We start from the raw sequence: 142,612 nt of genomic DNA on the forward strand, positions 1-142,612 counted from the left end.
CACTCATGGAGAACACAACTCACAATAAAAGAGGGAAGAAAAAGGATGCAGACAGGGCAATTGTATTGGTTCCTTTAGGCATACCAAAAAAATGCAAAAATCGGGAGGCGTTTTTCACCTTGTGCTGACGTTTTTTCCCCCGCTTCCCATTTTCCCAAAGCGCTCCATGAAATAGGACCGGGTTACTTACAGGACCACCTACTGCCACCAATAGCCTCCCATCGACCTGTGCGCTCCCATAGAGAGGGCCTCCTCAGGGTACCGTCAGTCAAGCAATGCCGACTGGCGAACCCCAGGGGGAGGGCCTTCTCTGTGGGGGCTCCTGTCCTTTGGAATGAGCTGCCTACGGGGTTACGCCAACTCCCCGACCTCCGGACCTTCAAACGCGAGCTTAAGACCTTTTTGTTCCACCATGCGGGGCTGGCCTAGTGAAATTTTTAATTGGGGGTTTTTATGAGGGTTTTTATGATAGTTTTAACTTATTATGGCCAATTTTAGAATCAGTTTTTTAAAATGTTTTAATTTTTGTTTATGCCTCTGTTGTTTTATTCTGGCTGTAAACCGCCCTGAGTCCTTCGGGAGAAGGGCGGTATAGAAATCAAATTAATAAATAAATAAAATAAAAAATAAAGATTTTGAGACTCTTTGCTCATTTATTTATTTATTTATTTGCTGGCAATTTGGGCAGTATCCTTCCTCTGCCACGCCCACCAAGCCACACCATGCCCACCAAGCCACGTCCACAGAACCGGTAGTAAAAAAAAAATTGGATTTCACCACTGTTTGGGACCGTAATATGTCAGAATCTATTTTTGATTTTAAAAAAAAAATCATTTCAGCTGCCAGATTTTTAAAGAATGGGTTGGATCACCTTGGAATGAAACGGCTGGCAAACGGTGGGCCAACCAAACCAACCAACTCTACCGGCTAAAATATGTAGTTAAAAAGCAGCACTTAGGATCGTGTTTATTTCCTAATGGTGAAGGTCAGTGAGACAAAAGGGAGACTTTGGGGGGGTTTTTTTGAAAAAGATTCTTAACTTGGCTGGTGTTTTGTTTTGGTTTTTTGAAAGTCCTCCGTTATTTCAATCAGAACATGGTCATTTGAATGCCAAGGTCTTGGCATGTGCTGCAAGCTCAAAGAGCATCTCTGAATTGCAGTGGGTGTTGTTGCTGGTTTAGAAACTGTGTGCTTATATGAATGGCTTGTCTTCATAGGTTGTGGTGGCTCCATCACTGGAGGCTTTAAAAAGATTGGACAGGCATTTGGGTCTCCCGTTTGTGCAGGGAATTGGAGCAGAAGACCTCCAAGGTCCCTTCCTACCACTGTATTGTATTTGTTGTGTTGTGTTGTGTTGTGCTGTTGTATTGTACCGCATCACATCCTGTCCTTTCTATTCAATTTCATTCTCTCTTCTCTTCTCTTCTCTTCTCTTCCATGTTCTATTTTGTTCTATATTTTATATTCTATTCTATTCTACATTTTATTCTATATTCTATACTTCTATTCTATTCTATTCCATTTATTCTATTCTATTCTATTCCATTCCATGTTTTCTATTCTATTCTATTCTATTCTATTCTATTCTATTCTATTCTATTCTATTCTATTCTAGTTTTCCTCTTCTCTTCTCTTCTCTTCTCTTCTCTTCTCTTCTCTTCTATTCCATGTTCTATTTTGTTCTATATTTTATATTCTATTCTATTCTACATTTTATTCTATATTCTATACTTCTATTCTATTCCATTTATTCTATTCTATTCTATTCTATTCTATTCCATTCCATTCCATTCCATGTTTTCTATTCTATTCTATTCTATTCTATTCTAGTTTTCCTCTTCTCTTCTCTTCTCTTCTCTTCTCTTCTCTTCTCTTCTCTTCTCTTCACAACATCTTTACCTTAGGAAGAACAAGCCTTAATGTGAGCCAAGCATCCAAATTTTGATGACATGGCCGTTTTTTCAGTGCTGTTGTAACTTCGAACAGCCACTAAATGAACGGTTGCAGGTCGAGGATTATTACAGTAGCTGTCATCCAAATAAACTGTTATCATTTTCAGGAGCCACATCTCGCTGGAGAACCATTTCCCACATTCCTTGGATTCCGTTTTTAGTTCTCTGCCTTGTTTTCTTCCTTTCTTTCTCCGCAAACATCCTGAGGATTGAGAGAAACCATCACACACAGACACACAGAGACACAGACACACACACACACATACAGTTCTCTAAGCAGTAGCAAGTTGCCAGTTGGCAATAAATATTTATGAGAATTGACATAATGAAACGAACTTATTATATACAAGCTCCCCAAGGGCTGGAGCATTTAAGCTTCATTCTCTCTCTCTTTTTACTAGACAGAATCGTCTCGATCTCTTTCAGTTCTGGAGCAAATTGCTTATTTTGTGGTCCACTTCCACGAGGGGCGGCTATTAATGCAGCCAGCTGCTCCTCCTTGGCAGGCCTTAGCCCAGACAGGGCAAAGCTTTATGTGTTTGCTGCTGGTTGTTTTTCTTACGGTCTGGCTGTTTTTAATCTTTCTTTTTTTCCCCCCTTGGATTGAACTGTAATCCGCAAGACGGCAAGCTTTCGGATTACACTGGCATCTTCTTCAGGTTCTGCCTTTGCAAGAAAGAGTGAGCCAAAGAACCCAGGGCCTTGTTGGGAGCAGTTCCAACACTTCTTGGTGCCTCTTGCAAAGAACTTGCACTCTCGCGTCTTGCCTGTCAACCAGGGGTGAAATGCTCCTGGTTCAGACCGGATCGGCGTCCACATGCTTGTTTTTTTGGCTGTTTTTGCGCATTGGAAACCAGAAGAGCAGCTGGCAACAGCGCATGTGCTGACAGAGAAAGCTCTGTGTGCCACCTCTGGCACAGGTGCTATAGGTTCACCGTCACGGCCCAGGAAAGTACAGGGACTATTTCCAGGGTTCTGCTAAATTCTGCTAAATTCTAGTTAAGTGCTGTCCCGGTGTCTGGAAGCCGTACGGGTCTGGATGGGGAGAAACAGACTCAAGCTCAATCCCTCCAAGACGGAGTGGCTGTGGATGCCGGCACCCCGGTTCAGTCAGCTGCAGCTGTTGCTGGCTGATTATTGGCCCCAACGGAGAGGGTGCAACTTGGGTGTCCTCTTGATGGGCGGCTGTCGCTTGACGATCATTTGGCGGCCGCCCAAGAGGGCCTTCCACCAGGTACGCTTGGTGCGCCAGTTGCGCCTTCCTTGACCGGGATGCCTTATGCACGGTCACCATGCCTCGCCACCTCCCGCTTGGATTATTGCAAAAGTTTCTACATGGGTTGCCTTGAAGTGCACCCTGAGGCTGCAGTTAGTCCAGAATGCAGCTCTGTAATAGTGGAGCAACTCAGTTGTTCCCATGTAACACCAATCAAGGGTTTGCACTGGCTTCCTGTGGTCTTCTGGGTGCGCTTTTAAGATTTTGGTTACCATCTTTAAAGCGCCCATGGCTTAGGACCCGGTACTTACGGGACCGCCTGCTGTTACCTTTGCCTCCCACCGACCTGTACGCTCACAGAGAGGGACTTCAGTGCCGTCCGCCAAACAATGTCGGCTGGCATCTTTGGGTAGGCCTTCTGTGGGAGCTCCCACGCCTGGAATGAGCTTCTGGTTTACGCTATGCCTGATCTTCGGACCTTTCACGTGAGCTGAAAACGCACCTATTTATTCAAGCACTGGCCTAAAATTTTATTGGGGTTATTTATATTTTAATATTTTAAATTGTTTTAAATTCGCCACCTTATAATATGTTTGTTTTAATTTCTTTTAATATTTATACTGTGATTTTATTATTGCACACACTCTGAGTCCTCTCGGGAGAATGTATAAAAATTGAATAAAATAAATAAATAAATAAATAGTTTCCAGAATTCCTAACCAGGATGGGGAGGGGCAGCATGTTGGAGAAGGGTGCGAGATGCTCAGGGATCTCAGGGGTTGCCACAAAGAAGAGGGAGTCGGCTGTTCTCCAAAGCACCTGAGGGTAGAACAAGAAGCAATGGGTGGAAACTGATCAAGGAAAGAAGCAACTTAGAACTAAGGAGAAATTTCCTGACAGTTAGAACAATTCATCAGTGGAACGACTTGCCTTCAGAAGTTGTGAATGCTCCAACACTGGAAATTTTTAAGAAAATGTTGGATAACCATCTGTCTGAGATGGTGTAGGGTTTCCTGCCTGGGCAGGGGGTTGGACTAGAAGGCCTCCAAGGTCCCTTCCAACTCTGTTGTTGTTGTTGTTGTTGTTATCTTCATTGGCACAATTTCCCAGAAGGAAAATGTACTGATCTAGATCAGGGGTCTCCAACCTTGCCAACTTTAAGACTTGTGGACTTCAACTTCCAGAATTCCTCAGCCAGCAACTCTGGGAGTTGATGGCCACAAGTCTTAAAGTTGCCAAGGTTGGAGACCCCTGATCTAGAATATTTTATCTTAGTAAGCACTGAGAGAAGAGGTTCTAGATCACACATCTTCCTTCTGGGAAATAGCTCGGGCTGCTTGGTGTCCTTTCTCTTATTCCTTTCTCTCTCTCTCACCATCCGCTCCAAGCAGTGGTGGGATTCAAATAATTTAACAACCGGTTCTCTGCCCTAATGATTTCTTCCAACAACCAGTTCACCAAACTGTTCAGAAAGTTAACAACCGGTTCTCCCGAAGTGGTGCGAACTGGCTGAATCCCATCCGTGGCTCCAAGTACTCAGAATATTCCTGCTGGGGAGTGGAGTTATGGTTTGACTTTGACAGCAATCGTGGGAAAACTCCAAAGTCTCCAAAACTTTGGTCTTCACGGGAGAAGCTCCTGTGCCAATGAAATCAGAATATTCACACAGACTTTTGACCCCCTCGGTAATTGAGTACACAGACTTCTTGGCTAATTTTTCCGAAATTCTTCTCTTGGATGAGATGTAAGGAAGGTCCGTGAATTCCCCCCCCTCCCCGATTTGCAGCCAGAAAACGCTCTTCCCCTCCCCATTACTGGGCTTGAACCCGCTAGGGATCTGGTCTGTCTTTCAGTGAGAGCTTCCCCTACCCACCCCTGTTATGTATTAACAGTTGTGCCTTTAAATATTTGAGCGGGAAATCAGCACGTTGCTGATTGGACGAAGCCTCCAGCAGAACTGTATAAAAGGAGAGGTTTTTCCCCAGCCTGTTGCTGGGTTCACCATATATTAAAGAGCTGTTGTCACTACCCTGGTCTCCAGCCTCGTTACTTCCCGAACTTAACATTGGCGACGAAGGTGGGATCTCGAGGCTAAGGAGAACCAGAACCGAGCTGAAGCACGCTAGTTCCGAACCCAGCAAACTCAGGGCAGAAACGCGGAAATGGCAAACACGCCACCCGCACCGTTAACCCGGCAAGGAGAAATGGGGAACATATATGACCCGCTTCGAAAGCTTTCTAGAAGCCAACGAACTACAGGATCCTGATAACCGCAAACGGGCTTACTTCTAAGCCATTGCGGGCCCGGAGGTAATCGAGATTGGAAGCCCTGGCAGAGCCAACGCCGATACAATCGGTATCGTGGCCGACTCTGCAGACTTTGCTGAAGAACCGCACCGCTGCGCGTCCAAATACGTGCAGCGGTTTGAATTGGAGAACGTAGACAGATGGAGGCGAGTCCATCGGTGACTACATGGCCGTTGAAAGCGTCCAAGGACTGCGGATACCGAGACTTAGCGAGGTGCTACTCGAGCAACTCATCCGAGGGGTCAAGGACATCCGCCTCGGCGACGACTGCTAGCCAGAGCAACCTGACACTAGCCACCGCTCTGGGCGAGGCCAGAGCACATGAAATGTCTACTAAAGCAGCAGAGACTCTGCAAAAGCCTCTTCAATCCAAGGCAAGCGAAGCCAACGCCAGTACACCAGGAGGAGATTCAGTCCGAATCCGAAGGTGAGGCGAGGATGAGGAAGGGTCTGCCGGACCGAGAAGCGCGACACTGAGGACCGTGGAGTGCGGAAGCTGCGGAGGGCAGCATCAGCGCCAACGCTGCAGGTTTAAAGAGCAGCGACATGCCGGTGTGGGAAGAAAGGACACTTAGCTCAGGTTTGCAGGCGGCCCAACCTTCCCCGAAAATTCGTCGGCCAATCAAAGCGGAACCGGAAAGGCGGCCCGATTGGTTCAAACAAGAAAGGCGCAGTCTAACCAACGACTGTCATTATAGGCGCGCCTCAACCAAAGTGGAAAAGAAGATTTTCACAAAGCCCAAGATCGGGAATGCGGTGCACTTGAAGTAGACACGGATCAGCGATCACCATCATGTCCTGGGACACCCTGGCGAAGTCGCTGCCGTCCGTCGCGCCATCTGCAAGCACAGCGGCTACGAGTGCCACGACTACCAGGGAATCGCATCCCTGTTCGAGGGACCACCTCCGTCCAGTCGTACGGCCCTCACAAAAGACCCTGCCCATCACGATCGCCGAAGGAACTCTGCCCAGTCTGTTGGGACTAGACTGGTTTCGTGCCCTGGGCATGGGAGTGACTGGCATCTACAGAAGTGACTGCAATTTGAAAGACATTCTCTTTAACGAGTTCAAGATGTCTTCAAGGACTGCCTGGGCAAGTACAAGGGGACCCCTATTTCCTTCAACTTAGACCCCAGGTAGCCCCCATTAGGCTTAAGGCGAGGAGAGTCCCTTTTGCCCTAAAACCAAAATTGATAAGGAGCTGGACAAGCTCATAAATCAGGGGTTTTGGTGCCAGTCGATCACGCAAAGTGGGAGACGCCAATCGTCACCCCATCAAATCGGACGGGTCAATTAGAATTTGCGCTGACTACAAGGCGACGCTTAACAAAGCCTTACAGAAAAGCGTGCACGGTTCCGTGGTGCAACATTTATTGCACTCTTGGGGCAAGGGCAAGTCTTTGCAAAGTTAGACTTGGCCCAAGCCTACCAACAACTGCCAGTAGACGCACAGCGAAGCCCAAACGATTGTGACGCATTGGGGCACTTCAAGTGCAATTTGGGGTTAGTGTGGCACCAGGGCTGTTCCAAAACCTGATGGAACGACTACTGCAAGGGCTCCCAGGGTAGTTCCTACTGATGATGTCCTAATTTCAGGGGAAAACATGGAGGAATTGGGGGAGCGGTTAAGAAAGGTCTTGAGCATTTTCCGGACAGCCGGATTAAAAGTCAAGACAAATAAATGTCAGATAGGGGTCGAATCGGTCGATTTCTTGGGCTACTGGATAGACAAGAAAGGAATTCACCCTACTGAGAGCAAGGTTAAGGCAATTAGGAAGGCTCCAGCGCCCAAAACAAAGCAGAGCTGCAGGCATTCCTGGATTGGTTAATTTTACGGTCTTTTAAAGAACAAAGCAACTGCTATGGAACCGCTGCATAGGCTCTTAGGAAAAATACTGTTTGGTCTTGGGGAAAGTCAGAAAATAGGGCTTTTGAAGCAGTAAAGAACCTGCTCTCAAGTGATAGCCTGCTCATCCAATATCACGACTCACTACCCCTAGTGCTGGTTTGCGATCGTCCCCTTATGGGGTGGGGCTGTACTCAGCCATAGACTTCCAAACGGCACAGAAGCCCCTATAGCGTTCTACTCTAGAACGATGTCCTCCCAGAGAGGAACTACAGCCAATTAGACAAAGAAGCATTAGCCATTGTATCAGGGGTCAAAAATTCCATGAGTATGTCTTTGGGCGGAATTTTGAAATCGTGACTGACCACAGACCGTTACTGGGATTAGGCGATGGCCAACGCCTGTGGCACTTTCGCCACGCTTGACTCGATGGACTATATTTTAGCCGCTTACTCATACAAGCTGCAGCATCGACCGGGAAAAGAAGTGGGCATGCACGCATTGAGCCGATGCCCACTGCCAGGCGACCAAGACCCCACTCCGGGGACACCCATCCTCCTTATTGACTCGTTGGACTCTGGCCCAGTCACATCAAAGGAAGTGGCTCGGCATCATACCGGGACATTGTGTTAAGGACTGTACTCGGTTGGGTACAGAGGGTGGCTGCGCGCGGTTCAAAGAATTTGTTAAAAACGTGATGAGCTCTCGGCTCAAGGGGTGCCTGTTATGGGGTGATCGTGTAATAATTCCTGTTAAGTTAAGGGCAAGGTATTGGACCTCCTCCACGAGGTCACCCAGGCATCGTAAGGATGAAGGGGTTAGCTAGAAGCTATGTATGGTGGCCACTCATGGACGAGAGATTGCTGAGAGGGTAGGGAAATGCCAAGCTTGCCAAGAGTCCAGACCGCTACCCCCAACAGCCCCAGTCAGAGAATGGGAAAAGCCCCAAGGGCCTTGGTCAAGAATCCACATTGACTTTGCTGGCCCCTTTCACGCCAAACATTCCTAGTGGTGGTGACGCATTTTCCAAATGGTTAGAGATCATACTTATGAAGTCCACCACAGCCGAAGCAGTAATCGCAACCCTCGCGCCTTCTGTGGGATTCCCACGCCTGGAATGAGCTTCCCTGGTTCTACGCCATGCCTGATCTTCGGACCTTTCAGCCAGTGGTGAAATGCACCTATTTATTCAAGCCGGACTGGCCTAAAATTTTATTTTATTTATATTTTAATATTTTAAATTGTTTTAAATTCCACCTTATAATATGTTTGTTTTAATTTCAATATTTATACTGTGATTTTACTGGCACAGGTGCTATAGGCCTGAGTCCTTCGGGAGAAGTACAGGTACTATTGAATTAAATAAATAAATAAATAGTTTCCAGAATTCCTAACCAGGATGGGGAGGGGCAGCATGTTGGAGAAGGGTGCGAGATGCTCAGGGATCTCAGGGGTTGCTACAAAGAAGAGGGAGTCGGGCTGTTCTCCAAAGCACCCGAGGGTAGAACAAGAAGCAATGGATGGAAACTGATCAAGGAGAGAAGCTACTTAGAACTAAGGAGAAATTTCCTGACAGTTAGAACAATTAATCAGTGGAACGACTTGCCTGCAGAAGTTGTGAATGCTCCAACACTGGAAATCTTTAAGAAAATGTTGGATAACCATCTGTCTGAGATGGTGTAGGGTTTCCTGCCTGGGCAGGGGGTTGGACTAGAAGGCCTCCAAGGTCCCTTCCAACTCTGTTGTTGTTGTTGTTGTTGTTATCTTCATTGGCACAATTTCCCAGAAGGAAAATGTACTGATCTAGATCAGGGGTCTCCAACCTTGCCAACTTTAAGACTTGTGGACTTTAACTTCCAGAATTCCTCAGCCAGCAACTCTGGGAGTTGATGGCCACAAGTCTTAAAGTTGCCAAGGTTGGGGACCCCTTGGCAACTTTAATATCTTATCTTAGTAAGCACTGAGAGAAGAGGTTCTAGATCACACATCTTCCTTCTGGGAAATAGCTCGGGCTGCTTGGTGTCCTTTCTCTTATTCCTTTCTCTCTCTCTCTCGCCATCCGCTCCAAGCAGTGGTGGGATTCAAATAATTTAACAACCGGTTCTCTGCCCTAATGATTTCTTCCAACAACCAGTTCACCAAACTGTTCAGAAAGTTAACAACCGGTTCTCCCGAAGTGGTGCGAACTGGCTGAATCCCATCCGTGGCTCCAAGTACTCAGAATATTCCTGCTGGGGAGTGGAGTTATGGTTTGACTTTGACAGCAATCCTGGGAAAACTCCAAAGTCTCCAAAACTTTGGTCTTCACGGGAGAAGCTCCTGTGCCAATGAAATCAGAATATTCACACAGACTTTTGACCCCCTCGGTAATTTAAGTACACAGACTTCTTGGCTAATTTTTCCGAAATTCTTCTCTTGGGGGGGGGGGCTGAGCAGTTGCAAGGAAGGTCCGTGAATTTCCCCCCCCTCCCCGATTTGCAGCCAGAAAACGCTCTTCCCCTCCCCATTACGGGGCTTGAACCCGCTAGGGATCTTGTCTGTCTTTCAGTGAGAGCTTCCCCTTCCCACCCGCAAAGCGGAATCCCTTAAACTTCCGCTTCTCGGGATCCACTCGGCAGGGATCCCTCTCGCCCTTCGCCCCAACCAGGGCTGGGTTTCGTCGCGACTCCGGAGCTTAGTTTGCGTCCACGGTCGAGTTTCAAGCCAGTCCAAAGATAGAAAGAGACGGCGGGGCGGCCCCAGAGGGCCAGGGGGAGCTTGGCAAGGGGCCAGTCTCAGCTTTGTGGCCAAGTCGGAACCCCCCCCAAATCCTTATTCTCCTCCTTCCATCATCCCTTGTGGCTCGGTTCCCCCCTTAGCTCTGGTACCCCATTCCGTCCTCTCCCCCTCCCCACCCCTTGTGGCTCAGTCCCACCCCACCCCGTCTTCTCTCCACTCTTTTCGGATTGGTTCCCCCTTGGCTCCCGGTACCCTCCATCTTCTCCTCTCCTCCCTTCTGTCTCGATTCCCTCTCCTCCTCCTCCCCACCCCTTGGCTTCGGTTCTCTTCCCCCATCTTCTCCTTCCCCTTGGTGTCCCCACCCCTATCTTCTCCTCTTCCTCACACCCTTGGCTCTGTTTCCCCTCCCCTCGTCGTCCCCTTCTCCCTCCTTGGTGTTCCCCGCCCCATCTTCTCCTCTTCCCCCCACCCCCCACTTGGCTCTGTCTCCCCCTCATCCTCGCCTTGCCTCTGGCCCACTTCCCTCCCCAGCCCGGAGGGGACCCATCTGTCCGTCTTCTCCGCGGCGAGAAAGGCGTGGGGAGTGTGTGTGGGGGGGGGGGTGTGGCTCTGCCGTGCGAGCGGAGCAGGAGGCGGCGCGGGCGTCTCCAGCGGACTCCCCAATCAGGACTTGGCGCGCGCCCGCGGGGCGGGTGTGCATGTGTCCGTGGGTGGGTGTGTAAAGCAAGGGAGCGTGCGTGCGTGCAAGAGGGAGGGAAGGCTGGGTCTGTGGGGGGGGAGTGTGTGCATGCAACTGGCGGACTCCCTCTCGCATTCGCACAAGATGGCGATGGAGGGGCGACCGACCCCGTCTCCGGCTTGCGCGTACCTCTAAAAAGGCAGACCCACCACAGCCGCCAAGCAGCCGAGCAGGGGCTCCGGACGGTCCCCCCTCGCTTTCTCCGCCGCAGGCTCCCATGGCGCTGCCGGGCTGGGCGCTGCTCCTCCTCCTGCTGCTGCTGACCTTGACCACGGTGGAAGGTAAGCCCCCAAGCCAGGAGGCTCCTCCGGCTTCTCTTGGCTCCCCCGAGATCGCTCCCTTCCCCGGGAAAGGCTCCCCTTGAAGAAGGAAAGCGGGCGCTTGGCCCGGCGCGCAAAGACTCCGACTTGGGGCGCAGAGGAGCCGGGGAAAGCGCACGGGGCGCCCGTAAAGGAAGCGGGTCCGGGAAGGAAATAGAAGAACCGATGGAGGAGGAAAGGGGTGGAAGGGAACCGGACCCCTGGCCGAGAAAAAGGGACCAACTGCCGCGGCCCCCGAAAGGAGGATGGCGCGCACGGCCCGGTGGCTGCAGCCACTAACCCTGGCGAGCCCCGCGGCTTTCCTCTCCCAGCGCGCTCCCTTTCGCGGTGATGGCTCCAAACAGGTGTATGCGGGGAGGGAGGCGGCGGCGGCGGCGGCGGCTACTAGCGAGGGCTGGACGCTGCCAGAGCAGCCGGGCGCGCGGAGCAGAAGTGGCCGGGACCGTCCAAGCGGCCAGCGGGTCCACTTTTGGGTTCCGGTCCGTGCGCCAAGCAGACGGGCCTCGTTTGAAGGCGTTGAGATTGAGAAGCGTCGTGCGGGGATTGGGGTGGGGGGGCTGGAGCGGCCCCTCGTAGTTTCCCGGGTCGCAAACCGCGCGAAAGCAGCGCCTAAAGTGCAGTTCGAAGTCGGTTCGTTTCTTTTGTCTGTGGAGATTCTCGGTCGTCCAGAATCTCCACTGGGTGCCAAAGTTCCTTTTTTTATTTCTTTCCAAGAGGCAACTGGACTTTGTTTGGTTTTTCTTTGGAAGACCTCTCTCTTCTCATCCAAGAAGCTTCTTCAGCTCCGACTGAAAATAGATATCTTTTAACAATAACAAAATTGGAAGGGGCCTTGGAGGTCATCTAGTCCTGCTCATGCAGGAGACCTATAATAGGGATTCGAACCTTTGAACTTTCTGATCGACAAGCTCTATCTATCTATCATCTATCTATATCTATCTGTCTGTCTGTCTATCTTATCTATCTAGTTATCTATCTATCTATATCATCTATCTATCTATCTATCTTCTATCATCTATATCTATCTATCTATATTATCTATCTATCTATCTATCTATCTATCTATCTATCTATCTATCTATCTATCTATATTATCTATCTATCTATCTATATTATCTATCTATCTATCTATCTATCTATCTATATTATCTATCTATCTATCTTCTATCATCTATATCTATCTATCTATCTATCTATCTATCTATCTATCTATCTATCTATCTATCTATCTATCTATCTTATCTGTCTATCTGTCATCTATATCTATCTATTTATCTATCTATCTATCTATCTATCTATCTATCTATCTATCTATCTATCTATCTATCTATCTATCTATCTATCTATCTATCTATCTATCCCCACCATCCAGTCAGAGCTGAAGAAGCTTCTTGGATGAAAAGCGAAAGGTCTTCAAAGAAAAAGAAAAGGAAAAACCAGAAACTCCAGTTGTCTCTTGAAAAAGCACCTTTGGGGTTAAGTTTCTTTGTGAGACCCAGAAAGGGGATCCAGAATTGATCCGGTAAGAGAGCAATCCCGAGCGAACAGCAAGGGCCCGATGCTGTATAAGAAAAAAAAGATTGTAATTAGAAAGTGGCTTTGGAAAGGGGGAAAAAAACCAACAACCCAAATGACAAATGACAAGACAACAAACAAAAAACACTCGCTTTGTTTACAAGATGGCAGGGGCTCCACCTCACCTTCCCTCTTCCTCAGATTAATTTCCTGGATCGGCTTCTCTTCTCTGGGTGAATGCAATCTGAACAGCTGCTTCCCAGCAGCCTTCAAATGTGCCTTCCAGATGTTGGGGCTTTGACTCGCATTATTCCTAGAAAGCAAAGATCACAGCGGCAGCCGCAGTGGCTAGATGGAAGAGCTTCCATGTGGAAAGGCAGTATACCTTTGGCTGTAAAAGGCTGAGCCCTGGAGAGAAGCCCAAAAGCCCCCCCCTGCCCCCCACAAAGCAAATTCAGTATCTCAATTGTCTTCCCAAATCTGTTGCCGTCTAGTTGCGTATGGACTAGTTGTGTGTGGACTACACTTCCCATCATCTACAGTTAACAGTAACAGAGTTGGAAGGTACCTTGGATGTCATCTAGTTCAACCCCCTGCTCGTGCAGGAGAGTTGTACTAGGGATTTGAACCGCTGGACCTTTCTGTTCAACAACCTCAGTGTCTTTAGCCACTGAGCCACCTAGTCAGGCTTGATCAGGCGTTCCACCTGCTGGGGGTGAAAGGAGTTTTCATCTAAGCGCATTTGGAAGACTCTGGGTTGGACAGAGTTAACTAACCCAGTAATGTTAGTTTGATGGGTATATGAAGCAAGCCAATAAGGTTCTTTTAAAGTTCTTTGTTACAATGTCATCTCTGCAGGTGATTGGATTTTTGTCAGTCTTGAAGGACAGAAAGGGTCGACCTTGTATCCACAAAACTTTTCTTGGTCATTCATAACTTTCAGGGCCCATACGGCACACTCGGAAAGTTGCGTTGACAGATGATCTTCAGAATTTCTTCTCTTTTTTTCTTCCAAATTCTTTTTGATTCAGACATCATCTTCCATTAAACGGTGTGTCGTCTGGGTACAAATATTTTGTACAAATATTTTATACAATAACAATTACAGTCATATTTATTATTTTATCTATTCTTAATAATAATAGTAATATATACCCCTACCCTAATACTGTAACTGTCCTCTTCTTAACTTCTTTAACTTTATTAAAATATTTTCTCTATTTCACTCCTCTGCTTTTTTCCACTTTTATTCTCTAACCATTGATAAAATATTTCCCATATGTTATAGTAATCAAATTGTTCCTTCTCTTTAATGTCAAGTGTTAACCTATTCATTTCTGCACATTCTAATATTTTCCTAATCACATTCTCATCCATAGGGATCTCTTCATTTTTCCAATTTTGTGCAAATACAATCCTAGCTGCAGTTATTATATAAATTATCAAATATACATTTTCTATACTATAAGTGATCCTCAGAACGTCTGAATGCGGCACTGCAGAGACTTGGTGATCAAACATAAAGCATCGGTTTTTGGCATGAGTTGGTGAAAGATACGTTGTCTTGAAGGATCTCCCTGCCTTGCAGTTGCCTTCGTATCTCACGTTTAGAGGGCAAAGCTGCTTCTAATGTGTAGATTCTGACACAAAGGAACTCATGAGAGAGTCTGAAGATGCACTGAATCACCCAGCCCAGGGGACACCAAAACTTGGCAACTTCAAGACTTTTGGACTTCGATTCCCTGTTCTCCAAGCTGGCTGGTGAACCTGGCTGGTGAATTCTGGAGCTGATGTCCACAAGTCTTATGGTTCCCAAGTTAGGAGACCCCCGACATAGCCTGTTGCTTAATATTTTTTATTTATTTATTTATTTTATTTTATTTATTTATTTTGTCAAGCATATATAAGATAACAGGTAAAAGTATAAACATAATTTGAATACATGAAAAAAGTAAGTAAAAAACAATATTAGGACAGGGACGGTAGGCATGCGGGTGCTCTTATGCACACCCGTTACAGACCTCTTAGGAATGGGGTGAGGTCAACAGTAGATGGTCTAAGGTTAAAGTTTTGGGGGTTTGGGGAAGAAACTACAGAGTCAGGTAGTGCATTCCAGGCATTGACCACGCTGTTGCTGAAGTTGTATTTTCTGCAATCAAGTTTGGAGCGGTTTACCATAAGTTTGTATTTATTATTTGCTTGTGTATTGTTGTGGTTGAAGCTGAAGTAGTCATTGACAGGTAGGATATTGAGGCAGATAATTTTATGCACTATGCTTAATAGTGCATAAAAGTAATAGCCTACTGGCAGTCACTGGTATGATGGCATCTGGACATGGAACCTCCAAGGTTGCTGGCCTTCTGGATCTTCAGTATTCATGTTGATGGACCATTTGGTCTGGCCTGGTTTGCATTTTCATGGATTTCTCTCAAAACTATGAAACCAACATGTATGGTTGGGTTTATTCTGGATATAGACCAGTGTTGAAATCAAAAAATTTTTACTACCGGTTCTATGGCGTGGCTTGGTGGACGTGGTGTGGCTTGGTGGGCGTGGCAGGGGAAGGATACTGCAAAATCCCCATTCCCTCCCCATTCTGGGGCCAGCCAGAGGTGGTATTTGCCAGTTCTCCAACCTACTCAAAATTTCCGCTACTGGTTCTCCAGAACCTGTCAGAACCTGCTGGATTTCACCCCTGATATAGATTCTATAATTAGATTTTTTTTAAAAAAAGTGATCTATGGATTTGGGGAAAGAGGAAAGAAGTGTGATGACTGTTGGCTTGGGTGGATCATTAGCTGCTCAAGGAAAAGTTTCCAGTGATCTGAATTCCTCCTAGGGCCGGGGATCTGAATTTGATGGCCACATTTGATGAAGAATGAGAGAAACAGAAAAAAAATCAGGTTCTTTTCAAGAGCTTCTCCACTGTGGTCCATACAGGAAAGGAAATGGAGAATTGCAGGCTTTCTCCAGGATCCTAAAATTGTAGGTTATTAATCTACCTGGTACAGGTAGTCCTCAATTTACGACCACAATTGAGCCCAGAATTTATCTTGCTAAATATAGAAATTTGTTAAGTTAAAATTTGCCCCATTTTAAGACTTTTCTCGCCACCTTTGTTAAGGGTATCACTGCAGTTGTTAAATTAGGAACACGGCTGTTAAGTGAATCTGGCTTGTCAGGAGGTCACAAAAGTGGATCACGTAACCCTGGCACACTGCAACCAACATAAATGTGAACCGGTTGTCAACCGTCTGAGTGTAAATCGCGTGACAATTGGGATGCCACAATGGTCTTAAGTGTGGGAAACGGTCACAAGTCACTTTTCTCAGTGCCGTTCTAACTTCAAACGGTCACTAAGCAAACAGTTGTAAGTCGAGGACTACCTGTATGAGCCAGCAGCCCAGAAAGCCAACACAGTCTTAGGCTGCATCAACAGAGGGATAGTATCAAGTTCATGTGATTTGTTAGTAACTTTGGTAAAAATAGATTTGTAATCCTGCATTCAATTTTTGTTTACCACGATACAAAAAAGATGTGGAGACTCTAGAAAGAGTGCAGAGAAGAGTAACAAAGATGATTAGAGCAGGGATCTCCAACCTTGGCACCTTTAAGACTTGTGGACTTTAATTCCCAGAATTCCTCAGCCAGCAAAGCTGGAGGTAAAGCATATGAAGAACGGTTGCAGGAACTGGGTATGTCTAGTTTGATGAAAAGAAGGACCAGGGGTGACATGATAGCAGTGTTCCAATATCTCAGGGGCTGCCACAAAGAAGAGGGAGTCAAGCTATTCTCCAAAGCACCTGAGGGCAGGATAAGAAGCAATGGGTGCAAACCAATCAAAGAGAGAAGCAACCTAGAACTAAGGAGAAATTTCCTGACAGTGAGAACAATTAATCAGTGGAACAACTTGCCTCCAGAAGTTGTGAATGCTCCAACACTGGAAGTTTTTAAGAAGAGATTGGATAACCATTTGTCTGAAGTGGCTATAGTATCACACCTAAGCAGGGTGTTGGACTAGAAGACCTCCAAGGTCCCTTCCAACTCTTGTTATTCTGACTTCAGATTACAGTGGCCACTCCATCTCCTTGCCTTGCTATTCTATTCTATTCTATTCTATTCTGTTCTGTTCTGTTCTGTTCTATCCTATCCTATCCTATCCTATCCTATCCTATTCTAAATGGACTGTAAAGATTGCCACGTATACTAAACTATATTGGAAACATGCTCCCCAAATAGGCCTACAAAGCTAAAAAAAACCAGATGAAATACCAAAGGCAATTTGTTGAAATGACATGAAGGTCCTTCAGTGATAGGGGTTTTACGATAAGGGCATTCCTCAAATTATGACTATTTATTCAGTGACCAAAAGTTCCAGTGGTGCTGATGGAGAGGACTTACCCCCTGCCCTTGAAGTTTGATAAGATTTTCTGAAAAGCAGGCTTGGGTAACTAAGGAAAACATTTGAGAAGCACAGATTGGAAGGCCATCGGATACCAGAGTGGAAGGTTTACATTTTAACAGAGTACAAATAATAAAGGACAGACAAGATCACATATGTCTAAGCAAAATATACTTTACGTATTTTGCAAAAACACACACCAAATTGGGCTTCTCTATTACCCTCCCCCAAGGCATGGACGAACAGCCAGGTTTTTTTTAAAAAAAAACAACTTCTGGAACATCATCAAGGGGAGAATCATATGGAAAAAGTTAATACATTTAACCTTATTAACTGTAAGGTAAAGGTAAAGGTACCCCTTGCACCTATGTGCTAGTCGTTCCCGGCTCTAGGTGGCGGTGCTCATCTCCGTTTCAAAGCCGAAGAGCCAGCGCTGTCCGAAGACGTCTCTGTGGTCATGTGACCAGCATGACTCAACACCAAAGGCGCACGGAACGCTGTTCCCTTCCCACCAAAGGTGGTCCCTATTTTTCTACTTGCATTTTTTACATGCTTTCGAACTGCTAGGTTGGCAGAAGCTGGGACAAGTAACGGGAGCTCACCCCGTTATGCGGCACAAGGGATTCGAACCGCTGAACTGCCGACCTTTCGATCGACAAGCTCAGCATCCTAGCCACTGAGCCACCGCATCTATTTTACAAATGAATGAATAAAGACGAGCCCAGCTGGCAGTCTTAAGGATAAGGGGGGGTGTCTTGCGGACCTCACAATCCCAACGTTATACAGTTAGTCCTTGACTTAAAACAGCTCATTTAGTGACCGTTCTAATTTACAACAGCACTGAAAATAGTCACTTAGGACCGTTATTCACAGTGACAACCATTTTTCACAGTGACGACCATTGCAGCATCCCTGACTCATATTTACGACGGTTGCCCACGTCCCTGGGATTGCCTGATCCCCTTTTGCGACCGTCTGATGAGCAAAGTCAAGGAAGGAGCCCGATCCACTTAACAACCGGGTTACCAACTTGTCAACTGCCAGTGATTCACAAGTGCAGTGAGGCAAGGAAGGGCGTAAAATGGAGCAAAACTGACGTAGCACCCGTCTCGCTTGGCAACATAAATGTTGGGCTCGATTGTGGTCGTAACTCGAGGACTCCCCGTAAGAGTGAGCAATGGGCCTCTTCAAGCATGCTATACTTGGCAATATCTCCATTTCAGCTGCCACTTAATAGCACCTACCTGAGCTTAGCTTAGCTTGTAAGTTAAGCAGAGTTGATCCTGCTTCGTTTTTTGGGGAGTGGGGGAACTACGAATGAATCCTAGGCCTGAAAGCTAAAAGTTGGGGAAATTTCGTGAAAGGAGACCCTGGCAAACCCCAACCCTCTCCTTGCTAAGAAAGTTGCATGGATGTGTCCATAAAAGTTGCGTGGATGTGTCCATAAAAGTCATGCTCTACTCCAGGGGTCTTCAACCTTGGCAACTTTAAGCTTGGTGGACATCAACTCCCAGAATCCCCCAGCCAGCAAAGCTGGCTGGGGAATTCTGGGAGTTGAAGTCCACCAGGCTTAAAGTTGCCAAGGTTGGAGACCCCTGCTCTACTCAAAGGCAATTTTAGTTCTCACTTTGCCTGGGGAAAAAAAAAACCTGTTTTACTGCCTTATTGCCGTGGCCTTGAGAATGGAGATTTCTCTTGGATTTTTCTCAAGGATCTTTGGCAAGGGTTTATTTATTTATTTTTAATTTGAAAGTTGCTGTGTTAGGATATTTTGTTGCAAAGAACGCAAGGTTTTGATTTTAGTACCTTCTGTAGATCTCTTGGGAGCGGGGAGGGGAAGACTGGAAAAAGCTTTAATATATTTCACACGGACCACTAGCAAAGAGCTGATTTACTGACAGTGAGAACAATTAATCAGCGGAACAACCTACCTCCAGAAGTTGTGGATGCTCCAACACTGAAAGTTTTTAAGAAAAGACTGGACAACCTTTTGTTTGATATGGTATAGGGTTTCTTGTAGGGTTGGACTAAGTTGCATTAACAGAGGAATACGATCAAGATCATGTGAAGTGCTATTACCACTTTATAAAGCCTTTGTAAGACCACGCCTAGAGTACTGCATCCAGTTTTGGTCACCACTACTATAAAGAAAGATGTTGAGACTCTAGAAAGAGTGCAGAGAAGAGCAACCAGGATGATTAGGAGACTGGAGGCTAAAACATACGATGAATGGTTGCAGGAACTGGGCATGGCTAGTCTAGTGAAGAGAAGGACCAGGGGAAACATGATAGCAGTCTTCCAATATTTGAGGGGCTGCCACAGAGAGGAGGGGTGGGGTCAAGCTATTTTCCAAAGAACCTGAAGGTCAGACAAGGAATAATGGATGGAAGCTGATGAAGGAGAGGCTTTGGTTAGTCCAGAATGCAGCTGCGCGGGTGATTGAGGGAGCCACACGTTGCTCCCGTGTAACACCGCTCCTGCGCAGGCTGCACTGGCTACCTGTGGTCTTTCGGGTGCGCTTCAAGGTGTTGGTTACCACCTTTAAAGCGCTCCATGGCTTAGGGCCCGGGTACTTACGGGACCGCCTGCTGTTACCCTATGCCTCCCACCGACCCGTACGCTCACACAGAGAGGGTCTTCTCAGGGTGCCTTCCGCCAAGCAATGTCGGCTGGCGGCCCCCAGGGGAAGGGCCTTCTCTGTTGGAGCACCTACCCTCTGGAACGAACTTCCCCCTGGTTTGCGTCAATTACCTGACCTTCGGACCTTTCGCCGTGAGTTGAAAACGCATTTGTTTATCCAAGCGGGACTGGCTTAATTTTTACATTTCTTGAATTTTAATAATTTTAATTGGGGTGTTTTAACCATGGGTCAAATTTAACGGTTTTAAATCTTTCGGCCACTAATATAATATGTTATTTTAATTGTTGTTTTAATCTGTATATTGTTTTTGTTTTAAATCTGGCTGTACACCGCCCTGAGTCCTTCGGGAGAAGGGCGGTATAAAAATTAAATAATAATAATAATAATAATAATAATAATAATAATAATAATAATAATAATAATAATAATAATAATAATAATAATTATTATTATTATTATTATTATTATTATTATTATTATTATTATTATTATTATTATTATTCAACCTGTAAATAAGGAGAAATTTTCTGACACTGAGAACCATCAACCCATGGAACAAAAGTTGCCTACAGAAGTTGTGGGAGCTTCATCCCTGGAGGCTTTTGGACTGTCATCTGTCAGAAATGGTGTGTAGGGTCTCCTGCTTGGGTGGGTAGTTGCACTAAATGACTTACAACAGTGATGGCGAACCTTTTCAGCACTGAGTGCCCAAACCTGATCGCGCATGCCGGAGCCCTGGGAACCTGAAGACCAGGTGGCCAGCGCACACATGTGCACCGGCCAGCTGGTCTTTAGGTTTCTGGTGCTCCGGCATGCGTGAAGATCAGCTGGCCAGTGCACATGCATGTACCAGAAACCACAAGACCAGCCGGCGACGGCGCGCATGCCCACAGAGAGGGCTCTGCATGACACTCATGCCATAGGTTTGCCACCATGGACCTACAAGATCTCTTCCAACTCTGTTAACAACAGTAGAGACCTTCAAATTTCTAGGTTCTACCATATCGCAAGATCTAAAACAGGCAGCTAAGATCAAAAACGTCATCAAAAAAGCACAACAAAGAATGTTCTTTCTGCGCCAGCTCAGGAAGCTCAAACTGCCCGAGGAGCTGCTGATTCAGTTGTACAGAGGATGTGGGGACTTCCAAGTCCCAGAATTCTCAGTAATGCCCATGCTGACCAGGGAATTCTGGGATGTGGGCAGCAAGCTTGGGAAAGATTGGTTGGGAAAATAGACTCTGTCAACCACTCTGGTAATATCTGGATGATATTACAACTGTACAGGGTTGTTTTTTTCTTCTGATCTTTATGTAAATCAGAGTGGATCACATAGAACAGCAGGTTTGCTGATCAAGTCAGCATCTGGCTGCCCCCCAATTGTTTTTCCTCCTGCTCTTTGGTTTGCGAGCTTTTTACAGTGGCCCACCTTAGCACAACTTTGTAAATTGTTAACTGCTTAGTACTTTGACCAACAAATGTCACCTTGGTTATAGTCCCTTTCTATTAAAAAACAAAACAAAAACCTCTTGTCACTTTTTCGGTTGCATAAAGGCAGAGCTTTAAACATTAGAATTCCATGATTTTTAAATTAGGTTAGCAGTAGATTTTCTATGAGACACTTAATACATTGTTGAGATCCAGCCACAACTCACGTTGCAGTTATATCTGTTATTTTCATTATGTTTTTGCATAGCTGGTTATGTATATTTGTGCTGGTGCAGAGAACTGTGATAAGAAGGGATACAGCTGTTAGGAGCAAAGTTAGTTATAAAAAAAATATTTAAACGCCTCATGGCTGTGGCAAAGCAATCTGTCGGCTCTGATCCTTATATATTTCTATCTGTAAGCACCTTTCATTTCCTAAGGACTTCACCGTCAAATAAAAATTCAGAAAATTGCAGCAAGTTCTTCTTTAAAAATATGTCCGGCTTTCCACAGCCCTATGATTTATGTTGGAATATTAATCCACAGGCGACTCAACAGCTGTTGCAAACAGAAATAGAAGTATATACAGTGGCATAGAACTATCGGATCAGAAGCGCAGAACTTCAGTTGGGCACCAGGGGGCCACAAATACAGAGGTTCTGTATCTCTTTGCTGCCATCTCCTGCTCACCCGATTGTTTGCAGCCCAGATTTGGTAGCTGTAGTAAACAGGGCTTGTGGGGGGTGGGGATGAATGTTTATCTTTAAATAAGTGAAAGAAACAGTTGATATTTCCTCCAAAGTGCTGTGCTTAGCAGCATGGGGGAAAAAATAATCTCTTTTTGGGGGAGACCAAGTTAGAGCAAAATCAACAAAGCCATATTTTTCTGCTTCACACTTGACTTTGGCTTTATTGAATTGTCTAAAACGTGGCTTGCAATCCATGACTGATGATTTGAGTGTCACGCAAAGGTAGGCGGTTATAATGGATTCAATCAAACTATGCTTAAGCCACCCGGTCAGTCGCGTGAAAAAATAAGATCAGTCCTTATACACTAAAGCTTTCAAGGGAAGGTGAAGAGGCAGTTGGGAGACGCCATGAAATGTATTTTTTTTAAAAGGTTAAGTGAAATGCTTTTTTTTTTAATTTGCATTTATATCCCGCCCTTCTCCGAAGACTCAGGGCGGCTTACACTATGTCAATAATCTACACAATAGTCTTCATCCATTTGTATATTATATACAAAGTCAACTTATTGCCCCCAACAATCTGGGTCCTCATTTTACCTACCTTATAAAGGACGGAAGGCTGAGTCAACCTTGGGCCTGGTGGGACTTGAACCTGCAGTAATTGCAAGCAGCTGCTGTTAATAACAGGCTGCATTAGTCTGTTGAGCCACCAGAGGCCCTTTGAAAAGGCCCCTTTTTGCCCCCCTCTACATTTTACCAGCTTTTTGCTGGTTCTGCTCTTGTGTCTTTTAGCACGTCTTGACTTGCAGAAATGAAGCTTTCCAAATCTCTTGCTTTACGCAGGTAGTCCTCGACTTACGACCACAATTGAGCCCAGCGTTGCTGTTGCTAAGCGAAAGATCTTGTTATGCAGATTTTGCCCCATTTTACGACCTTTCTTGGTGCAGTTGTTAAGTGAATTGCAGCGGTTAATAACACGGTTGTTAAGTGAATCTTGACTTCGCTCGTCAGGAGGTCACAAAAGAGGATCACGTGACCCCGGGACACTGCAACCGTCATAAATATGAGCCAGTTGCCAAGAGTCTGAATTTTGATCATGCGATTATGAGGATGTTAAAATGGTCGTAAGGGTGAAAAATGGTCATAAGTCTCTTTTTTCAGTGCCATTGTAACTCTGAACGGTCACTAAATGAACTGTAGTGAGTCGAGGAATACCTGTACCGTGGTAGCTTCAAACAATTGCTAAATGAATCACTGTCAAGAACTATCTATATGTTCTCCTATATATATAGGAAAAGATCTTCTTTCTTGCCAAGGTTCTCTTTGTCCTTCTCTCTCCCTCCCTCCCTCTCCCTCCCTCTCTCTCCCTCCCTCTCTCTCCCCCTCCCTCCCTCCTTCCCTCCCTCCTCTCTCTCCCACTCTCTCTCTCTCTCCATCTCTCTCTCTCTCTTCATCTCTCTCAACAGTCACTGAATGAACCATTGTAAGTTGAGGACTACCTGTACTGGCAGATGAAAAAAAAAATCAGGTTTCTTTTCCTCTGTTCACACGGTACTTTGAAGGACTGGATCTGCTCTTGCTAATCCCTGGTTTGTTTAGGCCTCTTTGCTGATTAAGCCACAGTTACCTGGGTTCGCACCTTCCCTTAAAGAAGAACAATGGTGAACAAGCCACAGTGGCTAGACTAACACCAATGCAGAAAAATATGAGCATACAAGTCACAGTGTTCGATATGTGACACATATATAATAATGGACTTGGGAGGGACCTCGGAGGTCTTCTAATCCAACTTCAGGGGAGGCTATTCCATTTCAGACAAACGGTTGTCCAGTCTCTTTTGGAAAGCCACCACTGACGGATCTTCTAAGTCTATAGTGGTTGTTTTCTCTAACTTGGCAATTTTAAGAGATGTGTTGAAGTCCACCCATCTGAAAGCTGCCAAGTTTGAAAAGCACTGCTTGCTCTAAAACAGGGATGGCTAACCTTTTCTGGACAGAGTGCCCAATGTGTGTGCTCCTGAACCCCCAAAATGCAATGCGCGCGTGCCCCCCTGTTCTGTCTCCTTCCCCACTTTGGAGCAACGAGCTGGCCTTCAGCCAGTGGATTCACGGCTCTTATCAGTCCTGGCAGAGAAATCGCAGCTGCTTGCCAAAGTTCAAACAAATGACTCGCAGAGTAAGACTTTCAGCTCTCTTTGAAACGGTTCAGCTAATTTTTGCTTCCGGTGAAATGAGAGCAGTCCCAAAGCTCCTTATATATCCTGTGGGGTGGGGCTCCTGCCCCACCCTTTCCTTTGATGACGCCGCCTCTCTAATCTGATGCGCGGGTTAATCCAGACTTGATTATTATTATCAGCTGGATCTGAAGAGAGGAATCAGGGGATGACGGCCTCATTACGTCCTCCGACTGGTCTGGTTCTGGCTCCTGGAGCCGGGCCAAAGGAATCGGTGCTCCCGAGGTAAGCCTTACTGGCCCTTCCCCCTCACTCTCGGAGTCACTTTCGGGCATGGGGCCAGGTTCGGGGGGAGCCACAACACCCCCCACATGTGCCCCTTGCATGCGCCCTCCCCCCGCGCATGCACGCATGCCCCTGTGTATGCCCCACCCCCTCGCATGCAAGGCAGAGATCTGATAACCAGCTGGCTGGTGGGAGGTGCGAGCATATACACCATCATGGCTCTAGAATCTTGGATTCTGAAGGAGCTGCACAAAGTTACCGACACTCATTCCGAGTCCACCTAAAGTTCATCTTTTTTGTTTGCTTAGTGCAAGTACTCCATCTAGCTCTGTGCCTCTTTAAAAGACAATGGCTATCAACCTGCCTTCCATTGAGGACTTGTATACTGCACAAGTCAAAAAGAGGGCTGTGAAAATATCTACAGACCCCTCACATCCTGGACATAAACTGTTTCAATTCCTACCCTCAAAACGATGCTACAGAGCACTGCACACCAGAACAACTAGACATAAGAACAGTTTTTTCCCAAATGCCATCACTCTGCTAAACAAATAATTCCCTCAACACTGTCAAACTATTTACTAAGTCTGCACTACTATTAATCTTCTCATCGTTCCCATCACCCATCTCCTTCCACTTATGACTGTATGACTGTAACCTTGTTGCTGGTATCCTTAAGATTTATATTGACTGTTTCCTAATATGATTTGAATGCTTATTTGTTCCCTATGACTATCATTAAGTGTTGTACCTTATGATTCTTGACGAATGTATCTTTTCTTTTATGTACACTGAGAGCATATGCACCACAGACAAATTCCTTGTGTGTCCAATCACACTTGGCCAATAAAAATTATGTTCTGTTCTGTTCTATTCTATTCTATTCTTTACAGTGAAGAAATAATTGCATAAATGCAAACGTAGGATTTTGCTAAAAGGTGTGTGCTCACACATGTGCTACTTGTACTGTAAGGGGGCTCTCTAAAGGAACAGATCTCCTGCCTTTAAAGCTTAATTATTCCAATTAAATCGTTTTCAGCTAATGCAATTTCTCTCGGTGGGTCTGCTTTTGTAGAATTCCTTTCTTGATTTTAGGGATGCTTTTTTTAGGTGGGAGTTTTGAGCATCTGTTTCTTTCTAATTCCACACACACACACACACACACACACACACACACACCAAAAAAAGAATGAAAAGTCAGCAGCAACTGTCTAGACCTCCTGCCTCTGCTGGAGAAGAGGATGCTATAATATTTCTCATTGTAGGGTCTTCATACAATATGCCTTTTGGGGAGTGGGGGAACCCACAGGAAATTCTATTCCAAACACTCTGGATTTAAGATATATTTTTAAAAAAAAAAGGTTTGGAGTGATGTGGGAAGAGAATGGTGGGAATCCATGTGGCTTGGAGCAGATGGTGAGTAAAAGGAGGAGGAGGAGGAGGAGGAGGAGGAGTTGTTGTTTTATTTGTATACTGACTCCCAAGAATGTTTTTAAAAATGCCCGCCAAGCAGGGGTGAAATCTAAAAATTTTCCCTACCGGTTCTGTGGATGTGGCTTAATTGGTGGGCATGGCTTGGTGGTCAGGTGACTGAATGGGCATGTCCAGTAATAATAAATAATAAAAATAATAAAGTATACAAAACTTGGGAGCGCACCAGTCTACCTTCTTTAAAAATAGAGGCACCAGTCTACCAATTGCCTTTTTTTGGGGAGGCACCAGTCTACCTTCTTTAAAAATAGAGGCACCGGTCTACCAATTGCCTTTTTTTGGGGAGGCACCAGTCTACCTTCTTTAAAAATAGAGGCACCGGTCTACTAGCCTCTACAGTGCTGATCAGCTGTAGTACAGTTCTTTGAAGAGCCACAGCAGTCATTTAAGGCCATTTGCAGCTATATCACCACTGAGAACAGGGACAGAGAAGAGGAACAGCGAGGCGTGGGCAGTTGGGGGGGGGCAGGGATTTTTGCTACCGGTTCTCGAAACTACCCGCCCCCATCGCTACTGGATCACGCGATCCGGTCCAAACTGGGAGCATTTCACCCCTGCCGCCAAGTTATAAAAATCCCAAAAGAGAAGATGGGGGGGGGGGGGGAGGAAGTGCTTCAAACAACTTACGTATAACTCATGGTTGGAATCTGCAGCCAAGCACCCAGAGATAACTTTGCTTTTGAAAAGGAAGACAAACATGACTCCAAATAACTTTCAATGTGACAGAAGGGACCGGTGATGCAGTGCTGGGAGAATAACCATATTAGCCATGTTAAACCAGATTAAAATGTAAATTCAATTCAAATTTAAGATGTTGACTGGTCCCACCTGCAGTTGGGAGAACGGAGCTCAGCTCGGTTCTCGGAGACCAGCTGTCCTTCTCAGCCTTCAAAAAGTTGTGCCCTTCTATTGTTTTTGAGAAATAAAAGCCATATTGCAGAACAAGAAATTACTTAGCTTCATGGGTTTAACTTAGAGCCTCGTGTGGCCAAGAGGTCTATATCTTAAAATAAGATACAGAACATTTGTCGAATGGAAATGGGCTTCAATGGTGTTGCTGCAAACACCCTTTGCTTATATAATTAACAGACGACCAAGGATCTAATTGCAGAGTAATTTGTTGTTGGCCTCCTTCCCAAAGTTTTCTAATTCTATTTACATCACAGAGGGAAAAGGAAACAATTTAACCAGATTATTGTTGTTTGGGCAGTAAGTTAATTTTGTGTGTCAGAATCATACATAGAAACTCTTCTGGGTTCTAGAATTAAATTCATGGAACCCTTGATTGTTAGCTTTGTGAGATTTGTTTTTCCTTCCTTCCTTCCTTCCTTCCCCCCCCCCCTCCCTCCCTCAGTGGTGCAGTAATTAGAACGCAATATTGCAGGCTAACTGTTCACTGCCAGCAGTTCGATCCTGACCGGCTCAAGGTTGACTCAGCCTTCCAAAGTCAGTAAAATGAGGACCCAGATTGTTGGGGGCAAGATGCTGACCCTGTAAACCGCTTAAAGAGGGCTGTAAAGCACCGTGAAGCAGTATATAAGTCTTAAGTGCTATGGCTATTTTCCTTCCTTCCTTCCTTCCTTCCTTCCTTCCTTCCTTCCTTCCTTCCTTCCTTCCTTCCTTCCTTCCTTCCTTCCTTCCTTCTTTCCTTCCTTCCTTGTGCAGTGGTTAGAATGCAGTATTGCAGGCTAACTCTGCTCACTGCCAGCAGTTCGATCCTGACCAGCTCAAAGTTGACTCAGCCTTCCGAGGTGGGTAAAATGAGGACCCAGATTGTTGGGGGGCAAGATGCTGACTCTGTAAACTGCTTAGAGAGGGGCTGTAAAGCACCTTGAAGAGGTATATAAGTGCTATTGCTATTTCTCCTTTCCTCTCCTCTGTTATTGAACTACTTGGGTTAAAAGCTGGAATGTCAAGGTGGATAGGCTAGTGAACCAATTCCATGATAAGGATCCTGATAAGCCAAAGGGTCCCCCTGGGGGACGGAGAAGTGGTTAGTGTGCTGAAATTAACCACTGTGTTACTCTCGTTGCAGGGCATGCTTTTCTGATGGGTGGGGGGCAGCCTGTCAGGCCTGGAAGCCATCTTTTTTGTTGGGCCTTCAGGCCTGCCACATTTACTACTGTGGGAAATTGGGAGGGGGGTTGTATGGAGCCCGGGTGATATATAGTCAAAATAACATTCCTTTCTCAGAGAATCAAGGACATCTTGTCCTGCACCTGGAAGGCTGCAACTGGGAGGCATCTCCAGTTGGGACGGTGCATTGATTGGGCCATGTGATGGACGGTGCTGGGCAGGGACTTGGACTTTCCTTTGGGTGGGGAAAACCTAGAAGCCTTCAGATTCAGGTTTCCCCAGATGTGCCAATATGACATCTCTAATAAAATGAAACTTTGAGGAGACTCAGGCCTTGTAGTTTTCTTCCATTGGGGGCGTTACTTGGAACCGTGCCAGCCGGGAGGAGTCCAGATCACCTTTCTGAATGTTCCAGGCAACAGCTGTGCATTTGAGAGTTCTGCAGATGTTTGTGTTTTTCCTCCTTTGCTGAGAGAGATCATATGAGAGATCATATATCATATGAGAGATCATATATCTGGTGGTGTTTTGTTTTTTTTCCCAGTAGGCAATCGATCAGTGCTCTTAACTGGTGTAACCAAAGACACCATTAGCTGGCTTAGTGGATTGTTTACTTGTATTTAGAGAGAGCTGTGCAATCTCTAGAGCGGGGGTCTCCAACCTTGGCAACTTTAAGCCTTGGCGGACTTCAACTTTGCTGGCTGGGGGAATTCTGGGAGCTGAAGTATAAGATGCACTTCCCCTTCCCTAAAAGTGGGTGAAAATTGTGGTGCGTCTTATACACCGAATGTTGCCGAAGACCGGCCCACCCACTAGCCCCCCCCCTTTTTTTGGCCTCTGCACATCACATTTTTGGCCTCCGCATGCCCCGATTTTGGCCTCCACGTGTCACTTTTTTGGCCTCCGCACATCACATTTTCGGCCGGTTCCAGGCAGTGGGAAGTGGCGGTGGCAAATGGGCAGTGGCGAACAGGCAGCAGCAAACAAGCAACGGCAAATGAGCCATGCCGAATGGGCCATGGTGGCAGCAAACAGGCAGTGGTAAATGGACCGTGGCGGTGGTGAACAGGCCACAGCAAATGGGTGGCAGCAGCACTGAACTGGCCACGGCAAACAGGCAGCATGAATACCAGATGTTCTGCCCCACCCCCAGAAGACACACGAGCCGACTGTATTTGCCAGCAATTTATTCTTGCTACAGATATCAGCTCTGGCAACGAACCTGCAATGGCCAGCCAAGTCCTCCTTATCTCTTCAATGCTACTGCAGTCTGTTGCTAGAGCAACCCAGAGCTCAGAAGTAAACAGAAGTCTGAAAAGCCAATTCCTGAATAAAGCAGCTGAAGTTTCCAAAAGTCAGTTTTTGTCCGTCACCGAGCCCAAAGGCAGCTCCACCCACTTTTATACCCTGTGGGGTGTGGCTCCGTGACTCAGCACTCCGTGGGCTGGCCCCTTTCTTTCTTTTCCTGTGCACGCTTCACTCGGCGTCACTGCCTTGCATCTAGCCACGATTGGTCCCCCTCAGCTGGCTCTTGGGGCGTTGCCAGGGGGAATGAGGGGGTCAGGGGAAATAGGCCGTGTCAGCTCCTCCTCCTCCACCTGGCCTGCTTCTAGAATCTGGAGTGGAGCCAGAGGGGAAGATTCTGCAGAGGGAAGCCCTGTCGGCTCTTCCCCGTCACTCTCCGAGTCACTCTCTGCCAGGAAGTCCGGCTCGGGCCTTGCAGACACAACACCAGATGGATGCTGGGAAGCAAAGGCAGATTTTTTTTCCTTGTTTTCCTCCCCCAAAAAAGTAGGTGCATCTTGTAGTCTTGAGCGTTTTATACTCTGAAAAATATGGTAATTCTGCAGCTGGTTGAAAGAGAAGGTTGTGCATGAAAGCCGACACATTGCGCATTGTTAACAGAATCTTAATTCTCTCCGCTGCTCGCTCTCTTTCTCTCAAAGGCTGAGTGACCCAAATGCTGGCAGGGGAATTCTGGGAGTTGAAGTCCACGCACGTTAAAGTAGCCAAGCTGGAGGAACACAGCTCCAAGACACCCGGCCAACAATAGATCTAAGAATTTTGACAAAAATGGATTGAAAAATTGCAATGAGAAACCAACGATACCTCAAGCAACTGGCAGTTCAGGAAATGTCATAGTGCTATCCTTTAAGGCGTGACCACGGTTGAACAAATAGGATATTTAGGAAGAACGGGTTTTTTGCTCGAAGACATTACGGAGAAAGCCGATGGGAGATTTGGATTATCAGAGCAAGGCTGGTAATTCCTAGCTTTGGAAAATGGGATTGATTATGGACCAGTGAGTAAGGCAGCTAATAAACTTAAGGTTGATTATCATAATCGCTTTGTACTGTGAAAGTCTAATGAATTCAGAGCACTGTCCAAATCTTGTCTGAGAGAGCAGTGACAAGCATTCCTGGCCTGAAAATTTGAATACGTCATGACATTTTTCATGTTTTGATAAGAGCCCAGGCTGATGGTGCTTCATACCTACTGAGCTAGATTAAAACCCTCCTTTTCCTGATTGGCTGAGCTGCTATGGTACCATAGAAGGTTATTTGGGAATTAGTTTTTCAGTCCCAGCTTCTAGGAGCTGCAAGGAGCTGTCCATTATCTTTTACAGATTAACAGAGTTGGAAGGGACCGTGTAGGTCATCTGCTCCAACCCCCCCCCCCCAGCCAAGCAAGAGACCCTACACACCCTTTCTGACAGATGGCAACTCAGTTTCTTCTTGAAAGCCTCCAGTGATGAAGCTCCCACAACTTCCAACCGGGAACTTCTGTTCCATTGGTTGATTGTTCTCACTGTCAGAAAATTCCTCCTTATTTCCAGGTTGAATCTCTCCTTGATCAGCTTCCATCCATTACTCCTTGTCTGGCCTCATGTGCCTTGGAAAATAGCTTGACACACACACCCCACCTCCTCTCTGTGGCAGCCCCTCAAATATTGGAAGACTGCTATCCATTCTCCCCTGGTCCTTTTCTTCACTAGACTAGCTATGCCTAGTTCCTGCAATGTTTTAGCCTCCAGTTCCCTAATCATCTTGGTTGCTCTTCTCTGCACTTTTTCCAGAGTCTCAACATCTTGTTTATAGTGTGGTGACCAAAACTGGATGCAGTACTCTAGGTGTGGTCTTACGAAGGCTTTATAGAGTGGTATTTCTCTTGGATTTGTATGTTTTTCTGGTAAGCAACTTACCAAACCCTGTGGTGGTGGGATTTCAGAATTCTTATACTATCTCTGCAGTCTGTGAGTAGTTGCAAAGGGAATGGCTCTGAAGGAAGAAGAGCTGCTATCAAGGCAAAGAAACAGGACTTGGGTCCAGACCAAGAAGGTAACTCAAGAAAGCGTCTTAGGTATCTCCCAACTTTGCATGGAACTAGAGAGAGGGAGGGGGAGGTATATTCAGATTTGCAAGATTTTTTTTTCCACTGTAGTTTTATCATGAAAGTAGTCGGGACTTCCATAGCATCGGCTTTGTAGTCTGATCTACCTTGTCTGGCTGGTACCCTCTGAGATCCCACAGAATTGTTGAAAAGATATAGGATATTTGGGCACTTGGGTGGCAGTAAAAAGGACTCAGGCTTGACTCCTTCAGCTTTCATGGATACTTCTAAATAGTTTATTTGGGAATAAACAGGGTTTCGTCCTAGAATTCTGGAATATTTCTTTTCAGTTTCCCAATCCAGCCTATATTTCAAGTTTGGTGGTCCCCAATTGTAATTCTACCATGAGTCAACCCTGTTTAACTTTTTGAGACTGGGTACTATGTATTTTCCTGGGGTCCAATATCACTGCAAATGAGGGCTACAGCCAAGAAATTAAAAGACACTTGGTCCTGGGGAAGAAAGCTATGGCAAAGTTAGACAGCATGCTAAAAAGCAGCAACATCACCCTGCCAACAAAAGTGCGTATAGTCAAGGCTATGGTTTTCCCAGTTGCACTGTACGGCTGTGAAAGTTGGACCATAATGAAGGCCAAGCGCCAAAGAATTGAAGCCTTTGAACTCTGAGCCTGGAGAAGACTCCTGCGAGTCCCTTGGACTGCAAGACGATCCAACCTGTCAGTCCTAGAGGAGATCAACCCTGACTGCTCTTTAGAAGGCCAGATACTGAAGATGGAACTCAAATACTTTGGCTACCTAATGAGAAGGAAGGACCCACTGGAGAAGAGCCTAATGCTGGGAAAGACTCAGGGCAAAAGAAGAAGGGGACGACAGAGAACAAGGTGGCTGGATGGAGTCACTGAAGCAGTAGGCATGAGCTTAAATGGACTCCAGAGGACAGGAAGGCCTGGAGGAACATTGTCCGTGGAGTCACGATAGGTCACACATGACTTTGCAACTAACAACAACAACACCATGTATTTGCTTTTTTTTTCCTGGGAGGAACCTAAAATATATATTAAATCAGATGGGCACCAAGAGCATCTTGGCGCATTTAAGTACCAAGTGGGTGGCCTGAGCTCCAGAGAAAATATAGGTTGCACCTTGGCTGAGTTTGCAAAACATATTTAACTTGATTAATGAGTCAACCCATTTTCCCGGTTTGTGAAATATTTATGAGGGTTAAGAAAAGCTCCCGTAATATATTGGTGCCTCCCTTATCTTATTTGGGACTGCAGACAAATATCTTCCAATCTCTCCTTGAAGCCAGAAACGTGCCGATTGCTCTATAGGTAGACAGAGACAATATTCCACCCATAAGGATGTACAGTATTTGGGATCATGAGGTGTGGCCTTGCTTACCAGCTCAGAGAGGAAGGAAAGGAAATAAAACTCGCTCTGTTTTGTAACAGAATAGAATAGAATAGAATAGAATAGAATAGAATAGAATAGAATAGAATAGAATAGAATAGAATTTTATTGGCCAAGTGTGATTGGACACACAAGGAATTTGTTTTGGTGCATATGCTCTCAGTGTACATAAAAGAAAAAGAAAAGAAAAAAAATACATCAAAGGTACAACATTTACAACACAAATGATGGTCATAGGTTGCAATTTAACCCTTAATGATAGCAACAAAAAGTTACAGTCATACAGTCATAAGTGGAAAGAGATTGGTGATGAAAACGATGAAAAGATTAATAGTAGTGTAGATTTAGTAAATAGTTTGATAGTGTTGAGGGAATTATTTGTTTAGCAGAGTAATGGCCTTCGGGAAAAAACTGTTCTTGTGTCTAGTTGTTCTGGTGTGCAATGCTCTGTAGCGTTGTTTTGAAGGTAGGAGTTGAAACATTTTATATCCAGGATGTGAGGGGTCTGTAAATATTTTCACGGCCCTCTTCTTGATTCGTGCAGTATACAGGTCCTCAATGGAAGGCAGGTTGGTAGCAATTATTTTTTCTGCAGTTCTAATTATCCTCTGAAGTCTGTGTTTTTCTTGTTGGGTTGCAGAACCAAACCAGACAGTTATAGAGGTGCAAATGACAGACTCAATAATTCCTCTGTAGAACTGGATCAGTAGCTCCTTGGGCAGTTTGAGCTTTTTGAGTTGGCGCAGAAAGAACATTCTTTGTTGTCCTTTTTTGATGATGTTTTTGATGTTAACTGTCCATTTTAGATCTTGCGGTTTTTTGTGTGAGCCAATGGATTATTTGTGTGAGCCAATGATTTATTTGTCCCAGCAGCTCAGCTGGTTTCTTTCTAAAATCATAGATTAACCAGGATTTGGCTCATTACTCTCCTGGCTCAGCGGGAAATAAGTGGTGACCTGGAATTACTGGACCTGCCAACGGGTCCTTTGCCCTTTCCAGGGAACAAATAGATGCGAATTCAGCGGGCTGTGTTTTCAATCATGTGTTTTCTGGTGTTTGTAGAGTCCTTGGTGCTCTCTGAGTTTGGTTGCTTGCTTGAAGATATGTCACTACCCAAATAGGTAACCTCGTCAGTGCTCCATCATCATCATCATAACCATCATAACCATCATCAGGACAATTTTGATTTTATAATGTGATAGGTCCATTAAAATGTTCTTCCACTTCTGGTTACTTTACAAAATGCTTTTCAAAAAGCTGATAGAAAGATAAGGAGGGAAGGAGAAACCCATGGCTTAGATGATGTGTTGCTAGATAACAGAATAACAGGCTTGGAAAGGACCTTGGAGGACTTCTAGTCCAACCACCAGCTCAAGCAGGAGATCCTATACCAGTGATGGCTAACCTTTTTGCCATTGTGTGCCAGGAGGGGGGGGCGCACATGCATGCCCACATCCATAATTCTATGTGCCCCACCCCTGCACATGCAACTACCACCACCACCCTGCTGCCCTGCTCCTGGCACACGATGGCCCAGTAGGCCTGTTTTTCTCTCTCACAAGGCTCCAGAGCCTTTCTAGGAGTCTGGGGACGGCCTTCCCCAACCCCCGGAGGCCCTTTGGAGACCAGAAACAGCCTGTTTGCCAACTTCCGGAGCTGAACTCGCATGCCCACCAATATGGCTATGCGTGCCACCTGTGCCATAGGTTCGCCATCATGGTCCTATACCATTCCAGACAAATGGCTGTCTAATCTCTTCTTACAAACGTCTACTGATGGAGCAATCACAACTTCTGGGACTAAACTGTTCCACTGATTATTCAGACTGTCAGGAAATTTCTCCTTAGTTCTAAGTTGCTTCTCTCCTTGATTAATTTCCATCCATTGCTTCTTGTCCTGCCCTCAGTTGCTTTGGAGAGTAGGTTGATTTTGATCCCCTGTTCTTGGGGCAGCCCTTAAGATATTGGAACACTACTCTCATGTCACTCCTAGTCTTTCTTTTCACTAGACTAGACCAGGGGTCTCGAACCTTGGCAACTTTAAGACTTGTGGACTTCAACTCCCAGAGTTCCTCAGCCAGCTAGTCTTAAAGTTGCCAAGGTTGGAGACCCCTGGACTAGACATACCCAATCTCTGCAACTGTTATTTCATATGTTTTAGCTTCCAGTCCCCTAATCATCTTTTGCTGTTCTTCTTCTCCATGCTATTTCTTAGAGTCTCAACATCCTTTTTGACATCACGGCGATCAAAATTGGGTGCAGTATTCCAAGAGGAGGTGAAGAAGGGAATCTTTAGACCGAAGTGGGGGGGGGGCGGGGAATGGAAAGTCTCAGTTTGGAAAAACAGGGATTGTTTTAAAGATGAACCAGGTTTGACAGCTGTGAGATGATCTTTTCTGACACTTCTACAGTGATCAAAAGTTTGGGGGCATTGCAGGGACACCCTAGCGTTTTAGAGGAGATGAAGTGGTACCGTATATACTCGAGTATAAGCCGAGTTTTTCAGCACGTTTTTTGTGCTGAAAAACGTCCCCTCGGCTTATACTCGGGTCTATACGGCTTATACTCGAGTTTTGTTTTTTTTTAAGCCCCTCGGCTTATACTCGAGTATATACGGCTTATACTCGAGTTTTTGTTTTTTTTTCTTTTTTTCACATTTTACCGGACGGCGCGGGGAAGCCCTGCCGGTGCAGTGAGAGGGCGGGGCGGGGGAGCCGCCAGCCTTCTCAGCTGAGGGAGGGAGGGTTTTCCCAACCGGTAGGTGCCTCATTTCCCACCCTCAGCTTATACTCGAGTCCCCAGTTTACCCCAGTTTTTGGGGTAAAATTGGGGACCTCGGCTTATACTCGGATCGGCTTATATTCGAGTATATACGGTATTTTTTTTTTTAATTAAAAAAGTTTTACAAAAATTTTTTACCACTTAATTCCCCCCTCCCCCCCACCCTCCTCCCTCTCCTTTCCCCTCCCCCACCCTTCCTCCACCCCACCCCCAGGACTTCCCAGAGCAGAATACAGGTTATTGCATCTATCAGTCATAAGCTAAATTACACCAATAAACCGTAATCCATAATCTCTCTTCTCCCTTTAAAAAACCTTAACTCCCCTTTCCCTTATAAACAAGTACATTAATATGATACAATTCTTACAATCACTCTTAAACTATTTAACACTTCAGTCTAAAATTTAGGAATAATAAGGACTAAATTGACTTTAAATCCAATATTGGTAGTTGGATGTTTGTTACTGATATATTGGAAGATGTAGCACTGCTTATATTTGAAGAATGGACTAATTTTAATGGACTTAATGGATTTGAGGATTGGATTTTAATGGACTTAAGAAAGAAAACAGAAACTGTAATGTACTCAAAGAATTTACAAGGAAGATATACAGTGGAATGAAAAATTGGATTGACTACATGAAGTGGTGTTTTTGACTTCTCTCTTTTGGGGAGGAAAGGTTTCCCCCCCCCCTTAAAACACCACAACACACAAGTAAAACAGCTACGTTAAGCTTGTTGGCCGATACAGAAACGATGCCAAACTGGCTTATGTGCAGCTCCAGTTTTTAGAACGAGCCCAGCATTTTAAGGCCAGATGGTCACTGCTGGTGCCAAGCGATGGGACATCGGCTGTGCCCTTTTTTTAAAAAAAAGAGTTTTTCAGCATCTGACTCCCTTCCTCTTGGCTCTAGACTCTGTTTTATTTTTTGTATTATTATTTTTTTTCCTCTCCTCTCCTGCTGTTCTGCCTTAGGACATTCATCGTGTTGGATTACAAACAGCTTTTGAAATTCCCCTCGCTTTCCAGAGATGTTTGTTGTCTGCCATGGTAGGCAGCTGTTCGGGAAACATAGAAACAGCTCCATGGCTCTTTGGATTAAAGGTCCAGATCTTTGTCTCATAAGGGACTGTGGGCTTAGACCAGTGGTGGGTTTCAAATTTTTTTTTACTACCGGTTCTGTGGGTGTGGCTTGGTGGGCATAGCGTGGCTTGGTGGGCGTGGCTTGGTGGGCGTGGCTTGGTGGGCGTGGCTTGAGGGGAATGATACTGTAAAATCTCCATTCCCACCCCACTCCAGGGGGAAGGTTACTGCAAAATCCCCACTTCCTCCCAATCAGCTGGGACTCGGGAGGCAGAGAATAGATGGGGGCGGGGCCAGTCAGAATTTTTACTACCGGTTCTCTAAACTACTCAAAATTTCTGCTGCCGGTTCTCCAGAACCGGTCAGAACCTGCTGAAACCCGCCTCTGGCTTAGATCTTCTAAAAGAACCCACAAGAACACTGGGTCCATGGATGCAAGTGACACTGACCACATGGTGCCAATTCCTCTATATAAACATTCGTTTACTCATTTAAGAAAAGCCATATGGCTGTCCCAACTCACTCTCAGTGACTTTGGATGGTTTACAAAGATAAAAACCTGATATAAATAGCAATAAAAAGCAATAATCCCCACCCCCGCCCACCGGCAACAACAATCAGTCAATCGATACTCCTAAATTAATGCTAAAATACTGCTAAAATATATGCTAAAACATGTGAAGAATGGTTGCTGGAATTGGGTGTGTCTAGTTTAAAGAAAAGAAGGACTAGGGGTGACATGGTAGCAGTGCTCTGATATCTAAGGGGCTGCCACAAAGAAGAGGGAGTCAAGCTATTCTCCAAAGCATCTGAAGGCAGGACAAGAAGCAATGGGTAGAAACTGATCAAGAAGAGAAGCAACTAAGGAGCAATTTCCTGACATTGAAAACAATCAATCAGTGGAACGACTTGCCTTCAGAAGTTATGAATGCTCCAACAGTGGAGGTTTTTAAGAAGAGATTGGACAACCATTTGTCTGAAGTGGTGTAGGGTTTCCTACCTGAGCAGGAGGTTGGACTAGAAGACCTCCAAGGTCCCTTCCAATTCTGTTATTCTGTAATAAGCCACTTGTTGGGCTCCATCCCACTCTGAGGTCTCCAGGTCCATTGTCAAAAACCAGGTCTTCAGGGCTTTGCAAAAGAATATCAAAGTGGAGGCCAATCTAATCTCCACAGGGATGATGTTCCATAGGGGTGGAGCCACCACCAATAAGGCCCTTCTTCTTGGTCCTGCTAGGTGAACTTCCTTAGGGAAGGGGGACCCGTAGAGCTCCCTGCCTCCCTGCTCTGATGGCTCAGGTAGATGACCCATCTTTGAAAGATGGTCTTTCAAATAACTTGGGCCCAAGCCAGGTTTAACCTAAATGGGTTGATGCTCTGCTGTACATGGTTTCCTTCAGGGGTGGGCTGCTGGGGGTTCTCAGGGGTTCGGGAGAACCTCTAGCTAAGATTCTGTGCAGTTCGGAGAACCCCCAAATACCACTCCTGGCTGACCCCGCCCACCCCACCCCTCCCAGTAGTCCCCACACGGCCCGTTTTGGATGCAGGTAAGTGCAGGGTGTGCACAGAGGCTCAGAGAGGGTGAAAAATGGGCCTAACGGAAGTTCGAGAAGGTGGGAAATAGGCCTGTTTCTGGTCTCCAGAGCCCGGGGCAGCCATTTTCGCCCTCCTGGGTGCTCAAGGAAAGCCTCCAGAACCCAGGGAGACCAAAAAGGCCACCCCACCCCTCCACCGCCATGGTGCAGGAGGCCAACTAGGCCACGCCCACCATGGCCACGCTCAACCAGCAACCAGGCAGAGAACCCCTTGCTAAAATTTTTGAAGCCCACCTCTGGTTTCCTTACTCTCTCTCCTTGCAGATGTTGAAGCAAGTCATAAGGGTGAACCTGGACCACCTGATCATGCACGGTGACCTAAAGCTTAATCTGACCCATCTGTACAATCAGGCTTCTTAAATTTTTAAAGCTCTGGATGCTGACAAATTCAAATGCATTTTTTTAAAAAATTTCTTTCACATTGTATATTGACAAAGAGTTATAGCTCATTTGCTTTATTTTTATAACCACCCTTCAGGGGAAAGAGCAAGTTTTAACATCTTGGCAAGCACGTTGCCTTTTGTAGGCTGTTAATGAAAAATATCCATTAAAGCCTTAAAGGTTTCGGGCACAGGTTCAAGCTGGATATTCTTGTACAGACTGTCAGACTGTCTTCTGTGGCAAAGTGGTTACCCCAACCAATGGTGCAAATGGATTAAGAGAAAGAACCCAGCTATCGTCTTGAAACCGGATAGGATAGGATAGGATGGGATGGGATGGGATGGGGTGGGGTGGGGTGGGGTGGGGTGGGGTGGGGGTGGGATGGGATGGGATGGACGGACGGACGGACGGACGGACGGACGGACGGGACAGGACAGGATAGGATAGGATAGGATAGGATAGGATAGGATAGGATAGGATAGAGGGGTAAAATGCTACTGGTTGGACAATTCGGGCGAACCGGTAGTAAAAAATGCTACCGGTTCAGGCGAACCGGCATTTCTGACGATCAGCTGAGTGATGATCAGCTGTGACATGTGATTTATATTAGCTAGAATCGTCGGATTTCCTGCTTTCTAGCTAATCTAAATCACGTGACAGAGCGGGGTCCTCCCCTCGCTGTTCTACTTACCTTTGCAGACTCAAAAGGCTTCAAAATGTTCCTTTTTTAACGCTGTGTGGGTGTGCCTCACGTACACATGCATGCAAAGTGCACGCTCGGTAGCAGACTCACAGAACCGGTAGCAGATTTCTGAGGATTTCACCATGGATAGGATAGGATAGGATAGGATAGGATAGGATAGGATAGGATAGGATAGGATAGGATAGGATAGGATAGAATAGAATAATGGAATGGAATGGAATGGAATGGAATGGAATGGAATGGAATGGAATGGAATGGAATAGAATAGAATAGAATAATGGAATGGAATGGAATGGAATGGAATAGAATAGAATAGAATAGAATAGAATAGAATAGAATAGAATAGAATAATGGAATGGAATAGAATAGAATAGAATAGAATAGAATAGAATAGAATAGAATAGAATAATGGAATGGAATGGAATGGAATGGAATGGAATGGAATAGAATTAAGAAATAGAATAGAGGAGAGGAGAGGAGAGGAGAGGAGAGGAGAGGAGAGGAGAGAATAGAATAGAATAGAATAGAATAGAATAGAATAGAATAGAATAGAATAGAATTAAGAAATAGAATAAAATAGAATAGAAGATAGGATAGAATAGAATAGAATTAAGAAGTAGAATAAAATAGAATAGAAGGTAGCATAGGATAGGATAGGATAGGATAGGATAGGATAGGATAGGATAGGATAGGATAGGATAGGATAGGATAGGATAGGATTAAGAAATAGAAGTTTTGAAGACATTGGCCAAGCCAGATAAGGTCTGTGTCTAAATTCTCCCTTGAAAGACTTTGGCTGGATGTGAATGAGAAGAATTCACAGTAGCTTAATAAAAAGTTTTTTTTTGTCGGGACAAGGAGTCTGCTTCATGCTCTTGGGAAGCCTAGGTCAGAACAACACGATTCTGAGACACGGCAACTGGCAGTCTCTGAATTTGAGATCTTTCCATGGAGAAGGGTCTCATGAACTATTCTGTACCTCTGGCTTTCATTCCCCTAATAACTTGAGCAAAAAATGCAAAACCGTTTGGGCAAAAGTTAAAGGAATCAGTTGGGTGTTTGTTGCAATTTATTCTTTTAGAGTTTTGGGACTTCTTGCATGTTAGCTCAGAAGATACAAATCTCTGGATGGGTTTTGTTGTGGCTTTTGCTCTGCAGTGGAGTTATCATTTGTTTGTCCGCTCTAGGCGCTGAAGACCAAAGTTTTATTTACTCTTATCAGCTGTCTCTTTGATAAGGCACCCTTTTAGGACAGCTGTATCTGTGTTCATAGAATAACAGAGTTGGAAGAGACCTTGGAGGTCTTCTTGTCCAATCCCCTGCTTAGGCAGGAAGCCCTATGCCATTTCAGACAAATGGTTATCCAATCTCTTCTTTAAAATTTCCAGTGTTGGAGCATTCACAACTTCTGGAGGCAAGTTGTTCTCACTGTCAGGAAATTCCTCCTTAGTTCTAAGTTGCTTCTCTCCTTGATTAGTTTCCACCCACTGCTTCTTGTCCGGCCCTCAGGTGCTTTGGAGAATAGCTTGACTCTCTCTTCTTTGTGGCAGCCCCTGAGATATCAGAGCACTGCTACCATATCACCCCTAGTCCTTCTTTTCATTAAACTAGACATTCATTCATTCATTCATTTATTCATTCATTTTTTCTTTCCCAAAAAGGATCGAGATCCACTGTCAATAGAAATAGGGCTGGAAGGGTCTTTGAAGGCCTTCTAGCTCAACCCCCTGCTCAAGCAGGAGACCTGATACCATTTCAGACAAATGGCTGTCTGGTCTCCAGCGATAAGAGCACCCACAATTTCTGAAAGCAAGCTGTTCCACCGGTTAATTGTCCTCACTGTTAGGAAGTTTCTTCTTAATTCCAGGTTGCTTCTCTCCTTAATTAGTTTCCATCCATTATTTCTTGTCTTCTGATGCTTTGGAATGTGTCTTCTTTTAATCCACGAAAGAGACCATTTTCCTGTCTACAAATATCAGAGTTTAGAGATGTCACTCCTGAAGCTTTTCATAAAATCTCAGCAAAAGCTGTGACTTTCTTATCCAAAGGCCATGTAGAGAAAATGGTATTGTCCCAGGTTCAAGTCCAGCTTCAACCATGGAAGGTCCCTGGGCTCTCTTTCTCATCCTAACCTTGCAAGGTTGTTGTTGTACAGATGAAGAGCTCCATATACAGTAGTGGCCAAAATTGTGGAAACCTTTTGGGAAAAGTGTATTTTTGAGGTTTGACGGCTAATAACACCACTTTTTTGGGGGGGAGTTTTAAGATAATCCTATTCCACTGCTGGAATGGCCTGGGAATAGCCCAGACCTTCACCCAATGGAAAATCTAGGGAGTCAACTAAAGAAACTTGTTAGTCAGAAGCGACCCAGCAATAAAACCCAGTTAATAGAAGCAATCATTCAATCTTGGTTTCACATAATAACAACTGCAGAATTAAAAGACTTGGTTCACTCCATGGGAAGACATTGTAAGGCCGTTATTCATGTTAAACGATACCCAGCTAAGTATTAACTGACATGCTGATAATTTTTGTATTTCTTGTTTTTTTCTATGGTGTTAATTTTTATATATCTCATTTTTTTCTCCGTGTTTCACTTTTCTTCTTTATACTGTAACTGCTATTCTAATAGCAAATCCTTCATAAAATTTACTTTATCACATTCATGATTAAATTATCTTTCCAGCGATATATAATTTTACGGTACTACTCCAAAAAAAGTGGTGTTATTAGCTAGTTTTAGAAAATACACTTTTTCCAAAAGGTTTCCACAATTTTGGCCACTATTGTAAGTGTCTTGAGTTTCTGGAGAACAAATAAATCTTGCAAAATAATGACAGTGTATTGAGACGAGGAGAAAAACTGGGCAGCAGTGGTTTAAAGGAATTAATTCTGCTAGTTTCTTTATACTCCATCAACAATCGGGAATTGTCATTTGGAGATTTTAATACCAAAGTGATGAAAGGCAAGTATATTAAATACACATATTTTACAGGTGAGGTGCCCTGAGGCTGAGTGAGAGATCAATGGATTGTAATTATTTTTTTCTCAGGAAAATCTTTCTAAAGGGTAAGACACAAATTGGACAATACAAAAATAAGCAATTAGGACATGACTAACAGCATGTTAACTAGAAATGTTGAAGAGCAGCTGAGTTGTGTCACTCCACATTTTAAAAATAAAGTCCCATTTTACAGCTCGGACTGATTGAGGCTCAGAGTTATTCAGCTTGCTACAAGTTGAACAAATACATGTGCATAAATTTGTAGCCTTCTAGATCAGGGGTCTCCAACCTTGGCAACTTTAAGACTTGTGGACTTCAACTCCCAGAGTTCCTCAGCCAGCTTTTCTTAAAGTTGCCAAGGTTGGAGACCCTTGTTCTAGATTGCTGTCGTTTCTGTTGAACCGGTTGCTGAATTTATGCAAATTAGGAACTGTAGATGCAGTTTATGGTTGATGTTTTCAGGAAAAATACTTGGATAGCATGTTCCCATGATGGTGAACCTATGGCACATGGGCCACAGCTGGGACGCAGAGCCCTCTCTGCGTGCATGCTAGCCATCGCCCAGCTCACGTCCACTGCACATGCATGTGTGCGCCTCCCGCCGGCCAGCTGATTTTCGGGAAGTGCAAGGGGCGGGGCGCATGCAGATGTGTGTGCATGCACAGGGGTTGCACATGCATGTTCAAGGGCAGGGCGAAGCATGGGGGGGTTGCGTGCACATTACGGAAATGCGGAAATGGGCCTGTTTCCAGCCTCCGGAGCCCAGGAGAGTTTTTGCCTTCCTAGAGGCTCGGGAAAAGCCTCCGGAGCCTGGGGAGGGCGAAAAACAGGCCTACCAGAAGTACCAGAAGTCCGAAAACGGCCCCATTTCAGGCCTCCGGAGGGCCTCCAGAGCCCAGAGGAGGCTGTTTTCGCCCTCCTGGAGGCTCAAGCCTCCAGAGCCTGAGGAGGGCGAAAACACACACACACACACACCGCCACCATGGTGCAGGTTGCTAAAATTTTTAAATCTCACCCCTCATGCGCATGGCGCAGGGAGGCAGAGATCACAGGGGAGTCATGTGTGCATGCATGGGGCGGCATGGGGGCAGTCATACGTGCATGCGTGGGGGATGCACATTGCATTATGAATGTTGGCACACGCGCACGCTTTTGGCACCGGAAGAGAAAATGGTTAGCCATCACTGGAATATTCCAAGTGACAAAGACCGGCTTAGATTTATTTAGAAGAAAGAAGGGAAGAGGGAAGAGAACTGTTTGAATAATATCTCTTTGAGCAAGGTCTCTGAGTAGTAACTGCACCTGGTAGATCTTTTATTAACCTCAGAAAGTTGGACAGGAGAGACCTTATTGTGGGGGGGAGGAAATCCCAGGGGAGACAGGATGAATGGGAATCCATCCCAAAAAAATATTCATGGAAAAAGACCAGTGACGGGGGGGGGGGGGGGAAAGCCTCTGGCTTGTTGCCAAGAAAACTTTCCTGGGTGTGTCCATTGATGTCATCAGAAGCCAAGCTTGAGTGAGTGAGAGATTTGACTTTATTAGACGGCTGGGGTGAGAACACCTGTCCAAAGTACAAGGGTTGTTCTGGAGTTGCATCAGCTAAAAGATTTCTTGGCAGTCAGGCCTGGGAAAGTTCTCTGCCCAGTTGGAGGAAAATATTTTTGGGGCTGGTTAGATGGTTACTTAACCTACCGGTTGCTTCTTGACAAAAACAAAAAAACAAAAAACACCTTTGGGATATTTCTAAAATCTGCTTAAATGGAATCAGCATATAAGGCAAAGAGCTAAGAGGCAGAGGCGCTCTGGGGAGAGTTATAAAAATAAAGCCAATAAATAACTCCAGCCTTGTGTTAAACAACTATGTGGGTCACCACAGGAGACCAGGAATTCTAGGAAGCCAAATGCATAGAATTCCTTGTGTTGGGTTGGTAGACTACAGAGAGGCCTCCTTCCTTTCTTCTTTCTTCTTCTCTTCCACGCACCTCATCAGCATGACAAAATAGCCATGTTGAGTTCTTGGAGAGAGAAAAAAATACAGAAATGTGTTGGGCCAGCTCCACCATAAAAGGGTGAATGCCTAGAACCGTCATGGCGAACCTAAGGCATGCGTGCTAGAGGTGGCACGCGGCACCCTCTCTGATGGCACACGAGCCGTCGCCGCAGTTCAGCTTCGCTGCACATGCGTGTGTGCCTCCCGTCGGCCAGCTGGTCTTTGGCCCTCTACTATGCATGAGCAGGGGGCAGGGCGTTTGTGCATGCATGTAGGTTTGGGCACGTGCACGCTTTGGGCACTTGGTCCAGAAAAGTTTAGCCATCACTGGCCTAGAATATAGAATAACATCCTATTATTTTCTTCCTATCACCCATCTCCTCCCACTTATGACTGTTTGACTGTAACTTGTTGCTGTATCCTTATGGTTTATATCGATCGTTTCCTAGTATGATTTGATTGCTTATTTGTACCCTATGACTATCATTAAGTGTTGTACTTTATGATTCTTGATGAACGTAACTTTTCTTTTATGTACACTTGAGAGCACACGCACCAAGACAAATTCCTTGTGTGTCCAATCACACTTGGCCAATAAAGAATTCTATTCTATTCTATTCTATTCTATTCTATTCTATTCTATTCTATTCTATTCTATTCTGTTCTATTCTATTCTATTCTAATAGAACAGAGACCCTATCACATTTCAGACAAATAATGGCTTTTTGAAAGCCTTCAGTGATGGAGCACCCACAACTTCTGAAGACAAGCCATTCCACTGGTTGATTGTTCTCACTTTCAGGAAATGTCTCCTTAGTTCTAGGTTGGATCTCTCCTTGATGAGTTTCCACCTATTGCTTCTTGTCCTGCCCTCAGGTGTTTTGGAGAATAGATTGATCCATTCTTCTTGTAGCAGCCCCTTAGATATTGGAACACAGCCATCATGTCACCCCTAGTCCTTCTTTTCATTAAACTAGACCTTCCCAATTCCCACAACTGTTCATTATTCCTGTCCCCACAACTTCTGAAGGCCAGTTTTTCCATAGGTTAATTGCTTCTCGCCATTAGGAAATTCCTCCTTAGTTCCAGGTTGCTTCTCTCCTTGGTTAGTTTCCATCCGTTGCTTCTTGTCATGCCTTCAAGTGCTTTGGAGAATAGGTTTGTTTCCAACCATTGTGTCTTGCCTTGCCTATTGATGCTTTGGAAAATAGTTTGAGCCCCTCATCTTTGTAGGAACCCTTCAAATATTGGAAGACTTCTAATATATCCCCCTTAGTCCTTCTTTTCTTTAGACTAGACCCGTGATGGTGAACCTATGGCATACGCGTAGCACAGGTGGCATGCAGAGCCATATAGGTGGGCACAAGAGCGTTACCCTAGGTTAGCTCTGATGAGCATGAGCGCACCGGCCACCTGATTTTCGGGCCTTCCAGAAGTCTGGAAACAGGCCATTTCTAGCCTCTGGAGGGCCTCCGGGTGGTTGAGATAGGCCATTTTTGCCCTCCCCAGGCTCCAAGAAAGCCTCTAGAGGCTGGGGAGAGCGAAAAATGGGCCTACCAGGCCCACCAGGCCATCGCATGCCAAAAGTGGGGGGAGCATGGGGGGAGTCACGTGCACAGCACGGTGGCGGGGCACATTGAATTATGGGGGTGGGTACACGAGTGCGCAACCCCCCCCCCCATGCTCCCCACGCTTTTGGCCCGCAACAGCAAAAGGTTAGCCATCACTGGACTAGACATACCCAATTCCTGGAACTGTTCTTCGTGGGTTTTAGCCTCCTAATCATTGAAGGAAGGAGAGGCCTTGAAGGAGAGGCCTTGAATTAAAGAGTTGGGGTAGCCCAGGTGAGAGGAAGCTGTTTGGTTAAACATCGGGCAATGCTTAGCTTTGAAATATTAGCCCTCGGATGGATTGTGCAGCCAAGACAGTCTACTTTAAATTAATGGAGCAGTTAAGCCTTTTATTTGCCAATAATGTGAAGGGGGGGCTTTGGTCCCCAGCTGCCTTTGCATTTCTTTGAAGCATTTCAACATCTCTTGTGTTCATTCTGGGCATTGGTGCAGTTAATTACAAGCTCATAAGTGTATTTGTTCCTAACTCCCTCTCTGCCTTCTCCCCTGCACACACATACACACACACATACACACACCTCAACACGGCCTGTTTATCAGCAATCGGTAGCAAAAGGTTTAACAGGCTGCTTGCTTGGATTCCTGTAAAATCCATTCAAGCATGGGCAGAGTGCCAGGCTGTTTCTCACCCAGGCTGATAAAAAAAAAACAAAGTGAGCCAGGAAAATTTATTCTGCTAATTGAGAAATGTGTTAAGTGAGTTTTGGCCCCGTTTTGTGACTTGTCGCATTTGTTAACTGAACCACTGCAGTTGTTAAATTAGTAACCCGGTTGTTAAGTGAATCTGGCTTCCTCCATTGATTTTGCTTGACAGAAGGTCGCAAAATAGGGGATTACATGACTCCAGGAGACTGCAACCGTCATAAATATGAACCAGTTGCAGTTGCAGAACCAGGCCCTGAATTTTGATCATCTGACTAGGGGGACCCTGCCGTAACTGTGAAAAAGGGTCGTAAGTCAGTTTTTCAGAGCCATTGTAACTCTGAATGAGCACTAAACGAACTGTTGTAAGTCAAGGACTACCTGTACTGTGGTGGCTTCAAAAAATGGCTAAATGAATCATTGTAAGTCAAGAACTACCTATATGTTGGACTTCCGGGTGGCTCCACCTCTTCGCTGAGCCCTAATTAAAGGGGCTCCGCAGTGAACATCGTAAAAGCCAGGAAAAGCCGGCTTTAATCTTTTTCCCTGGATGAAAGGGGCAAGATAAGAGCGCAGGAATGTTGGTAGACCTCCCCAGAGGCTTTGTTTTAATTAAGCAGAGCCTCGAAGGGTCGATGGGTCCCATAAATATTCCTGCCATCTCCGACTTCAGTGCGTGTCTGCAAAAGCAGGAAAAGAAGAAGGTGTCCATCTCTGCTAATTGTCTTATCTTAATGGATCTCTTTAAGCAGACGGAATGAGTGCAAGCGGACGATTATTGGATTGCAAGTATTTTTGATTTCCTGACTTCTACTTTCTAAAAAAGAGAATTTTTTTTTCTTTGTTCTAATTGACTCTTAAAGATGGCGCCTGAACGGGAGTGAAAATGACGAATGGAATTTTAAACAGTCTGTGCAACTAAGAAGATAAGAAATGTTATGTGTGGATTTTAATGAAGTGAACTGAGCTCTCCTATACTTAAAGGGGAAAAGAGAAGTTTCTAGACTTATATTTTGTGAATTTTAAAACTGAAATGGCTACTAAACCACCTAAGATTGGGGGCAGAAGGGGTTCTGAACCAGCTTTAGAAGATCTGATTAAAGAGCAAGGGAAAGTGTCTGAAGAAAGGTTTAAGGAGATTATGGATAATAATGAGAAAATAAGAGAAGAAATAAAGAGAATAATAAAAAATAAGAGAAGATATCTTAATGGCTTTTCAAGGTTTGGCAAAAAGACTGGAGGTGGTGGAGGAGGAGGTGCAAGAAATTGTTCAGTCAAATCAACAAATAGAAAATAGAATGGGGGGAATGCAAATCAAATTGGATAAAAATGAAGATCAAGTGGTGGTGATGCAGTATAGAATGATGGAAGGAGCTCTGAGAATTAGAGGTTTGAATGAGGACAAAGGGGAAGATAAGAGCGCAGGAATGTTGGTAGACCTCCCAGAGGCTTTGTTTTAATTAAGCAGAGCCTCAAGGGTCGATGGGTCCCATAAATATTCCTGCCATCTCCGACTTCAGTGCGTGTCTGCAAAAGCAGGAAAAGAAGAAAGTGCCCATCTCTGCTAATTGTCTTATCTTTATGGATCTCTTTAAGCAGACGGAATGAGTGCAAGCGGACGATTATTGGATTGCAAGTATTTTTGATTTCCTGACTTCTACTTTCTAAAAAAGAGAATTTTTTTTTTCTTTGTTCTAATTGACTCTTAAAGATGGCGCCTGAACGGGAGTGAAAATGACGAATGGAATTTTAAACAGTCTGTGCAACTAAGAAGATAAGAAATGTTATGTGTGGATTTTAATGAAGTGAACTGGGCTCTCCTATACTTAAAGGGAAAAGAAGTTTCTAGACTTATATTTTGTGAATTTTAAAACTGAAATGGCTACTAAACCACCTAAGATTGGGGGCAGAAGGGGTTCTGAACCAGCTTTAGAAGATCTGATTAAAGAGCAAGGGAAAGTGTCTGAAGAAAGGTTTAAGGAGATTATGGATAATAATGAGAAAATAAGAGAAGAAATAAAAGAGAATAATAAAAAATAAGAGAAGATATCTTAATGGCTTTTCAAGGTTTGGCAAAAAGACTGGAGGTGGTGGAGGAGGAGGTGCAAGAAATTGTTCAGTCAAATCAACAAATAGAAAATAGAATGGGGGGAATGCAAATCAAATTGGATAAAAATGAAGATCAAGTGGTGGTGATGCAGTATAGAATGATGGAAGGAGCTCTGAGAATTAGAGGTTTGAATGAGGACAAAGGGGAAGATTTAAAAAAAAATTTATCAGAAGCTCTGGCTGAATTTATTGAACTTGATCCACAAGAGGTTGCTTATCAAATTGACAAAATTTATAGAGTTAATTCTTGGATTGCTAGGCAAAAGAAACTTCCTAGAGACATCGTGGTTTATTTTTTGAAAAGAACAGTGAGGAATCAAATTTTGCAAGTTGCTTTTCAGAAAAACTTGAAAATAGGGGAACAGGAGTTGAAGGTTTTGAAAGAGATCCCTCCCAAGATGTTAAGGGATAGAAAAGACTTTACATTTTTACACAAGAACTTAAGAAATACCAGATTCAATTTAGATGGGAGGTTCCAGTTGGCTTGACAGTGTATTATCAGGGAAGAAGATATCGTATTGACACAGTGCTTAAGGCCAAAGATTTTCTTTCTACAGTGCTGAAATTTGAAATAGAAATAATAGAAAAAAGAATTCAAGAGACTCAAATGGGTGTGGAAGCTGAGGTGATTCCAGTGATGTTACCATCAGAGGAACAACCACAAGAACAAAGACTGACGAGGGGAGCCCTTAAGCGTAATTATGATTTGTTATATGGATGGCATGCATATTTAATTTATGACAAAAAAGTGGATAAGGCCTTTAAAAATCATGTGCTAAGAAATGCCCTTCTGCGTGTTTGGAAAAAATACTCTTATAAACTAAATTATAAGGTTCCTATATGGGCATGTCCTAGACATACAGTAGAAAATATAAACATAGAACAGAAGCAGGAAATGATTACATATAAAGATCTTTTGTATACTGAAAGAGGTAATTTGCAGTTAAAATCTCTGCAAGTATTAAGAGAGGAAGGGAAAAATTATACTTGGTTTCAATATGAGCAATTACATGCTAGATGGAAGGGAGATCAAAAAATTGGTATAGAGCAGAACGAGGGAAATTTGGTAAAGCAAATTAGAAATCAGTCTCAGGAGCATATAAAGAGATTGTATAATGTGTTACTTGAAATAGATTCTGAAAGGGACTTGGTAAAGGACTGTATGATAAAGTGGGCACAAAATTTTCAGGAGCCAATATTATTGGAAACGTGGGAAAGAATTTGGGTTAGAAATGTTAAATTCACGCAGGCACAGAATCTGAGGAAAATTTTATAAAATGTTTTATAGATGGCATCTAGATCCTAAAAAATTATCGTGTATGTATCCAGAAATGCAAGCAAAATGTTGGAGATGTAATTGTGATGACGCTACATATTTTCACATTTGGTGGACTTGTAAGGACATAAAGGCCTTTTGGATAAAAATTTGGTGGATTTTACAAAATGTTCTGAAAAGAAGATAAAGTTCCTGCCGCAATTTTTCTTGTTGGGAATTATTACGGATTGTACAGTAATTGAGACTAAATTGATTTTAAATCTAATAACTGCAGCAAGATTACTAATAGGACAATATTGGAAGAAAAAAGAAGTACCAACAATACAAGAATGGATATTGAAAGTTGCCAATTTGGCTGAGATGGCGAAGATATCAGCCTTTTTGAAAGACAATACGCAAGAAAGATACTTAAAGGAATGGTAAAAATGGATTGACTATATTCAACGTAGATATCAGACTAAGAGTTATCAGACTGTTTTTGAATGATTATGATGTATTATTTTTGATTGCTTTTGGGGGAAGTTAGGAATTGATGATTGTAGGGGTATAATTAAGTTGGGACGAAAACTTTTTAGCATATGTTTGTTTTACTTTTAACTATACCTTGTGCTCGTTCCGGGAAGTCGGGGAGGGGTTGCGAAGGGAGGGGAGGAGGGGGAAAGGGGGAAAAAAATTTTGTAAAACTTTTTGAATAAAAAAAAAAAAAAAGAACTACCTATATGTTTTCCTATATATGTATGAAGATATTTTCTTTCTTGTCAAGGTGTGCACTCTCTCTCTCTCCCTCTCTCCCTCCCTCCCTCCCCCCCTTCCCTCTCCGCATCTCTCTCTCTTTCTCCCTCATTCTCTTTCACTCTCCCCATCTCTCTCTTTTTTCTTTCTCTCTCTCTCCCCATCTCTCTCTCTCTTTCTTTCTCTCTCTCTCTCCCCATCACTCTCTCTTTCTTTCTCTCCTCCTCTCCTCATATCTCTCTCTCTCTCTTTCTCCCTCCCCCTCCCTCCCTCTCCCCATCTCTCCCTCCCCATCTCTCCCTCTCTTTCTCTCTCCCTCCCTCCCACTCCCTCCCTCTCCCCATCTCTTTCTCTCTTTCTGTCTCTCTCTCCCCATCTCTCTCTTACTCCCTCCCTTCCCATCTCTCTCTCTTTTTCTCTCCCCATCTCTCTCTCTTTCTCTCTCTCTCCAACAGCATGTCTCCTTTTTATTTACAAAGAAAACATTTGCCTACTTGTCAAGAAAACTCCATTTTTTCCTGATGAGCCCTTATAACAGAATAACAGAATTAAAAGGGACCTTGGAGGTCTTCTCCTCTAGCCTCCTGCTCAAGCAAATGATTGGACAACGTTTGTCTCTTCTTAAAAACCTTGATCTGTGCTTAACTCAGCACACTGAGCTGGAATGGGCTTGCTCCATTTTGATTTATGCACTCTGATAATGTGGCCAATTCTTCAGACCGATTCCGTAGACTGTAATTATATGAACCATGGGTTAACATGAGTTGGGGGGGTTATCTCATTTCTCTACAGGAGAACCCTCTCAAGTGCAGGCCTTGGAGTTGAGTTGTGGCTCTGGAACTGGACAAGTGACCCTCAACCCCAGTGAGATGTTGGAGCTGACTTGCAGTCTGTTTCCTGAGGTCAGCCCTTTGAGGTAGGTCCGGTTAAGAAAAAGACACTGTCGGGATTCCAGGAATCCTGCTTTATTGTTTTAGGGCAGTGTTTCTCAACCTTGGCGACCTTAAGACCTGTGGACTTCAACTCCCAGAATTCCCCATGCATGGCTGGGGAATTCTGGGAGTTGAAGTTCACAGGTCTTAAGGTCGCCAGCTGTTCTGACCTAGGCTCCCTTAACAAGCAGGAGGCAGGAATTACTGGCAAAACCGCTTTTATTTACACGACTGTGAATTACGTTCATTCACAGTCAGCAAGGTTTGTCCAAGCAGTTTTTCAAAGGAATATTTCTCAACACACCTTATCTTGTTTGGCAAGCTGCCACGTAACTTGTTTCCAACCAAAGTACAAGACAAAACTTGGAACAGAGTCTCTCAGAGTCACGGAATGGAGTAATTGTTTCCTGCAAAAGCCCAATTCCTGTTCATTCCTCTTTTATTTCCTGTGGGAGGGGCCAATCACCTCCAAGGTGTGGCTTTGCTCCCGAGTTGATCTGCTTTCTTAGTGGTTCTTGTCTTCTGGCAGCTCTGCGCATGTGCGCACTGGGAACAGGCTCCAGCTGTTCCTCTGCCTCGCTGCTGTCTACCTCCTTCTCTGCCTCTGACGCAGAGCCCTCGTCTGAGCTTTCCCCAGCCCTTAGGATTGGCCGAAGTTCCTCCCCAACCTCCTCACTGTCCGACTCTGCTGCCGGCTCCGCTGGCCACTGGTGGGCCACAACACCAATGTTGAGAAACATCAATGTAGGATAATAATAACAGAATCTTGAAAGCTTGCTAGAGTTGGTCTCTGCTCCACCTTATACCAAACAAAATCAAGGCAGGGTTGAACTGAGCTTCTTTCTTGCACATTCTTGGTTCTCAGCACTGAGTAATCTTTTCTCTTCGCTTGTCGCTTCCTTGCTCCCTTTCTTCTTCCTAAGGCTAGGTCTCCGTTCCTTTCCATCCGGTGAGCAGTTTTCCAATATTATGTGGAAGAAGAACGGGCATCCGCTGAGAGAAGAAGACAACCTCCGTGTCCTCCCCAACGGTTCTTTGTTGATCGCATCAACCGAGGCAGCTGTGAAACATGACAACCACTCAGGAGGCTCCAGCGTGGAAGGAAATTATTCTTGTACCACTCAGGGTCCATTTGGGTCCGTCACAGGCCAAACTCTGATGCTACGAGAATCTTGTGAGTATCTGTCCCCTGCAATTCATTGCAAGAGCCTTTCAAGCTTGGGTTTCTAGTCCTCACTGTGATATAATACAATATATATATGTGGATTGGGGCTGAAAGGCGAAAGGGAAGCAGTATGCTCCCTCCTATATTTGGGTAGACCAGGTTCCTTCGATAGGAAAAAACCCACTTAATGTCTCCCCTGCTGCAGCTGACAAAGCGAGGAGAACCTATGGCTTAGAGGTTAATACATCTGCCTAATATGCAAGCAAGCCCAGGTTCAAATCCCAGAAGGGTATGGTTAGCTGATGAGAGCTAAATAGCTGAAATAGATCTATACTAGTCTCCCTTTATTTCTTTGTCAGTAAATATAAATTTAACCCAAATAGTTTGTCGTGAAAGCGACTGCCTGTGAGGGCCCCTGGATTGGGGCTGAAAGGCGAAAGTGAAGCAGTATGCTCCCTCCCATATTTGGGTAGACCAGGTTGCTTTGATAGGAAAAAAACCCACATAATTCACTGGTGTTGTAGCCTGTTGGCCGCTGGTTCCTCCAGCAGCTGAATCAGATGAGGAGGAGGTGTGGGAGTCAGGGTCAGCATCAAGGCAACCTGAGAGCTCCAAGGAGAAAGAGGGAATGGAGCTGGCAGAGAGAGAGAGAGAGAGAGAGAGGCGGAGCCTGGGCCATCCTTCAACCCTCAGATGGAGAGTCAAAAGCCCTCCAGTTTGGAGGTGGCCGATGAGGAAAAGGAAGTATATCTGGGTCCAGTGTCTGATGCGCGGATGCACAGAAGGCAGAGGAGAGGAGAGCAGTGGAAATCTGTGGGCCAGTCCTTGGGATGGAAGAGCCACTGCTGCTAGCAAAGCCCCACCCTAGCTCTGGGGATAAAAGGCAGGGGGCGGAGATGAATAGATGTGGCAGACAACTATTCTTTTCCCTGACGGACAGACTTGTTAGCCTGTGATGAGAGAGAAACTTTTTGCTGGGGCTGCCGGCACTCCTAATAAAGGAATCTTTTGAGTTCACTTCAGAGGGTTTGTCGTGTTTGGGGAGCTTGGTCGGAACAACTGGATCTCTGTCTATTTAGTGATCAAAATGCGGGCGCTTGGCAACTGGTGTGTATTTATGACAGTTTGCAGTGTCCCAGTTGTCATGTGATCAACATTTGTGACCTTCCCAGCCGGCATCCGAAAAGCAAAGTCAAAGGGGAAAGCCCGATTTGATTAATGACTGCAGGATTCACTGAACGAAGGCGGTCATTCGCTTAACCACCGTAGCAAAAGTTCATAAAATGGGTGCACACTTCATTTAGCAATCGCCTCATCAAGCAACAGAGATTCTGGCCCAGTGGTGGGTTGCTACCGGTTCGGCCCGGATGTGCAGAAGTGTTGCGCACGGGAGCATGCGCGCCCCCATGAGCAAACCGGTAGTGACGTGTTTTGAAACCCGCCCCTGTTCTGGCCTCAATTGTGGTCATAAGTCAAGGACAACCTGTACAGGAAGTAACACAACAGTTTCCATAAATCCTGATCGCATTTCATTCTAATGGCCCATGCATCATTTATGTAAGCAACTTATTCATAAAGCCTATTTTATTAATCTGCGTCCGTTAGCAAACCTTGTTTGACAGGTTAAATAGCCAGGCAAGGAAGTGAAACCCATCTGAAATTCAATACTCCCTCTGCTAGTTTTAAAGTACAAAAATAGTTTCTTGTTGTCCAAGGAAATGTACACAGTCAAGCAAATCTCTTGATTTGAGTGAAATTTGTGTTTTATTTTTCATGGTCTTCATAAAAAAAACCTGTACCCAATTTACAGAGATTGTATCATTCAAGCAAGAACCTCATAAGGAATTCATTTTTTCTCCCTCTCCTTAAAGTATTATTGTGATTATGGATTGATCGATTAGTCAATAGACCTATCAGAATGTAAAATATAAGACAACGGGAAGACCATATGCAGCAAGAAGAGTAAAAGGCAGAACGAAAAAAACAACAGTTTCTTATCATTCCTATAATTTATCCCAAGCAGACCCAGTTCTCCATTATTCTGCCTTATTCAGAGAAAAGGCCATTTTATATGTAATGTTTGGGTTCTGACCACTCACAAAACAGGTTCTTTTAATAAGAATCCTGCTTCAGTTCGAAGTCATCCCCGAAATTAACCCTATTTTTAAAAAAGTACTTTTTAATATTAATATTTTGGTGCTTTGTATTGTCATTTTCCTTGAATAAACTAAATATTCTACCAAAAGAGCATCCCCAAAGCAATTATCAATAGTAGATCAACTCTGTCTAAAGGCAAATTGTTCATCTGCTTGTAACTCATGCCTCCCTTTTTACTTTCTTTCTTTCTTTCTTTCTTTCTTTCTTTCTTTCTTTCTTTCTTTTCTTTCTTTCTTTCCTCTTTCCTCTTTCTCTTTCTCCTGTCAACGGTTATCCCCCCCAACCTCCTACCACAGCCTTGCCTCCATTTTTCCAACATCCAGAACCCCAATCTGTGCCAGAAAATGGCATGGCTCGTTTTGAGTGTCGGATCAAAGGTTTGCCTGCTCCAGTCATCACTTGGCAGAAAGACAAGGAGGCTGTGCCTACAGAACCAAGGTAAATTATTGTTATGACTCCGGCCTTTGAGCTTCAGGACATAACAATTATGCAGGGCTCACCCCTTGCATCAAACGCAACAGAGTTAGTTAATTTGGAGCTGCTAAGCCTCGTTGGTTGTGGATTGCAAGCTGCAGTGTAGGCCTAAGCTTGATGCCCGAAGGTAGTTGTGTCCACTGACAGGTTTACCTCTGGATTGTCAGAATGGTCCAATGTATCTATCTATGACTAGCTCTAAGAGAGTCTTAGAGGGATGTAGAACACGACTCCTTGTTCTGAGTCTTGGGTGGCACAGTGGTTAGAATGCAGTACTGCAGGCTAACTCTGCCCACTGCCAGGAGTTCGATCCTGACCAGCTCAAGGTTCACTCAGCCTTCCATCCTTCCGAGGTTGATAAAATTAGGACCCAAATTGGGGGCAAAATGCTGACTCTGTAAACTGCTTAGAGAGGGCTGTAAAGCACTATGGGACAATATATAAGCCTAAGTACTATTCAGAGATGGTATTCAGCAGGTTCTGACCAGTTCTAGAGAACCAGTAGTGGAAATTTTGAATAGTTCGGAGAACCGATAAATAGCCCCTCTGACTGGCCACGCCCCCATGTATTCTCTGCCTCTCAAGTCCCAGCTGATTGGGAGGAAATGGGGAATTTGCAGTAACCTTCCCCAGGAATGGGAAGGGAATAGAGATTTTATAGTATCTTTCCCGTGCCACACCCACCAAGCCATGCCACTCCCACCAAGCCACGACTACAGAATCGGTAGTAAAAAAAAAATTGACTCCCACCACTAGTGCTATTGCTATTAACATAGAATCATAGGGCTGGAAGGCACCTCAGAGGTCTTCTAATCCAACCCCCTGCTCAAGGCAGGAGGCCTTCTACACATGGGGAATGGTGGGGGATGGAAGTTCTAATTTAGCCTATTGATTCTAATTTAGCCTCCAGATCCTTTGATCACCTTTGCTGCTCTTCTTTGCACGCTTGCTAGGGTGTTCTTGTGTTTTGATTTGATCCAGCGTCAGAATCGATCTTTCCTCTTCATCCTTGGGCTCATAGGTTCATCGTCCTTCCAAATGGTGTACTTCAAATCACAGATGTCCAGGAAGGAGATGCTGGGGCCTACCGTTGCATGGCAACCAATGCAGCAGGAATGCGCTACAGCCTGGATGCTCCCCTCACTCTCTTGAAAGGTACATTCTACAAATTTGGGCAATGGGAGGGGGATGACTTACAAGAGGCAATATCTAAAGTTTCTCTCTTCCATGCTCAGATGCTTCCCATCTGTTGCATGGATATAACGATCCGGGCAAAAAATTTTTGCAAAGGGTTTTTGAAATAACTGACTGGTCAGATATTCTAAAGCCAAAGCGAGTAGCTTATAAATGGCTGCAGTCTTCTCAATAAGGACAGGGGACCCAAAGGATAAAAAATATTGGATAAAAATATGAATTCGGCTAGGAGAAATGACAAAATAACAAACAGACTTAAAACCAGAATTCTTTGTTGGGTATCTTACCAGAAAAACACAATAAAGGAAATACATACTTGATTTTACATGTTTCAACAGCAGCAAGAATTGTATATGCACAAAGTTGAGAAAATGAAGATATCCCTACAGAGGAAAATATAATAAAGAAAATATTGGAATGTGCTGAGATGGATAGATTAAGAATGAAAATTAAGGATAAGGAGGAAACAGAATACTTTTTAACATGGGAGAGATTTTACCAATGGCTAGAAAATAGAAGCAGAAGTTAGAAACTTAAAATTGAAAAGAATGTTTAATTAAATAATGTAAGGTGAATAATTAAAGATAAGCAAATATTATTAATATGTTTTGATGATAATTGTTATAAATAGCGTTGTTAATATTTTTGTTATCGTTATTCAAAATTGATTGTACCCGGACAACACACTGTCAATGTGAATATTGAGTTTTATGTATACTAAAGAAAAATGTATAAATAATATATATTTAAAAAAGAATAAGGACAGGGGACCAATTGGTGAAGCAGTGATATCACTGGGAGGCAGGTGACAATTCAGGGTTGGACTTAAAAATGAGATTAGGAGTAGGAGACACGTTGGAGAGAAAGTGCTACCAATTGCACCATAAAATTATACCCAGATCCTGCAAACCAACTCCCAAATGCCACCACCAAGATTTGACTATAGGTAATTCTTGACCTAAAAACTGGTTGTTTAATAATCGTTCAGCGTTACGACAGATTTAAGCTATTTGCAACTCATCCTTAAAGTTGCGACTGCCACCTTCCTGTTTCCTCACCGTCATATGATTGTCTTTCCGGTGCTTGGCCACTGGCTCACATTTATAACCAGTTGCAGCCTCCAACAATGAAAGCACCACACAATTTGCAATTTGACCAGTTTCCGGTGCCGTACGCCGGTTTCCAGGAAAAAAAACCAACCCCACCAATTCAGAGAGGAGTGGGATTCACTTAACAATCACACGATCCACTTTAGAACTGCAGTGACTTGTTTTATAATCATTGGAAAAACGGACATGAAATCAAGTCTGGCCACGTGATGTCTCAGCTGATGACTGCAATGACTTAAAATTCTTGGTTTCACTGAGGTTGCATGCAGTGGTGGGATCCTGACGGTTTAACAACCGGTTCGATGATCGTGCGCCTGACACACGTTGCATGCGCGTGCGCAGTTTTTCAAAAACTTACCGTGTTACTGCTGAGGAGTAACACAGGTGAGGCGCAGCAATCCACTCTGCTGCATGGATCAACTGAAAAGATATAGGTCAGTAAAGCGCAGGGGCAGGCGGGCGGGCCCAGCTGATTGTTAGAGTGAACCGATTCACTCCCAGCTGATAGTCGGAGCTACCAGTTCACCCGAACCGGTCTGAACCGGCAGAATCCCACCCCTGGTTGTACGTCGAGAAATACCTGTGTTTTGGCCATGAGTTAAAACAACATTCTTCCTAGGTGTAAATGGGGTTCCCCATTTATGCTGTAAAATGCAGTTAGAATTATACATGGGATCCTGGTTTAATTTATCATGTGCAGATGTGACATTTCATCAGAGAAACTAAGATAGGAAAAGGAAGGACTACAATTACTGAGCCACACAGAGTTTTCCCCAAGCTGCATTTTAGGTCATTTGCTCAATTGTGTTCACACGTTCAATCATAATTTGTTTAACCATGATTTGTGGAATGAGCCACTGTTGGTTGTGTTCATATGACATACTAAGCCGTAAAAACCCTGATTTGCAAACCAGAAGAGCAAGATTCTCACAACACGCTGGAGTAAAACTGAAGAATTCAAATTAGGTCATATTATGGGATGAGAACCCTGCCTGGGAAGAGGTATATCATGTCGTCCTCTTGAAAATGAGGCAGGTGATTCCATTATTTCGTTTTAATCACGTTCATGGTGATATCAGGGCAGTGGTGGGTGTCAAATAATTTAACAACCGGTTCTCTGCCCTAATGACTGGTTGGATGGGCGTGGCCATGGTGGGCGTGACCAGGGCTGTGACAGGCAGCAGTCGGTCTCCTGCACCCCCATGGGAACAAAAATGGGCCATAGGAGGGAATGCGCTGCTCCCCCACGCCCCGTTTTGGGCCTAGGAGGCCTCCCTGCACTTACCTGGGAGCAGGGGTGAAATCTACTTACCTTCCTTTCAGCGCACGTGCCACGCACGCACACCCTCTGCACATGCGCAGAACCTTTCTGTACATGCACAGAGGGTACAAAACACATTCCTTCCTGGTTAAAAGCAGGAAGTAACAACAGCCAGGTGAGTGGGCGGAGCCTCGCACCTGGATTGCTACTGGTTCTCCAAACTACCAGCCAAGATCACTACCGGATCGCGCAATCTGGTCTGAACCGGGAACATTTCACCCCTGCCTGGGAGCCAAAATGGGGCACGTGGAGACTCCTGGAAGGGCAGGGTGGGGAGGGGAGGGGAGGGGCCAGGCAGCAATTAAACTACCGGTTTTCCCAAACCGGCTGAATCCCACCACTGTATCGGGGTATTCATGATGTTATCGGCCTCCTTCTGCCTTCCCGGAGACACCAATATTAGGGGGGAGGGGAACACATTTTCCCAATTGGAAAACTTAGATCTGGAAAAATACTTAGGCTGAAAATTGGTAGAGAATTTTTTTTTTTAATCCACTGGTAAAAATTTGTGCCAAGAGAATGATAGGGACCCCATGTTTTTTCTGTTTCCTAAAGCATTTAATTGACAACAGCAGTTTTAAACTGTCACCAAGCCCTCCGAGGGAATCGTATTTCTCACATTTTGGTCCCCCTGCTTCCGTGCTTCAGTGCAAAAGCAGACAGAATATCTGTCGGAGAAAACAGATCTGTGCACAATGAATGCTTGGTTTGGCTGCTTTTCTTGTCTAGCTGTCTTTTTAAAGTTTGGGACCTCGAAAAGGGTTTGACATCTTGACATCTCCAACAGGTGGCTAAGCTGCTTGCTGGCTTGCCTTCTTTCCAAAGCCATCAGGGGTGGCCAAGGACAGCTGATGGACTCAGTGGTGGGATTCAGCCAGTTCTCACCAGTTCTGGAGAACCGGTTGTTAACTTTCTGAGCAGTTTGGCAAACTGGTTGTTGGAAGAAATCATTAGGGCAAAGAACAGGGGCCTCTGGTGGCTCAGACTGGTAAGACAGTCTGTTTATTAGCAGCAGATGCTTGCAATTACTGCAGGTTCAAGTCCCACCAGGCCCAAGGTTGACTCAGCCTTCCATCTTTTATAAGGTAGGTAAAATGAGGACCCAGATTGTTGGGGGCAATAAGTTGACTTTGTATATAATATACAAAAGGATGAAGACTATTGCTTGACATAGTGTAAGCCGCCCTGAGTCTTCGGAGAAGGGCGGGATATAAATGCAAATAAAAAAAAACCCAGTTGTTAAATTACTTGAATCTCACCACTGGATGGACTCTCTTTTCTGCAAAAGCCGCCTTCCTTGTACAAACACCATTTAACACAGAGACACACAACGGCAGAGATCTGGCGAGGTTTTCTCCAACATGGATTTGCAGACCGATCAGAACTCTCTTTCAGGCAGGATTAGACTATTACAAGATTAATCATGATTAGATGATTAGAGGCCTGGAGGCTAAAACCTATGAAGAAGAACGGTTGCAGAAATTGGGTGTGTCTAATCTAATGAAAAGGAGAGCTAGGGGGTGACATGATAGCAGTGTTCCGCTATTTGAGGGGCTGCCACAAAGAAGACAGGTGGGGGTGTCAACCTTTTTGCCAAAGCAGCTGAAAGCAAAATAAGATGCAATGGATGGAAACTAATCAGGGAGAGAAGCAACCTAGAACCAAGGAGAAATTTCCTGACAGTGAGAACAATTAGTGGAACCATTTGCCTTCAGAAGATCAGGAGTGTCAAACTCATGGGCCTAATGCATGACGTGCTGGCCCCGACCCCGCTCAATTTAGCAAAGGGGGAGGAAAGTCCCGCTATGTCACGTGACAATGCCGTGGCAACACGAGTTTGACACCCCTCTTCCAGATGCTCCATTACTGGAGGTTTTTAAGAAGAGCACCTTGTCTGGAATGATATGCTTGAGCATGTCGTGTCCCACTCCTCCGCTGACGGCCGGGTCAGGGAAATCCGAATCAGGCATGCCTCTGCAGCTCTGCCAAAGTCCTAGCAAAGTCCTCAGGGCAGGCAGGAGACCAGAAAGTGACTTCAGCAAGATATGTTTAGACTGCCTGACTCAGAGAATGCCAGAAAGCAGATCCTTTATATAGGCTATGGGGTGTGGCTCCATGACTCAGCACTCATTAAGGCCTGCCCCTCCCTTCCTTCTGTTGCCTCTGCCTATCCAATCTTCTGATGCGAGGGTCACTCCAGTCTGCAGCTGTTGGCAATTGACCACCCTCAGGCTCACATGCTGTGGAGGAGAGGGAGGGGTCTAGTTGCTCCGTTTGCCTGGGCATGGAGCCAGAGCTGGGGGCTGGAGATACTTCCTCCTCTTCAGCCTGTCTGGGCATGGAGCCAGGGCTGGGGCCGGGAGGCATACTAGGACATTCCTCTGTGTTCGGAAGCAGATAAGAAGGCCCCGGCTGTGGTGAGATCGGACGAGACACAACAGAGCAGGGGGTTGGACTAGAAGACCTCTGAGGTCTCTTCCAACTCTGTTATTCTGTTCATACAGTTCTTGGCAAGAATACACAACTTTCATCCCACTTCCGAGTCCAACCGTGTTTCCCATCCAAGGACTAACAAATCCTGCTGAATTTTTTCCAAATTCATAATCCTCCAGCTCAAGGATGCTCCTATCTTTTCAGTAAGTTGGACCTCATTTTGAACAATCGGAGGAGTGGTCATTAATGAATGAATGAAATGATTCATCCAATGGAATCTTCACCCTTACCCAACCTACGGCCTTGCCCTAGCCTTAATTTATTTTGGGGAGAACTCCCCACGGCTCCAGAGAATCGAATCGTTGCCTGCTGTGGTAGGAAAATGTGTACTGGCCTGGAAATCCTGCACTACAACATCAAGCAGCAGGAAAAACTTCACTAATTGGAAATCAGGATTCTTAACCTAGTTTCAAAGACTTCCACTGCTGTTTTAAGCTGAAATCCTCAGCGGTTACTTAAGTCTTTCTTCCTGCAACTGAATAAGTATATTTTGCTTGTACGACTTGTTGCAAAATCAAACTCATTTTGTTAAGAGTGTGGTCAGTTTACACAAAAATCGTAATTATTTATACATTTTGGAACATCACATATCAGGGTAGAATCCAATGTTTGTCCTCCATTTCCATCTACCCATCATCCTTTCCCTATAACATCTTTCTGTAAATATATATTTTTTAATTTTAGAACAAACAACACGAAAATGAAAGGAAATAGGCCCTCTTCTGATTCATTCTTTCTCACTATATCTCAAAGAATAAGTCAAAAGAGGTTTGGGGCAAAAAGCCCAATTAAAATCTCTTCCAGTTAAGTTTGCTGAGCTTTCATTGGGTTTCAAGGAGGCTGTGCAAATCTTTTTCTTCCCAGTGTATTGATTTGGGGATTTCAGCCATTGTTAGACTGAAACAAAGTGGAAAAAAATTAGTATAATAAGCAGAACACAGAACAAAGAATAACAGACTTGGAAGAGACCTTAGAGGTCTTCTAGTCCAACCCCCTGCTCAAGTAGGAGACCCTATACCATTCCAGATAAGTGGCTGTCCAGTCTCTTCTTAAAAACTAGTGATGGCGCAGCCATGATTTCTGAAATTAATTGTGATTAATTCCACTGATAGTTTTAGCCATCAGGAAATTTTTTATTTTTTTTATTTTATTTTGTCACAACAGTATATACAATCATCAACATAAACAATAACCCATCATGAGAGAAAAAGTATATATAAGTAAAAGTATAAGTAAAAGTATGCATATAATACTATAATGAAGAGAACAATAGGACAGGAACGGTAGGCACTTTTGTGCTCTTATGCAGGCCCCTTATAGTCCTCTTAGGAATGGGGTGAGGTCAATAGTAGACAGTTTTTGGTTGAAGATTTTGGGCTTTTGAGTAGAGACTATAGAGTCAGGTAGTGAGTTCCAAGCGTTAACAACTCTGTTACAAAAGTCATATTTTCTGCAATCAAGTTTGAAGCGGTTGACATTAAGTTTGAATCTATTGTTTGCTCTTGTATTGTTGCGATTGAAGCTGAAGTAGTCTTTTACAGGAAGGATATTACAATAGATGATTCTGTGTGTTAAACACAGATCATGTCGGAGTCGGCGGAGTTCTAAGTTTTCTAAACCCAGGATTTCAAGCCTGGTGGTATAAGGTACTTTGTTGTTTTCGGAGGAGCGAAGAACTCTTCTAGTAAAATATTTCTGGACGCGTTCGATAGTATTAATGTCAGAGATGTGGTATGGGTTGCAGATGGATGAGCTGTATTCAAGAATAGGTCTGGCAAATGTTTTGTATGCTCTGGTTAGTAGTAATTTCTCCTTAGTTCTAGGTTGCTTCTCTCCTTGATTAGTTTCCATCCGTTGCTTCTTAAAATTAAGATTAACAGAGTTGGAAGGGACCTTGTAGGTCTTCTAGTTCAACCCCTCACCCAAGCAGGAGACGCTACACCATTTCTGACAAATGGCAGTCCAATCTTTCTTGAAAGCCACCAGTGATGAAGCTTCCACAACTTCTGAAAGCAATTTCTGTTCCACTGGTTGATTGTTCTCACTGTCAGAAAATTTCTCCAGGTTGAATCCCTTGTTGATCAGTTTCCAGCCATTATTCCTTGTCTGGCCCTCAAGTGCTTTGGAGAATAGCTTGACCCCCTCCTCCCTATGGCAGCCCATCAAATATTGGAAGATGGCTATCCTGTCTCCCCTGGTCCTTCTCTTCCCTAGTCTGGCCATGCCCAGTTCCTGCAACCATTCATCATATGTTTTAGTCTCCAGTCCCCTAATCATCTTGGTTTTATTTTTATTTATTTTATTTGATTTTTATACCGCCCTTCTCCCGAAGGACTCAGGGCGGTGTACAGGCATAATAAAACCGACAATACAATATACAGGTTTAAAATACGATTTAAAAAACTTATTAAATTAGCCCAGCAATTAAAATTTACCATACTAAAAAACCCCGTTTAAAATTAATAAATTCAACATTTAAAAACCCAATTTAAGCCAGCCCCGCGCGAATAAAAAGATGAGTCTTGAGTTCGCGACGAAATGTCCGAAGGTCAGGTATTTGGCGTAGACCCGGGGGAAGCTCGTTCCAGAGTGCTCTTCTCTGCACTCTTTCTAGAGTCTTAACATCTTTTTTATAGTGTGGTGACCCAAATTGGATGCAGTATTCTAGATGTGGTCTTACTAAGGCTTTACAGAGTGGTATTAGTACCTCCCTTGATCTTGTTCTTGATCTTCTTCTGCCTTCAGATGCTTTAAGAGGTTGCCATTCTCACAAATATTGGAAGACTTCTACCATGTCATTCCAAGCTTTCTTTTCACTAGATTAGGCATTCCCAATCCCTACAACCATTCTTCATGTGTTTAAAAACAAGGTATTTGTTTTGCTTCTGTGGATGGGTGGCATAGATGCTTTTTCTTTTCTTGGATTATTATTATTATTATTATTATTATTATTATTATTATTATTATTATTATTATTATTATTTTGTTGTTGTTGTTGTTGTTGTTGTTGTTGTTATTATTATTATTTATTACATTTGTATACCGCCTTTCTCCCGAAGGACTCAGGGCGGTTCATAGCCAGTAAAAACCACAATACATATAATACAGGTTAAAAACAGTATAAAAACCTAATTCAATATATGGCCTAAAAATTTAAATACGATTAAAAACCCCAATGTAAAACCCCAATTTAAAACTACGTTTAAGCTAGTCCTGCACGTCGAAACAACGTCTTCAGCTCGCGGCGGAAGGTCCGGAGGTCAGGGAGTTGACGAAGCCTTGGAGGCAGCTCATTCCAGAGGGCAGGAGCCCCCACAGAGAAGGCCCTCCCCCTGGAGGTCGCCAGCCAACATTGTTTGGCTGACGGTATCCGAAGGAGGCCCTCTCTGTGAGAGCGCACTGGTCGGTGGGAGGCTACTGGTAGCAGTAGGCGGTCCCGTAGATACCCCGGTCCTAAGCCATGGAGCGCTTTAAAGGTGATAACAAGCACCTTGAATTGGACCCGGAAGACCACCAGGAGCCAGTGCAGACTGCGCAGAAGAGGTGTCACATGGGTTAAATGCTTAAATGCTATTTTAAAGCCAAGGTTAAAAAGGTCATGTTGTGGTGTTTTCTGCCTTGCTGGTAGCAAGGATTTGAGCAGTTGTTACACACAAGGCAGATGTTACACTCAAGGCTGGGCAGACTGCTCCGTATTAAGTTCCAGACATTTTTTAAGGAATCTGCATTCCAAAGCAGAATGAGACTGGGAGGGGCCTTTGCAAAGAGATGTTTTCTCCAACTCAGGAAGAAACGGAGAAATTGTGGCTGAGGGGAAGAAAGTGGTTGGTGTTAGAGCAACCCTGGTCAGATAATGTTCCTCACCCGAACATCAAGGTGTGTGACCCATGAAACCTCTGGCTAAGTTCTCTGGCTCTTGTCTTCAAGTTCAGAGTCTTTTATATCTTTGAAGCTACCCTTGGAAATATGTCAGCTATGTCTGTAGACATTCCAGAACCTGACTATAGCTGGCCAGGGAAGTCTTCTTCATTTTGCAAGATGATTAGATTAGTTTAGATTAGATTAGATTAGATTAGATTAGATTAGATTAGATTAGATTAGATTAGATTAGATTTGAATTCTTTATTGGCCAAGTGTGCTTGGACACACAAGGAATTTGTCTTTGGTGCATATGCTCCAAATAAGTTTATTAAGTAAGTTTATCATCTTACTTAGCAATAGCAATAGCACTTAAATACCACTTCATAGTGCTTTTATAGCCCTCCTCAAGCGGTTTACAGAGTCAGCATATTATCCCCAACAGTTTTGGGTCCACATTTTGCCAACTTCGGAAGGATGGAAGGCTGAGTCAACCTTGAGCCAGTGAGATTTGAACTGTTGAACTGCAGCTAGCAGTCAGCTGAAGGAGCCTCTAACCACTCTAACCACTGCGCCACTTCTGCCCTCTAGAGAAATTGAGGTCAACACTCTCCGTCCTTTAGTTTGGGGTGATTTGATGGGTTTTTCAAGCTGAAGGGGTTTTCCTTTATACATCCCATTAACCTCTTCTTCCATTAGCAGAAGGCGAGCCATTTCATAAAATTCAATATTAAGTCAAGAGAAATTACACAGAGTTATTGAATTTGCCAAATCCAATCTGGTGCCGGAATTAAGTTTTTCAAGCACTGCATGAAGGTTTCGATGGAAATATGGTGCGTCCATATTTTAAATAGAATATAACATGCATTATATTGGTACGGATTCTTTTAAATTGTTTATTGTTTGTTTCCGGAAGACCCTGAAGAAATAAAAGCAGAGAGAGCCTGTGTGCCCATCTGCCCTCAATTGCTTAAAAGGAAGAATGAGGAAGAGCTTCACCAGTTGGGCTCCTGACCAAAGGTTGCCCGCGATTGAGCAGTGCCTCCTGCTTGTTCCAATATTTGAGGAGTGTTTTGCAGTATGTCATGGGAGATGTCATGGGCATGGCTAGTCTAGTGAAGAGAAGGACCAGGGGAGATTGTCGTGTCCCACTCCTCCGCTGACAGCCGGGTCAGGGAAATCCGAATCAGGCGTGCCTCTGCAGCTCTGCCAAAGTCCTAGCAAAGTCCTCAGGGCAGGCAGGAGACCAGAAAGTGACTTCAGCAAGATATGTTTAGACTTTGCCTGACTCAGAGAATGCCAGAAAGCAGGTCCTTTATATAGGCCATGGGGTGTGGCTCCATGACTCAGCACTTATCCAGGCCTGCCCCTCCCTTCCTTCTGTTGCCTCCGTCTATCAAGTCTTCTAACACGAGGGTCACTCCAGTCTGCAGCTGTTGGCAATTGACCTCCCTCAGGCTCACATGCTGTGGAGGAGGGGGAGGGGTCTAGTTGCTCCGTTTGCCTGGGCATGGAGCCAGAGCTGGGGGCTGGAGATACTTCCTCCTCTTCAGCCTGTCTGGGCATGGAGCCAGGGCTGGGGCCAGGAGGCATACTAGGACATTCCTCCATGTTCGGAAGCAGATAAGAAGGCCCCGGCTGTGGTGAGATCGGACGAGACACAACAGGAGATATGATAGCAGCCTTCTATCAGTGAGGGGCTGCCACAGAGAGGAGGGGGTCAAGCTATTTTCCAAAGCACCTGAAGGTCAGACAAGGAAAATGGATGGAAGCTGATGAAGGAGAGATTCAACCTGGAAATAAGGAGAAATTTTTCTGACAGTGAGAACAATCAACCAATGGAACTTTGGTTGCCTTCAGAAGTTGTGGGAGCTTCATCACTGAAAGCTTTCAAGAAGAGACTGACAGCCATCTGTCAGAAATGGTACAGGGTCTCCTGCTTGGGCAGGGGGTTACACTAGATGACCTACAAAGTCCCTTCCAACTCTGTTAATCTGTTAATGTGATAAAATGACTCCATGGTGTCATTTTGTCAGAGCTCCCATGACATGCCATCAGAAGATATCAGAACAACAGAGTTGGAAGGGACCTTGCAGGTCTTCCAAATCCAGCCCCCTGTTCAAACAGGGGACCTAAAGCATTTCAGACAAGTGGCTCTCCAGACTCTCCTTAAACACCTCCAGAGATGGAGCACTCAGAACTTCCAGAGGCAAGTTGTTCCACTGATTAATTGTTCTAACCGTCAGGAAATTTTTCCCTCCATTGCTTCTTGTCCTGCCCTCGGGTGCTTTGGAGAATAGCTTGACTCCCTCTTCTTTGTGGCAGCCCCTGAGATATTGGAACACTGCTATCATGTCTCCTCTAGTCCTTCTTTTCATTAAATTAGACATATTGTACCCAATTTCTGCTACTATTCTTCATGTTTTTTAGCCTCCAGTCCCTAATCATCTTTGTTGCTCTTCCCTGCGCTCTTTTTTTTTTTAAATTGTATTTTGAATATTTATTTCAGTTTCACGAAAATGGTCTACAGCAAGTATACAACTCTTGTTTTAGGAAAAATTCTGCAGGAATGACTTGACTATATGCATACGATCAAGCCATTTATAAACACTGAGGCTGCAATTTTACGTTCTTAGGAAAATGCCTCTGCAGTCTTATTGTAAAGTCTCAGCATCTTCTTTATATTGTGGCAGCCAAAGCTAGGTGCAATATTCCAAGTGTGGTCTTATAAACTTACTATACCAAGGCATTTTAAAGTGGTACTAACCCTTAAAATGCCTACCTCTACTTTCTTCCTACCCCCGCCTGCTTTTTTCTCCTGGAGACAAAAAGAAGGCAGCTTGGCCTGCTGCTAGTTCTATTCCGACACTCTGATCTCGTACAAATATGTGACGCAGAAAACATGTTTCTGTGGGGCACGACCACAGCTAGCAATTAGATCTGTCAGTTTAAATGAAATTCTGCCAACAGCCAACTCCGTGCGTCATCTTCAATAGCCACGCACTCACTCCCGAATTCTCAAGGAACACCTGTCCCTGCTGAGAAAAAAGCTGCACATCTATGATATTGTCTCCACCGATTTCCTAGACTTAAATGCTGTAGTAGTGCTGGTGCAATAAATTTAATTCAGAAATAAAGATTGTGAGCCAGAAAAGATGCTTCCAGACTCCTTCTGATACAGAAGAAGAAGATATTATCTCTTTAACCCAGCGGTTCTCAACCTGTGGCTCAGGACCCCATTGGGGGTCGAATGACGATTTGCCAGGGGTTGCCTAAGACCATCGGAAATATGGGAAGTATACTTGCGAGTCGAAGAATCGCGCTCCAATGGTTGACTCCACAAGCCAGCTGCAGGCTCTTCAAATCGCTAGCCGAATTCGGCTTCAGGCGCGATGAATTAAAAAAGAGAGAAATCTTTGCTCTGATGTCTCCCTCTCACGCCAGCTGCAATCACTCCCAATCGCTAGCCTAATCTGGCTTCACTTAATAGGGGAGGAGTCTCTGCTTTAATGCCTCTGTCCTCAAGGCAATCGCAAGCAGTTCAGATCGCTAGCCAATACAGCTTCAGGCGCAATAAATTCAAAACGAAAATAATTTTATGGTTGGGGTCGCCACATCATGGGGAATTGTATTAAAGGGGTCGCCACATCTTGGGGAATTGTATTAAAGGGGTCGCAGCACTATAAAGGTTGAGAACCACTGCTTTAACCTAACCCTCCATGGAAGGACCACGTCCAGTTCTCCAACCCTAGTTTGAGATTCCATGCCCAGCAGTGCATCAGAGCCCTGTGCGCGGCACATAATATATACATGTTGGCTCTCAGCAACCCTAGTGGGGTCAAAGTTGTTGAAAAAGAGCTGGATCTCCCTTGGGTTCTTGCTCTCAGCATCTCAAGAGGAAGAGAGAAAACAGATAAAACAACTAGAAAGAGTGCAGAGAACAGCAACAAAAATGATTAGGGGACAGGAGGCTAAAACATATAAAGAACAGTTGCAGGAACTGGGTATGGCTAGTTTGATGAAAAGAAGGACTAGGGGAGACATGATAGCAGTGTTCCAATATCTCGGGGGTTGCCCCAAAGAAGAAGGAGTCAAGCTATTCTCCAAAGCACCTGAGGGCAGGACAAGAAGCAGTGAGTGGAAACTAATCAAGGAGAGAAGTAACCTCTGGTGGCTCAGACTGCTAAGACAGTCTGTTATTAACACAGCCGCTTGCAATTACTGCAGGTTCAAGTCCCACTAGGCCCAAGGTTGACTCAGCCTTCCATCCTTTATAGGGTAGGTAAAATGAGGACCCAGATTGTTGGGGGCAATAAGTTGACTTTGTATATAATATACAAATGGATGAAGACTATTGCTTAACATAGTGTAAGCCGCCCTGAGTCTTCGGAGAAGGGCGGGATATAAATGCAAATAATAAAAAAAACCTAGAACTAAGGAGAAAATTCCTAACAATGAGAACAATTAATCAGTGGAACAACTTGCCTCCAGAAGTTGTACATGCTCCAGCACTGGACATTTTTAAGAAGAGATTGGATAATCATTTGTCTGAAGTGGTGTGGGGTTTCCTGCCTAGGCAGGGGGTTGGACTAGAAGACCTCCAAGGTCCCTTCCAACTCTGTTTTATTTATTTTTATTTATTTTATTTGTCACAACAGTATATATAAGCATAAGCATGAAAAACTATACTATATAAAGCGTATATATAATACGCTTTCATATAGTAATAACTATATGAAATTGGATACTATCAAAGGGAACATTAGGATAGGAACGGTAGGCACATTGGTGCTCTTATGCACGCCCCTTACAGACCTCTTAGGAATAGGGTGAGGTCAATAGTAGATAGTTTTTGGTTAAAGCTTTGGGGATTTTGGGAAGAGACCACAGAGTCTAGTAGTGCATTCCAGGCATTATACAACTCTGTTGCTGAAGTCATATTTTCTGCAATCGAGATTGGAGTGGTTCACATGAAGCTTAAATCTATTGTGTGCTCGTGTATTGTTGTGACTGAAGCTGAAGTAGTCTTCAACTGGAAGACTACTTGTAACAGATGATTCTATGAGTTAAACTCAGGTCATGCCGAAGGCGGCGGAGTTTTAAATTTTCTAAACCCAGGATTTCAAGTCTGGTGGTATAAGGTATTTTGTTATAATCAGAGGAGTGGAGAACTCTTCTTGTAAAATATTTCTGGACATGCTCAATTGTGTTAAAGTCCGAAATGAGGTGTGGGTTCCAGACAGGCGAGCTGTATTCAAGAATTGGTCTAGCAAATGTTTTATATGCTCTGGTTAGTAGTGTAGTGTTTCTGGAGAAGAAGCTACGCAATATTAAGTTTACAATTCTTAAAGCCTTTTTTGCAATGTAGTTGCAGTGGGCTTTGTTACTTAGATCATTTGATATGAAAACTCCAAGGTCTTTAACAGGGTGGGGGTCATCTACAAGGTAATGACCATCAAGCTTGTATTTAGTGTTCAGATTCTTTTTTCCAATGTGTAAGACAGAGCATTTGCTGGTTGAGATTTGGAGTTGCCAAGTTTTTGACCATTCCGACACAAAGTCAAGATCTTTTTGAAGGGTAGCTGTATTGTTGGTAGTGTTGAATAGTTTAACATTTCAGCAAAGAGAACACAATTACTTGTAATATGGTCACAGAGATCGTTAATGTATAATATGAAGAGTGTTGTTCCAAGAACACTGCCTTGGGGAATGTCGCTATTGACAGGAACAGGATTTGATAGGGCATTGCCTATTTTGACCACTTGTTGTCTGTTTGACAGGAACACTGTTATTCTATTCTATTCTATTCTATTCTATTCTATTCTATTCTATTCTATTCTATTCTACTAAGTAGGTTTGGTGCTTATCTGTGAACTTTCTCATCCTTTTCCTGAACAGAAGTTTGACATTGTGTTGAAGCCCACCCACCCGCCTCCAGCAACCCACAACCCCCCTGGGGATGGATGGATTTCGGGCTTTGAGCAGCTGTTCAGGAGAGAAGAAGAGAAGAAGAAAAAAAAGAGCCATCTGTGATTTTTTCTTCTTCTTCTTTCCTGGTTGTTCAAAAAGCGAGAAGGCAGTTAGCAGTTGACGTGAAAATGTTTTGCAAATGCTACTGGTTTGGACAGCCATTCAAGAGAGGCAGTCCAGGCAGGGCTTCGATCACATTTTGACTTTTTTTTTTTTTTACTCCCTGTGGATACCTCAGAAAGGATGACGGGGGGGGGGGGGCGGGCGAGGAGAGCCTACTATGGTGAGAGAAATTAAACACAGATTTGTATTATGAACCCTCCTATTTTATCTCGTAAGGATTTTGCAAGCACGAACCTATTTAATTAGGAACTTAAGCAGTGGAAAATTGGTTGGTGGGGAGAAAATTTAATTAGTGGGAGGGGGGAACTGAACTGAGAATTAAATGTGCATTTGTTTACTCCCTAAACAATTGTGGATTTGGAGTGTGAATGGGAGGAAGGAATCCAGCCAAGTATTTGTTTAGTTTTTCCTCTTTTAAGAGCAAGGGACTGTTTTTGTCCATTACGTAAGACTTGTACTTTCTTTGCCTAAAAAAATAAAAAATAAATGCTAGCATTAAAGTTATTAACGCAAGTTTAAATCAAGTGAGTTGGGTAAAAAATGGCTTAGTTGGTAAAAAGGGAGAGCAATGAATCCTGTTTTATTTTCTTTTTTAATACAAGTTTATCTGTGACTTTAATACGGTAGATTATCCTGGTCTTGTGTTGTGACCTAGACCCAAGTAGTTATTACCAGACACAATCAGTCCTAAACAAACATATTTTATTAGGACAGCTGAGAATTGCTTCATTCTCAGCTTAGTCCAAATTAAGTCCAAAACAAAGTCCTTCAGAAAAAGTCCTTCGGCCTTATCACAAACCTTTGTCTTCTTTGGCACCCTGCCAAAGGCTTTTCTTGGCGAGAACCCCATGAAGTTCAGAAACAGGAGACAAGAAACAAGTGTAACAATGTTGCTTTCCTACAAAGAACCCAAGAGCCGTTGCTGCTCTTTTAAGCCTTATGGGAGGGGCCAATAATCTCCTGGCCTTACTCCCAAGTTATCCTTTTTGCTTCAGCTGCTCTTGCCTTCTGGCAGCTCTTCGCATGCATGCACTAGGAACAGGCTTCTCCTGTTCCTCTGCCTCTCTGCTGTCTGCCTCTAGAGGCTCTGGAGTCCACACATCACTCCCAGATGGCCCTGGCCCCATCTCTAACTCCGAAGCACAACCCTCGTCCGGGCCTTCCCCTGACTCCAGGACTGACCCATTGTCCTCCCCAGCCTCCTCACTATCCGACTCCACTGCCAGCTCTATAGGCTACTGGCAGACCACAACACCTTGGGAGATTTAGGCTAAAAACTCCCAAGGTGAATGAATTGAGGACAGGAGAGAACAGGAGAAGAAAGAAATTATAGCTGAGTATTAAGAGTATCTGCTTAAAGCAGGGATGTCCAAACCTGGCCCCTTGAAGAGTGGTGGACTTCAACTCCCAGAATTTCCCAGCCAGCCAGCAACTTGCTCATATTTATAGCTGATGCTGGCTAGGGAATTCTGGAAGTTGAAGTCCACCACTCTTCAAGGGGCCAAGTTTGGACACCCCTCGCTTAAAGTTTTTTTTCCCTTCAAGTTCAGACATTGGAGAAAATGTTGTGAGTAAAGAAGACCAAGGATGGAACACACAGCATCTAAGGACAAGGGTTTTCATAGCAACCAGAGACCAAATGGAATTTATAATGACTGAACTCCTACAAGTGTAGCCAACTCTGTGAAATTTCAACTGTGAAAATAAGGGGAGATGTAGTGATTTCACAAGATTTGAGATCATCCCTCCTTCCTACTTTCTCCTTCCTTTTTACAACCTCTTTCAACTAACTTCCTTCCTCCCCCTCTGCTTCCTCCCATCCTTTTCATTTCCCCCTAACTTCTTCTTCCTCCCTCCTTTCTTTCCTTCCCCTTCCTCTCCTTCCTTCATTCCCCAAAACCAGAAAACTTCCACAATGGAAGGAAGCTTTTATATGTGGTGTAGATTTTATAAGAGTGTTAGTCTGTCTAACTATCGAAGACCTTCATTCTCATGCAAACCTTGAACACTGGACTCAGAAAGCTTTTCTTCTCTTTTCTTCTCTTCTCTTCTCTTTCTTTCTTTCTTTCTTTTTTCCTTCCTTCCTTTCTTCGTTCCTTCCTTCATTTTTTTCTTTTTTGCTTTTGGTGAAATCCTTCTGATTGAAATATGTGTCTGGGGAATGGAGGGGGAAAAAGTAAATCTAACTTTTGTTGCCCTAGGTCCCCAACAATCAACAATGGGTGATGTAGTCATTGTCACCGCACCGGAGAATGCCACAGTGGTAGTTGGAGAGACTGTTGTGATGGAGTGTGTTGCATCGGCAAATCCCACACCTTTCATTTCTTGGATACGGGAAGGTAAATGAAGTTAATTTCCCTTCTGATGCCCATTCCAAGCTCTTTTGGTCTTAAAATCGGGTGGGGATGGTGGTTGTCGTCATTTTAAATAGACATTGCATTCTAAATGCAGTGTCTATCCCAAAAAACCCAAGAAAGTCCAGTTGCCTCGTGGAAAAAAAAAAAAGCACCTTTGGGACAATCCTGACCTGGAGGACTAAGAATCGCTGCAGACTTTTAGCTATACAATTTGGGATGAATAGCCTTCGAATGGTGTGGGAGTATGAACGGGTTGTCAGAAAAAATTGCAGTCTACAGGAACCATTAGAATAGAATAGAATAGAATAGAATAGAATAGAATAGAATAGAATAGAATAGAATAGAATAGAATAGAATAGAATGGAATAGACTAGAATAAAATAGAATAGAAAAGAATAGAATGGAATGGAATGGAATGGAATAGAATAGAATAGAATAGAATAGAATAGAATAGAATAGAATAGAATAGAATAGAATAGAATAGAATGGAATAGACTAGAATAAAATAGAATAGAATAGAATAGAATGGAATGGAATGGAATGGAATGGAATGGAATAAAATGGAATGGAATGGAATGGAATGGAATGGAAAAGAATGGAATGGAATGGAATGGAATAGACTAGAATAAAATAGAATGGAATAGAATAGAATAGAATAGAATAGAATAGAATAGAATAGAATAGAATTTCTTTTTGTTGTGAAAAAATAAAATTTTCATTTGAAAAAAAAAGAATTCTAAGGTACAACACTTAATGATAGTCATAGGGTACAAATAAGCAATCAGGAAACAATCAATATCAATATAAATCATAAGAATACAAGCAACAAAGTTACAGTCATACAGTCATAAGTGGGAGGAGATGTGTGATGGGAACGATGAGAAGATTAATAGTAGTGCAGATTTAGTGAATAGTTTGACAGTGTTGAGGGAATTATTTATTTAAAGTGATGGCGTTCGGGAAGAAAGTGTCCTTGTGTCTAGTTGTTCTGGTGTGCAGTGCTCTGTAGCGTTGTTTTGAGGGTAGGAGTTGAAACAGTTGATGTCCAGGATGTGAGGGGTCTCTAAATATTTTCACAGCCCTCTTTTTGACTCGTGCAGTATACAGGTCCTCAATGGAAGGCAGGTTAGCACCACTCAGGTGATCCTGAGCACACAAATAAACCTCCAAGTGGCCTCAAAGACTCTTTAAAAGGATGCAAATGGCAGCTGTCTGCAAGGAGTATAAATCCTTCCATTCCCCACCATCCACTCAGAGCTGAAGAAGCTTCTGGCATGAGAAGCAAAACATCTTCAAGGAAAAACCAGAAAGTCCGGTTGCCTCTTGAAAAAGCACCTTTGGGACATTATAATCTGCAGTTGAATATAGAGCTATACTAACTTTGTAGTAACAGGAGTGGAGCTACTCAGTCGAGCTTGCCAGTTAAAGTTAAAAACAGACACAGCACGAGATTGGTTTGCCTCATTTGATCTGTAAAAGATACAGAATTCTAGTTTCTGGATGCCTTTTGATCTCCATTAGTCAAGGCTGATCTCGAATGATTCTTTAGCTTCAAAGGTCAGGGGGTGAAGGCTGAATCTTTGTGCAGATCCGGTGGGATATCTGACACATCTGTTAGCACTCTACAGAAATACCTCCTTGGTTATGTTTAGGATTAAGAGCTGTGATACAGATCACAGAAACCACTTTCAGGGTTTGAGCACGGAAGCAAGAGGCGGAACACACTCCGTTTTATAGAAATCTGCCCTTTTTCTGTAAAAGTGGCATATGACCCAGATCTAACAGCACACAGTACACCGAGCCGAAAATGGCCAATTGGCGAACTCTCTGACCAATGGCTCCAACAATGAAAATTAAAATTATATTATTGCTGAATAGAACAGGTATAGGCATAAAGGTACCAAAAATACAAAAATGACAGTAATAATATTAAGAATAACGTAGGTTTTTTAATTGGCTAAAATTTGACGTATTTTGGCACCCTGGTCTGAAATCTTGTGGGATTTTTGGCATTAATGCTTGAAATGCAGCAAAGTTCAGATAGATAAGTGCAGATAGTCCTTGACCTACGACCACAACTGAGCCCAAGATTTCTGTTGCCAAGCAAGACAGTTGATAAGTGAACTTTGCCCTGTTTTACGACCTTCCTTGCCACAATGAATCACTGCAGTTCAGTCAGTAACATGGTTGTTAAGTGAATCTGGCTTCGCAAAAGGGGATCACGTGACTCCGGGACACTCCAACCGTCATAAGTATGAGCCAGTTGCCAAGTGTCTGAATTTTGAACACGTGACCATGGGGATGTTGTAACGGTCGTAAGTGTGAAAAACGGTCATGTCATTTTTTTCATAACTTGGAATGGTCACTAAATGAATTTTTGTAAGTCTGCCTGTAGGTAGATTGATAAGTCACAGACATGAATAGTAGTTTGCCAGCATTTGTTACAGAAAGGGCAATTTTCTCTTTTAATACACTGTATGGACAAGTCAGTCCTAGAAGAGATCAGCCCTGACTGCTCTTTAGAAGACCAGATCCTGAAGATGAGACTCAAATACTTTGGCCACCTAATGAGAAGGAAGGACTCACTGGAGAAGAGCCTAATGCTGGGAAAGTTGGAGGGCAAAAGAAGAAGGGGATGGCAGAGAATGAGGTGGCTGGATGGAGTCACTGAAGCAGTTGGCATGAGCTTAAATGGACTCCAGAGGATGGTAGAGGACAGGAAGGCATGGAGGAACGTTGTCCAAGGGGTTGCAATGGGTCGGACACGACTTCGCAACTAACAACAACAACAATGGACTCCCTGAGCCTTTTCCACTGATCTTTGCTAGATTCAGCCATGTCAGGGCATATCTAAAAAAAAAATCAGTGTAGTAAAGTGAAATTTTTTTGGAAAAGGCTGGAAAAGATGATAGGAAAGCATGTAGATTTTAAACCTGAATTAATTAATGCTAAACTAATAATTCCCTCAACACTGTCAAACTATTTACTAAATCTGCACTACTATTAATCTTCTCATTGTTCCCATCACCCATCTCCTCCCACTTATGACTGTATGACTGTAACTTTGTTGCTTGTATTCTTATGATTTATATTGATATTGATTGTTTCCTGATTGCTTATTTGTACCCTATGATTATCATTAAGTGTTGTATCATTAAGTGTTAAATTTGTACCCTATGACTATCATTAAGTGTTGTACATTAAGTATTAAATTTGTACCCTATGACTATCATTAAGTGTTGTATCATTAAGTATTAAATTTGTACCCTATGATTATCATTAAGTGTTGTATCATTAAGTGTTAAATTTGTACCCTATGACTATCATTAAGTGTTGTACATTAAGTATTAAATTTGTACCCTATGACTATCATTAAGTGTTGTAAGTGTTGTACCTTGATGAAGGTATCTTTTCTTTTTATGTACACGGAGAGCATATGCACCTAAGACAAATTCCTTGTGTGTCCAATCACACTTGGCCAATAAAAAATTCTATTCTATTCTATTATGATACCAGGTAAACTAGATAAGAAGAGTATGTATTTAGTATTGCACATTTTGACAGGGAGGATTGTATTTGTGCAAAAATGGAAAAAAAACTCCACGAGATGAAGAAATAATTAAAAAACTACTAGAGCGTGCAGAAATGGACAGATTGACATTAAGAATTAAACAGAAAGAAGATACAGAATATTATCAAACATAGAATCTATTTTATCAATGGTTGGGGGGAAAGGGTGGAAATTAAGAATGTAATATGTATTGTTAAGCAAACTAAATGCCCAGACAACACGATGTTCGTTAAGCACTATGAAATGTAATTAATAAAAAATAAAAAAATCAGTGTAGTAAAGTGAAATTTTTTTGGAAAAGGCTGGAAAAGATGATAGGAAAGCATGTAGATTTTAAACCTGAATTAATTAATGCTAAACTAATAATTCCCTCAACACTGTCAAACTATTTACTAAATCTGCACTACTATTAATCTTCTCATTGTTCCCATCACCCATCTCCTCCCACTTATGACTGTATGACTGTAACTTTGTTGCTTGTATTCTTATGATTTATATTGATATTGATTGTTTCCTGATTGCTTATTTGTACCCTATGACTATCATTAAGTGTTGTATCATTAAGTGTTAAATTTGTACCCTATGACTATCATTAAGTGTTGTACATTAAGTATTAAATTTGTACCCTATGACTATCATTAAGTGTTGTACATTAAGTATTAAATTTGTACCCTATGACTATCATTAAGTGTTGTATCATTAAGTATTACATTTGTACCCTATGACTATCATTAAGTGTTGTACATTAAGTATTAAATTTGTACCCTATGACTATCATTAAGTGTTGTAAGTGTTGTACCTTGATGAAGGTATCTTTTCTTTTTATGTACACGGAGAGCATATGCACCAAGACAAATTCCTTGTGTGTCCAATCACACTTGGCCAATAAAAAATTCTATTCTATTCTATTATGATACCAGGTAAACTAGATAAGAAGAGTATGTATTTAGTATTGCACATTTTGACAGGGAGGATTGTACTTGTGCAAAAATGGAAAAAAACTCCACGAGATGAAGAAATAATTAAAAAACTACTAGAGCGTGCAGAAATGGACAGATTGACATTAAGAATTAAACAGAAAGAAGATACAGAATATTATCAAACATAGAATCTATTTTATCAATGGTTGGGGGGAAAGGGTGGAGATTAAGAATGTAATATGTATTGTTAAGCAAACTAAATGCCCAGACAACACGATGTTCGTTAAGCACTATGAAATGTAATTAATAAAAAATAAAAAAATCAGGGGAAATATTTACAGAATCTTACTTTGAGGCTTCTACTCATCACTTGAAGATTGTAATACAATTTAGGGCGTGTCAAATTTTTCAGCTTTCAATTTTCCAAACATTAGGGGTGCTCAAAAGTTGTGACATGCCTTGATATTTTGGTTACTTCAGTATAATTTAGGTGTGCTTGGTAAGTAACTATATTGTAAATATCACAACTTTTTAACATTTTGATTGTTTCTTTTGCTAATGCATGCCTATGCAAAATTGGCTAGGCATCTTTATAGGAATTAAAATGGGTGGAGAAGTTTTATGTAGTGCCGAAATAGTTGAAACACAGAAATGGTCCAGGCAGCAGTATCTATGGCAAAACTCAGTATGTTCAGGTTTAGCGGTCTTGGTGTCAGAAGGAAAAAATTAGGACCATATGTAAGGTTGCAGCATATTTATTCAAGCCTGTACACAAGAATCTTGTCACCTAAAATTCAACACTAAATTGGCACCAGAAAGGGGTCAGTGAAAGTCAGCAGAACTTGGACTTTGAGTGCTTTTGGAAACTCAGTGACTCTAAACTGATGATGTGTTTAATTCTGCCCCCCCCCCTTCCAGCTCTGCATGCTTTTCTCCTATACGTGGTACTCCACATAAAGATGTGATGCTCTGCTTTTTCTTTAAAGATGGGAATCCGATTTCTACGGATGTGATTGTGTTAGGAAGGACCAACCTTGTGATCCTTTCCGTTCAGCTTCATCACGCAGGAATCTACGTGTGCCGGGCCAACAAACCCCAAACCAGGCAGTTTGTAACAGCTGCAGCGGAGCTCCGAGTCCTTGGTGAGAACACGAAACACAACATTTCTGTGCAGCTGCTAAGTTGCCTTGGTTTTTATTTTGTGGCCCTTCAGAAGGAGGACAGGCTGGTTGCAAACAATCCTGCAGAACAGATTTGTTCTTTCGCTGACTCCAGATCTTCCAGGAAGGATGGAAGAGAAGTGGTTGTCTCTTTAGATTGTCTCTTTCTTCTTGGGCCAGAGGAAAGATCCTGCTGTCTTATCAACACTTGTGTTGTGACCCAGGCCCAAGTAGTTATTATCAAAAACAATCAGTCCTAAACAAACATATTTTATTAAAACAGCTGAGAATTACTTCATTAAGTCCAAATTAAATCCAAAACAAGTCCTTCAGAAAAAGTCCTTCGGCCTTATCATAACCTTTTGTCTTCTTTGGCACACTTCCAAAGGCTTTTCTTGGCAAAGCGCCACGAAGTTCAGAAACAAGAGACCCCGACTAGAAACAATTGTAGCAATGTTGCTTTCCTACAAAGAACCCAAGAGCCATTGCTGCTCTTTTAAACCTTATGGGAGAGGCCAATCATCTCCTGGCCTTACTCCTGAGTCGTCCTTTTTGCTTTAGCTGCTCTTGCCTTCTGGCAGCTCTTCACATGTGTGCACTAGGAACAGGCTCCTCCTATTCCTGTGCCTCTCTGCCGTCCGCCTCTGGAGGCTCCGGAGTCTGCGCATCACTCCCAGATGGCCCTGGCCCCATCTCTGCCTCTGACACAGAACCCTCGTCCGGGCCTTCCCCTGACTCCAGGACTGACCCATTGTCCTCCCTAGCCTCCTCACTGTCCCCTGGTATAGCTGACAAAGCCAGGAGAACCAGTGGCTTAGAGATTATTACATCTACCTAATATGCAAGTAGCCTGGGTTTGAATCTCAGAAGGGTATGGCTAACTGAAGAGAGCTACATAGCTTTGAAATAGATCTATACTAGTCTTCTTTTAGTTTCTCTGCTTAATTTTTTTTTTATTTTGACTGATGAAGTTACTTGGATGAGTAACGAAACGTCTCAGATTAACAAACTTTGGTCCGGTTGCCATGAGTTCACCCAACAACAGTATTCTCAAAGCTTCCAGCTTTGATTTTAGTTTCCTTTTTTTAGGTTGCCGGGCTTGTGTGAACTCACCTCTCGAGTTGGTTTACGGTTGCTAGCAGTGGTGAAATCCATAATTTTTTTACTAACGGTTCTGTGGGCGTAGATTGGTGGGTGTGGTGTGGCTTGGTGGGCATGGCAGGGGAAGAATACTGCAAAATCCCCATTCCCACCCCACTCCTGGGGGAAGGATATTGCAAAATCTCCATTCCCACCCCACTCTTATGTACACTGAGAGCATATGCACCAAGACAAATTCCTTGTGTGTCCAATCACACGTGGCCAATAAAAAAATCCTATTCTATTCTATTCTATTCTATTCTATTCTATTCTATTCTATTCTATTCTATTCTATTCTATTTTATTCTATTCTATTCTATTCTATTCTTTGTGGTCAGCCAAAGGTGGTATTTGCCGGTTCTCTGAACTGCTCAAAATTTCCACTACCGGTTCTCCAGAACCTGCTGGATTTCACCCCTGGTTGATAGTGAATAGTAGATGTCCCTGGAAAAGGAGGTCATTCACTTAAACTGAGAAGTGGGTTGTGTAAACCTAGGCAGTGTGTCCGTCTACCTTTCTTGCCAATTATCCTTGTTTCATCCACCTTCACATATGGCTCCACGTGTCTCCTTTTGTTCTTGAAAATTCCCTCCTCAACCGCCATGCTCATTTGTTGTTTTGTTTTTTATTTTCAATCTCTTAGCTCCTCCTACAATCTCCCAGGCACCTGAAACCATTTCTCGCACTCGGGCCAGCACCGCCAGGTTTGTCTGCAAAGCAGAAGGAGAGCCGCTGCCCACCGTACACTGGACGAGGAACGGAAAGCTCCTACTGTCTAAAGGGCGGGTTAAAATCCAGGGCAGCGGTACCCTCGTGATCAACCAGATTGGCTTGGACGACGCGGGCTATTACCAGTGCCTGGCTGAAAATCACCTTGGCATGGCCTGTGCAACGGCCAGGCTAGAGGTGATCGTACGGGAAGGCCTGCCCAGTGCTCCGAAGAGGGTATCGGCAAGTTCTCTCTCCAGCACCACTGTCCTGGTATCCTGGGAACGGCCGGAGTTCAACAGTGAGCAGATTATTGGATTCTCTCTTCATTACCAAAAAGCCTTCGGTGCGTTTCTGGTGTCCTAAAGATATGCTCTTTGGGCTAATCCTAATGCAAGAAAATAGGGGAGCGTTAGATTTGTATAATACAGGGGTCGGCAACCTGCGGCTCTGGAGCTGGATGTGGCTCTTTCATCCCTCTGCTGTGGCTCCCTATCGCTGGTCAGCGCCACAATTTTGAGAGGAGCTTCCGGTTTGGGCGGCGGGGGGAAGCATGGCGTGTCATGAGGAGACTCTATGGCAAGGGGTGGGTTTTTCGGTCAGCTCCACAATTGATAGGGCTTTTGGTGAGGACAGGTAGAGGAAAAAGGACACCGCACTAGGAGGAGACACTATGTTGTGGGAACCGGACTTCCGGTCGGCTCAAGAATTGAATGGTGGGCTTCTGTGAGGACCCTTGTGGCTCTTTGAGGGTTTAAGGTTGTCGACCCCTGGTATAATAGGAGTGGTGCGGTGGCCTAGAGGTGAAGCTCTCGCCTCACAATCAGGAGGCTGTGAGTTCGATCCTAGATAGAGGCAGATATTTCTCTCTCTGGGCACCATGAGAATATGTCTGCCGAATAAAACTCCGCACTGGAGACAGGAAGGGCATCCATCCAGTAAACACTCTGCTAGCTCTCAGTTGCCTAGACTCCACCCTGCAAGAGATTATGGGGGTTGTTAAATGATGATGATGATTAGCTTTGTATAATAACCTTGTAGGACAAGAAGGAATGGATGGAAACTAATCAAGGAGAGAGCCAACCTAGAACGAAGGAGAAATTTTCTGACAGTGAGAACAATCAATTAGTGGTTCCTCCACTGGCTTGCCTCCAGAAGTTGTGAGTGCTCCATCACTGGAGGTTTACAACAAGAGACTGGAAAACTATTTGTTTGGAATGGTGTAGGATCTCCTGTTTGAGCAGGAGTACTAGTTGGACTACAAGACCTCCAAGGTCCCTTCCAATTCTGTTATTCCGTATTCTATACAATGAATAACTATTATGTAAAAGAGTTATCAGGTCCCCAGATTGGAGCAAGAAATGGAGAGTGAAGGTTTACAATTAAAAACTCAATACAAGCAAACTGTTTTGAGCAGAGGGTTGGACTAGATGACCTCCAAGGTCCCTTCCCACTCTTATTATTCTGTTAGTATGTTATCAGAATGAGCTGCTCAGATCAGTTGACCTCCTTGTGGACTTTCTGTATCTGGTCGGCAACTGGGAAAACAGAACGTTGGACTATACTTTGGCTTAGGCTGATCCACCTTTGGGGTTATTCTCAAGTCCACCTTATCTCCCCTGTTCTGAATGGTGATGTTTAATAAGTATTTATGAGTTCCACAATGTTTCCTAAGCTTCTTCACTAGGGAAGATGCTTTATAAATGCAGTCTTTGAAGTCATTATTGTGGGTTGGAAACCATAAATGTTTAAACACAGGAGATCCAGGACTTCAAGCACTTAGTTGATTGTTAATTGAAGGGATTGATTAGGTGTGTTGGCGCTGAGCAGCTTTTAATGCACTTTAGGCCCAAGTAGTGATGACCAAACACAATTCAGTCCTCAACAAACTTATTTTATTAAAACAGCTGAGAATTAATTCATTCATTCTAAGCTTCGTCCAAAACAAAATTCTTAATGACCAGTCCATCGGCCTTATCAACAAACTTTGATGTCTTTGGCAACCTGCCAAAGGCTTTTCTTGGCAAAATCCCCACAAAGTTCAAGAGACGCTGACAAGAAGCATGGAAATCAATGTTGCTTTCCTACAAAGAACCCAACGGCTCATTGCTGCTCTTTTAAGCCTTATGGGAGGGGCTAATCATCTTCTGGCCTTACTCCCAAGTTGTCCTTTTTTCTTCAGCTACTCTTGCCTTCTGGCAGCTCTTTGCATGCGTGCACTAGGAACAGGCTCTTCCTGTTCCTATGCCTCTGCTGTCCGCCTCTGGAGGCTCCGGAGTCTGCTCATTGCTCTCAGTTGGCCCTGGCTCCATCTCTGCCTACGATGCAGAGCCCTCATCCGGGCCTTCCCCTAACTCCAGGACTGACCCATCGTCCTCCCCAGCCTCCTCACTGTCTGACTCCACTGCCAGCTCCTCAGGCTGCTGACAGACCACAATAACTTATTCATCCAAAGTAGAGAGTAACTTTAATCAAAGAAGGAGCAGCTTGTAAGGGACAGAGTTGAGAAGTTATGGATCTTTTGAAGAATTTGTGGGAGGGTGATAAAACATGCTTCAGGGAGGGTCCTTGTATCCATTTTCCATATGGGGGGGAAGGGAACAATGAGGACTAGCCAGTGATGCCAACATTTTGGTGATGTGCTTTTGGTGTTCTGGAGAATCAGGAGACAAGTGGTTAGTAGCAATGCCATCTATCATTCTTAGTGTCTTGCTAAGGTGCAAATGACGCCCTTTGTAGATATAACACAGGTAATCCTCAACTTATGGCTACAATTAAGCCCAAAATTGAAGCTACTGAGTGAGAATGGTTTTTTTTTAAATTTACATTTATACCCCGCCCTTCTCCGAAGACTCAGGGCGGCTTACAATGTATAAGGCAATAGTCTCATTCTATTTGTATATTTACAAAGTCAACTTATTGCCCCCCCCAACAATCTGGGTCCTCATTTTACCTACCTTATAAAGGATGGAAGGCTGAGTCAACCTCAGGCCAGGCTTGAACCTGCAGTAATTGCAGGCTGCTGTGTTCTAATAACAGGCTTCTAACAGTCTGACCTATTTTATGACTTTTCCTGCCACCTTTGTCAAGTGAATCACTGCAGTTGTTAAATTAGTAACAGGGTTATTAAGTGAATCTGGTTTCCCCATTGACTTTGCTTGTCAGAAGGTCACAAAGGGGAGGATCACGTGATGCTGAGACACGTCTTAAATATAAGTCAGATGTCAAACATCTGAATATAAATCACGTGACCATAGACCATTATGCAATGGTCATAAATGTTGAAAATGGTCATAAGTCACTTTTTTCAGGGCCGTTGTAACTTCAAACTGTCACTAAGTGAACTGTTGTAAGTCAAAGACTGCCTGTAGTTGTCTTTCTATAGAGAATTAGACTAGAAATAGAAATAGAAATTGGAAGGGAAGGGAAGGGAAGGGAAGGGAAGGGAAGGGAAGGGAAGGGAAGGGAAGGGAAGGGAAGGGAAGGGAAGAGAATAACAGAATGGAATGGAATGGAATGGAATAGAATAGAATAGAAGTTCAGAAAGAATGGAATGGAGTAGAGTAGAGTAGAATAGAATAGAATAGAATAGAATAGAATAGAATAACAGAATGGAATGGAATAGAATAGAATAGAATAGAATAGAATAGAATAGAATAGAATAGAATAGAATAGAATAGAATAGAATAGAATAGAATAGAATAACCGAGTTGGAAAGGACCTTCTAGTCCAACCCTCTGCTTAGGCAGGAAACCCTACACCACTCCAGACAAAAAAATTATTTATTGATGAATGGCTCACCAGGCCTGATTAATTTACAACACAAAATACGCACTCACAAAAGGCCTATATATATTAATTAATTGCTCAGTAGCAGACTTGTTGAAGGTTTCTGACACCATTGATGTTAATTACTCGGCTCCGAGCAGCTTTTAATCATACTTGTAATTTCGTACGTTGGTTAATTATTACAAGGCAGTAAAATGAGGGTGGGATCCAGACCGAATGAGTTGAATTGAGCACTCAGTGAAAATAATCAGATATATGCAGGGATGGGCTGCTGGGGGGTTCGCAGGGGTTCGGGAGAACCTCTAGCTAAGATTCTGTGCAGTTCGGAGAACCCCCAAATCCCGCTCCCGGTTGGCCCTGCCCACCCCACCCCTTCCAGGAGTCCCCATGCGGCCTGTTTTGGATGCAGGTAAGTGCAGGCCGCTCAGGGAGGCTCTGGGAGGGCAAAAAACGGGCCTACCGTAAATTTGGGAAGGGTGTCCAGAGCCTGGGGAGGCCGTTTTTGCCCTCCCGGAGGCTTGAGGAAAGCTTCAGGAGCCCGGGGAGGGCAAAAATGCACGCCCCACCCCCATGTTGCAGGAGGTCCACTAGGCCACGCCCATCATGGCCACGCCCACCCAGCAAGCAGGCAGGGAACCCCTTGCTAAAAATTTTGGAAGCCCACCTTTGGATATATGCGCTCTTATTAAAATTACTATTGGAAGTTGGAAGTTCTAGTCCAACCACAGAATGTTGATCTTCCTGGTCTTGCTAAATCTATTTCCTTGCATGCGTAAAGGAACGATTTCCATCTTCTGGATAAATGAAGATGGTCTGTCACCCTTTGAGGTGATAAGAGAAGGCAGTAATGAAAGTGTTCCCTTAATTTTCCAATTAGCACCCTGCCTTTTTAATATCTTCAGCTGCCAAGATGAATTACTGCTACCGTATTTCTTGGCTAGTTGCTTCCCCGCTTCTTCTCCTGAAATACAATCTGAAATCCTACTCCATTCCTGGCACGGAGACCTCTCTAAGCAGGAAAGCTTTAAAAGGTTTTATCAACACACTCTTAGAGGCCTTTGCAGAAGGAATGGGATTTTAAAAAGGTCAAAGGAGAGTGTTAGTCAAGCCCAACAGCTTTTTTCGTACAAGATGCACCTCCGTAAAATGATGGGGCTTCAGTTTGCAGAGTTGTGGCTACCATCCTGACATTTTTAACTCCCCTCCACATTAAAAAAGAAACCCCCAGGACAGGGGTGAAATGCTCTGAAGCCTGCTACCGGTTCGCTTCACTACCAGTTTACTGTGCACGCACATAAAAAAGGAGGATTAAGAAGCCTTTTCTAAGGTAAGTAGAACAGCGAGGGGGGAGGGAAACAGCTGTGCCATGCAATTCTGATTTGCTAGAAAACAGGATTTCCTGCTTTCCACCGAATATAAATTGCACAGCACAGCTGATCATTGGAAATAAACCGGTAGCATTTTTTTACTATCAGTTCGCCCGAACCGGTAGCTTTTCTTACTACCGGTTCAGGTAAACCGGTCCAAACCGGTAGCATTTCACCCCTGTCCCAAGATGAAAATTGTGGAGGGACTTTTTGTAAGCATCTCACAAGCAACTAGTTTAAAGAAAGAACAAAACTTTCTTCTTTTTCTTCTTCTTTTTTCTGTCTGACAGCGTTGTGTACCTTCTCTAGGTGCTGACAACGTGGAATACCAGTTTGCGTTGAATAACGACACCACTGAGTTTTCGGTGAAAGACTTGGAGCCCAACACCAATTATATCTTCTACGTGGTGGCCTACTCCCAGCTAGGTGCTAGCCGGACTTCCTCGTCCATAAATGTGAAGACCCTGGAGGATGGTTTGTAGAATAGAAACTGAGAAGATCTGCCCTTGGGGGGCCGCTTGAAACAGGGGTGGGGGGTTAAATAATCCAGGGTTTTACCTGGTCAGGATGTATCAGGTTTCCACGAGGTGCCCAATTAGACTGAAATGGGGCTAGGTGAATTTTGGTTGGGAAAATTGAATGAATTATTTATTAGACTTATTTGCCACCCATCTCGTCTAGAGGCAACTCTGGGCAGCTTACAAATGTTCAAAACCAAAATCCCAAAGGTGCTTTTTCAAAAGGCAATTGGACTTTGTTTTTACTTGAAGCCATTTTGGACTCCACCTCGTAAGGACAGGACCGCCTACTGCCACCAGTAGCCTCCCACCGACCAGTGCGCTCTCACAGAGAGGGCCTCCTCCGGATACCATCAGCCAAACAATGTCGGCTGGCGACCTCCAGGGGGAGGGCCTTCTCTGTGGGGGCTCCTGCCCTCTGGAACGAGCTGCCTCCAGGGCTTCGTCAACTCCCCGACCTCCGGACCTTCCGCCGCGAGCTGAAGACATTGTTGTTTCGATGTGCAGGACTAGCTTAAACATAGTTTTAAATCGGGGTTTTAAATTGGGGTTTTAAATGGGGTTTCAATCGTATTTAAATTTTTTAGGCCATTTATCGAATTGGTTTTTTATACTGTTTTTAATCTGCATTATTGGCTGTGAACCGCCCTGAGTCCTTCGGGAAAAATTCGTATTATACGAATATAATAAATAAATAAATAAATAAATAAATAAATAAATAAATAAATAAATAAATAAATAAATAAATAAATAAATAAATAAATAAATAAGGGATTATGGGGCCATGGAAAAAAGATGATGATAGTTTCAGATCTTAATTGTGTACTCTTAAAAAAAAAGTGATGTATTTTATCCTCTTCAAAAATGTAACAAATATGTGGAACGGACGTGATAGAGAACCAGTTGTGTCATCTAACTGGTGCAGGCAAGGAAGCTAGCCAAAATTCTTTAACCTGCGAGAGAAATTAGGCTAACCAGAAGCTAACATATCCCTGGATGGACACAGCTCCCCAAGTTGAAATATATCTTCTCAAGTAGAACCGCTGTAATGCTGATGGTCCTTTTGAGGTAGCATGATCTCTTTTATTGCTCGCTTCCAGTTCCGGGTGGAGCCCCTCAGATTTCCCTGTCCAGTATAACTCCGACTGACATCAAGGCGACATGGCAGCCTCTCCCTTCAGAACTGAGCAATGGAAAGATCGTCAAGTACAAAATTGAGTATGCTTCTCTCAAGGAAGGTGAGAAAGAGGAGGTCTGAGGGCCTTATAACGTGGAATGGTTGGTTATTGACACTCTAGAACATTCCAGACTTAACCACTTTTAAGACTTGTAGATTTCAACTCCCAGAGTCCCCCAGCCAGCTCTGGTGAAGTCCACAAGTCTTAAAGTTGCCAAGTTTGGAGACCCCTGTTATAGAGGATTATTTCTCAAACAATGGTGGTCCAGGGACTGTGGTCCAGGGACTGCCTGGGGTTCTTCAAGATCCCACTCAGGACCTGTAAAAACAAAATTATTTGCCATGCTATGTCACAGTATAATTCAGTGTTTTTAATACAATAAATATTGATCAGTATAACCCGTACAAACAAAATTATGGAATCCTACCTAGTTTTTAAAAGTGGGAAGGGAAGAAAAAAAATTAAGAAATACTGCTCTGGGACAATCCCTTCTTCCCGATGTCCACAATCAAAAAAGTCAATGGGATCAAAGAAATCAATGGGTCAATTGCAACAGTGTGAGCAAAGCCTTGACAATTTCATATTTTTTGGGGTGAAATGCTGCCGGTTCCCACTGGTTCAGGCGAACCGGTAGTAAAAGCTACCGGTTTGGGCAAACCGGTAGTAAAAAAAAGCTACCGGTTCCTCCAAATCAGTATTTCTGGTGATCAGCTGTGCTGTGGGGTTTAGCTTTGCCAGAAAGCAGGAAATCAAGCTGTTTTCCCCCCCCTCACTATTCTACTTACCTTGTTAAGCCTTCTTTTTCCGCACGAAGCATGCGTTTGGTGTGCACTACGCATGCGCACGTAGCATGCTTTTGGCACACACTGCGCATCTGTGGGCAGCAAACCAGTGGCAATCCACAGAGGATTTCACCACTCGTTTGTGTCTTCAGTATCACCATCATAGCTGCCATCTTCATCCTAAACCCATGAAGACTGGGTTAGGGTAATTGGGGATTGAACAATTAGTGGATTCCATAGTGCTGGGATGTCGACATTTAGGTGTGCTTCACTTGAAGCTTCTTTATGTTTGGGGTTGTATTTTAGGGATAAATCAGTCCATTGCCTTAAGATGCAGGGTGGATTAGACCAGGGGTCCCCAACCTGTGGGATCGCTGCCCATTACCAGTCCATGGATCTATTCTCGACCAGGCCGCTTGAATGGCCGGCTGGTGCATCCATGCGCACAGCCCCACTCGTGCGAGCATTGAGGGCGCTCGTGGCCCCACTTGCACAAACAACAAGTGCTCACACACGTGAACACACCTGCCCCTCCTATAAAACCATCTGTTCTGTTTCCCTCCCCCAATACTCCCAACAAAGAGTCAGTCAAAGGCCTCCTCTTCTACTTTATTTACATAGATAAATGTCCTGGCCACGTCTACCCACGGGCCTGCCAAGTTTCTAGAGATAACGAGGAAATTATAGATAAGGCCAGAATTACTCACGAATATATTCTTCCCTCCATTGATACAGTTTGCCCGCACAAATTCATTGCTTTGTCCAAGACAAAAAACCAGGAAGTCCCGCCTCCTATTTATAGTCTCTGCAGATGTCACTGCATGACCATCATTCCTTGGCTTTATCCCAACGCTGCTTCTGCTACGCGCGCCGGTCACGTCTGCGCAGTCTTGCATCACTCCAAAACTGTTCTTGGGGCGTTGCCAAATCAGAAGAAGGCTCGAGAGAATCAGGCCTTGCCGGCCCCTCCTCCTCCCTTTGAGTGGGTGCCAGGGAGGGAGAGGGCCCAAGAGAAGCAGGGCTTGCTAGGTCTTCTCTCTCACTTTCTGAATCATCTGAGTCCAGGAGTCCGGGTCCAGGAACCTGGGTCACAACACCATCCCTTTTTTTTTTCCCTCGCATCCCCCCGCCCCGCTTCAGGCCATCAACCCGGAAATGTTAGGGAACTCTGAAGTAGACAGATGAAGCGGGAGTTTAAGAATTCAAGGTTCGATCTATTTCAGGGGTGTCAAACTCAAGGCCTGGGGGCCAGATCCGACCCATGAGATGCTTAGATCTGGCCCACAGGGCCACCCTGGAAACAGCAAAGAACCAGCCCGTGGTGCCTCTGCCAGCAAAAATGGAGTTCAGGAAGGGCCGTGTGTGGCTATCCCAAGCTCCATTTTCCGCTGGCAGAGGGTTGTGGGAAGCCATCACAGTGAAAAATGGAGCTCGGAAGCCCATTTTCTCTGGCAGAGCGCTCAGGCCCACTACAGGCGCCCCCGACACGAGTGACATTGAGCTGGCCACACCCACCCTGGCCCCTGAGGTCAAACACAAAAAACGCCCTTTTTTGTTGCATACATAATCTTTGGGCTCTTTTCCCGGTGGTGAAATCCATTTTTTTTTTACTACGGGTTCTGTGGGCGTGGCTTAGTGGATGGGGTGTGGCTTGGTGGGCGTGGCAGGGGAAAAATACCTGAAAATCCCCATTCCCACCCCACTCGGGGGCCAGCCAGAGGGGGTATTGCTGGTTCTCCGAACTGCTCAAAAATTCCGCTACTGGTTGTCCCAAACCTGCCAGAACCTGCTGCATTTCACCCCTGTCTTTTTCCCCTTTGCAGACCTGATTTCTTCAATGGAGCTCAGTGGCAATGAAACCCAGCATGTGCTTTACGGATTACAGCCAAACAAAATCTACAAAGTTCGGATTGCAGCAAGCACCAGTGCGGGCTATGGAGCTCCGTCAGAATGGACTCAGCACCGCACTCCAGATCGGGACAACCAAACCCATGGTGAGTACCATAAAAACTATATATATAGCAAAAAAAGCTCTAAGAGTTGTAAATCTAATCTTGCGTAGCTTCTTTTCCAAAAACACTACACTACTAACCAGAGCATATAAAACATTTGCTAGACCAATTCTAGAATACAGCTCGCCTGTTTGGAACCCTCACCACATCTCTGACATCAATACAATTGAACGTGTCCAGAAATATTTTACAAGAAGAGTTCTCCATTCCTCTGTAAACAACAAAATAACTTATCCCACCAGACTTGAAATCCTAGGCTTAGAAAACTTGGAACTCCGTCGCCTTCGACAAGACCTAAATTTAACTCACAGAATCATCTATTGCAATGTCCTTCCTGTTAAAGACTACTTCAGCTTCAGTCACAATAATACAAGAGCAAACAATAGATTTAAACTTAATGTCAACCGCTTTAATCTAGATTGCAGAAAATATGACTTCTGTAACAGAATCATCAGTGCTTGGAATACTTTACCTGACTCTGTGGTCTCTTCCCATAATCCTAAAATCTTCAACCAAAAACTGTCTACTATTGACCTCACCCCATTCCTAAGAGGACCATAAGGGGCGTGCATAAGCGCACAAAACGTGCCTACCGTTCCTGTCCTATTGTTTTTCTTTTCTTCTTCCTATATACGTATATGCTTATACCTCCTTATATTTACCCATATATGTGTTTATATATTAATATAATCTTTTTGTATGATATCTACATATATTGTTATGACAAAATAAATAAATAAATATATCAACGGAAAGATAATTTAATCAAGAACGTAATGCAATAACTTTTATGAAGGATTTGCTATTAGAATAGCAGTTAAAGTATAAAGAAGAAAAGTGGAACGCATAGAAAAAAACGAGATGTACAAAAATGATCCCCATGTCAGTTAATACTTAGTTGGGTGACCTTTAGCATGAATTACGGCCTTACAACATCTTCCCATGGAGTGAACCAAGTCTTTTAGTTCTGCAGCTGTTATCATGTGAAACCAAGATTGAATGATGGCTTCTATTAACTGGGTTTTATCGCTGGGTCGCTTCTGACCAACAAGTTTCTTTAGTCGGCTCCAGTGGTGGGTTTCAAAAAAAATTACTACCGGTTCTGTGGGTGTGTCTTGGTGGGCGTGGCTTGGTGGGCGTAGCAGGGGAAGGAAACTGTAAAATCTCCATTCCCATCCCAATCCAGGGGAAGGTTACTGCAAAATCCTCATTTCCTCCTGATCAGCTGGAACTTGGGAGGCAGAGAATAGATGGAGGCAGGGCCAGTCAGATTTTTTACTACCAGTTCTCGAAACTACTCAAAATGTTCACTACTGGTTCTCCAGAACTGGTCAGAACCTGCTGAAACCCACCTCTGGTCGGCTCCATAGATTATCAATTGGATTAAGAAGGTTTGGGTTATTCCCAGGCCATTCCAGCAGTGGAATAGGATTATCTTGAAACTCCAAAAAAAAAAAAAAAAGTGGTGTGATTAGCCATCAAACCTCAAAAATACACTTTTCCCAAAAGGTTTCCACAATTTTGGCCGCTACTGTATAGCTAGAGTCAAATTTGAGAAGGAAAGGATAGGGAAAAGTTATGGAGATGGAGATGAATTTGAGACTAATTCTCATTGTGTCTCATGACTCCGCTCTCCCTTTTTTCCCCTAGTTCTCTTTGCCCCAACTGAGTTGATGGTCCAAGCCAAAATGGACTCACTGTTGATAAGTTGGCAGCCTCCACCCAACCACGGACAAATTTCAGGCTACAAGCTGTATTATCGGGAAATACCCACTGAGGAGTCAAGCATGGAGATCCCTTCAGAAGGCCGAGGAAACCGTTTTCGGGATGTTGGACCCGTAAAACTGAAGAAGAAAGTGAAACAACACGAATTGCGACAATTAGGTAGGTAAGCTTTGAGGAAGAGTGCTCTACTACGGTGGATGGGCCATTCACTGAAAAGGGATCAAAAATGAACTGGGGATTTTCGGATTGATCTGTTTCGGTCTGTTTATGAGGAGAAGAGATCCATGCTATGTACAGATAGTTCTTGACTTACGACTCTGCAGTTGAGGCCAGAACGTATGTTGCTGAGTGAGACATTTGTTAATTGAGTTTTGCTCCATTTTATGACTTTTCTTGCCAGATCCAAAACTTCCTTTTGGAACAATTCAGAATAGAGCTCGGAAGGGACCTTGGTGGTCTTCTAGTCTGCTAGAAGACTAGAAGCAGGAGACCCTAGATCTGTGAGGGCAAAACGCATGTGAGGTGGCACGCATAGACATACCAGTGGGCACGAGCTCAGCTCTGGTGCACATGGGCATGCCGGCCAGCTGATTTTCGGGCCTTCTAGGCCCACTAGAAATAGGGAAACAGGCTGTTTCCTGCCTCCGGAGGGCCTATCCCCAGCTTCCAGAGCCTTTCTAGGAGTCTCTGGAGGCTGGGGACAGCAAAAAACATCACTTTCTGTCCAACTGGAAGTTGGCAAACGGGCAGTTTCTGGCATCCGGAGGGCCTCTTGTGGGTGGGATAGGTCATTTTTGACCTCCCCAGACTCATAGAGAGGCTCTGGAGCCAGGTGAGAGAGAAAAACGGGCCTACCGGGCCATCATATGCCAGGAACAGGGGGGGAGGGGGGTCATGCACACAAGTGCAGGCGTGGGGCACATAGAATTATGGGTGTGGGCATGTGTGCACACGACCCCCCCCCCGCCTCCTGGCACGCAATGGCAAAAAGGTTAGCCTTCACTGTCCTCCAACCATTTCAGATAGGTGGCTGTCCAGTCTTTAAAAAAAAACCTCCAGTTGATGAAGCCCCTACAACTTCTGAAGGCAAGCTGTGCCCCAAGTTAATTATTCTCACTGTTTAGGAAGTTTCTCCTTAATTCCAGGTTGCTTTCTGTCCTTCATTAATTTCCATCCATCGTTTCTTGTCCTACCTTCAGGTGTTTTGGAAACTAAGTTGACCCCCTTCCTCTTTGGGGCAGCTCCTCAAATACTGGAACACTGCCATCATGTCACCTCTAATTCTTTTTCTCTCCAGAGTAGCCATACCCAATTCCTGCAATTGTTCTTCATATGTTTTAACCTCTGGGCCTTTAATCATTCTAGTTGCTCTTCTCTACACGTTGTATAAGTGAATGAATGAATGAATGAATGAATGAATGAATGAATGAATGAATGAATGAATGAATGAGTGAGTGAATGAATGAATGAATAAGCCAGCCAGCCAGCCAGCCATCCAACCAACCAACCAACCAACCAACCAACCAACCATCTTTAGGGACCAAAGGGGTGGCATTTTCTTCATGATGTCAGGACATACATTTTAACAGTAACAGAGTTGGAAGGGACCTTGGAGGTCATCTAGTCCAACCCCCTGCTGATGCAGGAGACCTATACTAGGGATTCGAACCACCGAACTGCCAACCTTTCTGATCAACAAGCTCAGTGTCTTAGCCGCTGAGCCACCTAGCCAGGCTAAATCCTTTTATCCCTTGCATGGAGGAAAAATTTAGGATTTACCTTTTTTTGATTAATCCTCTGGACAGTTCTGGATCGCCCTCCCCCAACAGCACCCCCCCCCCATTTCTTTCTTTGTCCTTCCGTTCCTGCGGCTGCCAACCTTATTTTAGAGCCCACCAAAAAAAAAACCCTCTCTCGATCCATCCGCAGAGCCAGCAAAGCAGAGAAGGTTCTGTTTAAATGCAATTCCTCTTCCAGATGCAAATGTGGCTGGACCTTTTGATCCTCCTACTCCATCTTGGGCTTTTTTTTTTTCCTGGTGGGGAAGGCGAGCTGGAAGCCAGCCTCCTGCCCGCCCCCGTCCATCCTGCCCACAATATAGTCAAAGCGAGAGGGATACCCTTGGCAGCGCTCAGAGGGGCGGTTGCAGGCTGCTTTGTGGAACTGAAAAAGAGCTGGCTCCATTCAGCCACAGGGAGTGAATAGAGCCATCCTTAATTAGCAAGGCTTCATCAGGGAAGCTAATGAGGAGACGTAGAGGGGAAGATCGGGTGCTGCAAAGGAGAATCGCTCCATTTTCTTTCTATTTGTAAACTCTGAGCCATTCCAGCCGTCCTGAATAAGTACATCCATTAAAAAAAAGAGAGAGAAAAAGAGAAAATAAAAAGGGGGGGGGAATCGACTGATGGGACAGTTTTTAAAGACAATCTTTCAACAAGGCAGCGAGAAAGAGAGAAGGAAAGAGCCAGCCAAAGGCAGAAACGGACTCTCTTTTGGCTGTCGATCGCAAGAATTGGCCAGAGTTGGCAGTTGCTGGATCCACACACACACACACCCCCCGTTCGCTTGCCAAACTCCTTTTGAACTGGCCTGGGGAGGGGAAGTTGCCTTTGGCAGCCTGCAGCAGTGCATTGGCCTCGTGCAATTACTTAATTGGATTAAGAAAGTCTAAAAAAGAAAAAAAAAGCTTTGCCCTGTTTTTACGTTGGCAACCAGCGATCGAGCTGTTTCAATGACCTACTTCGGACTCTCTGCTTTTGGAGTGGCCTTTTACACCATTGACCCACAATTAGGGAACACCAAATCGCTTCCCATTGAGGCAGGGGTGGGCCGCTGGCGGTTCGCAGGGGTTTCGGGAGAAACTCTAGCTAAGATTCTGTGCCGTTCGGAGAACCCCCAAATCCCATTCCTGACTGGGCCCGCCCACCCTGCCCCTCCCCTCCCAGGAGTCCCCACGTGGCCCGTTGTGGATGCAGGTAAACGCAGGGCGCATGTGGAGGCTTGGGGAGGGCAAAAAACGGGCCTACCGGAAGTTCAGGAAGGCCGTTTCTGCCCTCCGGAGGGCCTCCAGAGCCTGGGGAAGCCGTTTTTGCTCTCCCAGAAGCTCGAGAAAAGCCTTCGGAGCCCAGGGAGGGCAAAAACGCCCTCCACTGTGGTGTAGGAGGCTGACTAGGCCAGGGGTCACCAACCTTGGTCCCTTTAAGACTTGTGGACTTCAACTCCCAGAGTTCCTCAGCCAGCTTTGCTGGCTGAGGGACTCTGGGGGTTAGTCCACAAGTCTTAAAGAGACCAAGGTTGGAGACTCTTGGACTAGGCCATGCCCACCAAGGCCACACCCACCCAGAACCCCTTGCTAAAATTTTTGAAGCCTACCCCTGCATTGAGATTTAACAAGAGCAACAAAAGTTCCATCGACATCTGCCTTTTCCTGGTTATTCTAGTAGATTTTAGGCATCTGTTTGGTGCTGGCCATTGCTTTAAAAAGGGTGTTTCTAAGCCTTGGGGACTTTAAGCTGGGTGTGAAACTTCAACTCCCAGAATTCCCCAGCCAGCATGTCCCAACACTCACAAAGTATTCTCCAATGGGCTCCAAATACAGCATGGCTGGCTGAAGAAGTCTGGGAATTGAAGTCCACCCATCTTAAAGTTCACAGAGTCGAGAAACGTTGCTCTAGAGCAGGAGTATTTTTATTATTATTATTATTTATTTGCATTTATATCCCGCCCTTCTCCGAAGACTCAGGGCGGCTTACACTATGTCAAGCAATAGTCTTCATTCATTTGTATATTATATACAAAGTCAACTTATTGCCCCCAACAATCTGGGTCCTCATTTTACCTACCTTATAAAGGATGGAAGGCTGAGTCAACCTTGGGCCTGGTGAGACTTGAACCTGCAGTAATTGCAAGCAGCTGCTGTTAATAACAGACTGTCTTACCAGTCTGAGCCACAGAGGCCCATGAGGAGTGTCAACAGAGGAGTGTCAAGCCCACATCGTCACATCGTTGTCATGTGACGTATCGGGACTTTTCCCCCCACTTCGCTAAACCGGGGGTTGGGCGTGGCCAGTACGTGACACATCTGGCCCACGGGCCCATGAGTTTGATATCCCTGCTCTAAAGCCTTCCTTTTAATTCTTCATGATTGATCTTTTTTTAATTTTGGAGTGGCAATTCCCGTTCATTAATATTTATTTTATTTATTTATTGTCACGCAGTATATATAAGCATAAGTATGAAATAATTACACGGTATATAAGCATATATATATAAGTAGGAGTATGTAATAACTATATTAATTGGATGGGGTGGGAGTTTATGTATATTTTGTATACTTTAACTTGTGATTGTTGGTCATAATACCCGATATTTGCTCTGGGAAGTCCGGGGTGGGTGGGGGAAGGGGAGGGGGGAAGGGGAAATGATATATGGATTGGATATTAATGTACAGTAATGATTGAAGATATGAAATTAAAATTTGAAATGATATTGGGGCTGCCCGACTGTCATTTCAGAAAGAAAGGGAGAGAGGAGTAGAAGGAGAGAAGAAAGTAGGTAGGAAAGAGTTGAGAAGGAGAAGGGGAATAAGAAGGTTAGATAGGGTAAGAAGGGAGGAGTGGAGAAGGAGGAGAGGAAATAGTAAAGTGAAGGAGATGAAGGAGGGGAAAGTAGTAGAGGGTAGAGGGAGGTTGTGGAGAAAGGAAGTGGCAGTCAGGCAGGCCCGAATCAGCAATAAATAAAAATTAATGATTAAGGATGGATAACAGTTTGTACATAAATATGATGTTGGAAAATGGAAATTAAAAAAAATTTATACATAAAAAAAAATAAGCAACTGAACAGCCAACTCTTGAAGAGAAAATCCCACATTCTGGATGGAGAGGACCATTGGTTTGAAAGAGGGGTAAAAGATCAAGTTTCCCAGGTTCCAGATCTGATGCACTTCCATCATTTCTAACAAGCAGAATGCCAGAGTTCAGCTAAACTAATTTTTTTTTCTGGCTTCTGCCTCTTTTTGGCATTTTCTTCAGTAATCGCATCTCTGTTTTATTGTGTCCAGTTCCTGGACAGCTTTATGAAATCAGGCTGGTGGCTTTCAACAAGCACGAAGAGGGCTATGCGGCCGTGTGGAAAGGCAGGACGGACCGAACGCCTGTCACCGCAGCTGGTAGGTATCTTCTCTTTAACTGTGGGATTTATTTATTTTTTTTAAATTGCAAATGCTTCAAACATACTGTAAGCTTAACATACTCGAAGAGTGAGGTTATTAGAGGTAGTCCTCAACTTATGATCACAATTGAGCCCCAAATTCATGTTGCTACGTGAAAAATTTGTTAAGTGAATTTTGCCCCGTTTCAAAGACCCCAAAGACCCCATAGAGCATTTGAAGTGTAGAACCCTGTGACAGGAAACCTAGCCATGTAAGCAATGGTTGTTACTGATGCTAGTACTTCCACACATCTATTCATAACTCCAAATGTATTCTCATTATTATTTCTTCTTCTCCTCCTCCTCCTCCTCCTCCTTCTCCTCCTCCTCCTCCTCCTCCTCCTCCTTCTTCTTTTTCTTTTTCTTCTTCTTCTCCTTCTCCTTCTCCTCCTCCTCCTCCTCCTCCTTCTCTTCCTCCTCCTCCTCCTCCTCCTCCTCCTCCTCCTCCTCCTCCTCCTCCTTCTCTTCCTCCTCCACTTCCCTCCTCCTCCTCCTCCATTTCCTCTTCCTTCTCCTTCTCCTTCTCCTCTTCCTCTTCCTCCTCCTCCTCCTTCTTTTCCATGGTTATCTTCTCAGATCTTCCAGTTCATAAAGGTCCCCCACCACCTCCTGGGCACCTCCACGTCGATTCCAATAGTTCCACAACGATATGGCTGCGATGGAAGAAACCCAACTTCACCACCGTGAAGATCGTCAACTACACTGTGCGATTCAGCCCTTGGGGGTTAAAGAATGCCTCACTTGTGATGTATTACACAAGGTAGGAGAGTACGTGATGCCACAAGGTTTGTGAAGCATTGCGCAAATGAAATCATGAGGCATGTGCTGTCTGTCAGCTTTGGAAGCCACACTAGGCCGAAGGCTGACACTGTCATTGTTGGGTGGTGGACAGTTGTAAGCAGAATTAATGCAGGGGCTTTTCTTACCAAAGAATTAAAAATAGACTTTTTCTTAATGGAACCATTCAGATCATCTAGTGAAGAGCATTTATGTTTTCTCCTTCACATTACAGTGTCTATGGAGTTTCTCAGTCATGCAGGTCATCATTTTCCCAAATGTGCTTTTTCCAAAAGGCAACTGGACTTTGATTTTCCTTGAAGATGTTTCACTTCCCACCCAAGAAGCTACTTCAGTTCTGAAGATGCTTCTGGGATGAGAAGCGAAACATCTTCAAGGAAAAGCAAAGTCCAGTTGCCTTTATATTACAGTGTTTCATTTTCTGAGCTGTTTTGAGATATTCAAGATACTTTAATCTTTTTTTTTTTCCCTTTTGTATAACTCTGACTAGACTTTCTAGTTATCAACCCAGAGAAATCTCTTTGGGTAGTTGTCGGATTCTCTGGCACGCCAGATTTTAATCTGTTTTTAAATATTTTGGATAAAACAAAAGCTAAATCAGAAGCTGGTAAAGGCCCCATATTGGCTACCGAGACATTCCTTTTGCCTTCCAGCCCTAAATTTCTATCATTCTATGGTTCTGCCTGTCAAAGGCTGTCGAAATCTTGCTAGTCTTTGAAGGACGTCTGTTTTTTTTTAATTATTATTTGCATTTATATCCCGCCCTTCTCCGAAGACTCAGGGCGGCTTACACTATGTTAGCAATAGTCTTCATTCTATTTGTATATTTATATACAAAGTCAATTTATTGCCCCCAACAATCTGGGTCCTCATTTTACCTACTTTATAAAGGATGGAAGGCTGAGTCAACCTTGGGCCTGGTGGGACTAGAACCTGCAGTAATTAGCAGCCTGAGCCACAGAGGCCCGTGTGGCCATTTGTGTTATCCTGGTTTTCACCCTCTCGTGGGAATTTCTTCTTCTTCTTCTCTGTAGCTCTAAAGAGGATGTTCTTATCAGCGGACTGAAACCATTCACAAGATACGAGTTTGCGGTGCAGTCCAACGGTGTCGGAATGGACAGTCCGTTTGGAAATGCAGTGGAGTGTTTTACCCTCCCAGACCGTAAGTAGAGCAGCATGAAATGTTACATGACAATGGGATGATGGGATGGGAAGGGGATACGAAGGAGGATCTTAATTTTAGTACGGCAGAAAAGGTGTCCTTTAAAAAAAAAAAACCCAGAATATTCTAGATTTTATTTTATTTTTATTTTATTTCATTTTTTTAATTGTTATTTTATTTTTTAATTGTTATTTTATTTTTAATTGTTATTTTATTTTATTTGTTTCATTATTTTATGTTATTTTTATTATTTAGTTTATTTCATTATTTTGTGATATTTTATTTATTATTTTATTTCATTTAATTATTTCATTTATTACTTCAGTTTATTATTTAATTTTATTATTTATCTAATTTTTTATTTAATTTTATTATTTTTAATTTTATTATTTTTATTTATATTATATTATATATTATATATTATATATAATACTATATTATATTATATATTATATATTATATAATATTATATTATATGTTATGTTATATTATATTATATTATATTATATTATATTATATTATATTAATATATATTATATTATATTATATTATATTATATTATATTATAATATTATTATTTCTATAATCACCAATTTCAAAAAGTTTATATGTAAGCCTTTTCTATATCCAAATACCCACAACAGTTGCTAGTACAGATAAAACCGATTAAAATCCGAGCGATAAAAAAGGAGAGCTTGAGCAGATTTTTAAATATTCTCTCCAAATGGGGAAAAAGAAACTCTATAACCTTAGCAGCAAAATCTGCAACTGTGCAATAGGAGCCCTACTCCTTTAAGGTTCCATCTTGTCGTTTTCACACACACAAACACACACACACCTCTCTCGCCATAGATGCCCCTGAATGGAAGATTATTAATATAGATGTTGGGTAAAAAAAAAAACATTTCCCCAACTTATAAACTTTTTCGTTTGCATTTTTTTGGACAAATTTTGTTTTAGTTGTATTTGTCTCTTTGTTATCAGGGAGTTGCTACCAAAAAGTCCCCGTTCCTAGCCTTCACCTGCTTCATCTCCCAGAGTTGTCAACCTCCAGAAAGGAGCAAATTTATGGGGATGGTTGTTTTGATTTATTTAGACGCATGATAGGTAGATGACAGACCAGGGATGGCAAACTTTTCAGCACTGAGTGCTGAAAAGGTTCCGCGGAAACGTTGTGCACGCTTGTCAGGGCCACGCTCCAGAAAAGCTGAACTTCTGGATTCTAGAGCGCATGCCCACCCAACAAACAGCTGGCCGGCGCGCATGCACAGGCCATTTTTGGCACTGCCGTGCGCAAAGAGATTGCGCTCTGGAAAAGCCGAACTTCCAGGTTCTAGAGCGCATGCATGTGCAGCTGGCCGGCACACAAGCGCAAGCTAACGTTTTGGGACTGCCGTGCTCACAAAGGGATCATGCTTCAGAAAAGCCAAACTGCCAGGTTCTGGCGCGCATGCACACCCAACAATCAGTGGGCCAGCGTGCATGCGCACACCAGTTTTCAGCACTGCCGCTTGCGCGAATAACAGCTGATCATCGCGCGCGCATACGCGCCAGAAACCTAGAAGACAAACAGGCAATGCCACGCATGCCGGGTGACATGGCTTCGTGTGCCACTTTGGGCATGCATGCCATAGCTTCGCCATCACAATGATAGACAGATGGATGGATGGATGGATGGATGGATGGATGGATGGATGGATGGATGGATGGATGGACAGAAAATAGATAGATAGATAGGATAGATAGAGATATGGATATAATACTTTTATTTTATCTTTGTTTATATCTGGCCTTAGGACTGGATTTGATTTGATTTGATTTGATTTGATTTGATTTGATTTGATTTGATTTGATTTGACTTATTAGGGAACGTGGGGGCGGGAAGCGTTTCAGAGGCTCATCCAGACAGCTGCCTCTGCTGTTCTCCTGCAGGGCCCTCCACTCCCCCTTCCGACCTGCGGTTACACCCCATCAACCCATATGCGGTCCAGCTTTACTGGTGTCCCCCCTTGGAACCGAATGGCATCATTGTGGAATATGTCATTCTCTACAACGCCAACTGCAGCCAGCCGGATGAGATGTGGACTCTCTTGACCAAAGAGGGTAAGCACTGGGTCCTAAGATGCACAGAAACATCCAGAGTTGTCTGTGAAGGGAGCAGGAGAGATCCAAAATTCAAGATGTTGGCCACAATTCATAGTTACAAAAAAGACTACTTCAGCTTCAATTGCAACAATACACGAGCACACAATAGATTTAAGCTTAATGTGAACCGCTCCAATCTTGACTGCAGAAAATATGACTTCAGTAACAGAGTTGTTAATGCTTGAAACGCACTACCAGACTCTGTGGTCTCTTCCCAAAATCCCCAACACTTTAACCAAAAACTGTCTACTATTGACCTCACCCCATTCCTAAGAGGTCTGTAAGGGACGTGCATAAGAGCACAGGCATGCCTACCGTTCCTGTCCTATTGTTTCCTTTCATTATATCCAATTAATATATTATTACATACTCATACTCAGTGGTGGGATTCAAATATTTTAAAACCGGTTCTCTGCCCTAATGGTTTCTTCCAACAACCAGTTCAGCAAACTGCTCAGAAAGTTAACAACTGGTTCTCCCGAAGTGGTGCGAACTGGCTGGATCCCACCACTGCTCATACTCGTATATATGCTTATATATTGTATAGTTATTTCATGCTTATGCTTATATATACTATGTGAAAAATAAATAAATAAATAAAATAAAATATAAAACAATCCTGGGATCAAAGTTTAAGTTCAATTAAAAAAAAGAAGGACTAGGGGTGACAAGATAGTAGCATGACTTGTGGACTTTAACCGGGGGTGAAATGCTCCTGGTTCGGACCGGATTCAGCCGAACAGGTAGCGATGGTGGCAGGTGGTTCGGAGAACCGGTAGCAAAAATCCCTGCCCCCCACCCGCCCCTGCCCATGCCCACCCAATCACCTGGTCGCTCGCTTGCCCACTCGCCGCTTCTTTTTAAAAAATGCTTTTAAAAGGTAAAAAAAAAGGCTCTGACGATCACAGCTGAGCTGGCTGACCATCAGAGCCTTTTTTATTTTATCTTTTTTTATATATATATAAATAATTTTTATTTCCATTTTCCAACATCATATTTATGTGCAAACTATTATCCATCATTAATCATTAATTTTCATTTATTACTGATTCAGGCCTGCCCGACTGCCACTTCCTTTCTTCACAACCTCCCTCTCTACCCTCTACTACTTTCACATCCTTCATCTCCTTCGCTTTACTACTTCCTCTCCTCCTTCTCCACTCCTCCCTTCTTCCACCCTATCTAACCTTCTTATTCCCCTCCTCCTTCTCTACTCTTTCCTACTTATTTTCTTCCCTCCTTCTACTTCTCTCTCCTTTTCTTTCTGAAATGGCAGTCGAGCATCCCCAATATTTTATCTTTAAAAGCATTTTTTCCCCAACCTATTTGGCCGAATAGGTTGTAAAAAAATGCTTTTAAAAGTAAAAAAAAAGATTGTGCGCCACAGTTGATCACCACCACCACCCCTGTGCACATACTTACCCCTTGCCTCCTTTTGGCGTGCAATGCATGTGGACGTACATGCACTTTGCATTTGGTGCGTGGTGCGCACTGCGCATGCCTGAGCACAACGCGCATGCGCAGCCAGAGAACCAGTAATAAACCGGTTCAGATTTCACCACTGACTTTAACTCCAAGAATTCCCCAGCCATTTACAAGGATGATTAGGGGACTGGAGGCTAAAACATATGAAGAACAGTTGCAGGAACTCGGTATGTCTAGTTTAATAAAAAGAAGAATAGAATAGAATAGAATTTTTTATTGGCCAAGTGTGATTGGACACACAAGGAATTTGTCTTTGGTGCATGTGCTCTCAGTGTACATAAAAGAAAAGATACGTTCATCAAGGTAAAACATTTACAACACAATTGATGGTCAATATATCAATATAAATCATAAGGATTGCCAGCAACAAGTTATAGTCATACAGTCATAAATGGAAAGAGATTGGACTAGGGGAGACATGATAGCAGTCTTCCAATATCTCAGGGGCTGCCACAAAGAAGAGGGAGTCAAGCTATTCTCCAAAGCACCTGAGGGTAGGACAAGAAGCAGTGAGTGGAAACTAATCAAGGAGAGAAGCAACCTCTGGTGGCTCAGACTGCTAAGACAGTCTGTTATTAACACAGCTGCTTGCAATTACTGCAGGTTCAAGTCCCACCAGGCCTAAGGTTGACTCAGCCTTCCATCCTTTTTAAGGTAGGTAAAATGAGGACCCAGATTGTTGGGGGCAATAAGTTGACTTTGTATATAATATACAAATGGATGAAGCACCTGAGGGTAGGACAAGAAGCAACGGGTGGAAACTAATCAAGGAAAGAAGCAACTTAGAACTAAGGAGAAATTTCCTGACAAGGAGAACAATTAATCCGTGGAACAGTTTGTCTCCAGAAGTTCTGGGTGCTCCAACACAGGAGGTTTTCAAAAACAGACTGGACAACCATTTGTCTGAAATGGTATAAGGTCTTCTGCTCGAGCATTGGTTGGACTAAGACCTCTAAGGTCCCTTCCAATTCTATTATTCTGTTATTTTTTTATGGGCATTACTTTTTTGAGCTCCCCCATGTGTATTTCCCTGGGGAGCATGGGTCCTCTGGGCAAGAAGAAAGCAGTTGCAACCTTGGGGCTGGAATATTGGAATCTGATGCCACATCCAGAATTCCTCTCTTCTTCAGGCAGCACCTTCAGCGCTGAAGTTGATGGGTTGGAGAGCAACACCAGATATTTCTTCAAGGTGGGAGCCAAGACGGTTATAGGATCAGGACCATATTCTAGCGTGAAAGATGTACAGACCTTGCCAGAGGGATTCACAGGTAACGGCTGATGGTTTCTTTTGCCACCTTAAAAAGTAGGGAGGGCAGGGGTGGGGTGGACTGGGAATAGGAATGAGAAGAGAAGAGAAGAGAAGAGAAGAGAAGAGAAGAGAAGAGAAGAGAAGAGAAGAGAAGAGAATTACAAAATAACGGTAGAATGGAATGGAACGGAACAGAACGGAACGGAACAGGAATATAGAATAGAATCGGAATAGGAAAATAGAATAGAATAGAATAGAATAGAATTAGAACTAGAAGAGGGGATAGGAATAGGAACAGTAGAACAGAACAGAACAGAACAGAACAGGAATATAGAATAGAATGGGAATAGGAAAATAGAATAGAATAGAATTAGAACTAGAAGAGGGGATAGGAATAGGAACAGTAGAACAGAACAGAACAGAACAGGAATATAGAATAGAATGGGAATAGGAAAATAGAATAGAATAGAATTAGAACTAGAACTAGAAGAGGGGACAGGAATAGGAACAGTAGAACAGAACAGAACAGAACAGAACAGGAATATAGAATAGAATGGGAATAGGAAAATAGAATAGAATAGAACAAGAAGAGGGGATAGGAATAGGAACAGTAGAACAGAACAGAACAGAACAGGAATATAGAATAGAATGGGAATAGGAAAATAGAATAGAATAGAATAGAATAGAATGGGAATAGGAAAATAGAATAGAATAGAATAGAATAGAATAGAATAGAATAGAATAGAATGGAATAGGAAAATAGAATAGAATAGAATTAGAACTAGAACTAGAAGAGGGACAGGAATAGGAACAGTAGAACAGAACAGGAATATAGAATAGAATAGAATAGAATCGGAATAGGAAAATAGAATAGAATGGGAATAGGAAAATAGAATAGAATAGAACAAGAAGAGGGGATAGGAATAGGAATAGGAAGAGAAGAGAGAGAAGAGAACAAAATTACAAAATAACAGTAGAATAGAACAGAACAGAACAGAATAGAAGTTTAACACTTTAGAGAACCATTGTGGTATATCTTGACATGGAATTGCCATCATGGGGATTCGGGATCAGGTCCTTCCACATCAACAGAAGTTCATGAGGAGGTTTTTACCAGTCCCTCCCTCCCTCTCTCTCTCTCTTTCTCTCTCTGCCCAGCCTACCTTCCGGGATGGTTGTTAGAAGGAAAGTAGGAAGTCTTCCTCTCTGCTTTCATGTTCTCCTTTGTCCTCCACCTGCAGATATCTTAGTTCATTCAGTCACTGGGGTCACGGTAGCCATCTGCCTCCTCTGCATCGTCTTCTGTGCCTGTGCCAGCTTTCGCAACAATTACCTGAAGTAAGTCTTGGGGTTGATGTCATCTCCGGCCCACTTGGGGCCACTTGTCTGCCTTCTCCGCCTCGTTAGGCTTCTGCCCCAGTTCAAGGGTGAATGTTGTCAAAGAATTGGGAAGCGTGGAATCGACGGTGCCCTATCAAAAGATGTATGTTGGGAGGGATCGTTTCACCTTTTAAATGCCCCCACCCCCCTGTGAAAACAAGTCAACCAAGCAGAAACTGGACTCTGTCGTGTCCCAAAGGTGCTTTTCAAAATGAGGTTGGACTTGGGTTTGTTTTTTTTTCCTCTTGAAGACTGGAAATGATTTGTCTTGATTTAACAACTGAGTTCAAACCTAGAATTAAGGAGAGGTTTCCTGACAGTGAGAACAATTAATCAGTGGAGCGACTTGCCTCCAGAGGCAAAATGCACCAGTACCGTATATGTGGTACCTTGCTCAATAGTAGTACCTGTGAGAGGGATCTTGGAGTCCTAGTGGATAACCATTTAGATATGAGCCAGCAGTGTGCAGCAGCTGCTAAAAAAGCCAACACAGTTCTGGGCTGCATAAACAGAGGGATAGAATCAAGATCACATGAAGTGTTAATACCACTTTATAATGCCTTGGTAAGGCCACACTTGGAATACTGCATTCAGTTTTGGTCACCACGATGTAAAAAAGATGTTGAGACTCTAGAAAGAGTGCAGAGAAGAGCAACAAAGATGATTAGGGGACTGGAGGCTCAAACATATGAAGAACGGTTGCAGGAACTGGGTATGTCTAGTTTAACAAAAAGAAGGACTAGGGGAGACATGATAGCTGTGTTCCAATATCTCAGGGGCTGCCACAAAGAAGAGGGAGTCGGGCTGTTCTCCAAAGCACCTGAGGGTAGAACAAGAAGCAATGGGTGGAAACTGATCAAAGAAAGAAGCAACTTAGAACTAAGGAGAAATTTCCTGACAGTTAGAACAATTAATAAGTGGAACGACTTGCCTTCAGAAGTTGTGAATGCTCCAACACTGGAAATTTTTAAGAAAATGTTGGATAACCATCTGACTGAGATGGTGTAGGGTTTCCTGCCTGGGCAGGGGGTTGGACCAGAAGGCCTCCAAGGTCCCTTCCAATTCTGATGTTACGTTATGTTATGTTATGAGGTTGTGGCTGCTCCATCAATGGAGGTTTTCAAGAAGAAACCGCACAGCCATTTTGTTTTGACCTAGGCTTCCTGAGAAAGCATAAATCAACAATCTTAGTTAGTTGGGTGTTCTCCTGGATGAACAGCTGTCGTTTGAAGATCATTTGACGGCCGTCTCCAGGAGGGCCTTCCACCAGGTTCGCCTGGTTCGTCAGTTGCGCCCCTTCCTTGATCGGGATGCCTTGTGCACAGTCACTCATGCGCTCGTTACCTCCCACTTGGATTATTGTAATGCTCTCTACATGGGGCTCCCCTTGAGGTGCACCCGGAGGCTTCAGTTAGTCCAGAATGCAGCTGCGCGGGTGATAGAGGGAGCTTCACGTAGCTCCCACATAACACCACTCCTGCGCAGACTGCACTGGCTACCTGTGGTTTTTCGGGTGAACTTTAAGGTTTTGGTTACTACCTTTAAAGTGCTCCATGGCTTAGGGCCTGGGTACTTACGGGACCGCCTGCTGTTACCTCATGCCTCCCACCGACCCGTACGCTCACACAGAGAGGGACTTCTCAGGGTGCCGTCCGCCAAGCAATGTCGGCTGGCGGCCCCCAGGGGAAGATCCTTCTCTGTGGGGGCTCCTACCCTCTGGAACGAACTTCCCCCGGGTTTATGCCAAATACCTGACCTTCGGACCTTCCGCCGCGAATTGAAAACACATTTATTTATTCGCGCGGGGCTGGCTTAAATTTTATTGGTTTTAAATTTTTTATTATTAATTTTTAATGGGTTTTAGTTTTATATGTTCCAAAGTTTTTAAGCCAATTATGTAATAAGTTTTTTAATTCGTATTTTAATTGTATATTGCACTGTTTGTTTTACCTTGGCTGTATACCGCCCTGAGTCCTTCGGGAGAAGGGCGGTATAAAAATCGAATAAATAATAATAATAATAATAATAATAATAATAATAATAATAATAATAATAATAATAATAATAATAATAATAATAATAATAAGTCCCAAAAACCCTCTTTTATTGAGACGGCTGTGAATTATGGTCATTCACAGCCCATAATGATTCACAAACAATCTGTAAAGATTCTGACAGATATTTACTCTAGTTGACACAGTCTTTCCGGGTTAAGATTGATAAGCACCCACCTTTATCTCCCTTGAAATGCTGCCAGAGACCTAATTGTCAATTAGTTACTCACGGCCAAATGGAGCACAGAGTCAAACAGGGCTTTTCAGAGCTTGAATTGACTATATGAACGAATTGCTTCCTGCAAAGGCTCACGTCTCTTTTATGTTTTGTGGGAGGAACCAATCATCTCCAAGCCTTACTCCTGAGTCGCCCTTTTTCCCCTTAATTGTTCTTGCCTTCCGGCAGCTCTGCACATGCACACACTGGGAACAGGCTCACACTGTTCTTCTGCCTCACTGATGTCAGATTCCGGAGGCTCCAGAGGCAGCACATAACTACCAGATGGCCCTGGCCCCCTCTCTGCCTCTGACGCAGAGCCCTTGTCCGAGCCTTCCCCAGACTCCAGGACTGGCCCATGTTCCTCGCCAACCTCCTCACTGTCTGGCTCTGCTGGTCACTGGTGGGCCACAACACATTTGTCCGGAATGGTTTAGGGTCTCCTGCTTGACAAGGGGTTGGACTATAGATCTCCAAGGCCCCTTCCAACTCTGTTATACTGTATTCTATATTGTTCTGTTTCCCTCCCCCAATACTTCCAAGAAAGAGTCAGTCAAAGGCCTCCTCTTCTACTTTATTTACATAGATAAATGTCCTGGCCACGTCTACCCACGGGCCTGCCAAGTTTCTGGAGATAACGAGGAAATTATAGATAAGGCCAGAATTACTCACGGATGTATTCTTCCCTCCATTGATACAGTTTGCCCGCGCAAATTCATTGCTTTGTCCAAGACAAAAAACCAGGAAGTCCCGCCTCCTATTTATAGTCTCTGCAGATGTCACTGCATGACCATCATTCCTTGGCTTTATCCCAACGCTGCTTCTGCTGCGCGCGCCGGTCACGTCTGCGCAGTCTTGCATCACTCCAAAACTGTTCTTGGGGCGTTGCCAAATCAGAAGAAGGCTCGAGAGAATCAGGCCTTGCCGGCCCCTCCTCCTCCCTTTGAGTGGGTGCCAGGGAGGGAGAGGGCTCAAGAGAAGCAGGGCTTGCCAGGTCTTCTCCCTCACTTTCTGAATCATCCAAGTCCAGGAGTCCGGGTCCAGGAACCTGGGTCACAACATATATGATGGCAACTATTATGAAAAGGAGGTATAAGCCACCAGATTGGACAGAGAATCGGAGATTAGAGGTTTGCAGTTAAAACTCAATACCAGCAAGCCGTCAAATATGAATAAACAAAACTACAAGAAACTACATAACAAATCTCCACCATCATTACGAGCGGCATTTGCTACTAAGATCATGACTTCCTTTACAGGCTTGTGAACAGCCTGGGACCAGGGACTATGGTGTTCTTGGTGAGCAATAATTGTCTTGTTCCTTTTCGATAGGAAATCTATGCCTGGTTTGGATTCCCAAGCTTCAGGAAGTCATATGTACCACCACCGGAGCCGACAGGCAGTGCCTCTCTCAGTAATCCCTTCAACTTCCCACGAAATGGAGTCCCTTATGGCTCCCCTATCTGACGGTGCTCCCTCGCCTCCGAGTGATTGCGCAGAGTTGACCGAAGCCCGTGGTCTCATCCGTGGTCATCCTCTGGAGGACAATGTGGGCCACATCCCAATAAAGGTATGTGTGGTGATCTCTCATGATGTAAGAGTCAAACACACGTTCTTCCTCGGGATGAGAGCCCAGAGTCAAATCCAAAGCTCCCTTTTGTTATAATTCATGCAAGGGGATACATGATTGTAACATCATGATAGGTCAGTGAAGATGCATGCTTATACAGTGAAACAATATATGATTGGCTGAGGTACTGCCTATTCAATGAGTGCTAAGCTGAGATAGATACCTAAAATGATTTCTCTGTTTTCATCTGCTGGTACCAGTGTGTGTCAGGTTCCTCCCGAGAGCAGAGATTCCCTGGGAATGAGTCAGAGGCAGGAGACTAAAATTCACATGGTTCAGCTGCTAGTGGTCTGCCAACTAAACAACCTGCACGTATATAATCTCTACAGGTATGGCCATGGTCCTTTCATTGTGTTCTATGGGAACCCCCATTCTTCTCATGTAGATCCTGTAGATTGTCTATCCCAAATAGCAAATGCTGCTCTGTGCACCTTTAGGGTTTAGCCATGCTGGCTACATACAGTAATGGCCAAAATTGTGGAACCTTTTTGGGAAAAGTTAATAGAAGCCATCATTCCATCTTGATTTCACATGATAACAGCTGCAGAACTAAAAGACTTGGTTCACTCCATGGGAAGACATTGTAAGCCTGTAATTCATGCTAAAGGTTACCCAACTAACTATTAACTGATATGGGGATAATTTTTGTATATCTCGTTTTTTCTACGTGTTTCACTTTTCTTCTTTATACTGCAACTGCTATTCTAATAGCAAATCCTTCATAAAAATTATTGCATTGCATTATTGATTAAATTATCTTTCCATTGATACAGCATATAATTTTATGGTACTATTACTCCAAAAAAAAATGGTGTTATTAGCTAGTTTTGGAAAATACACTTTTCCCAAACGGTTTCCACAATTTTGGCCACTACTGTAACCACGAAAATCTCCTCCAACAACCCTGGTTCCCTCGGCTTAAGAAACGGAGATGAGCACTGCCCCCTCGTGTCGGACATGACTGGACAAGGGAAATCTTTATTTTTACCTATTATAACTTCAGATGGTTGCTAAACGAATGGTTATAAGAACTACCTATATTGCCTTCAATTGCCCTGCCCCCTTTTTTTTGGCACCCTTCCCACTCCTTTGCCCATTTAAAAGGTCCACTTATAACGTCCAAGTCCAGCATTTATAAATGTATTGTAAGCACAAATGCACACAACCGGCACTAAATGCAGTAAATCCTGCCTACAATTGTGTAGCCGCTAGAGGGAAGCAACTGCGCTGCTGAAAGTTGAAAGTTGATCTGCTAAAACATCATTGTGTGTGTGTGTGTGTGTGTGTTTGTGTGTCTTTGTGTTTTTCCTGCTTTTTGCACTTCATGGGGACAAGCAGGAGACTTTTCCATCTTGAAAGTTGTTTGCAAGCACGTGTGCGTGTGTGTGTGTGTGTGTGTGTGTGTGTGTGCACGCACACACACAAACACACACACACACCCCAGAGGTTCTGGAGAAGCGGTAGTGGAAATTTTGAGTAGTTTGGAGAACCGGTAAATACCACCTCTGACTGGCCCCACCACCATCTATACTCTACCTCCTGAGTCCCATCTGATTGGGAGGAAATGGGGATTTTGCAGTATCCTTCCCCTGGAGTAGGGAGGGAATGGAGATTTTACAGCATCCTTCCCCTGCCACGCCCACCAAGCCATGCCCACCAAGCCATGCCACGCCCACCAAGCCACCTCCACAGAACCGGTAGTAAAAAAATTTGAATCCCACCACTGATGCACACATACACACTCTGCTCAGTTGGCTGCATTTCTTTTTATAAAACAATGGCTTTTATTTTTTTGACTTAACAGAAAAAGGCAAAAGAAACAGAAAGTAAAACCAGACAAAATATTGTAGATATGAAGACTTTTCATACATGTATATATGCTTCTATAATTTTTGAACAGTGACAATTTGGTTACAGTATTCCACTGCCTCCAACCTTCAGCTGTGTTACTATCCATTATCCTTGAAGAAGTTTTTGAGTTTCAAAATAAGACAGAAAATCAGCAGCAGCAACCACAATACCTCAATTTTTATACCACTTTCCAAAGTATTTTACCCCTTCTCCACCAATTCAAGATACAGGTGCTTAACTTCGAAACTCTAAATTCTTTGAATCCTCAATTCCCAAATCTTCCTATTTCAGATTTCCTTTCTAATGAAGTTGTGTATTTAAAGTCTTCTGCTGAAGTTGTTCTTTTAGTATCTTCCAGAAATACAATAGTTGCCAACTAGAGGAAATGAAATTATATATGTATGTATGTATGTATGTATGTATGTATGTATGTATGTCTTTGGTTATTCGGGTTTTCTCCCGCGTAAAATTGGAAGTGTCTTGGCGACGTTTCGACGAAGTCTCATTCGTCATCTTCAGGCTGGGTGTTTACAGCTTCGTGCTTCTAGGAGAAATGTGTGATTGCAGCTGTTTTGAGAGTTTTTCCAGATTCCGTGTTGTGCTTTTCCTAGCCAAAAGCCTTTTTGTGTTTATCCAGGTCTTTTGTCTTTAAAATGAAGCTGTGATCATGTTATTCTATATTATGCTGAGCACTCTTGTGAAGCACTGTGAAATTAAAATCAGAAGGAAGAGCAAATAAAACAGCTTTAAGTAGATAAATGCCAGTGTGGGATCAGAGATAATGTGCCTTTTCTTTTGATTCTGCAGCCTCCATGGGAGAAATCGCTGAACAGCTGGACAAACAGCATCGCCGGCTACGGGGTCTCCATTCCGAAAGAGCCCACCATGGCTTTGAATGGATCACTGAAGATGGCTTCCAATGGAGGACAGAAGCTCTTGTTGCAAGCTCTGGTTTACGAGGTTGTCACGGTGTGTATTCCCAGCAGGGAGACATTTTCTGTCCATAGTGGGATGGAGACCCACCACTTCGTTAAAAGACCAAACTATGGAGATGGTGGAGAAGTTCTCTTAAGGTGCTCAGCTTCACTTATCACACTGGTTTTGGGATTTATCATGCTTTGAACAGAGCACTGTTTTCAGAAGATGCGCATCATTGGGTCATTTCTGCTCTGGATTTTGTACATGGCCCAACAAAATAAAATAGCAAAATAAGCGCCCAGCCTCTTAGAACTAAGAGAACATAGAACTAAGGAGAAATTTCCTGATAGTGAGAACAATTAATCAGTGGAACAACTTGCCTCTAGAAGTTGTGAATGCTCCAACACCGGAAATTTTAAAGAAGAGGTTGGATAACCATTTGTCTGAAGTGGTGTAGGGTTTCCTGCCTAGGCAGGGGGTTGGACTAGAAGACCTCTAAGGTCCCTTCCAACTCTGTTATTCTATTTCTCTTTCCTGGTGGTTTCCTGGTATGCTGAATAGCAGGATTCTGAAGGTACCCTAGCCACAGTTCACCTGGCTAAGAATTATTTATTTATTTACTGAATTTATATTGCTGCTTATTCACCCATGGCGACTCAAGGCGGCTGACAGAACAAAAGACCACATTTAAAACAATAAAAACTAAGAAAAAGAATCAAATATAGTACAATATAACAAAATCATGCCCCATCTCCTACTGCCCCAACCCGGCAGCAGCAGACCACACAAGCCATTTAATGGGCTCCATCCCGCTCTGGGTTCCCTAGGCTCACTGGCAGAACCAGGCCTTCAGCGCCTTCCAGAAGAGTATTAGAGTGGGAGCCATTCTAATCTCTGTGAGAAGATGTTCCAGAGAGAGGGAGCCACCACGAAGAAGGCCCTTCTTCTGGGTCCCACCAGGTGTATCTCCCTCAGGGATGGGACCCGCAACATTCCCTGCCTCCCAGCTCTGATGGGTCGGGTAGATGTGACTGGCAAGAGACGGTCCCTCAGATAATTATGGGTGGTCTAATCCAGGGGTGTCAAACTCAAGGCCTAGGGGCCAAATCTGGCCCGTGGCGTGCTTAGATCTGGCTCGCAGGGTGTTATGTCCTCCTCACCTCCGTCCGAACGATGGCTTAATTAGCCGGCTCTTATCAGCTCTGGCAGCAAAAGAGCCAGCGTCTGCCAAGAGCCCTCAATAGCTGCCAAGACGCTGGTGAGTCACAACCTTCAGCTCTAGTCAATCTGTGGATTTGCCTGATACAAAGAGACACACCAGCTCTTGCTGCCTTTTATATCCTGTGGGGTGTGGCTCCATGACTCAGCACTTCCTAGGCCTGCCCCTCCCCTGCTTCTGTTGTTCTCTTCTCTCCTTTCTACGAAACCTGGGATTGAGCCAAGCCTGATTGCTGTCAGCTGGGTCTGCAGGCATGGCCTGGGGGGTGGGAAGAGTCAGGAGAAGGAGGCCTCATTATCTCTTTCGCTTGGCCTGCTTCTGGCTCCTGGAGCTGATCCAGGGAGGCCGGTGCTTCCGAAGTAAGTCCTGATGGCCCTTCCCTCTCACTGTCCAAGTCACTTTCTGGCAGCAGGCCCGACTCCAAGGCATGTTCGGGCATGGGGCCAGGTTCGGGGGCGGGAGCCACAACACAGGGCCACTCTGGAAACAGCGAAGAACCGGCCCGCGGTGCCTCTGCCAGTGAAAACAGAGCTCACAAGGGCCACAGGCAGCACTCCCAACCTGTTTTCACTGGTTTCAGGAGGCTGTTGCAGCCAAAAAGGGAGCTCGGGAGCCCGTTTTCGCTGGCAGAGCACTTGGACCACCACAAGCCCCCTCAACATGAGTGACCTCGAGCTGGCCATGCCCACCCCGGCCCCCAAAGTCAAACACAACCCTGATGTGGCCCTCAATGACACTCCTGGTCTAATCTAAGCAACTGTAAAGAATGGCACGTTGGGTGACTTAGCATTTTTCTCCTGTTTCTACCTTGAGCTTCTTGGGTATGTTCTTGAAATATGTTCCTACTCACTTAAATTTGGATTCTTGCATTAACAGGGAGTTGGGTTTGTTGATCTCAGGGGCCCTGTCTGTTTCTAGAGTTCTAAAAATTCTTCTTCTTCTTCTTTTTTTTTTGACTCCCAAGAATGAAGTGAAAAAGGAGCACCCACCCAGTAGCCTCAATCAACTGGAAGCCGAGGTCATTGTCCATTCGGATTTCTTAGCCTCCAACCGAGATGGTGGTCCCCAACTCCACATGCTGGAGCTGGAAAGGACTCCCTGTGAGGAATGTGAACCAGAAACAGTCCCTGGGGAAGACGTACCTGAGCAGGTTTCTTATAGCCCCTCCCAGCAAGATCTCAGTGTTATATCCCAAGACCGAGATGGCAAGGGTCGGCCTGAAGCCCCTGATACCTTGCTGAAGATCAAGAAAGAAGATCACCAGAGAGCTACCAAATTACATGGAGCAGACGGAGGGCTCCCCCAGACGGGAGGAAGTTTGGACGTGACGGGAAGCGGGGACTCTGAGTCATCTCACAAAGGGGCAGTGGACACACAGCCCATCTTGTGCGATGCTCTTCCCACCGGCCAACCGCAAGGCCTTCTGCACAGCGGCCTCTCTCATATAATGGACTCTCCTTCCGGGTTTGAAAACGCAGCGTGTGTCCACCATCTTTGATGAGAGCTTCGATTAAATTATTGGCTGAGGCAGAGCTCGGAGAAACAGAATAGCTATAAAGATTAGGCCTTTGTGGCACTGAGTAGTCTCGTAAAGCACGGTTGGAAAGGGAATGATATTAGGCCCCGTAAGATTTTATAAGGAGGACCTTCCCCCCCACAAAGTATTGTGTCTGCTCTCTCTCTCTCTCTCTCTCTCCCTCTCTCTCCCCCAGCCACTCTGCAAAGGCTACTGAGAATCGGCGAACTTCATGCCAATTATGAGGTAATGTTGTGCCTCACAAAGACCCAGGAGTAGGCAGCATAAAGCCCATAATAGGTCTCTTTCCAGCCCACCAGCTACGTACACCATTTTAGTACAAGGTGCAGCTGTCACGCATAACCGAGGAAGATGGTTTCATGAGACGCCATGAGGTTGGTCCTGGAGTTGAACTGCTGTTCTGAATGTTGTCGCAGCTCTTAGGTACCCTTCTTCTACGTCTCCAAAGGATGAAATGAAGCAGAGATGGAAAGCAATAAGTCAGATGCCCTGAGAAGGTTTCATATATATATGTATGTATGTATGTATATATGTATGTATGTATGTATATGTATATATTTGTTTTCTGAGGTTTTCGCGGGTGTTTGTATGTAGCTCTTTGGTTATTCGGGTTGTCCCGCATAAAATTGGAAGTGTCTTGGCAACGTTTCGACGAAGTCTCATTCGTCATCTTCAGGCTGGTGTTTACAGCTTCCTGCTTCTAGGAGCAATGTGTGATCGCAGCTGTTTCTTCCTTTTAACTTTCAAATCCCCAACCAATCAGAACACACCTCCACCCAATCAGAACACAGCCAAGCTCCCAACCAATCAGTTCAAACCCCCACTAGCAGTTAAAAGGAAGAAACAGCTGCGATCACACATTGCTCCTAGACGCACGAAGCTGTAAACACCAGCCTGAAGATGATGAATGAGACTTTGTCGAAACGTCACCAAGACACTTCCAATTTTACGCGGGAGAAAACCCGAATAACCAAAGACCTACACACACACACATATACATACATACATACATACATACATACAGTATATATATATATTTGGCCAACACTGTTTTTACTAAGAAGACACACTGGTCTCCAAACGTCCATCACGAACTGTAGAAAAAAATAAATTTGCATCAGCGTAATGTATGTTTGTATTTTTGCAAGGATCTTTCGATTAAGATAATTGTGAAAATATTTCTCTCCCGGGTCTCCAAAACCTATCAAATCTGTTTGAAGTGTCGAGTCGCTTTCAGCCCCTTTTAAAAATCACTGTCAGTCTCTCAATGCAAAGAGAAGGCACCAAGGCAAAGGTGTGGTTTGTTCAGTGGTAGCTTAAGCATGTTGTGTGACCCACCCACCCCTATGGTGTATAAATCATAGGTTACAGTTGAATATGGCTTGTCCATCCGGCTAGTTTAGATCGCAGACTCTGATAAAGCATCACTTGGCTTAGCATGATGTGTGAACTCAGGCACTGAATCAGAGGAATATTCCCAATTGCCTGGATGTGATTTCCTTTCCTATTAGCATTGGGATGGTTAGAGCAGGGCTGTCAAACTCACGTCGTCATGGCAGCGTCCTGTGACACATCGGGACTTTTTTTCCCCTTCGCTAAACCGGGCGTGGGCGTGGCCGACACCTGACGCATCCGGCCCATGGGCCGGGAGTTTGACAGCCCTGGATTAGTGGGTTAACCGAACACTCAGTAAATGCATTAATCTTTTCAGCTTTCTGCTAACATGTGCTGGCATTGTGGGTTTGATGTGGCTAGTGTCAATCACACCAGGACAAACTGCAGATATATTTTACATTAGATGAGTGTTAGTGTCCTGAAGATGTCTGAGAGATGGGTTGTGACTAGGTAACTTTTCACACAACCAGTATGTTTGTACCTTAGCTCTGTCAAGATGGTTTTCTTCATGACATAGTTCCATTTTTGGCCAGTGTCCCTCCTTAACAAGAGCTGATAAATTATGAAAAGTACTATTGGTGCCGCAGTGATATACCTTCAGCCTGATGGCATTCTCTTGAAATGGGCATGCTATAGGTGGAAGGTAATTTATACATTCCCCCATTGTAAGATGGACCATCTTGTATGGACCATCTATCAGTGATGAAATTCTGAAAAACATATGTGAATTGGTTTCAGGAACAGTGCCGTGGACTGTCTCTACTTGTCTTTGATTCGAAGACCCCACTAGTGATACTTTTCTCGCTGCAATAATATATGGCCCATTGGATGAAGCCCTCCCCCCAGAGATTAGCAGAAAGTCCTCAGCTGGGGAGATAACTAAGGACTAAGAGCAATCTTGGAGTGGTTACAGGAAAGTTGAATGAAAGACTGAAAAACAAACATGGACATTGTAATCTTCAAGAGTAGTGTGAACCTACCCATTTGATTCTGTTATCCGCATGGCTAAGAGTGATGCAAGAACCACGGGTTGTCCTCTTATCACGTGGTTAGGAAGATTTGACCCTCATTGGAGTTCCTTGTTATTGTGGCTTCAGTCTGCAGGGCACTGAAACAATTGATTAACCTGCTTAACACTTTGAGATGGATCACACCCTACGCGAAGCCAAAATCAAATGACCTGAATGAATTTATGTTCAGCCGCCACTTGGTTTGTAAATTGTGGTTTACATACAACCGGCATCTTTCTCAAAGCCAACCATTTGTGGGATTCTTCAATACCCTATGGCGAAGCAAGCTTTGGTAGGCCCTAGCTAGTCCTACCAACCTAATCTTACCGTTTTGTCTGAAATTGGGGTGGTCTGAAGTGGACTGGACACCTTCTGGCTGAGAGCTGATGAAGATCAACATACTGAGACATTTTCTCTGAAGAATCTTTTGAAAAACTAGAGCGATGATTCAACCATGGTTTTTCACTCTGATGCAACCCATTTTCTCAACTCTGGAGGTTCCTTTCTTGGAATGCAGATTTAAAAAAAACAAAACAAAAAAACCAGAGCTGGCTGTTCCCCTCATTTGTTTTAGGGTTTCAAGCTTCTGTTGCATAACACGACTCTTTCAAAAGGTAGGCGGGACAGTTCCTTACTACACACTCGGCAAATGCTTCTAACAGCTTGTACTGAAAACTTGAGAACTTTCTTCAACCTCCTGGGTTGGGTCCATGACAATTCGCCTCAGCCAACTCACCACAGGGGGTGGGGGGATGGAAACTCGCCTCAGGACGAGAGTTACACTAATGATCAAAGACATAGTGGAAAAGAATCATTTAAAAGAAAGGATGCCAAAGGAGGGACAAAATGAAATGTGAATGACAAAAATCAAAATAATGTTTACATTATTTTAAGTCATGAAACTGAATTGTTGAATTGTCCTGCAGCGAGAGGTCATGTGGCGAGTTGGCCACGGCAAGTTGTCCCACAGCGAGTTGGCCGTCTTGAGTTGGCCATGGCGAGTTGCCCATCTTGAGTTGACCATGGCGAGTTGTCCCACAGCGAGTTGGCCATCTTGAGTTGGCCATGGAGAGTTCGCCCACAGCGAGTTGACCGTCTTGAGTTGGCCATGGAGAGTTGGCCCACAGTGAGTTGGCCACCTTGAGTTGGCTATGGCGAGTTGGCTCACAGCGAGTTGGCCGCCTTGAGTGGGCCATGGCGAGTTGGCCCACAGCGAGTTGGCCATCTTGAGTTGGCCTGCCTGGCTTGCCTCACCAACCTGTGCATTTAGGTTAGGAAGCCATTGGGGATTTTCCCATCAGCCCCATTGAAGTGACTGGAATCTGTACAGGATTCCCTTTTTTTGCATTAGATTTGCAACAGACATTTTTTTGCCAATTTAGGCCTCTGAATTCTTCTACCTAATATTTTAGGTATTGGCTCTATCTCTTTTCTCCTTTTTTAACGTATGACAATGTATTTTTTATTTCTTCAGAGCGTCTTTATATTATTTAATTTTATATAAAAGAGAGGAAAAAAATAATACTGTGTGTTCTAGCGTAGCCTTTTTACACCTTTTCTCTGTTGTGTCTCCCTTTTCCCCTTAACACAACTACCTCATGCTTGGGTTGTTTGTTTGTTTTTTTTTGTTTTTTTTAAAAATGAAAATAAAGCAGTAGATTTTGCTCTTTGGTCCGGCTTTCTTCTTTCTTTCTCTTTTCTGCTTTAAATGTTTGTAGAATTCACTGACGCATTATGATCAATGTTGCTAAACATTGGCCTGTATTTTAAAAAAATAATAATAATTGAAACACAATTAGTTAATAGCAAGACATTTAGATTATAGGGAAGATGGTTATGTGACGTTGGGATAACTGCCTACTCTGTTTCAGTAGGTTATTCCTGGCTATGAATCATAGTTTGTCCATTCTTCATCTGTCATGTTTAGGTCTAACACAGAAAGGATACTAAGCGGCCCTTTGAAAGCCATACACTTTGGCAAGAAAATGCTATTTTGTAGCTATCTGGAATTCCTCCAAGTGTCTAATCTGCAAGGACAGAAGATTTGATAGCAACTCCCCTTTCATATCTGAACTGTATCAAATAAGAAAAGTATATACTCATCCCTGACCTCCAGGCTAGCAATACTTGGGGGGGAAATAGTCAACAAGGCAAAATAGAATCAAGATCATGTGAATAGAATAGAATAGAATAGAATAGAATAGAATAGAATAGAATAGAATAGAATAGAATAGAATAGAATAGAATAGAATAGAATGGAATAGTAGAGTAGAGTAGAGTAGAGTAGAGTAGAGTAGAGTAGAGTAGAGTAGAAGAGAAGAGAAGAAAAGTAGAGTAGAATATAATATAATAGGAATAGAATAGAATAGAATAGTAGAGTAGAGTAGAAGAGAAGAGAAGTAGAGTAGAAGAGAAGAGAAGAGTAGAGTAGAGTAGAAGAGAAGAGAAGAGAAGAAAAGTAGAGTAGAATATAATATAATAGGAATAGAATAGAATAGAATAGAATAGTAGAGTAGAGTAGAGTAGAAGAGAAGAGAAGTAGAGGAGAAGAGAAGAGAAGAAAAGTAGAGTAGAATATAATATAATAGGAATAGAATAGAATAGAATAGAATAGTAGAGTAGAGTAGAGTAGAGTAGAAGAGAAGAGAAGTAGAGTAGAGTAGAAGAGAAGAGAAGAGTAGAGTAGAGTAGAAGAGAAGAGAAGAAAAGTAGAGTAGAATATAATATAATAGGAATAGAATAGAATAGAATAGAATAGAATTTTTTATTGGTCAAGTGTGATTGGACACACAAGGAATTTGTCTTAGGTGTATATGCTCTCAGTGTACATAAGGAGGATAAAATACATTCATCGAGAATAAAAAGATACCACACGTAGTGATGGTCAAGGTTACTCATAAGCTATCAAATCGTAGAAAACAAATAAAACAATATAACTGAAAGATACAAACAACATGGTGATAGTAATAAATGGGAAGAGATAGATACGAGTAAGTATCTATCTTTAGATATCACTTTATAATGTCTTGGTAAGACTAGACTTGGACTATTGCAACCAGTTTTGGTTGCCACAATATAAAAAAAGAAGTTGAGACTCTAGAAAGAGTGCAGAGAAGAGCAATGAAGGTGATTAGTGGAGTGAAGGTTAAAACATGAAGAACGGTTTCATATCTCAGGGGCTGCCACAAAGAAGAGGGAGTCAAGGTATTCTGCAAAGCACCTGAAGGCAGAGCAAGAAGCAATAGATGGAAACTAATCAAGGAGAGAAGCAACTTAGAACTCAGGAGAAATTTCCTGACACTTAGAACAATTAATCAGGGTTTTCTGCCTATGCAGGGGGTTGGACTAGATGACTTCCAAGGTCCCTTCCAGCTCTGCTATTCTATTCTATTCTATTCTATTCTATTCTATTCTATTCTATTCTATTCTATTCTATTCTATTCTATTTATGGATGATTTCCTAAGTTGGGCACTATGTTGGTTGATACACCAAGAGAAATCCAATTCTACCTTGGAGGCCATACCCTTGCCTCAAGCATTACTCCAAATTTCACCTAAATCATCTCTAGATCCAAAACTTTATGCCATAAACCTTGCTCAAGAGCTGTCCATTAAGGGTCTATCAGGTGGAGGGCATAAGATCATATTTTTTAAATAATCTCTGTTCATTAATTAATATAGATGTTGTTGTTTAGGTGGGCTTAAGTAGAAATTTACTGTAGGAAGAGAACGGTATTTCATCATAAACAGAAATCTGAAGTCTGCTATCACCTTTTCAGAGTAACACATTGTGTGTAGCTGATAGAACCTAAAGGCTTTTAATAAATTCAAAGCACATGAAAAGGTGTTACCAAACTCCTGATTTTAATAATGAATATTCTATTTCCACTTTTCCTCCATCTTCCAAAAAAATTAGAAGTCACCTGAAGAGGCTGCCACTTTTAACTTATTTTTGTTATCGATTTTTTTTTATTTTTTTGCTTTTTGATTGAGGAAACTGAACATTGGACAAATGTTTTAAAAAATATAGAGAACAAGAAATCGTGTACCCAGAACAAAAGCAAATTTTTAAAAAGTTTAAAATGTGTGCAATTTCCATATACATATACATATAGATACACATACACATACACAAATATGGATATATCTATGATGCTGGGGAGAAATACAATTTCTTTAATATCCATAGTCAATATTTCTACTCAGCATGGCTTTTGCACAATGAAAATAAATTTCTTGGTGAAAAAATGCCAATTGGATTTGAATAAATCATGGAAGTGTAAAGATATACTTGGATCAGTGGTGGGCTTCAAAAATTTTACTACTGGTTCTGTGGACGTGGCTTGGTTGGTGTGGCGTGGCTAGGTGGGCGTGGCAGGGGAAGGTTACTGCAAAATCCCCATTTCCTCCCGATCAGCTGGGACTCGGGAGGCAGAGAATAGATGGAGGCAGGGCCAGTCAGAGGTGGCATTTACCGGTTCGCGGAACTACTCAAAATTTCCGCTACCGATTCTCCAGAACTGTTCAGAACCTGCTTAATAGCACCTCTGATTTGAATACACCCCGTATCCTTAGTTGTAGGGGTCTTCAATGTTATTAAATTTGACCAATCCAATGAAATGCACTTTTTTCATTTTCCAGTGTTCTACAACAACAAAGTTTTTAGGCAGCATCAGAAACTAATCAGTTTGCCACATTACCTGAACAAAAATGCAATCGAAAATATGAACAATAAACCAATAGCAGAATTAACTGTGAAATACAATTTTCCAATTTCTTGAAATCCTTTGAATCGAAAGGAATGAATTGGGCTTTGACACACCTGAGCATTTGCTTACAACTCTGACAATGACATTTAGAAATTTATACAGGGTATTTCATAGTTTGATGCCCCTATGTGATCTTTATGGCCAGATCATGAAACCCACTGAAGCAGATTTTAAAAGCATGCTATGTTATAATCCATTCCAATGAGATTCACCGAGTTCAAATCTCAGTTCATTCTCTTGAAAGTTTTATAGGGCTTCACCATAACGTCACACTGTTTGCCATCCAGAGTTCCTTTAGTGGATGGGTGATGATATAAGCGACAGAAAGAGAGAGAGAATTAATGATAGCAAAAGAGATGATTGATAGATGAGAGAGATGAGAGACAGAGAGAGAGAATGACAGACAGACAATAGATAATTGATAGCGGAAGAGATGATAGATGACAGATGATAAACAGAGAGATGATAGAAAGTCAGATGATAAATAATTGATGATAGAGATGATATAAATAGGGTAGGTAGATGGGTAAGGATGGACACATGGATAGATAGATAGATAGATAGATAGATAGATAGATAGATAGATAGATAGATAGATAGATAGATAGATAGATAGATAGATAATAGGTAAGTAGGTAGATACACAGAAGAGAGAGAAAAAAGATAGATAGATAGATAGATAGATAGATAGATAGATAGATAGATAGATAGATAGATAGATAATAGGTAAGTGGGTAGATAGAAGAAAGAGAAAATGATAGATAATGATAGATAGATAGAGATAGATAGATAGATAGATAGATAGATAGATAGATAGATAAATAGATAGATAGATAGATAGATAATAGGTAAGTGGGTAGATAGAAGAAAGAGAAAAGAGATAGATAATGATAGATTAGATAGATAGATAGATAGATAGATAGATAGATAGATAGATAGATAATAGGTAAGTAGGTAGATACACAAAAGAGAGAGAAAAAGATAGATAGATAGATAGATAGATAGATAGATAGATAGATAGATAGATAGATAGATAGATAGATAGATAGATAATACGTAAGTGGGTAGATAGAAGAAAGAGAAAAGATAGATAATGATGGATGGATAGATAGATAAATAGATAGATAGATAGATAGATAGATAGATAGATAGATAGATAGATAGATAGATAGATAGATGGATGGAGATTGATGATTGATTGATAACATTAAAAAGGATTCCATTGAATTTAATTAAGATAGATATATGCTAGCCTTAAATACTGTACTGGTCAAAATGGACAAGATCTAATTAACATACAAAGGAATTATTTATCAAATTGTTTGAAAGGAAGTAAAAAAAAAGTTACAGATCGTTTTGCAATATGAATTCAGCTGTGACCTATTTCTATCAATAATCAAGTCTTAACTGTAGATCATCCTTTATCTTCCCGGTCCTTGTATTAACCACATAAATACCCACATTTTAAAAGGTGATGTCAAAGAAACAGGAGAGAAGGGAAAAAAATCAAGAGTCAAAAATCATTTCACTGAGATAATTAATTGGTTGGGTTTGCATTGTTATGATCTCTCCAGCCACAGTTTGATGTCTAATTCATACTAGACTACCAGGCCTAATATTATCCCATACCACAAATGCCCATAAACCACAAACAAATTGAACCCAGCTAATGCCTCTATTATTAAGTTACTCCTTTAAAAAGAAATTGATGAAATGTATAACTCATGCTAAGCAACTGCCTATCGGGCTTTTCACGTTGTCTTTAAGCTGTTCTTTCAAGCTTAGTGTAATGACCGCTTGCACAAAGCATGAATTAGACCCAGGTATGAAGCCTTAGGTGTAGTTCACACAAGTCAATAAGCAAGTAGGTGACTTGTTTTGGATATGTGTGCTGTGTTTACACAGTTGTTAAGGTTTTAGATTAGGGGTTCCCAAACTTGGTTTAAGTTAAGTTAAGGTGGATTTCAGCAGGTTCTGACCAGTTCTGGAGAACCGGCAGCGGAAATTTTGAGTAGTTCAGAGAACTGGCAGTAAAAATTCTGACTGGTCCCGCCCTCATCTATTTTCTGCCTCCCAAGTCCCAGCTGATTGGGAGGAAATGGGGATTTTGCAGTAACCTTCCCCTGCCACGCCCACCAAGCCACACCCATCAGGCCATGCCACACCCACCAAGCCACGGCCACAAAAAAATTTGAAACCCACCACTGGTTAAGACGTGTGTGGACCTCAGCTCCCAGAATTGCTGGCTGGGGAATTCTGGGAGCTGAAGTCCTAAAGTTGCCAAGTTTGGGAAGTCCTGCTTTAGAACTTTTTTGAATGTTTTAGAATGTTTTGTGGTCCAGATCAGTGGTGGGTTTCAAAACTTTTTACTACCGGTTCTGTTAGTGTGGCTTGGTGGGCGTACCATGGCTTGGTGGGCGTGGCTTGGTGGGCATGACAGGGGAAGGATACTGTAAAATCTCCATTCCCTCCCCAATCCAGGGGAAGGATACTGCAAAATCCCCATTTCCTCCCAATCAGCTGGGACTTGGGAGGCAGAGAATAGATGGGGGCGTGGCCAGTCAGAATTTTTACTACCAGTTCTCCGAACTACTCAAAATTTCCAGTAACCGGTTCTCCAGAACTGGTCAGAACCTGCTGAAACCCACCTCTGGTCCAGATGCTAATGTTGTAGCCCACTAATATTTCTGGTATTTTAGTTGGGTAGATCTAAAAACCTCTTTTTTGATATCCGCCAAGACCAGATGCTTAAGGTTCTCCTTTCACCTTCTCATGCCACATAAATTAAAAACCTTGATCACTTCCTATAAGCTCTCAGAATCTATTTTATTTCAAGGTCTACTGTCTTGTCAATCCAGGTTATACTGTCAAAACATCCTTGTAGGAACAAAGACCATAAATCTACATATTTCCATCAGATTTTTCTACACAAATCGAGCCTGGATTTATTTATTTTTATAAAAATCCAGACAGAGTAGAGATAAGAGTCCATTCAGGCTTGGCTAACATTTACTTGTGCAGATAACATAGTTCCCAGCTAATCTTTTTGTAAATTGTAAATAGATGCTGTCTTGGCCTGAGATTATAAAAGCTGAAACTTTACACATCTGGAGACCCCAGCTGTTTTATATCGTGTGTACAGCTGGCAAGTATCTTCCTACATTATGGTGAGCCATGTGTTTTATTCAGTTTGGGTTAGCATGTGATAGAAATCTATCTATTGTGATTTGTAAATCATGATTATAGCTTACAATTTAGCTAGTTATGATTCATTTAACAATCCAATATTAGCAAAACAATGGTTTACTGTGATGCAAGAACTCACAACTGGGCATTTCTGTCATCTGTCAAACGCAAAGAATCAGGACTAACCATTAAGTTGCAGTTCAGAATATTTATTGCTCAAGCCTACATCATCATCGCAGTCTTTTTAATGACCCCATAATCCCTTGAAGGGTGGAATCTGGACAGCTGAATGGAACTGAGTGTTTACTGGCCGGATGCCCTTCCTGTCACCAATGCGGAGTTATATTCAGCAGATATAACCCCAAGGAGGTGCCCAGAGAAAGAAATATTGCTCAAGCCTACATACAAGAATCTATTCAACTAAAAGTTCAACACTAAATTGGTACCAGATAAGGGTCAACGGATTTCAAGAGGAATTGGATTAGACTGTTTGTGGGAACGTAATGATTCTAGGCTGATGGCCCGTTTAACGCCATCCCATCCCACTCCACCCCTACCTTTCCCTGCTTTTCTCCTACACCATCTCATTAAACACATTGTTAATATTGGCACTGTACCAGGGGCGAGTTTCAAAACCCGTCGCTACCGGTTTGCTCGTGAGCGTGTGCACAGAAGGGTCCAGGTGGGTGGGTGGAGCCTCCTGCCACCGCCGCCGCTACAGGTTTTCCCGATCCGGTGCAAACCGGTAGCAACCCACCCCTGCACTGTACCCAAGAGTAACCTATTATATTTTGGTGGAATGTAATTGTAGCCTCATGCAAGAGTAATACTCCCTCACCTCAAAGCAACAACTGTTGCATTTTCTGCATTTTCTTTCCCTTTGCTTTTTGACTACCATATATACTCGAATATAAGCCGATCCGAGTATAAGCCGAGGTCCCCAATTTTACCCCAAAAACTGGGGTAAACTGGGGACTCGAGTATAAGCCGAGGGTGGGAAATGAGGCACCTACGGGTTGGGGAAACCCTCCCTCCCTCAGCTGAGAAGGCTGGCGGCTCCCCCGCCCCGCCCTCTCACTGCACCGGCAGGGCTTCCGTCCGGTAAAATGTGAAAAAAAGAAAAAAAAAAAACTCGAGTATAAGCCGTATATACTCGAGTATAAGCCCAGCGGGTTAAAAAAAACTGAGTATAAGCCGATCCGAGTATAAGCCGAGGGGACGTTTTTCAGCACAAAAAACGTGCTGAAAAACTCGGCTTATACTCGAGTATATACGGTAATTTTCCGTCAAAGTGCCTCGATTGCAGTTGGAATGGTTATTACCAGCTTGGGCCTAATCTCTTAGTGACGGGGGAGTGGAATTCAGTAGCTGTTCTGTGAAGCGAAGTGTTTTGCTTGGCTATCTCCATTAAGGGAAGGAATCTGGTTTCAATGTTTAGTAATCTCTCCTCCGGCTAGAAGGAATGGTATTCTATGTCCTCTCCTTAAGACTTTGGCATCTTTATAATGAGAATGGAGACTGAAACTGGATGACCAAAGAAAATATCCCATAAACGTGTCGTTCTTGGTAGGAATACATAAAATATTCTGACTGAAAGAAATTTGGCTATATCTGGAAACAGCTCTTATATAGATCGTGCAAATAGGCTCCACCACCAAATGGCATTCGGTGTAAGAGAAAATCCTTTGTAGATTTTCGGTTCATAGCGTGTTTCCCCAAAACTAAGACATCTCCGGAAAATAAGCCCAGTCGGGCTTTTCAGCGCATGTGTTAAAATAAGCCCCCCACCAAAATAACCCCCTACCAACTACTTACATGCATGCGCAACACAAGGTGAGGAAGCAAGGCCGGGGGGAGGGAAGGGGGCGACATGTCCTCCCCTCCCTGTTCTTCGCGCTGGCCGAACGTCTGGCCACCGCTGCCTCGTGGAGCAGGACTCTGCAAGGCTTGTTGTGTCATTGCACGCATGAACTGCAGCACCGCCGCGAGCTTCATCATACCGGCACAGCTGGCGTCCTGCTGCTCGTGGCTGCGCTGGTATGTCGAACCTCGCGGCAGTGCTGCAGTTTTGTGCGTGCAACGGCACAAGCCTTGCAGAGTCCTGCTCCATGAGGCGGCGATGGTGGCGGGACATGTCAGGGCAGTGGCGGCCAGCCGCTCAGCCAGTGTGAAGAACAGGGAGGGGAGCCGGCGGCGGTGATCGGACATCCAGTCCCATGCTTCCTGCCTCCTCCACCCCCAAAATAATAAGAACCCCTCCCGATAAGGCTGCCAAGCCCTTATTTCGGGGTTCAAAAAAAAATAAGACCCAGTCTTATTTTTGGGGAAACGCGGTAGAGTAACGGGGTTAGAAGGGACCCCAGAGGTCTTCTAGTCCAGCCCTCTGGATTAAAAAATCGTGTCAAACTCGATTTCATTGAGGGCCACATCAGGGTGATGTTTGACCTCGAGTGGGGCGTGGCCGGGGTGGGGTTGGCCAGCTCGACCTCACTCGTGTTGTGAGCACATGTGCTCTCTTCCCATCTTTCTTTCTTTTTCTTTGCTCTTCCCCTTTCTCCTTTCCTGTCCCTTCTTGGAAGCTCAAATGCAAAAGGGGAAACATTTCTCCTTTTTTTGTTTCGTTTTGCTTTTAATTTGTTTTGCGAGCCCTCTTGCCTCTACCCCAAGCTCCGTCTTCGCTGGCAGAGCGCTGCAGGAGGCTGTCATGGCCGAAAACAGAGCCTGGGAGAGCCGCGTATAGCCCTCCTGAGCTCTGTTTTCACTCGCGAGGCACCGCAGGCCGGTCCTTCATTGTTTCCAAGGCAGCTCTGCAGGACAGATCTAAGCACCCTGCGGGCCTCGTTTGACCCCCTACCCTACACCATTCTGGATAAATGACTATCCAGTCTCTTCTTGAAAACCTCCAGTGATTTTTGCCGAACGGAACCAAGCTGTGTATTGGATGGGGACAATGGCATTCAAATGCAGCTGATTCCTAGACTGTTTAGACCAGGGGTCTGCAACCTTAAACACTCGAAGAGCCATTTGGACCCATTTCCCACAGAAAAGAAAACACCGGGAGCCATAACGCCCTTCCCGTGCCTGACTATTTCTTTTTCTTTCTTTCTTTTTTTTTATTGAAAAAGTTTTACAACAACAATTAAATTTTTCCCCTCCCTTCCCCCCTCCTCCCTCCTTCCCCCCTCCCTCCAAAACCCCTCTCACACACACACACCCGACTTCTCGGAGCAAACACAAGGTATAGTTCAATAAACAGTCATACATTAAATTTTTAAAATCTAACACAATTATAATCCTTCTCTTTCACATAACCTGACTTCTTCCATTAAAATCAAAAACAACATCCTTCATTCAAAGGTAATCTGAAATTTCTTAATCTGATATCTATTTTGAATATAATCAATCCAATTCTTCCATTCGTTTAGATATTTTTCTTGAGTACTGTCTTTCAAGAAGATTTTAGCCATCTCAGCCAAATTAGAAACTTTCAATATCTTTTCTTCTAGTGTGGGTACCGGTACTTCTTTTTTCTTCCAATATTGTCCAATTAACAGTCTTTTTTTATTATTATTATTATTTACATTTATATCCCGCCCTTCTCCGAAGACTCAGGGCAGCTTACAGTGTGTAAGGCAATAGTCTCATTCTATTTGTATATTTACAAAGTCAACTTATTGCCCCCCCAACAATCTGGGTCCTCATTTTACCTACCTTATAAAGGATGGAAGGCTGAGTCAACCTTGGACCTGGTGGGACTAGAACCTGCAGTAATTGCAGGCAGCTGTGTTTTAATAACAGGCTTCTTACGGCCTGAGCCACACCGCGGCCCTTGCTGCTGTTATTAAGTTCAAAATCAATTTTGTCTCAATCACTGTACAGTCTGTTATTATTCCCGTCCCTGACTATTTCTTGAGCGGCCACAAAACTAGCATATGTAGTTGAATTAAACATTCTGTTTTCTTCTAAAACTTTTCTTTTCTTGGATTTATCCATGGTTGGCCTACCGGGGGTTGAAAAGCTCAATAAATTGCATGCCGGTGGGTGTCGCACATTGGCGGTTGTGACGCATATTTTGAGTGACAGGGAGCCGCAGCAGAGGGGCAAAAGAGCCACATGCGGCTCCAGAGCTGCAGGTTGCTGACCCCTGGTTTAGACAAACCACAGATTAAAGCTGCTGTCTGATGCTGGTTTATCTGGAAATAAATCCCACTGAAGAAAATGAGATTTACAGTATTTTGGAAGAAAAATGCCCAGGATTGGTCCAAACCAATGCTTTTATTGATCGGAAAACTTAAAAATAGCCCCTGGGCTCGGAAGGTGTATTTTGTCATTTAGAACATTTTCAGAAGTGGCAATAAAAAGTCAATTTATGTAAAGGGAAGAAAAGGTTCCTCCCTTAAACTGCCAATTTCCAACTCTTAGGATTTTACATGAATTAACCCTCAGCAAATGCTTGTCTCCACAGATCTCAGAGTTTGAAAGGAGGGGGGAGTGGTAGGATCCTTCACGTGCCAAGGAGATAACAATACCTAAGAAAATGCCAACATGCAACCCAAGCATTGAGAAGGAAAAACAGATTACACAGATAGTCCTCGATTTACAACGGTTCATTTAGTGACCGTTCAAAGTTACAGTAGACACTGAAAAATGAGACTTATGACCGTTTCGCACAGTTATGACCTTTGCAGCATACCCATGATCATGTGATCAAAATTCAGGGGCTTAGAAACTGACTTCTACTTATGACCGTTGCTGTGTCCCAAGGTCACACGAATCCCCTTTTGCGACCTTCTGTCCAGCAAAGCCAAGCCAATGGGGAAGCCAGATTCACTTAACAACCGGGTTACTTGCTTATCCCCTGCAATGATTCACTTAACAACTGTAGCAGAGGTGAAATCCAGCAGGTTCTGACAGGTTCTGCAGAACCGGTAGTGGAAATTTTGAGTAGTTTGGAGAACTGGCAAATACCACCTCTGGCTGGCCCCAGAGTTGGGTGGGAATGAGGATTTTGCATTATCCTTCCCCTGGAGCAGGGCAGGAATTGAGATTTTGCAGTATCCTTGCCTTGGAATGTGGTGGTATTGGAGATTTTGCAATATCCTTTCCCCCGGAGTGGGAAGGGAACGGGAATTTTGCAGTATCCATCCCCTGCCATGCCCACCAAGCCACACCACACCCACCAAGCCATGCCCACAGAATCAGTAGTAAAAAAATTTGGATTTCACCACCGAACTGTAGCTAGAAAGGTCATAAAACGAGGGAAAAACCTGCTTTACGACTCTCTGCAGAGGGGTGCCTCCCCGTTTTGAGAATCCCTGCTGTAGAGAGATAAGAAAGCAAGCCAACCACGGTAACCTGCAGCTCCTCCCTGGGCAGCTTACAAATATTAAAAACGCAAAGGTGCTTTTTTCAAAAGGCAACTGGACTTTCTTTGTTTTACCTTGAAGACCTGTCGCTTCTCATCCAAGAAGCTTCTTCAGTTCTAACTGAACGGCGGAAGATGGCAGGATTTATTATCTTCCTTGCTGGCTCCACAGACCTCCCCGGGAAGGGAGGAAGAGACCTTGTCTCCCTCTAAGCCTGGGGATGGGGTCTCACCTGGCCACCAACCTGGCCAAACCAGGTGCAGGCTTGTGGTTCCCATCATCCCCCGCCAGCACAGGCACATGGGAACAGGAGCCCCGGCTAACAGCCACTCCAGCTGTTTCAGTCTCTGTCCCTTCAACTCAGATGCTTGTTGGATTTCTAGCCTCCTCAGACCAGGGCTGATGGCTTGGCAACCTGGCCCGGCATCGCCCACCTCCCCAAATCCGAGAACTCCAGGTCCTTCATCATCTCCCAAGTTTCCAGCGAGACCCCCAGCCCTTGACCCCCCCCCGCCGGAGGAAGGGGCATACAATACTGTAAATCTCATTTTCTTCAGTGGGACTTCTTCCCAGACAAACCAGCATCAAGACAGCAGCTTTAATCTGTGGTTGGTCTAAACCAGGGGTCAGCAATCAGCAACCTGCGGCTCTGGAGCTGCATGTGTCCAGGGAGTATCCCATGCCCGGCTGCACGTGCGCGCGGCGGGGTTGGGGTGGGGGTCCTCTTCTCTTTGCGCCGCCTTTGGCCCCCACCCCACCCTACCCCACCCTACCCCACCCTCACTCGGTGCCCAGGAGCGCGGGCGCCGTTCGGCTGGTCCAGGAGCCCCTCGAGCGCTGCGGGGAAGAAGAGGAGGGGGAGGGGAGAGGGGGGTCAGTTGCCCCTCCGGCCGTTGCTCGCCTTTGTTCTGCCCCTTCGCGGGGCCTCCCGAGGGAGGGGCTTGGGCCGGTGTGGGGAGGGGGGGCAGCGCGGGCGGGAGCGAGAGGCCAGGCTGGGCGCAGCAGCAACAGCAGCAGCAGCAGCCCGGAGCGCACCACGCGAGGATGCTGCCGCCCGGCAAGATGGCGCAAGGCGACCCCGGCCCCTGTTCGAGGAAGGGGCTCTAGCTCGGCCTTCGGGAGCCAAGCCCCGGACCCCCCCCTCTTCCTCCTCCTCCCACAAAGCCGGCTTCTCCCCACCACCACCACCCCATCCCTGCGCTCGCAGCCTCGGACGGGCGCTTTGTCCGCAGCCTCGCCGGAGCCAGGCGCCCCACCCAGCCAGCTACCCACCAACCCACCCACCCAACTGCTGCTCCTTCGGCCTCCGGTGGCGGCTCCGGGAGGTGGTGGTGGTGGTGGTGGCGGCGGGGAAAGTGAACCGTCCGCCGCCCGGAGCCAATGGCTTCTTCGCTGCCGCCAGCTTGCTCGCTCGCTTTCCTGCTGCTGGCCCTGGGTGCAGGTAAGCGCGAGCGGCCCGGAGCGGAGGGTGGGAAGGGCGAGGCGCGAGCGCGGGGGGCGGCGGCGGTGGGAACCGGACCCTCTTTCATCCGCCCGAGCCTTTCTTTGAACTTGCGGACTTGGATCAGGGAAGGTCTTTCTTTCTTTCTTTCTTTCTTTCTTTCTTTCTTTCTTTCTTTCTTTCTTTCTTTCTCTCTCTTTCCTTCTTTCTTTCCTACCCTCCTTGCTTCCTCCCTCCCTCCCTCCCGCCCTTTCTTTCTCCTTTTTTCTTTCCTCTCTTACTCTGCCCTTTCCTTGCTTCCTTCGCTTCTTTCCTCTGTTCTCGTCCCTTCCCTCTTTCCTTCCCTCCCTCCCTCCCTCCGGTCGTTTGTTCATTCGTTCATTCCTCTCTTGCTTTCCCCTTTCACACCTCTTTCCTTGCTTCCTTCGCCCGCCTCTTCCCTCTTTCCTTCCTTCCCTCCCTCTCTTGCTCTTCCCTTCTACACTTCCTTCCTTCCTTCCCCATCCGCTCTTGCTCTCCTCTTCTTTCTTTCCTTCCTTCCTCTTTTCCTTCCTTCCTTCCTTCCTTCGCTTTTCCCTTCTACACCTCCTTCCTTCCTTCCTTCCTTCCTTCCTTCCTCCTTCCGTAGTTCTTTCTCGCCTTCCTTTCTTCCCTCCTTTCCAGATTGGGGGGGGGCACCCCGCTCCGCAGCCTGCCCGACTGATGCCCTGCTTTTCTCCCCCCAACCCCCGCGCTCCCTTTCCCGCTCCTCGCTGGTGGCTGCCGGGTTTAGGATCCCCCTCCCCTCCCCTCCCTCGCTAGAAAGCACATGGTTCTGTCAACAAGGCCTCTTCCAAGGAGGGAAAAATGCCAAGGAGCCGTAAATAAGCCGCGCTCCACGCTCCGCTTGGACGCAGCCGGGAGGCTGGGAGCGCGTTGCAGGCGGGCTGCTTCGCTGGGCTCTGTTCTTTTTCCCTCGCCGGCCGCTCCTGTTTCTCTCTCTCTCCCAGACGAGTTCACACAATCCGCTTAACCCAGGTCCTGAAATAGATCCTGGATTGCCCGGCTTGGGATAACGCGGGAAAGCGTGAAATGAACCCCGTTGGGATGGCCGTGGCTCTGCGACTTTAGGCGAAGCTGCAAAAAAAAAACAACCAAAAAAACCCAAAACCAGCCACGTTTCGCGTGGAGGAAAGTTCGCCTGTCGCGTGAATGCAGCTGCCAGGTTTGCAGTAGGGGAAGCCCAGGGATGCCTTCCCGGGCAAGTCAGAATTGGGGCAATGCCCAGCCTGATCCAGATGTTGCCTCCGAGGCAGCTGGCAAGCAGATGTGCCAGGAGCAAGCAATGTGGCCGGAGATCTCCTCCCTTTGGACAAAGAAGACGGGATGAGCTACTCAAGGGCTCTGTGCTGCTGCTAAAGCTGCTTCTCCTTGGATTGTAAACCGCCCTGTGATATAGTGGCACGGCCTTTGTGTTTGCCCTCCCATCCTCGTCCCAAAGGTGTTTTTTTCCAAAAGCCAGCTGGATTTTCTTGGGGTTTGTTTCCTTTTCTTTTTTCTTTGAAAATGTTTCACTTCTCACCCAAGAAGCTTGTTCAGAACTGAAGAAGGTTCTTGGATGAGAAGTGAAACATTTTCAAAGAAATGGGGGTGGGGGGAACCAAAAAAGATTCAGTTGACTTTTTTGAGGGATGACTTAAACTTTGGGACAATCTTGTCTTGGATGATTGAGAATCTCCATAGGCATTCTCACATCCTCTTCTCTTCTTGGGACAATCAGTAGCCCTGAGCATGATAAGAGTTCCTCTCCCCTCCCCTCCCCTCTCTCCTTGCCTTCCCCCCTCCCCATCCCACCCCTCCCCTCCTCTCCTGTCTTCTCCTCTCCTCTCCTCTCCTTTTCTCTTCTCTCTCTCTCTTCTCTTCTCTCTCTCTTCTCTTCTCTCTTCTCTCTTATTCCTTCCTTCCCTCTCTTCTTTTTCTTCCTCTCCTTCCCTCCTTTCTTCTCTTCTCTTCTCTTCTCTTCTCTCCCTCCCTCCCTCCCTCCCTTCCCTTCTCTTCCTTCTTTTCTTCCTCTCCTTCCCTCCCTCCCTTCCCTCCCTTCTCTTCTTTCTTTCTTTTCTTCCTTGCCTCCCTCCCTCCCTCATCTCTCTCTTCTCTCTCTCTCTTCTCTCTTTTCCTTCTTTCTTTCCTACCCTCCTTGCTTCCTCCCTCCCTCCCTCCCGCCCTTTCTTTCTCCTTTTTTCTTTCCTCTCTTACTCTGCCCTTTCCTTGCTTCCTTCGCTTCTTTCCTCTGTTCTCGTCCCTTCCCTCTTTCCTTCCCTCCCTCCCTCCCTCCGGTCGTTTGTTCATTCGTTCATTCCTCTCTTGCTTTCCCCTTTCACACCTCTTTCCTTGCTTCCTTCGCCCGCCTCTTCCCTCTTTCCTTCCTTCCCTCCCTCTCTTGCTCTTCCCTTCTACACTTCCTTCCTTCCCTTCCCCCATCCGCTCTTGCTCTCCCCTTCTTTCTTTCCTTCCTTCCTCTTTTCCTTCCTTCCTTCCTTCCTTCCTTTGCTCTTCCCTTCTACACCTCCTTCCTTCCTTCCTCCTTCCGTAGTTCTTTCTCGCCTTCCTTTCTTCCCTCCTTTCCAGATTGGGGGGGGCACCCCCGCTCCGCAGCCTGCCCGACTGATGCCCTGCTTTTCTCCCCCCAACCCCCGCGCTCCCTTTCCCGCTCCTCGCTGGTGGCTGCCGGGTTTAGGATCCCCCTCCCCTCCCCTCCCTCGCTAGAAAGCACATGGTTCTGTCAACAAGGCCTCTTCCAAGGAGGGAAAAATGCCAAGGAGCCGTAAATAAGCCGCGCTCCACGCTCCGCTTGGACGCAGCCGGGAGGCTGGGAGCGCGTTGCAGGCGGGCTGCTTCGCGGGGCTCTGCTTTTTTTCCCTCGCCGGCCGCTCCTGCTTCTCTCTCTCTCCCAGACGAGTTCACACAATCCGCTTAACCCAGGTCCTGAAATAGATCCTGGATTGCCCGGCTTGGGATAACGCGGGGAAGCGTGAAATGAACCCCGTTGGGATGGCCGTGGCTCTGCGACTTTAGGCGAAGCTGCAAAAAAAAAACAACCAAAAAAACCCAAAACCAGCCACGTTTCGCGTGGAGGAAAGTTCGCCTGTCGCGTGAATGCAGCTGCCAGGTTTGCAGTAGGGGAAGCCCAGGGATGCCTTCCCGGGCAAGTCAGAATTGGGGCAATGCCCAGCCTGATCCAGATGTTGCCTCCGAGGCAGCTGGCAAGCAGATGTGCCAGGAGCAGCAATGTGGCCGGAGATCTCCTCCCTTTGGACAAAGAAGACGGGATGAGCTACTCAAGGGCTCTGTGCTGCTGCTAAAGCTGCTTCTCCTTGGATTGTAAACCGCCCTGTGATATAGTGGCACGGCCTTTGTGTTTGCCCTCCCATCCTCTTGTCCCAAAGGTGTTTTTTTCCAAAAGCCAGCTGGATTTTCTTGGGTTTTTTTTTCCTTTTCTTTTTTCTTTGAAAATGTTTCGCTTCTCACCCAAGAAGCTTGTTCAGAACTGAAGAAGGTTCTTGGATGAGAAGTGAAACATTTTCAAAGAAATGGGGGTGGGGGGAACCAAAAAAGATTCAGTTGACTTTTTTGAGGGATGACTTAAACTTTGGGACAATCGTGACTTGGATGATTGAGAATCTCCATAGGCATTCTCCCATCCTCTTCTCTTCTTGGGACAATCAGTAGCCCTGAGCATGATAAGAGTTCCTCTCCCCTCCCCTCCCCTCCCCTCCCCTCTCTCCTTGCCTTCCCCCCTCCCCACCCCACCCCACCCCTCCTCTCTTCTCCTCTCCTCTCCTTTCTCTTCTCTCGTCTCCTCTTCCTTCCCTCTTCTTCCTTCCTTTCTTCTCTTCTCTCTTATTCCCTTCCCTTCCCCTCTCTTCTTTTCTTCCCTCTCCTTCCCTCCCCTTTCTTCTCTTCTCTCTTCTCTTCTCTTCTCTCCCCTCCCCTCCCCTTCCCTTCTCTTCCCTTCTTTTCTCTCTTCTTCCCTCCCTCCCCTTCCCTCCCTTCTCTTCTCTTCTCTCTTCTTCCTTCCCCTCCCCTCCCCTCATCTCTCTCTTTCTCTCTCTCTCTCTTTCTCTTTTTCTCATGCTTTGGTCACTTGAAGTTTATCATGGAGTACAAAAAACAACAACAACTAAATCTAGATATTCCTTTAAATCCAGGCGATCCAGTTCACACTCTTGCCTTTTAAAACAAATCAGGGAAACGGATCCAGTGGGGGCAAATCTCAGTGAGTTGGCTCTAGAACTGGTTTCTTTAGGAATTGGGTGGAATCGGCTCTCCTCCAAAAGCCGATGAATTAGATTTTCCAATTCATGCCTTAGATAAGAAAAAGAGTGATTAATGGCACCCCTCGCTTGTCCTTTGGGTAATGGTGAATTAATTAATCCAGAATAAAAGGACACGAGGAGGTCTATGCACGATGCATGTAAGGAAACGGCTAGTGGTTGGGATGGCTAAAGGGGGGTGGGCCATTCTCCCATCCCTGCTAGCCAGATTTTTTTGGGGGGAGGCATCTGGGTGGCTTCTGTTGAAAATAGGATGGTGGAGAGTACAGATTGTGTCTTGGTTTTGCAAGAGATCTTATCTTTATGGTTGAACGGTACAGAAGATTGGCAGAGAGACTACATCTAATATTCTAATCAAGTGGACTTTATTTTTTAAAAAGCCACTATTTTCTAAGGATATTTTGGGATGTGTGGACGTTTAGTTTTGTGCTTTGTACCCCGTTTCCCCAAAAATAAGACCCAACCAGAAAATAAGACCTAGCATAGTTTTCCAGGATGCTCATAATATAAGCCCTACCCCAAAAATAAGCCCCAGTTAAGATTGTCAGCCGGACGGACGCATTTAGTACTGTATTTCTCCCAAAATAAGACCTAACCAGAAAATAAGCTCTAACGTGTCTTTTGGAGCAAAAATTAATATAAGACCCAGTCTTATTTGGGGGAAACATGGAATATATCTTGGTGAGTGGCCTGCACGTTCAGTCAAATGGTGGATTTTTAAATTTTTGTGCCTGGAGTTTGTGAGCTACATACCTCAATGTGCTCAGAGGCACTCTCTTTCTGCGTGATTACTTAGGGGTGCTTTTTTATACAGGTAATCCTCGACTTATGACCTTAACTGAGCCCAAAATTTATGTTGATAAAGAGTGACAAGTGAGTATGACCCCATTTTGCGACTTCCCTCGCCGCATTCCCTAAGTGAATTCTGCAGTTGTTAAATTAGTAACACGGTTGTTAAGTGAAGCTGGATTCCCCCATTGACTTTGCTTGTCAGAAGGTCACAAAAGGGGATCGCATGACCCTGGCACACTTCAACCGTCATAAACGTGAGTCATCAAGCCTCTGAATGTAAATCACGTGGCCCTGGGGGATGCTGCAACGGTCATAAGTGTGAAAAATGGTCATAAGCAGTGGTTGGATTCAGCCAGTTCGCACCTATTCGGGAGAACCGGTTGTTAACTTTCTAAGCAGTTTGGAGAACCGGTTGTTGGAAGAAATCTTATCTTGGTTTTTTTCCCACTTTGTAGGGCTAATCCTGTAAGGAAGGCAGGAAGGAAACATTCTGGTGGTGTTTCTAGCTTAATCTTTATTGCCCTGCTTACAGAAACTGCCTCTGGTTAACCCTTGTTACATTGTAACAGCTAAGGCAAATCACCCATCGACGTGAGTGATGTTGGGTTGGCCATACCCACACAGTCACTTGACCACCGAGCCATGCCTGCCTACCCAGCTGGTCATTAGGGCAGAGAACCGGTTGTTAAATTATTTGAATCACACCACTGGTCATTAGTCACTTTTTTTTCAATGCTGTTGTAATGTTGAATGGTCACTAAACGACCTGTTGTAAGTCGAAGACTACCTGCTACTTAAAAAGGTGCTGTCTTTTGGGGGAGCGATTCAATCGCAACCAAGGTAGATAGTCTGTGATTCAGTCCTGCAAATCCACGCAATGAGTTTTTATCCTATTTAACCTTTGATTCTTAACCAGGGATTTATAAAGAGAGAAAAAAGCATCTCGGGCGAACGTAATTCGGCAAAGGCGAAAAGACAAAAGCTGCAAATGATGTCTTGCTCAGCTGCTTGAAAATAAAACTGGCTACATTCAGTTTAGGACTTTGCCGCTGGCCGTTAAGCCAGCGAACATGTGAAAGTCGTGGAATCATAAGTAGCTACACTCACATAATTGGGTGAAATGATGGCTTAAACTCTCCCCGGGAAAGTAGAAATTGAAAAGCTGCATAGGGGATTACGATGTTTCCCCCACTCTGATCCTTGAAAGTAATACGCTTTATTGCAGTGCTGGGAATTATTCGTGACAAATGTAAGAGCCCCCTTTTCCGACCCCGCCCACCAAAGCCCCCCCCTCCGCAAGACACACACACACACACACAAGCATGAAAAGGTTTTTCCTGGGAACCATTGAACAGAAAAGCTGGGTTGTTTTACAGCTGTTCGTTTATTTTTTTGCTCTGCCAAACATTGCTGGTCTCCAGCTTCGAAATAAAAAGGTAAAGGTTCCCCTCGCACATATGTGCTAGTCATCCCCGACTCTAGGGGGTGGTGCTCATCTCCGTTTCAAAGCCGAAGGGCCAGCGCTGTCTGAAGACATCTCTGTGGTCATGTGGCCGGCATGACTCAATGCCAAAGGCGCACGGAACGCTGTTACCTTCCCACCAAAGGTGGTCCCTATTTTCCTACTTGCATTTTTTACCTGCTTTCGAACTGCTAGGTTGGCAGAAGCTGGGACAAGTCACGGGAGCTCACCCCGTTACGCAGCACTAGGGATTCGAACTGCTGAACTGCCGAGCTTTCGATCGACAAGCTCAGAGTCTCAGCCAACTGAGCCACCGCTTCTAAATATGTTGCCAATAAAGCAATTTACAGCAACAGTGGAACGCCCCAAATTTTCATCCCACATCTGCCTATTCCAGATTTGGGGGAAGCAAGTGGACAAAGATGCCAAATACCTGGGTGGACTGTGTGCTGAACCATTAAAAAAGTAAGGATTACCATCTGTCAGAAATGGTGTAGGGCTGTGATGGCAAATCTATGGCATGTGTGCCACAGGTGGTACGCAGGGCCTTATCTGCCAACTGTCGCCCCAGCCCAGCTCTACCGCACATGCGTGCACACCTCCCATTGGCCAACTGGTCTTCGGGTCCCTGCTGCGCCTCCTGGAAACAGCAAAGGATGGGCCCACCAAAATTGAGCTTGGGAGGGCCGCGGGCGATCCTCCTGATCCTCCTGAGTTCTGTTTTCTCTGGCAGAGGGTTGCAGGAAGCCGTTGCAGCCGAAAATGGAGCTCGGGAGCCCATTATCGCTGGGAGAGCTCTCGCGCCCCTGACCTGAATGACACTGAGCTGGCCACGCCCACCCTGGCCACGTCCATCCCACCCACCCCCGAGGTCAAACACGACCCTGATGTGGCCCTCAATGAAATCAAGTTTGACACCCCTGGCCGAGGGTAACTGTTTTAACATTTGGGAGTACAGAAAGACCCATAGGCTGGAGCACTAACCAAAAATGAGTGCAGTACCATTATCTATATTGATGTGGTTACAATTCTCGAAAGTTGTTGTATTAGGAGGATGCTGTTTAAATTGCTGGGAAATAAGTGTTTTGCAACCTGGTCTACCCAATTTTGGGACCAAGCATACTGCTTCCGCTTTTCAGCCCCAATCCAGGAACCTTCGCAGGCAGTCGCGTTTCGCGACAAACTATATTTTGAATTTATATTTACCGACAAAAGAAAAAAATGGGAGACTAGTATAGATCTATTTCAAGCTATTTAGTTCTTATCGGCTAGCCATACCCTTTCTGGGATGCTGAGAAATAGGTCTTCAAATGGTGCAGAAATTATTTTAGGGTCCAGGAGTTACACTAGAGTTTTTGAGGGACACCACAGACAAAGTCTCAAAGGAGCAAAAAAATCACTTTGGGCGAATCAAAATCCCAAACTTGTTTGCCTGAGATTTGCAAAAAGATTTTGTCGTGACAAATTTGCAAATTTTGAATGGGCCACACAGGTTACATAGGTTGTTAGAGTGGCGATATGCCCTTCATGCCCCTGTATAGTCATCATAAATTGAGGAGGGGGTTGCCAGCCAGGCCACTGAAATTAAGACGGGCAATCGAGAGGATGCATTGCTCCAAGGAAGAGTGTTGTGTCTGCGCCCCCCGAGCCGGACCCCCTGCCAGAAAGTGACTTGGAAAGTGAAGGGGAAGGGCCGTCAGGACTTACCTCGGGAGCACTGGCTTCCCTGGCTCAGCTCCAGGAGCCAGAGGCAGGCCAGGTAGAGGAGATAATGAGGCCTCCGTCCCCTGACTCTTTCCCCCCCAGACCACGCCTCCAGACCCGGCTGATGGCAATCAGGCCTGGCTGGACCCTAGGTTTCATAGGCAGGAGAGGCAAGGGTGGGGCAGACAACAGAAGCAAGGGTGGGGCAGGCCTAGGAAGTGCTGAGTCATGGAGCCACACCCCACAGGATATAAAAGCAGCAAGGGCTGCTATGCCTCTTCGTGGCGAGCAAATCAACTGCTTGACTAGAGCTGAAGTACTGTTTGTTGACTCATCGGCATCGAGGGAGATAACAGAGGCACTTGGCAGACGCTCACTAGTTTGCTGCCAGAACTGATAGTGCCGGCTAATTAAGCCATCGCTCGGACGGAGGCGAGGGGGACAGAACAAAGAGTTTTGTAGGGGCTCTCCTCCCCCACCTCTATTCCAAATCTACTCATATTGCAAATTTCATTTTAGCCCCTGATAAGTTTTCTCTGCAAACCTTACACACAGATAGTCCTTGTCTTACAACCACAATTGAGTCCAAAATTTCTGTTACTAAGCGGGACAGTTAGTAAGGGAGTTTTCTCCCTGTTTTACAACTTTTCTTGCCATCATTGTTTTAAGTGAATCATTGCAATTGTTAAATGAATCTATGGTTTCCCCACTGACTTTGCGTCACCTTCGTAAGGTCGCAAAAGGGGATCTGCATGACCCAGGGACACTGTAACCATCATTTTATTTATTTATTTATTTATTCAATTTTTATACCGCCCTTCTCCCGAAGGACTCAGGGCGGTGTACAGCCAAGATAAAACAAAACAATACAAAAATATACAATTTAAAATACAAATTAGAAAACTTATTATAAAAGTGGCCTAAAAACTTTAAAAATATATAAAACTAAAAACCCCATTAAAATTAGTAATAAATTTAAAACCAATAAAATTTAGGCCAGCTCCGCGCGAATAAATAGATGTGTTTTCAATTCGCAGCGGAAGGTCCGAAGGTCAGGTATTTGGCGTAAACCCAGGGGAAGTCCGGAAGTCATAAATGTGAGTCCTTTGCCAGCTTCTGAATTTTGCTTCTGAATTTTGATCACGTGAATATAGGGATGCTGAAAGGGCTGTGTGAAAAACAGTCAAAAGTCACTTTTTTTCAGCGCTATTATAATTTTGAACCAGTGGTGGGTGGCTACCGGTTCACCGCAGTTCGGGCAAAGTGGTAGCGGCGGCAGGATGCTCCGCCCACCCGCCCGGATGCATATGCGCAGAAACGGCGCACGCACACCCACAAAGCAAACCAGTAGCGACGGGTTTTGAAACCCGCCCCTGTTTTGAATGGTCATTAAACAAATGGTTATATGTTGAGTGCTACTTGTATAATTTTTTTTTTTTAGGACAAGACTTTATTTTTGTTTTGGATTTTGTCTTCTGTTCCAGCATTGGGTTTCAGGCAACAGTTTTCCCCACCCTGACGTAGTTCCAACCTCGGAATTAAATGGTGTCATTTATATTTAAGTAGGGCCTCACTTTTTAAATTATTCAAAGGTTTTAGCTTTCATTAATTCCTCTGTCTATATAGGCTGAGTTTTGGTTTTTGATGTTGAACGGGATTGGTTTCCTTTAAACTGATGTAATAAGCCATTTTATCCCGCTCGGTTCTTCTTTCTCTTGCTTAAAATACAGGCTGGGTATTGTTTCACCAATAAAAAATAAATAAATGTTGACACGATATATGAAATTCAACCGGTCCTTCTGTGCAGAATTTA

General features: G+C 44.2%; 1 protein-coding gene across 4 annotated transcripts; it reads left to right on the forward strand.

The window, feature by feature from the left end:
* The first annotated feature begins 10,804 nt into the window (after positions 1–10,804).
* On the forward strand, positions 10,805–116,229 carry IGDCC4 (immunoglobulin superfamily DCC subclass member 4). Of its 4 annotated transcripts, none has more exons than XM_058156557.1 (21): positions 10,805–11,059; positions 51,278–51,401; positions 52,341–52,591; positions 55,036–55,177; positions 56,235–56,368; positions 73,483–73,620; positions 79,116–79,271; positions 81,073–81,483; positions 86,603–86,767; positions 87,912–88,049; positions 90,595–90,765; positions 92,434–92,667; positions 97,568–97,675; positions 98,293–98,476; positions 99,549–99,676; positions 101,543–101,779; positions 104,437–104,574; positions 105,797–105,893; positions 109,539–109,776; positions 112,495–112,656; positions 114,789–116,229. In XM_058156557.1, exons 1-21 carry the CDS (start codon positions 10,996–10,998, stop codon positions 115,320–115,322), a joined length of 3,954 nt encoding a protein of 1,317 aa, XP_058012540.1. In that variant the 5' UTR covers positions 10,805–10,995; the 3' UTR covers positions 115,323–116,229. The 4 variants fall into 4 exon arrangements, with proteins under 4 accessions (XP_058012540.1, XP_058012542.1, XP_058012541.1 ...); XM_058156559.1 differs by having other exon boundaries at positions 101,609–101,779; XM_058156558.1 differs by having other exon boundaries at positions 81,073–81,438.
* Positions 116,230–142,612: the final 26,383 nt, after the last annotated feature.

The sequence above is a fragment of the Ahaetulla prasina genome, chromosome 13 (assembly GCF_028640845.1).
Source record: "Ahaetulla prasina isolate Xishuangbanna chromosome 13, ASM2864084v1, whole genome shotgun sequence".
NCBI classification, from domain to species: Eukaryota; Metazoa; Chordata; class Lepidosauria; order Squamata; family Colubridae; genus Ahaetulla; species Ahaetulla prasina.

Coding starts and splice junctions, on each gene's coding strand:
- IGDCC4 (XM_058156557.1), top strand. CDS start 10,996: ATGGCGCTGCCGGGCTGGGCGCTGCTCCTCCTCCTGCTGCTGCTGACC. Junction 88,050..90,594: donor GTATGCTTCTCTCAAGGAAG/GTGAGAAAGAGG, acceptor TCCCCTTTGCAG/ACCTGATTTCTTCAATGGAG. Junction 99,677..101,542: donor GTGTTTTACCCTCCCAGACC/GTAAGTAGAGCA, acceptor TTGACTTATTAG/GGAACGTGGGGGCGGGAAGC.